This window comes from Dasypus novemcinctus, chromosome 1 (genome assembly GCF_030445035.2).
Source record: "Dasypus novemcinctus isolate mDasNov1 chromosome 1, mDasNov1.1.hap2, whole genome shotgun sequence".
Lineage (NCBI taxonomy): Eukaryota > Metazoa > Chordata > Mammalia > Cingulata > Dasypodidae > Dasypus > Dasypus novemcinctus.
In genome coordinates this window covers 67,869,982-68,014,160 of record NC_080673.1, presented here as the reverse complement: position 1 = coordinate 68,014,160, position 144,179 = coordinate 67,869,982, and the positions used below count along the sequence as shown (strand labels likewise).

General features: G+C 40.7%; 1 long non-coding RNA gene across 2 annotated transcripts; it reads left to right on the top strand.

Moving 5' to 3' along the window:
* The first annotated feature begins 43,810 nt into the window (after window positions 1-43,810).
* LOC139438878 (uncharacterized) lies at window positions 43,811-114,968 on the top strand. 2 transcript variants are annotated; one of them, XR_011648634.1, is made up of 3 exons: window positions 43,811-44,309; window positions 84,868-84,910; window positions 112,813-114,968. It is a non-coding gene; the product is annotated as an uncharacterized lncRNA (long non-coding RNA). The 2 variants fall into 2 exon arrangements; XR_011648633.1 differs by lacking the exon at window positions 112,813-114,968 and adding an exon at window positions 89,616-90,587.
* The last annotated feature ends 29,211 nt before the right edge of the window (window positions 114,969-144,179 follow it).

Below are 144,179 nucleotides of genomic sequence, written 5' to 3'. Positions count from 1 at the left end.
CCGCTCGGGGTCCGCAGCCTCACAGGGGCTGTAGGCATCTTTTTGAAATCTTGCCCTCATTTATTAGTGTGTATTGCTAAGAATCCAACTGCTTCCATTTGGATTTGTATTCACACATTTTACAGTTCCTACCAATTGTATGTGTGTGCATACGTACTTTCTTAAAAACAGATATAGAGTTTTCATAAAGTCCCTGTTCTTCTTTATAAAACAGTTTCTAATTGCTTAAATTATTAATTGCTATTCTGAAGCCAGGAAAGTGTTGGATTCCTCTAAGTTCTTGGCTATGTTGCATAAAAGAATTTAAGAACGTGACAGCTTAGTTAGGCCAATAAAAAGAGACATGGGGGAAAAGAACACAACTTGCTTGAGAAATGGGAGAGAAGGATGGAAATATGCACCGAGATTTGGTGCAGGCTTCTCTAGGCAGAGAGAGTGAGATTGGGCTTGTGTGGCCACCTTTTAAGCTATTAATTATCCCTCCCCTTGCTAATGCTAGGGGAGGGCCCCCAGCTGTTTTTGGTTACCCCACCAATGGTGTGTGCCAGTGGTAAGGCTTGTTTGGAATATCTGGGGCCTCCCCTGGGCCCGGGAAAGAGTCCCAACAGGGACCTCAAAGTCAAGGTCAAGGTCTCTGCAGGGTTTCGCAGCAGTGTTGTCTGTCTGCCAAGTTGTCTGTCAGCCATGCTGTCTGTCAGGCCAGCCTCCTTGCCTCCTTTCACTATGCTAAACTGCCTCAACTCCTTTTTACAAACATTATCTCAAGGTGGTCCTTACCCTGACATAATTATTACTACATACAAAATTATTCTTCAGTTGTTTCATGCTCATATTCCTAGACACTTGTATAGTCAAGTGTATTTTTTAAATTAAGCAATTTCTATTATTAAAATCTTGAAAGTTTTGGAAGAATTAGACACATTTACTTACACTCATGCATCTGAGCATGGGAAAGTTTAATGGCTGTGCTCTGTTTAAATAAGAACAGCTTTCCAGCTGGGTTGGTGGTGAATCAACAAGACGATAGTCTGTCAGCCCCTCCACATTCTTCTCTTTCCCTGTTTGGTTTGCTCCTTTGGCTTGTGTGTGTGTGTGACTAGCAATGTTATCAATGTACTGGAGAGTAATTTTAGAGATTGGAACCATACTCACAAATGCCTTCCAGTCAGAGTGGATCTTTTTCTTTTTTTAAAATGTTACATTAAAAAAATATAAGAGGTTACAATATATCCCCTACCCCACCCCATCCCACTCCTCCCACATCAACAACCTCTTTCATCATTGTGGCACATCCATTGCATTTGGTGAATACATTTTGGAGCACTGCTGCACCAGATGGATTATAGTTTACATTGTAGTTTACACTCTCCCCCAGTCCGTTCAGTGGGTTATGGCAGGATATATAATACCAGCATCTGTCCCTGCAATATCATTTAGGACAATTCCAAGTCCCGAAAATGCCCCCACATCACATCTCTTCTTCTCTCTCCCTGTGGCCACTTTCTCTATATCAATGCTACAATTTCTTCCATTACTAGTCACAATAGTTCCATAGTAGAATATCAGTAAGTCCACTCTAATCCATATTTTATTCCTCCATATGAGTGGATCTTAATGCACTCAGGACAGTCCTCTTTTGTAGATCTTGCCCTATAGAATTCATCTAACCCCTTATGAACTATTCTCAGAGGTGATACTATAATTGTGAAAAATTGGAAATAACAGCAATGTCCAATAACTGAAGAATGATTAAATGATAAGGAACTATGTAATACTAAAAAATGATGGATATGTGAACCATGTTGATATGTAGAAATATTTAAATGGCAATATTAGATGATAAAGAAGATCCTAAAGCTTTAGTTACTATATAAATAATAATTCATAGCTATGTAAATTTATTTGTACATTAATGCATAAAACTTGAGTATGAAACTTTTATTCATGAAAGTCTTTTTATTTTAGTGTTTTCTAGGGTTTTTATTTTGAAATAAATTTAAACTATAGAAAAGTTGCAAGAATAGCAGAAGGATATTTTTTATGTAATCACAATAGAGTTATGAAATTCAGGAAATTTAACACGGATATGATATTTTGTACCTATCTACAGTCTCTTTTCCATTTTTATCAATTGTCCTAATAATGCCCTTTCTAGTATTTTCCCCACTCTAATTCATGATCCAGTCCAAGATCATGTTTTGCATTTAGTTATCTTGTCTTTTGGTTTCCTTTAATCTGGAAGAGTTCCTCAAGTTTCATTGTCTTCATGACATTGACATATTTGAAGAACAGGGCCAGTTACTTTATAGTATGTTCTTAAATTTGGGTTTGTGTGGTGTTTCCTCATGGTTAGATTCAGGTAATGCACATCTGTCTGGAAAACTACAAAAGGGATGTTGTGCATTATGTCCTTCTGCCCTTCATTGGTCATTTAAATTTTTAAAAAAGATTTATTCCTCGCCCCCCACCCCCCGCAGTTGTCTGCTCTCTGTGTCCATTTGCTGTGTCTTCTTATGTGTCCGCTTCTATTCTTGTCAGAGGCACTGGGCATCTGTATCTCTTTTTGTTGCATCATCTTGTTGTGTCAGCTCTTCGTGTGTGCGGCGCCATTCCTGGGCAGGCTGCACTTTCTTTCACGCTGGGCGGCTCTCCTTACGGGGCATACTCCTTGTGTGTGGGGCTCCCCTACGTGGGAAGACACCCCTGCATGGCACGGCACTCCTTGCACGTATCTGCATTGCACGTGGGCCAGCTCCGCTGGTTTCCCCCTGTATAGCTACTATTTGTCCTCTTACAAGTAATAAGCAATCTTATAGAGTATGGGTTAAGAGTATGTAAATATCATGCTCCTCATCCCACATTGTCCTGTAGATTGAGCTTCTATCATGATTTTCCCTCCAAAATTAGTGAATTCATGTTTGATTATAACAAAGATGAAAAAATAAGCACTTAAAGCTATCAGGCAATTAGATCTTTGCTTAAAGAAAACCAGATTTTGGACTAAATTACCATTTCTACAAATGGTAGAAGAATCACTAAATGCAAACACAGTATATTGCAAAGTTAAGATAGTATTCCTCATATGACACTGTACAACAAAAACTTATCTCCACTCCCAGTTTTCTCTGATGAAGGTATCATTAAGTATTTTGATCCAAATCCAGGGACGGATGTAAGCAATGCAACAGTTACAATATTATATAAGGCTTAAGACAACAATGTTGCCCTTGAATTACATAATTTTTACAAGTAGTTTTTACCTCAGATAGTTTCATGAATTCTGAATATAACTAGAACCTAGTCTAAATCAAAGGGTGATGTGAAAAAAGATGTATATTGTGTTTATTCTTGCTATCATTAGAATGTTATGGGTTATTTTCTTCCAATAGCATTGTTGGAACAAGTATTTTGTTTTCATATTGGTATTGCTAAAAAGTTGCTTTTATAAATCTCTATCCACCAGTAATTTAAAATGTTGCTGGATTAAGTTGTTTCTGATTACAGTAGTTTATTTAGGCATTCCACTTTCACCCCTCAATAGATTTTTTGTATGTTTTATATGCTTCTTCACTCATTAGTTATCAAGTTCTGAAAGGTTACTTGGTGTCATCTTGGTTAGCCAAGGATCTTCATAACAAGATTTGTTGACAAGTCCAGGATTTTCTGCAAGAGCTTCATTAATTTCTGTTATTTCTCCTGCAGAGAAGAATAAAGTTCGCTAGCAGCTCTCACACATTCTAAAGGTCCAAATTCATCTTGTTTGTCCAACTTTGTCCCAACCTCAGGAAGATTACAGTGACGAACATCTGCCAAAGGTTCCTGTGCCATGTTCTGTTGTTATCCATTCATGTTTGTGTATTCTCGCACCAGACCAGAGCCCGGCGGGCGCTCAGCGCGCAGGAGGCGGGGGCCTGCAGCCCCAGAACCGAGGCGGGGAGGCTGGGTCGGCGCCCCTGCGCGCGCCCCGCGCCCTGCGCAGCCAGTGTTCTCACGGTGAGGAGGGCTGCTGTGCAGCGACTCCACCGCGGCCGGCGGGGGCAAGGCGGCCACCACGATTGGTTTTTAAAGTCACTTTTCCAGAGACTTATTTACAGACACACACAGGCTAAACAGGAAAAATCGAGTGAATTTGCTGAAACTGCCCGTTTTCCTATAATACCTCCATCCAAACCCGTCTGGACTACCACAATTCAAGCCTATCTCAAAATGCTCTTACTTTCCTATTCCTAGCTAGATTTATTGCCTTCCCCTTAGAGCTCCGGGAGCACTTTGTACTTTTCTTGGGGCACACAACACCTTCTACTTTGCGTTTATAGCTATCCTTGTACTTCCTTTACCCCAGACACAGTACAGCAAGTGCCTTGAAGGCATCAACTGTGGTTTTTTTTTTTTTTTTTTTTTTTCAACTGTGTCTTAATCGTTTGCATCCTCGACTGGGCACAGAAAGGGCGATCAATTGGAGGCACACATCAGTGTTAATGAAAGAGCTATTACTCCTACTACTCACCACTTCTGATGTCCTACTTGAATGAATACCCAGTTCTGTAATTCAAGAATCCCTAACTTTTATCTGTTTAACACCTTTATACCTCTTGTTTAGCAGCGGGTTGCTATTTTGCCCCCGAAGCAGGGATGGAAACCCTTCAGTGTCTGTCATTTCTGCATTCTTAGATGAGGTATTAAGAAAAGTGTAGTTAAGTCAATGAGTTGATTCCTTACTGTGAGGATTTGTTTCATGTTTCCATCTAAGTCTCTTCCTAGGGCCCTGGCCCAGCTTCTCACTGCTTTGACAAGAAGGTATGATGAGGTTTGTTCTTACTCCAGGGCGTTCTTCAAACACTCATTAAGCCTAACTCCATCTGTGTATGGCTAGGAGAGTATATCCTTGCCCAGAGCCCCCTGGGTACTGGCTTTAGAAACTGAAAGTATAGTACCTGCCAAATTCACAGGAGTTAGGAGCTGAGGTTATTAATTTGTTCAGATAGTATTAATTTGTTCTGCCAAGACATGTTAGAACAAGCACTAATTTAGTTCATAAGTTTAATGAACAATTGGAAGAACCAAACTTCTAAGTAAGTCGATAAAATCTTATCGTCCAACTAAATTGCAGTTATACGAGGAAATGGTGTCCAGACAGAGGACATTGGGCTACTTGTTCCTTTATACAGAAAATGTATAAAACCCATAAAATCCATGTTTTCTAAAGTGAATTTTTAAATATTATGTTTTGCAATGGATGAAGCACTATCACTTTTCACAGAGAGGATGCTCGTTTAGAATAAGAGTTAGCTCTTAAAATAAAATTTGCATTTTAGAATAGGATTTGATTTTCAGAGATAGTACAGAGAATTCCCATTTACCCCTCACTCAGTTTCCCTTATTGTTAACATTCTGCACCACCATGTATATTTGTCACAATTAAGAAATGAGCTTTGGTACGTTACTATTAACTAAACTTGATACTTTACTCATATTTCCTCATATTTCCCTAGTTTCCTCCCAGTGTTCTTTTTTTTGTACCAAGATCCCATCCATGACACTTGTGTACATTTCTTTGTCATGTCTCCCTAGCTTTCTCTGGTCTGTGACAGTTTCTCAGACTTTTCTTTGTCACTGATGACCTTGAGAATTTTGAGTATTGGTCAGGTTTTCTTTCTTTTTTTGTTGTTGTTGCAGAATGTACCTCAATTTGGGTTTCTTCAATGTTTTTCTCATTGTTAGGCAGAGATCATGGGTCCTTGAGAAGAAGATCACAGAGGTGAAGTGCCATTCTCATCACATCTTATGAAGGTTACCTTCTATTAATCTGACAGCAACACTGTTGGTGTTGACCTTGATCACCTGGCCAAGGCAGTCTGTTCTCTTCACTGAAAAGTTACCTTTTCCCTTCCTTTCCACACTCTGTTCTTCAGAAGTCACTAGGCACAGCCCACTCTCAGGGGGTAAAGCAGTGGAATGGGAAACAGAATTAAGTTTCACCTCCTGGAGGCAGTATCTAAATAAAATTATTTGGAATTCTTCTGTAAGGAAGATTGTCTCTTTTCCCCATCTATTTATTTACTCAATCAGTTATTTACATCAGAATGGACTCGTGGCTATTTATTTTATACTTGGGGTTATAATTTAATAGCATGTTATTTGTTTTGTTGCTTAAATTGCTTCAGCTTTGGCCCTGGGAGTCCTTTCAGTTGGCTCCTGTGTCTCTGTAATGAATGTATCCTCATCATTTTGATTTTTGAGGAATTCCTTGCTTTCTGGTACTACAAGTTGCTCCAGGCTCATTTTGTATATTCTCTGTCCCAAGTCCAGAACCAACTATTTCTCCAAGAGGCTCTAGTTCATTTTATTGAAAAATGGTGTAAGAAACCAAGATTCGGTCCATTATTTTTAAGATAATGAAGTTTTGAAATGAGATTTGGAGGACTTTGATGATAGGCTATGAATTTATTTAAAAAGATTTATTTTTATTTATTTATTTCCCCTTCTTCCCCCCCCTTAGTTGTCTGTTCTCTGTGTCTATTTGCTGCATGTTCTTTTTTGTCTGCTCCTGTTGTTGTCAGCAGCACGAGAATCTGTGTCTCTTTTCTGCGTCCGCTCTCCGTGTGTGTGGCGCCATTCCTGGGCAAGCTGCACTTTCTTTCGTGCTGGGCGGCTCTCCTTACGGGGCACACTCCTTGCGCATGGGGCTCCCCTACGCGAGGGACACCCCTGCGTGGCACAGCACTCCTTGCGTGCCTCAGCACTGCACGTGGGCCAGCTCCACACAGGTCAAGGAGGCCCGGGGTTTGAACCGTGGACCTCCCACATGGTAGACGGACACCCTAACCACTTGGCCAAGTCCGCTTCCCAGGTAATGAATTTGAATTACAACTCTGCCACGTAAGGGTGATCAACTGTCCCAGTTTGCTTGTCATGTGGCACCGGGAAACTGTGTTGCTTTTTTTGTTGTTGCGTCATCTTGCTGCATGTGTGTGTGGCACCACTCCTGGGCGGGCTGCGCTTTCTTCGCACATGGCGGCTCTCCTTACGGGGGTGCACTCCTTGCGCTTGGGGCACCCCTATGCATGGGACACCCCTGTGTGGCACGGCACTCCTTGCACGTGGCAGCACTGCATGTGGGCCAGCTCATCACACGGGCCAGGAGGCCCTGGGTATCAAACCCTGGGCCCTCCATATGGTAGACGGACGCTCTATCAGTTGAACCACATCTGCTTCCCTCAACTCAATTTAGACCCTCTTCATATCGTAGGGAAAATGTGGATTTTCTTTAATTGGGAAGAATAGCTATTCTCATTCCCTAAGACAGAGATCATATAAAGAAATGCCTACTCTCAAACATACCACAGTCATGCAAGATGTTATTAATAGGGGAAAATGTGAGTGGGGAGGGTGTGGGTATATGGGAATCCTTTATATTTTCCATGTAAATTTCTGTAATCTAAACCTTCTTTTTAAAAAATTAAATACCTCTATGGGCAAGGCATATAGTGGAGTTGACTGGGTGGAGAACATTAGGGAATGATGGGAAGTTTAAGGAGAATTTACAGTCTTTAATGCTGTTGAGGAATGCAGGTCCACTATTGCCAGATACTCCATTTTTCAAAAGAAATGTGAAACTCTAATTTTCAAATGTTAGAAATTAATTCAATTAAACAACAACAACAACAAAAACTACACTACTCATACTAAGAAAATACATTTGTGGGACATACAGCTTATGGGCTATGAGTTTGCAACATCTGCCTTTGGAAATCCAGGGCCATTTCCTGGTTGCCTCATATCTGTGGACATATTTGGGCACATACCTGCAGGGGGTGGGTCACTTAGTGTTCTGCAGGATACATTTCCTGCTTTTGAAAATAGACACTGCTTAAGTTAATAACTACTAAATTCATCACATGCTTGCTATGTGCCAGGCATTGTGCTAAGCAATCCGCACATCCCTCTTACTCCTTACAATTGCCCTATGGAGTATTTCCTATTTTATTATCATCATAACCTTTCAACAGATGAAGTGAGAACAGAGAGGTTCTGTATCTTCTTCAATGCCACACAGCAGGAGGGGCCAAGCCAGGATTTAGACCACTGCAGTCTAACTATAGAGCTCAGATTCTTGTTTCCGTTGCTGTACTGCTGCTATGGCTGCAGATGCAGAGACATCTATATTTTAGAGTCAGAGAGGGAGGAACCTTAGAGATTACCTAGTGTGTTAACTGCTTCATTTTACAGACGGGGCAATTGAGGCAGAAAGCCAGGAATGACTTTGACGAAGTCTCTCGGCCTCTCAGTGGCTGAGCTGGGCTAACTCCAAAGCTCTTTCTGCTGCACTGGGTAGCTCTGGGCTTGCTAACTTTAAGGACTGAAAGCCGAGGGCAGATTTTACAAACCATTCTAAAGCCTTGACAAATGATCCCTGCCCTTGCTCTTTCTGAATTGGTGCCTTCTTCATGTCTCAGACATTAGGCTCTTCAGAGGGGGGCATATTTTCTTGTCTATTTAACTGGGAAAGAAGATTGAAACACTTATTTTTCTCTAAATTGAGTATTTCATCCATAAGCTCAGCTATCAGTATGACTTGAGGGAGAGGCTGAAGAAGGGTGAGGGAGACATTTCAAACCTCTGATAAATATCTGTTCTTCTAAGGCCTTCCTAAGAAATATATCACCAAGAAGTCTTAAAAGCTCTACTTTGCCTACATAGAGAAATGGTCGTTAACGAACAGCTTTAAAAACACTGAATTCCACTGTCAGATTTCTTAAAGATATATCCACATCAATTGAGCAGATGTTTTTTGATGCCCCCTTTCCCCCTTTTTTTGGATGCAAAGAATTTTGCTGGCTGCTAATTAATTTTGCTGGCTAAAAATTAATAAGACAGATTCTTTTCTTCAAGGAGTTTATGACATAGTGGTGAAGGTACATACATAAATTCTTAATTACAATAGAATAAGTGCCACAAAGAACAAAAATATTGAGGAAGTACAGGAAAAAGAACAATCAAATCCAACCTAGAGAATCACTTAAGGCTTTGCAGCAGATTTGAGCTAGGCCTTGAGGGTTGATTAGATTTCAGTAGGTGTATTTGGGAAAGAAGCTCTTCAGGAATCATATGAACAAAGACATGCAGGTGAGACTCACAAGGTGTGTTCAGAAAACATGGAGTCACAAGTGTATTCATGTGGTGGAAGGCTTTGATTGCCAGGCTAAAGAGTCTGTTGTACTCAGTATGCAAGAGGGATCTAGTGTAGGATTTTGTCCAGAAAAGTAACATGATCAGAGATTTTTTTTTTTTAGGCAGGTGAACATTGCAGTATTGAAATGGGAAGAAACTGAATGTGAATAGCCACTAAAGGAGCTATTGTGGGGCTTTTGACAAGAGCCAGTGTTGGTGTAGACAAGTGGGTTGGCAGTAGAACTAGAAAGGTTATTGAAGGACATTGTGGAAGTAGAGTCCTTGAATGAGGTAGGTGGAGGAGTTAATAGAAGATTTAAAGGTGATTTTGTGGTTTGGAGCCTTGATAACTGGGAGAATGGTGATGTTATTTCAAAAATAGGGAAAAAGAGAGAGGAGCTGGTTTGGGAAATAGTCTAGCTTACAGATTTAGAATTGAGAGATCAGCACAGGAAATAGGGGGTGAGAATAACTATTTATTATGTGCCTGCTCTTTTCTGGCTCCTGGATAAGGTTCTTTACATACTGTGGCATTTAGTCTATACAATACCACCATGAGACTTAAACCAGAGAAGCTGATCAGTTTGCTCATGGGCTCACAGCTCATTCACCATTGTTACATGCAGAGGACTAACTATGTGCTGGACCCTGGGCTAGTGTCAGAACCTGGGCTAGTCTGTCTTCAACCAGAAGTCTTACTACAGGAGAAATTGAGGTGTAAGCTATATATGTAAGGTAATGAATATAGGTGGAAAAAAGGGAAGATATAACCATTAGAATTATCAAGATTTGGAGATTTAGGGTAAGAGGAGAAAGACCCAAAAGAGGGAAGAGAAAGCACAGGTACAGGTTAGAAGAGAATCAGGATAGCATCATATCTCAGAAACGGGGAAAGAGCTAGAAAATTTGGCAGGATGAGCTACAGGAAAGTAGGAGAGAAAGTAGCATCAGTTTATCACTATGAGGAGAAGCTAGGTTTAAGGGAATCAAAGAGTAAGTGGATGAAGAAATGGAGGCAAGGGAATAGATAAAGGCTAAAGCTTGACAACATTGAAAGGTGGCTGAGATGGGATGAAGATGGAGTTTGCTAGAACTGAAGAGGAAGAAGGCTGGTAAACTAACAGGGTTATTAATGGGTGTGGGTGTTCCCAAAGATAACAGAGTGCAGAGGATTGTCTAAGGATGTCGGTGGAGAAAGACAGTGAGTCTGGGTCTAAAGCAATTGGGAAGGTATCCTTCAGGTTTATGGACCACCATGAGGAGGGATGGTAGGTAGATGGTGGGGCAATTAGAAGGCTTTCCCCTGAGGTGAGGAGAGGGCATTGCATAAAGGCTTGGAATACAGGACAGTCAAGTGTGAGCAGGTGGTAGATATATGAATAAAGCTTAAAACATGTTTATGCACAGCGGAGAGATCTAGAGGGCAAGGTAAAAAGTAGACTGAGTGAAATAATGTAGTCAATAGTATATTTGCATAGGGAAGAAAAGACTGGGGCACGTTGAAAGAAGAGAAGGATGGATTACAGAAACAGATTTGAGAGATGACTGGAGGGGACAGGGAATTCTGAAAAATTCTAATTTAGAACATATGTGGGATTACAGATCTGCATGTGCCCTAAAGTGGTTTTTTCTTTTTTCTTTTTTTTTAAAGATTTATTTATTGGCCCCCACCCTGCTGTTTTTGCTGTCTGTGTCCATTTGCTGTTTGAGCTTCTGTATCTATTTCTATTTTTGTCTTCTTTTCTCATATATCTCCTCTAGGTTTCATCAGGATTCGATCCTGGGGAGCTCTGATGTGAAGAGATGCTCCCTGTCAGCAGCACCATCTCAGTTCCTGGTCTCTGTTGTGCTTCACCTTGACTCTCCCCTTCATCTCTCTTTTGTTGCATCATCATCTTGCTGCATGACTCACTTTTGCAGGCACTGGCTCACCACATGTCACTCAGCTCACCATATGGACACTGGCTCAGTGCGCAAGCACTGGCTCACCACGCGGGCACCTACATGGGCACTTGGCTTGTTGCACAGGTATGCTTTCTCTTCTTCTTTTTCACCAGGAGGCCCCAGGGATCAAAGCCGGGTCCTCCCATATGGTAGGCAGGGGCCTTATCACTTGAGCCACATCTGCTTCCCCCTAAAGTGGTTTTAAACCTAACTATTATAAGTAAATATAGTTCAAGGGTGTCATACCATATAACTATTTTGGAATAAAGAATAGAACTATTGTACAACAATGCCTGGAATGCTTTCTTTGGATTGACTAATCAAGGAACAATGAACCTGCAAAGGTCAGGAGAGGTGGTTTTTTTGTTTTTTGTTTTAATGGAAAAAATGTTATCATATATCAACATTGGTTTAAAAGTTGTGGTAGCTATGTAAATAATTTCATGCCCTAGACGAATAATTCTCACACTTTTTGGTGATCTAACTTGCTTTGAAATGCTGTAGAATTTAAAAAACATGTTTCCATTTTTCTTAGATAACTGCTATGCCAGCTTTAAAAAGTGAAAAATACTCTGTGTGTGTGTGCGTGCTCCGTTGTTTAATAAGAAAGTAACTTAGATTTGGAGGAAGAAGTTTCCAAAAAAAACAAACCAACTTTAAAAATAACTCTTTTGTTCTGAAGTGCAGAAACCTCCTCTGGTTATAAGTGGACAGGCTGATGTACATTGAGTAGATACTACACAGGATCTGGTACCAGACACCCTGTGCAAAGACCAACTTTAATGGAATGACTTGGCCCAGCTGCTTAACCTTCTTCAGTTTCAGTTTCCTTATTGGTAAAATGGGGGTGAAAACATCTTTCCCAAGGATGGCACAAGAGGATTAAATGTGATAAGGTATTTGAAACTATCACCTCAGAGGAATGGGCCCTGGGAGCTTGCATTTATGATGATTCTACTTTCTGGGGAATTCTTATGTGCATTAGAATTTGAGAATAATGGTCTAGTCTATATCTGCGTTCTCAGCTGAGTCTCTGGAATGTCATAAAGATTCTATAACCAAGAACAAAACTGTAAGTGCTTATTTAATTGAAGAGTAAGGGGAATTGTTACTGTAGGTCACTGAGGGAAACTCACAGCCAGAATTTTAAGTGAGGGCCACATAGGCAGTAGCTCTTGAATCTCTGCTCCCTTCTTGGCCTTCCATCCTCCACTGGCTGATTTTTTTTGAGAGATAATGCCGATTACTCTACATGATATTGGAATTAACCCTGGTTTAAGAGGCTTATTTTCCTGACAAAATCAGGGTTTAGATTCTATTTAAAATAGGTCTTTGGATTAGAGCTCTGGCTTTGCTTCCAAATTTTTTCTTTTACCCCAGGGTCTTTAAGATCAGTTCTGAAAAAAAAAAAAAAAAAAAAAAAAGATCAGTTCTGATTCAGAGATTTGAAACACAGTTCCAGGGTGTCCTTCTTTAGGCCTTTCCTATTTCAAGGGCCATATCCCATCATTCTTTGAAGACTTTATCATTTGGGTCATTATCTTTGTTTTCTGTCTTACTCCTACAATCAATATTGTCATTTTTATAATCCTTGTAGATGATCCAACCAGTGTCCTCATCTCTATCTCTCATTTTCTTGAACTTATCTTCTCCAATAATTCCTGCCATCCCATTGCAGCCAGCCATACCCTGGTCATGCCATAGACATTGTTGGTAGTCATTATAGAAAGCTTTCCTTCTTCAAAATCTCTGGACTGCAAGTACCATCCTACTCTCTGATCGCCACCTTCCTATGGAACTGTTCTTTGTCCCCATAGGGACATTCAATCCATTGACCCTACTGATTTTTTTACTTTTCCTTACTTTCATGTTATCACTTACCTTCTTGCCCACCTAGCTCTCTGGTCTGGCACTTTAGCCACTTTCTTGTAGAAAACTTGAACTTCCTTGCCCCTCTCTTTCTCCTTTTAACTCATCTGGAAAAAAATAAAACAAAACAAAACACTCAACCCTTGTGAAACCTAATTATCCTCCTAAGAAGAAACTTTTGACTATACCTGAACAAATTATTGCTATTACTATTATTATTATAATTATTACAAATTATCTCTAAAATTATTAAAGAAAATTCATATAATTATGATGACTGGGTTTACTGAGAATTTTCTGTCCTGAATCCCAAAAGGTATCCAATGTTTCCAGACAAGCCTACTACATTTCCCTCATATATTCACTTTCCTACACTCAAGGACAACTTCTCTCCTCCAACCTCCATTCCTTCATCCCATTTACTCTTAGCCAATGATCTTAATCAATTAAATGCAATTAGATAAGCACTACTCCATTTGTCTATCACCAAACTTACCAACTTAGCTGCATCTGTATCCTCCATGTCTTTGTATTTTCTTCCTTTTACATTGCAAGGAGTGTTTCTGCTTCTAACATCCAACCCCTCCATTGAAATCTTGGATCACATCCACTTCAGTACAGGAATTATTCCATGTCTCCTGCATTATTGACTTTCTCTCATCATTGAATTATTCCTAAAAATATACAGATATGTCTTATTATTAATCATCTTTAAAAATAAACCTCCTTTAACTCCACATCCCCTTTGTATATTCCTTTTCTCTCCCTCTCTTCACATAATCTTCAAAATATTTGTTTATATTTCCTTTCCTTTTATAAACCCATTTTCTGTGCACTTTTTGTTCCCACAACTGTGCTGAAATAGGTCTTCTCAAGCTCATCAATAGCATTACCAAATAACAGCCAATTTTCTGTCTTAATCTCACTCAGACTCTCCAGCATCAGACCCAGTTGACTTTCTTGAAACATTTTTTCTTCTAAGACCACGTTTTCCTCAGGTTTTCTCTGATTTTCTTCCTATGCCATCAGTTGCCCTTTTCAATACTTTGCTGGTTCCTGTTCTCAGTTCAGTCTCTATATTGGAATGCTGCAGAATTGGGAGCAAAGACTTTAGAGTCAAATTGCTTGGGTTCAAATTCTGACTCTGTTAATTCCTAGATTGGAAAATTTGTTTCATTTCTCTCTTCCAAAAAATAAGTTAAATTCATAGTACCTGCTTCTTAGAGTTGTTGTTCCTGTATCCAGTTGGGCCTAAAGGCAATCCCTGGACCTTTCTATTTGAGACAATAGGTTTTTCTTTACTTAAGCTAGTCTGAGTTAATTTTGTCAATTCTATCTAGTGTTCTTATTAATATAGCTTCCTTTCTTCTGGCCCACACCTCACCACAGCAATTTCCTCAAAATTGATCTGTCACTCTTACACTCCCTCCTCACTTCTCTCCATTCTCTTCTCTATAACCAGCTGATCTTTTACAAATATGTCTGCCTATAACCCTTAACAGCTTTCCATTGCTTTAGGATAACACCTGGTCCTAGCACAGCGTGTAAGGTTCTTCATTATCCAGACCCTCTCCCCTTTGCCAAGTTTATCCATTTACTGCTCTCTCTGCTAAAGTCTTGGGAGTCTGAATTCATTCTGTTCCATAAATATACCACTTTCCTGCGCTTGGCTGGCCCTTCACACAGTCAGTTTCTTGCCTTGGAAAGCTCTTTCTATTTTCTGTCATTTCTTCCCCTTATCCTCTCCCTGGCCACCCACCTGGCAAACTCCTCTTTATCCTTCCTCTTTCCACTTAGGTGTCACTTCATGAATTTCATTAGAATGGGAACTCCTTAGAGGCAGAGAATATGTCTATTTTGTTTACTGCTGCACCCCAGTGCCTAGAACAGTGAATGTTCAATGAATAAAGGGTTACTGCTCCTCCCGCCAGTCTAGATCAGATTTTCTGTTATTTATCCCCATACCTTTACTTTCACAGTATGCTCCACCCTTGTAATTATGTTTAAAAGCTGTTTTCCCTGCTAGATAAAAATTCCATGGTGATAGGATCTATCTGTCTTCTTCACTGCTGTTATCTCCAGCTTCTAGCCCAGTGCCTGGAACATAATAGAGCCATTTGTTGTGGCTGAGTAAATGAGCATATGAAGAGTGCTGAAGTGTAGGAGAAACCAAGCAATTTGGAGCCAGATTTCCACCCAGGGAATATTGGCCAAAAGTCAATGTAGCATATGTGGCACAGGTTCTGGCTTTGCTTTCCACAAGTCGCCTAAGCCAAGCCATAACCTCTCAAGGTCTTACTTTCCTTCTTGCTAAAATTTGCTGGGTCTTTAACTTGCCCTCTTATTGAGGTTCTTGATAGAATCATATGACGAACTGTGTAGAGGCTCTTCCAGTGTAATAAATTACTCAGCTGCCTTTTGCATGTCTCACAGTCCTGGGCTTTTCCTTGAGGTGATGATTTTGCGATCCATGGCAGGGGAGACTCACACTCACCTCACCTCCCTGGTCAGAACTACACCACCTGATGTATTTCAGCTATTGCCACTCTTTCTCTGACTTTAGAGCAGGAATTCTTTTTCTTTTCTTTTTTTTAAAGATTTATTTTTATTTATTTAATTCCCCTCCCCTCCCCTGGTTGTCTGTTTTCTGTGTCTTTTTGCTGCATCTTGTTTCTTTGTCCGCTTCTGTTGCCGTCAGCGGCTCGCGAAGTGTGGGCGGCGCCATTCCTCGGCAGGCTACTCCCTCCTTCGTGCTGGGCGGCTCTCCTTATGGGTGAGCTCCTTTCACGTGGGGCTCCCCTACGCGGGGGACACCCCTGTATGGCAGGGCCCTCCTTGCGCGCATCAGCACTGCGCATGGGCCAGCTCCACACGGGTCAAGGAGGCCCGGGGCTTGAACTGCGGGCCTTCCATGTGGTAGACTGACGCCCTAACCACTGGGCCAAAGTCCGTTTCCCTAGAGCAGGAATTCTTAACCTCTTTTGTTCCATGGACTCCTTTGCCAGTCAGGTGAAAACCATGGACCCCTTCTCAGAATGTAGTGGCAGATAGCTTTATGATACTCTACTCGCGTCAGGTCTAACAACTACTGTAATTTTGAAGTATGGATGAATGTATGTGATTTTTTTTGAGATATGTAACAATTGTAATGTGATATGACATGAATACTACTGTAATTTATTGCATACATTCGTAAGTGAAGGAAATGCTAGATTTCAGTTAGAGGTCAGAGAAAATAAAGATAAGGTGATTTTTTTCAAATCGAACTCACAGAGCCCCTGAAACTGGACACCTGGTTAAAAATGCCTGCTTTAGAGGCACTTGTGCTGCATTGTGGTTTAAATGGATGGACCTTAAAGCCTTTGTTAAGTTGCCCTATATTCTTTATGTCTGTACTTACATCAGATTGTAAGCTCCCAGAGGAGCAGGGCCAAGTTATAAACTCACACTTACAGTTCTAAATTTAGTGGAGTGAGTAGGTAAGGTTTATCCTCGTGATGATATTGAAGAGAATTTGGAAGATTGTTCTTCCATCATGTCAAAGGCAAATACTGAATTAATTATATAGGCTTCTACTTAGAATCTTTTGGATGGTTTCCTCTTTTTCACTTGAATACTTTATTCCCCGAAAGTGAAATGTAGGATAGACAGGTAAATGGTCTGAAAACAAATGTTTTGTAATACATTTGACAACAAAAACACCACAACCTAAACCTTGTTTTTCTTACAGTTTTTAAAATCCAGATGGTAGGAAAATTTGACATTTCATTTCTGTTTGTGAAATTCTTTTTGTTTTTAAGTTGGGAATTACCATATAGCCAAAAATTATCTGAAGAACTAGGAAAACTAGTGAGACTTATTTAGGAGTGTTATTAATAAGGACTAGGTGTTTAAATGTGAATTTTGGAGAATTATAGATAGTGACTGCAAATACCTGCCATAGTTAGGAATAAGGGACCTGATGCCAAGAAGCAACATTCCACCCCATACCTAATATGGAGAAGGCAGAGGACTGACCTAAACAATGCAAGGAAAAATGAAATCCACACAAAAATAGAGATTGCTTTGGTAGCCAAACTTTGTTTGAATTTGGAATAAGAAATTTAATATTAGAACTCCATTTATAATTCGTATGTAATTATTTACATGAACTATACAGTAAAATCTTTATACTTCTTATTCCTTAAGGTAAGTTAGCATTTTCAACGAGTTTCTCTTCACAAAGTTCTGAGATTAAGAATCATGTAAAGTCTTTTTATAAATAAATATCTGCCCTGTAAGGATCCAATTTAATTAATTAAATTCAATATTAAGGAGTTCAGAATGGTCAAAATCAGAAAACAGTTTTGTAGCAATTTGATATAGTTATGAATTTAAAAAATAGACATTGGGTTATGTTTGTAAACTTGTCTGTTCCTCTGGGTGTGATTAAATTTTGATTAGGGCTTTGATTGGGCCATATCAGTAGGAGGTTGAGTTCCTTTCCCCTTGGTGGGTGGGGACTCATGGAGAGAACACAGAAGAGAGCAGAGAGTTGGAGTTTTGAGCTGGAGCCCTGGGAAGTAAACACAGGAGAAGAACACAGAGGAGTAGCAACAGCTCTGTAGAAATGGCAGAGGCAGAGGTAAGCCTAATAGCCTATAGCTGCAGCTGAGCACGGGGAGGAACAAGCCCTGGGATAGAGATGAGACTTATCCCAGCCTATGTATGGCTAATATTGGAAGAAGCTGGGACCACTGAGCCATAAGAGGAAGAGGAAGCCTGAACCCTTGCAGACTTCAGCAGTCATCTTGCTCCAACACGTGACAATAGACTTTGGTGAGGGAAGTAACTTATGCTTTATGACCTGGTAACTGTAAGCTCCTACCCCAAATAAATACCTTTCATAAAAACCAACCAAATTTCTGGTATTTTGTATCAGCATCCTTTGACTGACTAATAGAAGGTAAGAATCCCCTGCCTCCCCAAATTCTGCCCTTACAGAATACCTTTTTGGCAAGGCTAATTTCTAACTGAATCTACTCTGTATTTTTGGGAAAAATCATAGAAATATATCAGCATTAAATGTTATTAGCAGTGTACTAGTTAAGTCTCTTTTGGTTGCAAATTTAAAAAATTCAACCTAAGTGGTCTTACCCAAAAAAAGAATTTATATAATTGGCAAATCTGTTTTTTTTTTAATTGGCAAATCCAGTGGTGACTTAACTGTTGCTTGATGTAGGAGCTCCAATAATACCTCCAGGGCCAGGGTGCATCTCAACTTCTCTTTCACATGTTGGCCTCATTCTTAGACAGGATTTCCCCTCCTAGTTTCAAGAAGGCTGAGGTCTCCAAGAATCTACATTCCCAAGACTTTAAGTGCATTGGGGAAGAGAAGGCATCTCACTCTCAGCAGATGAACAGAAATCCTGGGTCTGACTTTCAATGGTTTGAATTTGATGACGTGCCCATCTCTGAACCAATCAGTTTGCATAAGAGGATTGAGTTTGCTGGTTAATTTAAGAAGTGTCACTGTTCTGGGCTCTTCCTTGAAGCGATGCCATTACCCACACTGGATTTAATAGTGGGGACTACTCATCCCATCCAAGTGGGCTCGAGTGTTGGGAAGGTGGTTCCTTTAAGGAGATTCATGATACAGTGGCAAAACAACAGTTATCAGCTATAAGTAATATTTGATTGAAGTAATGACATTTTTAATGGAATATTCACTGATATTGACTAGTTTCTGTGTGCTAGAACATATAAAGATGAATAAGAAAGTCTTCTTCCTGCAGGTTTCTGGGACGCAGTCTAATTCTTCCGTTTGATGCTGCTATGAAAGCTTCATGTATCCTGAGTCTCATGTATTTAATTATGATGGTTTGAGCACCTGACTGATTTGATATACTCTAGAAAGATATGTTAATGAGCTATTTTCTCCTCATCTTTTCCATGGGAAACACACGTTCTCTAGAGATGAAGAGAACAACTTTCCTCAAAGTTTCCCTTCCTTTTATTAACCACATTCTATCCTTAGAGCAAAAGAAAAAAGTTATTTCTGGCACTGGCTGAAGGAAGTTCCTCTGTGTGTAAGTTGCTACTCTATAAATCAGATGTATATTTGTGTATGAAATGATATTATAGCTTTCCTTTATTGACTCTGGTTCAGTTTCTTCTGTCTCTGATGATTCCTTCTTTATTTCCTTCCATGTCTCTCCCCTATAGGTACATACATACAAATGTGTTTTGTATACACAGGTGATAGTCAAAATCACTTAACAAAAGAGAAGACATATGCAACTACCAGTTAGGGTGGATGTCAGCCATAAACAACCAGTACAACAGTAATATGAGCCCTCTATATACACCCTGTATAATGGGAACAAAAATATTATTCACATGTGAGTTTCCATAGGTTATTCCCCCAAATCCTCAGTGAAAATGGAGGGGGGTAGGTAAGAGGAAGAGGTAGAGAGGACAAGGGTTGGGTGAGTTTTTGTGGTAGATTGAATTATATATCCCAAATTGGGTGTGTTCTTAATCTTCATCTGCATTCCTATGGGAATGCAGATCTCTTCAAGATGTTACTTTTAGTTAAGGTGTGGCCCCACTGAATGAGGGTGGGTCATTACTGGAGGCTTTGTGAAGAGAACTGCAAAGACCAAGGACATTGCCACATGATGGAGGACTGCCTTCACCAGAATGCTACCTCTACCAGGAGAAAGCCTGTATCTTGATTTGGATCTTCTGGCCACCAAAATGGTGAGCTAACAAATTCCAGTTGTTAAGATAACCTGTTGTGTGCTATTTGTACTAGCAGACTTGGCAAATTAAGACAGTTGTCCTTGAGAGTAAGGAAGTGAATAGCAGAAGATATCCTATATTTCCTAGGAGACTGCATATCAGAGGATGTCACATGATGGGAACAAATCTGTTTAAGAGTGAGAGGAATAAGGAGTGAGAAAGAAACAAAGAAACAGTCACATGAGGAAACTGCTTGGATGCGAGAGTTGTTTGGAGTTGGAAAAGAGACTCCCCAAGAATTTAAGAGAGCTTGAGAATAAAGGTGGCAAGAACAGGAGATTTTAATAAGAATTTCTCTGGACTATGTCTTTGGTTCCATTTTAATATTCTATGAGGAGTGCAAGAATATTGTTCTGATATTCCCATGAAACAGGACGCCTTATATCTATATAGGTTTATAAAGGATGATATATTAGAGCATCTAGTAATTCTGTTTGTCACTCAAAGTCCGTGTTGAAGACATGGGACTAGGTGGTCACATTTTGTGCCACAAAACCTCTATCATCCCTGTTATAAATTGCTAAAGGGTTCCTGGTTAAGAATTGCCCAAAAGTTGGCCAGTGACTATGATGTGATCTGCTAAAAAGAATGAGTGGGTCATCAGCTTTTTCTTATTCAGATATTATCCCATGATCACTAGTGCATTCATTCATTCTGCCAGCCAACTATGGTTACTGAGTACCTAATGTGTGGCCAACACTGTCTAAGACACTGCAGACAACAAATGAGAGAAGGACAATAAACAAATAAGATAATTTCAGATGGTGGAAAGTGCTCTGAAAGAACTAAAGAAGGCTATTTGTTAGAATAGTGAGCTGCATTAGCTAGGTGGGCAAGGAGGGCTTTTCCGAGGAAGTACAGTTGAATTGAAGCTTGAATAAAGTGAAGAGCCAAAGAAACAGTTTCCCAGGCAGAGGGGACAGTAGTTTGTGGGAGCAGTTTGACTAGTTTGTCTGGAGAGGAGCTAGTAAAGAGGGAAATGTAGGGAGAGAGGTAAGCAAATGCCTGATGTGTAGAGTTGGGAGGGTTCTGCTCAGAAGTTTGGATTTTACTTTAAGTGCACTGAAAAGGCATGGAGGGTTTGAAGCCATGAAATAGCAAGATCTGATGTGCATTTATTTATTTATTTTTAAAAGATTTATTTATTTATTTATCCCCCTCCCCCCCCCACGGCTCGTTCCTTTCTTCACTGTCTCTTCTCTGTGTCTATTCACTGCATGTTTTTTCTGTATCTGCTTGTCTCCTTTTGTTGCGTTATCTTGCTGTGCCAGCTCTCCATGGCACATAGGCTAGCTTGCCTTCACAAGGAGGCCCTGAGACATGAACCCAGGTCCTCCCATGTGGTAGATGGGAGCCCAGCTGATTGAGCCACAGCTGCTTCCCTGATGTGCATTTTTAGAAGCTCATTTAGATGCTGTGCAGAGATCAGGCTCTGAGGTGGGGCACAGAGTGGAGTGGGAAGATCTCTTAGGGGACCACTGCAGGCAAGAAATGGCAGTGGGTTGGGCCAAGATGGTGGAGGTGGTGGTAGGGGAAAGTGAGGAGATACAGTAATATATCAAAGGCAGAACTGACAGGACTTGCTGATTGAGAGTGAAGGAATGGAAAGTATCAAAGATGACACCTAAGCTTCTGTTTAAGTAACTCTGTGAAGGATGATGATGTTTACAGAGAAAGAAACACATTCGAGGGAAGAAACCAAGTAGGAAAGGGTGTACAGTAGGAACTGATATAGAGAGAGGGGCTGGGGACCTCTGATGGGAAATGCTTAGGTCAAAGATGTGAAGAAGTGGAACTATGCCTTAGACAAGGAAGCAGAGCTTTGCAGGTGCAGAGAATAAGATGAGAGAGCCACTCAAGAGTGAGAGAAGATCTGAATCAGGTCATGAATGGGAGAGAGGCACATAGCACATGAGCAAAGTGGAGACAGTCTCCATGCTTGAAGGCTTCCCAGGCCCTGAAGTCTATTGTGGTTCCTCCGACATCCTTGTTTCCCTTATTGCCCCATTGATTCTTTCATTAAACTACCCCCTTCCCTTCAAAAGTTATCTTAACAGAGTCTGTTCCTAGAAACAAAAGACGGTTAACTAAAACAAATGGGATATAAAATGGGATCATACTATACATAACATAAGTGTGTTAATCACTTATCAAGATAAAACAGACATTTTCATGTCAATAGATATAGAAATACATCATCCCTTTTGTGGCATATGGTATTTATGATGGACACGTCCTGCTCTCACACCCCACATGCTCTCAACCCCTCTTTTACCCCAGTCATTGCATAAGGTGTTACCTTGCATGTACCTGCTTAATCAGCACCATGTATTTCTCAGTTTCTGCACTGGGGTTTTTCACACTCCAGGTACTAAACCTGTGGGAGTCTGGTCAGCACTTGAGCTTGTACAAAGTTGGAAGTTTTAGGGAGACATAAGAGGAAAAGCAAACAAACAAACAACAACAAGAAAACAATGTTGGACATGTGAGGGAGCTAATCCTCTTGGGACAACTCCTGACCAATGAGAGATGGATGCCAGTGAATAAATGCTCCCCCTTTCCATGGGATAGGCTGAAAATTCAGAAGGGACTCGTAGAGGTCCCCAGCCCCATCAAGCTTCAGTTTCTCATCATTTATATTTTGATAATATGCTAATTTTTAATTTTTTAGGAGATACTGGGGATTGAACCTGGGACCTCATATATGTGAAGGACATGCTCAACTACTGAGCTATATTTGCTCTATTCTTACTGATTTTTTCTTCTTTCCCTGTTTCTGTTCTCCTGACCCCTTACAACCATTCCTGATTTCTCCTTCCAAAATAAACTACATGCATGCAAGCCCTTGGCCTGTGCTTTTTTTCTGGTAAGAACTCAAGCTAAGACAATATTTGCTTTGATATGTGTTCATGTGTTAATCATTTCCTTGTTGATGGGCATTTCTTTTTTTCACTGTTGTAAACCATGTGATGACCATTCTCATAAATACACTATAAAAAATACATTTTTTTCCATACTTGATGATTATTTCCTTAGGAAAAATTATTACTAGAAGTGAAATTGCTGAGTCCATTACTGGTTAACAGGCCCACACATTTTAAAGACTTTTTATACCTCCCAGAGCAAAAATATTCAGATTGAACAGTTTCATATATTTGTGGGAAAAAATAAGTCCCTAATTTGAGGGCTTAATTAATACATAAAAATTCACTTAAATGACTGATAACATACTGAGGACTGGCTGCCATCCATAACTATCAGGCAACAGCAGACCTTGTTACTTGCTTCACTTGGTTCAAATTGAACTTAGTTTTGGGTTCTTTGAGCTTGACTTCACCCAACACGCTTTGAGTCTTTTTTTTAACACTGTGGGTAAGAAGTTGTATGAAATCAGAGAGGAAAACGTAATCTGAGGCTCATTTTATATATTTTAGGATGATTATGCTAGTTATATTGCTGCTCAAGAAAGTTTTTAAAGACACAAAGACTTTTAACTTAATCACTAATGTTTCAATTTACTACAGGAAAATTTTCTTGATAGAAAGAATAGATACCAACAATTTCATTTTCTCTGCATCAGTATCACTGATGCAAGTTGCAAGTAGCCCTAGGTCTTTCTTGCTCAAAGACGCTGTCAAAATTGACCCAAAGTAACCCTCCCAAATCCACGTCCTTGGTGAAGGTGTATTTCACCTCTGAAATACAGTGAAAAAAAAGCAGAAGTTATCAAGCATGCAAAGAAAATGGTATAGTACATTTTGATACTATATCATATTAAATACATTCTTATGATTATATTACCTTGATTACTTACATACACTTTAGAAAACTTTATATTTTACAGTGCACAGGTAGGTGACTGATGGTTGATAACATATGGTGATTGTGGTTTCCACAAAAGGTTGCTCAGACAGTCGTTGGTTAGAAGTGTTAACTGTTTTTTCAGAAAATAAAATTCTACTTACATCATTTTGACTTATACCACCTTTCTACCTACTTGACCTGCTATAGATATGTTGGATATTAACTTCTTGGTAAAGTGTGAAATTCCTTATTATAACATTGTTTCTATGGGAAAATGAAAATCTATTTACCTTACGTTGATTTAAAATAACTATAACTTTTTTGTCAGGAACTTAACCCATATAAATGAAAAAGTTCCTTTCTCATAAACCTTTTCTCTCTCTATATATATACTTATAGCATACACATTCAAAAAAAGTAATACAGTTTAAAGTTACTTTTAAATACTAGGACTGGGAGGCTGGTCCATGCCATTTTGAGGAGTTTGACCTAATCTATGTGGAGCCACTCTTGAGAAATGAACCAATTAGAATAAATCAGGATATTTGAAACTCTATTCTGGTCAAGGTGTATATTTTTGATGGAAAGAAGACTGGGAGATGAGTTGGAAAAGTAGTTTAGGCATGAGTTGAAGACCTAGGTTAAGCAAACAAAAAGAGGGAAAAAGAATAAAAAAGATACTTGAAAGTACATAGGATATTGGGAACTGGGAGAAGAAATGGTCAGAAGGACTGTGACTTTGTGTTTGAGTGACTAAGGCTAACAACTTTGGCATTTCCACTTCTGTAAACGCAGTGCCTAAAGCAGAGATTGGCAGAGTAGGTGCTCAATAAATATTTGCTGAAGGAATGAAGAGCATTTATACCACCAAAAATGAGATGAAATTTCTCATAGGACTGTCTCAAATTGATCTTTTACATGATCATGTATCACCTACTTGGAACTCAATGCAAACATTTACCAATGCTGGTGGGCATTCTCTCCCACCAGCAGGATTGATTTGGTGTATTTCTTTTGTACCCTGTTTGTCATGTGAGCCCTTCATCTTTCACTAGCAGTGAATTTTAGAAGCTCCAAAGGGTGGTGCTTTTATGAATCCTCTTATACCTTTGTAGCGACAGACTGATTTGCTGGTAGACCTGCCCATTTACTTCCTCCATGAAGCCACGGAGAGCTATATGTTGCATTAATATTTGCTTGTTTTATGTGGTATATGGGAAAAGGAAGGAATTGGTTGCTTGCAGGGAGGAGACAGAGAGTTTATACCCATGAAATCCCTTATTAAAAAAATATTTATGGAATGGTGTAATATGTAAGACTATAAAGAAGACTAAAATCCCTCTCCTTGAGAAACTCAAGTAGAGAAGGTCAAAATAATACAGTGGAAAAAGTCTAAACAGGAAATTAAAATAAACAAAAAAATAACCTCATATGCCATTGGGCATAAAACTCTCTTGGGTCTCATTTTCTTCATGCATAAAAAGAGAGACTTGGGTTAAATAATCTCTAAGATTCTTTCTAGCCCTGACATCAATGTTTTTTTTCTGACATAAAATGTATTGATGAAAAAAATTACTCAAATGCATTATTGAAAATACCATACCCTCTAGTCTTCAGCATGGTTTCCATTCAACTTCCTTCTGAATACTTACCATATGTTTCATGTTCCTTCCAGTACTTGCTTTAGGACCTAACTAACATTTTGACTGTGTTCCACAGCTACTTATCATGACAGCAAATCTTCCTCATTTTACTAAATGTTATAACTTAGTCTAGTTAAGTAAGCTCACCCAGTCATTGTGCTTGGAATAACTTGTTTGCTAAGGTTATAAAAGCTATCTCAAAATTTATTAGGTACTCCTTCAGACAAAAATCAACCTGTCTACTTTTAGTTAGTGTGCATAATCCAAATGTTTACATTCCTGCTGTATTTCTCCCTGGACCACAGCATCCACTTAGTGGCTTGGTGGCTTTGATTGGCCTTTGAACTCTAATCCATCACCTGGAATCATCTTTCTTACCTAAGGCCACATGGACACATGGTCCTATCATAAGCATTAGATGTATTAGAGATTTGCTATGTGGCATCTCCTATTTACTCTTAGAGATTGCTTGACCTCTCTCTCATATTCTTGGTTCAGTAGATTTATTACCAGACTATTGTTTTTTCTCTTTTAAAAAAGGCTACCTATAACATTTTTCCTTTCTGAGAAAATTTCCAGATAAATATGTACAGCATTTTGACCTCAGATTCCTATGAGTTTATTAAATCTGGAGGGAGGAAGATTAACAAGGAAGGCCCAGGTTTAAGCTGAAAATGTAGTATTTGTTATAAACTATAGTTGAAGACTGAATAGGGTTGTAGGGTCTGAGCAGAATTTTTAACCGTTGTTAATGAATTCAATAGTGTTGAGTCCCTAAAAAAGGCATGTCTTATGAAATGAGAATATAAATGTTTAGAGACACCAAGCACCCAAAGGGAACTATTATTCCTTTTTTGTTGCTCTTGTTTCAGATTCCTGGATCACTGCCTGGAATTAGTAGCTATCTCATCTGGGCATTTATTGAGTAGGTATTTTGTTGTCAATGAGCCCTTCATTCAAATCAGAGACTAAGCAAGATTTCAATTCTGGAGCTTCCTTTTAGGGGAACTCATTTACTTCTTGCTGTGTTTTATTTGGGAAGAAGAAACTTGGAGAATGCATATCTTATTGCACATAGCATGAGCTTTTATAATATAGACAAAAATAAGTCTTGTTAAAACTCAATTCCTTTATGGATGCCTACTTGGGTAACTATAGGCAGACAGAGTCTTCCCAGTCCAAGTGTCTGTGATGGGGTTAGATTTTATTACTGACTGATCCCGTTGAAGTCCATGAGTTGCTGAGGGTTCCTTTTTTATGATCCACTGCTCTTCTGAATGTCATTGACTTATGAGTATCCGGGATGTCCTCAAGGGGACAATTCATAGGGGATTGAGCAAGTTTTTGGAAATGGGAGGTTGTCCATATATTAGATTTTCAAGGATAGGCTTTGTCAATGATGGGCTCTCCTGCTACAACCCCTCAGCTTGGCTGATGTGTAGTTTTCATTGGAATGGTATCACGTGATGGATGAATATTGGCTCAACTTCCATGCAGTTCATTGGTATTACTTACCATGTGGTTCATCCAGTCAATGCCTCTTGTTTATGCACGACGTCACCTTCCACCACCATTTTCCTCCCTCTCAATCCCTGCTCAGGTTATTCTCAATTTACTTGGGAGTAGGGGAGGGGTCATTTGCCTCTCTCTTTTCTCTTTCCAATCTATTATTATGACATTAGCTGTATTCCCCACCATTTTATTCTTGCTAGAACTATCCTAACTCTCTGTAAAGCAATATGGGTGTCTCAGATTGACAAGAGTAGGGTCACTCTAGAGGACTGCAGAAAATATAAAAAGCCACAAAGGTTAATATTCCAAGATACTTCTTTACTACATATCTCATTATAACAATACCTGGAAGGGATTCCCTAATTTGGGGTTTTATGAAGATGTCAAAAGGAATTATTGGAAAAACACTTCAAACAACTGAACCTAGATTGTTACAAGGCAACTGTAGAGGCCCTCCAGGGACCCTGCCATCACTGAGAAGCTGGGAGAATCTACAGTTTGTGTGGCTTAGAGAGGAGTTTAGGTCAGGATCTTGTTTCTCTTGCTCCACATTGCCCGGGGAATCCACTTCTAGATGCTGAGCCTTTATTATAAAGTCCTGTCTTGGAGCAAACACTCAAAAGTCTGACCCTTATCAACAGAGAACTGATCCTTTACCGACTGTTTTTTTTTTATGGAACGCGTTACCAGTCTTTAATATTTTACCAGAACTGCCAAAGGTTGTGCAACACCATAGTTTTCTTTCTAACAGGATTTTTAGCTGTCTGTATCCTCCTTGGCAGAAGGATTCTTTTTGAGGCATCAGATCTTTTTGCTCCCCTCTGCTGATGAGAGAGAATTTTGTAGGTTTTTGCTGGTAGTCTCGCTTTTGTTGGAGTCACCTAGTAAGCAATGCCATGAGGCGTCTTGCATACAACTTAAAATCTCCTAGGCAATAATGGTCTGGCAAATTAGTGTTTAGTTACTTCATTCTTACTCTTCTGTGAATTACATTTAAAAGTTTGACCTCAGTTAGGAATGAGAAGTTAGTCACTTTCACTTCTTGATATTTTAATTTTAGATGTAACTTATTGACTTCCTACTATGCAAGATGAGGCTTAGCTCTCTTTCACTCGCCACCCCTGAATTCACCTCGTATTTGTGTAGTTCCCATTCCCCACGCTCCTGATATGGTTATATAGTTGTTTTGGAAACATTAACCTATAGTGATTACATTATAATTATTATGTAAACGTTACCCATTTATCTGAGCCACGGCAATTTTTCCTTCTCTGTATGACCTTTGGTTTCCCCTGGACTTAAGAATTGCAATGCTTATACATTTGTTTTCTCTCTACTTCTATCAGGAGTCAGCAAACTCTGGGCCAAATCTAGCTTACTACGCAATTTTGCTGAACACAGCCATGCTCATTTGTTTGTTTGCCCTACAACCTTAGAGTTGAGTCATTGTGATAGAGATTGTGTGGCCTGAAACACCTAAAATATTTACTGTTTAGCCCTTTACAAGAAAAATTTGCCTATCTGCAGCTTGTATTATCTAACTCCAAGCTCCATGCTACATTTCAAGATCTCCTCCCAATTTATTCAGGATCATCAGGTATCCTGTTGATTTCATCTCTTGGGAGTAATCTCTTTCCGAGCTTTCTGACTTGTTTCTGACCTTTCAGTCTTCACTGGTTATCCCAGGCCTGGTACCCAGCTGTCAGTCTGGTGTTACCCTCTACCATCTGTCTGAGGATTCTTTTTGCTCTCGTCTATGTTGGATTTTTTGTTAACAGTATGTCAAGTCTTATTTTTTCTGGTGCTACTCCCTTATCTTAGTGGGACACAGTTTCCAGTGTCTTCCTGAAAAAAAGATGCATGGGAAGTCAATTTTTTGAGAACTTTCATGTCTGAAGATGTTTTTATCCCACCTTCATATCTGACAAATTGTTTGGCTGGGTGTAAAATTCTATTAATAGTTTGGAGATAATTTTCTTCTGATTTTGAAGCCATTGTTCCTTTATCTTCTAGCTTCCAGTATTGTTCTTAAGATATCCAAAGCTATTCTGATTCCATATTATTTACAGGTGACTTTTAAAAAAATCTTCAGCCTGCCCAGGAATGGCGCCGCCTACACTTCCTGTGCCGCTGACGACAACAGAAGTGGACAAAGAAACAAGACGCAGCAAATGGACACAGAGAACAGACAACCGGGGGAAGGGGGGGAATTAAATAAATAAATAAATCTTAAAAAAACAAAAAATCTTATGAGTTCATTAAGTCTTCTCTTTTTTTCAGTGTTCTGACATTTCATAATGATGGGTCTTAGTGTGGACCTATTTTAATCAATTCAGCTGAAATTTGGTGAGTCCTTTTAATCTGGAAATTCATGTCTTTAAGTTCTGAGAAATGTTTTTGAATTGTGTAAGTGATGTTTTCCTCCTGGGGCATGCTTTAAGGCAGAGTTTCTTAACTAAGGGAATGTATAAAATTACCTAAGAGCATATCAAGATATGTACAGGTTCCATCCTTAGAGTTTCTGGTTTACGTATTTTGGGAACAGCTTCAGTCTATGCATTTGGAGAAAGCTTTTGAAGTAGTTCTGAGGAGCACCTTTGGATAAGAACCGTTACTTCAGGGAAACAAATTTTAGAATATGGTCTAAGGCGTGTGGCATTGTGGAATAAAATAGTATAGAAAAAGTGGTCTTTGAAATCAAACCTGGGTGTAACGATCCCTCCCAACCATTATATTTAGTTGCTGTGTGATATTTGACAGGTGTTAAATGGGAATGATGATGATGATAAACTAGCCTGGGTTTTTGTTGGATTAAATATACAAGTGCATGCAGAAGTGCTGGGTACAAAGTAAGGCCTTGATTTCCTCTCCCCAACCCCTATATGTGTGATATGAAGAAAGCTGATCAGTGTTAGGCTTGTTTCTAGACTTCAAGGAGCATATAGACTTTGCTCTGTGCTGCATAATGATGGCAGTGAGTACTGTATAAATGTTCTGGATGTGAGTAGTTCATGGGGCTTGGTTTATACTATCTTAATGCACATGTGTTTGGATGTTATGTCACTTTATAATTGCTCTTAAATAGTTTTGATGGGCCTTTTGCCTGCCCTGTGAGGTGGTAAACTACACAAGGGCAGGAATGTCACCCACTAGCTCTGAGTCATCCATAGTCCCCAGTACATTTCTTTCCTTAGTGGTCACCTGAAATAAGAGACATTTACCCACTATTCTGATTGGTTGAGGCGACAGACATAAATATAAGAGAGCTTAGGAATTTAGAAGAATGTGATTACCAACTCAAGTATCCAGTGTGATGTTCCATAACCACTGTCCAGATGACTACGCATGATACTGGTTTATTGGTGCTTTGCTTTAAATACTACTAGGGAGGTAATAACAATAAGCTATTTCTCTGACTTTTTGGTTCCCCTGATTGCCTATTCCTGGGTTATTGGCATACATAAAATTTCAATAACATGCATAAGATTTCTATTTCATTCATAAGATCCCTCAGGGCAGGAACCTTATCTTAATAACTTTCATATCTTCAATGCCTAGAATAGTGCCTGGCACATAATAAACTGAGTATAAATTTTGTCGAATGAATCTTCATGTTTATATATAATGCTGAGTAATGATGTAGGTCAGCAGTTCTTAGGGATGCCTGAGAGTTTATTGACTTTCAAAATACAGCATTAGTTTTTGTCAGACTTCTGAGAGTTTGAGTCTTTAGATATTTAACCATAAATATCTGTAATCATCTTACCTTACCAAGCAAAGTTATGAATTTGGGGTTTATGATATTTGACTTTGCTCTTTAATTCAGTGCAATAAATACACATCAAATATCTTCTATTTTCAAGATACTCTGAAATTCTATTGTAGTAGTAAATTTATTTAGAAATGGAACAACTAGATTAAGGCTGTGCATTAGTCAGCCAAAGGAGTACTGGTGCAAAGTTCCAGAAATCTGTTGGCTTTTATAAAGGGTATTTATTTGAGGTAAAAGCTTGTAGTTACAAGGCCCTAAAAAGTCCAACTTACGGTTACTTTTTCACCAGAGTCAGTTTCCACATGTCGAAGCAAGATGGTCGCTGATCTCTGCCTGATCTCTCAGGCCAGCCTTCTGTATCAGTCAGTCTCTGGCATAGTGCTTGTTTCTTTCCAGTCCTTTTCAGCTGCTCTGTTCTCTTCAGCTGCAAACTATCAGGTGAATGGCTCATCTCTCCCCAAGGCCTTAGCTGTTTGAGCATTCTTTCCATCGCAGAACAAGGTTCTTTCCTCTGGCATCTATGGAGCTCTCTTCCCATCTTCCTGAGTGAGTGTCCATTTATACAGGCCCACCAAGGCGGCATGCCTTACTGATGCAGTAGAATCAAAGCCCTAATCTTAACAGGTAATTTAATCAAGGGCTCCTCAACTGAATACAATATAATAAAAGGTAGCAAACCCAGAATAGTTTATAAACATAATCTTTCTCTTTTTGCGATTCGTAAATAATCTCAAACTGCCACAGGCTGACATTTGACAATTCAGACAGTATACAAATGCTAGTACTGGTAAATGGATTTTAATCAAAAGTGTTTTTACTGTGGAATATCTCAGAATTACATCACATCTTTAAAACGTATTTAATTGCCAAATGCTTTTATATTGTGATAAAATTCATATAACATAAGAATATACCATTTTAACCATTTTAAGTACACCATTAAATGACATTTAGTACATTCACAAAGTGCAACCATCTATCTAGTTCCTGAACATTTTTATCATCCCTAAAGGAAACTCCATACCCATTAAACAGTCACTTCCCATCTCTCTCTCTTCCTTGCCAGCCCCTGGCAACCACTGATCTTTCCTGTCTCTATGATGTGCCTGTTCTGGATATGTCATATAAATACGGTATGTGGCCCCTTGTGTATGATTTCTTTCATCTGGCATAATATCTTCTATGGTTTATCCATCCACCTACTATATCAGTACTTCTTTCCATTTTCTGGCTGAATAATATCCCATTGTATGGATATGCCATATTTTGTTCATTCATCTATTGATTAACATTTGGGTTGTCTCTATCTTTTGGCTATTGTGAATAGTGTTGCTATGAACATTCTGGTACAACTTTTTGTCTGAACACCTGTTTTCAGTTCTCTTGGGTCTATACCTAAAAGTGGTATACAAATGGAATTACTGTATCATATGGCAATTCTATGTTTAACTTATTGAGGAACTGCCAAACCCTTTTCCACATTGGCTGTACTATTTTACATATACACCAGGAATGCATGAGGATCCCAATTTCTCTACCAACACTTATTTTCTGTGTTTGTTTGTTTTGACTAAAGCCATTTTACAAATGATTTCAAACTTTAACATAAATTCTTATCTCTCTGTGTGGCTTGTTTATATGCCTACATTGTACATTTTCTGGGGCAGTTTTGATTTTTGATCCATTGCCACTTTCAGTTCACTTGTTCTTTGGTCAGAGGGAGTGTGGTGCTCCATGTGATTTCCTGGTTAATGCTAACAGTGCTCTCCAACCATTGTATTGTTTGGATGTCTGGAAGTGTCAGACCTGCAGTGTCATTGTTGATTTCTGTAAGCAGTTTTCATCTTTGTAGGGAAGATATACTGTTTAATGGCTAGAGTGAAGATTATTCTTGGAGATGTTTTTTACCACATTCAAATAACTCCATGCCAGCAACTATAGGATATGTAATCATTCTTTTTTTTTTAATGCCAGAAAGAATAGGTATGTAATAACTCCACACTATTGCTAAAGGAAGCAGTGTCTTCCTCTGTTAGAAAATGATTTTAGATGGTAGTATCTTGGCAAGTTTAAGAGTTTCACTGTCTATTTTATGATAACATTTTCTCATTTGAGAGACAAATTTACACAATAAGATATTTGAAGAATTGTTTAAAGTATTGATATTCAAATGCATGGTTATGTACAGACTTAAGATCCCAACCTGGACTTTCGAATGAATATACAGAAAAAAATTTTTAGGTCTCCTTGACCTCAAATGTTATAAAACTTATGACACATTTTCAACAATCACAGGCTGCTTTTAGAATCCAGAAGAAGTCTTTGAGTTAAGAACAAAAACATAGAGATAAATTTAGAAAGACAGTGGTCCATTCTTCCTATTGTTTAACAGTCTCCCTCAGGGTATGAGTTAGGTACTTACATAATGCTATTAAAAACAAACACTGGGGGGAAACGGACTTTGGCCCAGTGGTTAGGGTGTCCGTCTATCACATGGGAGGCCCGCGGTTCAAGCCCTGGGCCTCCTTGACCCGTGTGGAGCTGGCCCATGCGCAGTGCTGATGTGTGCAAGGAGTGCCATGCCACACAGGGGTGTCCCCCGCGTAGGGGAGCCCCACGCGCAAGGAGTGCACCCATAAGGAGAGCCGCCCAGAGCGAAGGAGAGAGCAGCCTGCTGAGGAATGGCACCGCCCACACTTCCCGTGCCGCTTACGACAACAGAAGCGGACAAAGAAACAAGACGCAGCAAAAAGACACAGAAAACAGACAACCGGGGGAGGGGAGGGGAATTAAATAAATAAAAATAAATCTTAAAAAAAACAAACAAACACTGGGAAGTGGATGTGGTTCAAGTGATTGAGCTCCTGCCTACCACTTGGGAGGTCCCAAGTTTGGTTCTTTTTTTTTTTTTTTTTTTAAAAGATTTATTTATTTATTTAATTCCTTCCCCCCCCCCCCCCCCCCCCCCCGCCGTTTGTCTGTTCTTGGTGTCTGTTTGCTGCGTCTTGTTTCTTTGTCCGCTTCTGTTGTCGTCAGCGGCACGGGAAGTGTGGGCGGCGCCATTCCTGGGCAGGCTGCTCTTTCTTTTCACGCTGGGCGGCTCTCCTCACGGGCGCACTCCTTGCGCGTGGGGCTCCCCCACGCGGGGGACACCCTTGCGTGGCAAGGCACTCCTTGCGCGCATCAGCACTGCACGTGGCCAGCTCCACACGGGTCAAGGAGGCCGGGGTTTGAACCGCCGACCTCCCATATGGTAGACGGACGCCCTAACCACTGGGCCAAAGTCCGTTTCCCCCAAGTTTGGTTCTGGTGCCTCCTGGAGAGGATGAGCAAGACAATGAACTGGTGTGACTGGGATGACCAACCTGCACAATGGCTGGCTTGGCAAGCTGATACAACAAGATGATGCAACAAGGAGACACAAAGAGGAAGCACAATGAGAGACACAACAAAGCAGAGAGTGGAGATGGCTCAAATGATTGAGTGCCTCTCTCCCACATGGAAGGTCCCAGGTTTGGCTCGCAGTGCCTTCTAAAGAGAAGACAAGCAGACACAGAGAGCACACCGCAAATGGACACAGAGAGCAGACAGTGAGCACAAACAACTAGGGGGAAAGGGGAAATAAATCTTAAAACAAAAAATGCTGATTGATTTGGGAAATGGGTTAATTATTAGGCTTTTAAGGCACTATTAGCTTTCTGAGGTACTACCAGAAAAGAAGCCTATTATGTAGAAAATGAATGTATGGGTATCATTTTAACGCTACCTGACAGTATACTATCTGGAAAGAAGATTTAGCTATGTTGGAAGGGAAACATTTATTATAGGTGTAAACAGTCTCAAAGGATACTAGACACTCCTGAAAGTGCTAACAACCCTCTTGACTGGGACAGAAACCATTAGTTAAATTAGAAAATTAATGAGAGACCAATAGGGAATAAAAGGCAAAGAAAGCATATGTCTAATAGTTTTAAGCATATATGCATAGGGTTTTAAGAAGCACTCTTATACAATGACATGCACAGTAGGCTTTAAAAACTTGTTTGTAGAAGTGTTTATTGAATTATGTAGGAAAGTGAGAATGCTATAAACTTAACTGAAAATGAAATATTTAACTTAAAAACCAGATAATCAGGGGGCATCTTCAAATTGTTGTTATCTCCATAGGAGTTCAATTTTTCTATTTATGTATAGTTCCACAAATGTTTATTTAGTGCCTTTATATGCCAGGCAGGGATATGACGCACAGAAGTGAGATGATGAATAGTCAAGGGAATGAAAGGAATGTAAGCAAAGATGTATAATAATAGAAATGTGTACCAGTGTCAGAAATACCTCAGAGTAGGAAGACTTTAGCTCTGTCAGTGGTGGACTGTTAAAGAAAATTAACAAAGGAAATGACTGGAGCTGAGCTTTGAAGGTTAATGCTGGTTTATCAGGAAGACAGTGGGCAAGGGCATTCTGGGTGGCCAGAACAGCATGGACTAAGATGTGGAGGCAAAGAACAATATAGTGTACTCAGGCAGTACAAATAGTTTGGTATTGTTGGTTCTGAAAATGTAAGGTTTGAAGAATGATAGTGAAATATGAAGCTGAAAAAATATCCAAGACCTGGGTCATGGAGGTTTTATATGCCATACTAAGGGTTTGGAATTTATCCAACAGGCACTAATGAGCCATTCAATTGCTTTAAACAGAGGACTGGCATTGAGATTTGGGTTTCTTGCTGAGATTTTGTGTGGAGCAGCATTTCTTCTAGGACCACTCACATTAAAATCTGCACTGCTTGTTAAAAAAATCAGAGCCCTGAGCTCCACCCCAAATCAAATGAATCAGAATTCTTGGGGAAAAAAACGTGGGAATCTCTATGTACAACTAGCTTCTAAGAGGATTCTGCAACTTTCAGTTTCAGGCTCACTGCTCTCCAGAGTGGGTTTACAAACAAAATAAAACAAACAAAACAAAATAAAACACGAGTGGGTTTAAAAATGCAATTGTGGGAGTGTTCTTTTGGCAAGCATGGCAGGGGAGGGTCCCTGGAGCAGGTCAGTAGTGGGGGATGTGTGGGTTGGGTGCACCTCGGACATGTCTCTATGGAAGTTGAACGTGTTCATATGGTTATAAGGGTTTTATCTCAGTAATCGGAGACCCAAACAATAACCATCAAAATATTAAATTCTTATCCTAGGCAGTCCTGCTCCATTCTCTAATAGAGGGGCATGGATCTCTAGAGTACATGGACAGTACCTAATAAAAGAAAACAGACCAATATGCCATGCCCTCAAAATTAATGCTTGTACTTTTGAACCTTATTCTTGTAAAATTGAAACTTAACCTAATAATATCTATTGCCTAAGAGTTACCTCCTGAAAAAACCTTATTACACAAATGTGGCTTCTCTCTAAGGCAAACTCAGCATAAAAACTCACTACCTTCCCCCCTGCCCAGGCATAGGACATGACTCCTAGGAATGAGCCTCCCTGTCGCAAAGGGATTATTACCAAGCGCCAACTAGCAATGCATTTGAAAAAAGACCTAGACCCAAAGGGGGGCATATTAAATACAAATGAGTTTTTATGGCTAAGAGATTTCAAAGTGAGTCGGGAGGTCATTCCAGAGGTGTATGCACATCTCAGGTGGATCTCACTAACTGCCACAGTAAACAAAGGCTTGGACAGGGGTGCCCCTGAGGGCTTTAGAGCCATCTGGACACTATAGGTGATGCACATAACCCCATGAAATTAGCACCCTGCCAGTGAGCCTTACCTTGGAATATAAGATATGATAACCTATTTCCCCACTGTAACAGAATTACATTTATAGTTTTCCCACACATGATCTTCTACCCCTTTTATTTGAACCTATAATTAGCACTATACCCATTTAATATATGTTACAGAGACTTAAATCTTTGATTTGCTCATATGTTGGTTGAGCCCTGAATCTCAGCAGAGTTGCAGCCAATACCTACTCTCCAGTTCATCAGACTTGTCCAGGACAATTAACAAAATGATGATGATGGACAACCCCCTTCCCAAAAAACAAAGTGTATCTACAACTGCAAGAAAAACGTCCCTTCCATCTGCCCAATGGGGTCTAAGCCCCTCTCAGTCAGAAACAAAGTGGACCTCACCATCTCACCATCTCAAAATCCTCAAGATTGAGGAATGAGCAAACATAAGGGGGGAATGAGACCATGGACCAACGCAGACCTATTATTAGTAGCAGAAGAACTGATAACATCAATATAAAGATGGTGGTTACCAGAGGTTCTGGGGCAGGGGGAGGGAAGAATAGGTGGAACACAGGACATTTTTAGGGCATTGGAATTGTTCTACACGATATCGTGATGATAGATACAGGCCATTATACATTTTGCCAAAACCTATAAAATTGTGTGGTGCAAAGTGTAAACCATAATGTAAACCATAGACCATGGTAGTAGCAATACTTCAATATGTGTTCATCAGTTGTAACAAATGTACCACACTAGTGAAAGATGTTGTTAATGTGGGAAAGTGTGGGAGGGGAAGGAGGTGGGGCATAGGGAATCCACTATTATTTTTTTGTAACTTTTAAGTAATCTAAAGCTTCTTTTAAAAAAAATTTAAAAAGAAAGTTATTGGAAGCTCTCCCAGTATTGTATAATGTCTCCACTGGAATTCTAGTGACTGTGCCCAGTAACAACATCATTCACTACTATCAGCATGAATTTTTCATCAATAAGAAACAAAACAAAAAGGAAGCATTCTTAAGATTATGAAATAAAAATATATGATACCCCAAAATTTTAAAAAAATAAAGTGAAAAAAAAAGTGGGTTTGAGGAGATGGGCAAGATTGCAGGGAGATCATTTGAGATATGCCAGGTGAGAAAGTGTGAGGCAGATAATGGAGATAGAAACACTGAGAGAAGATGATGGACTTGAGGGGTATTTTGGAGATAAAGTCAAATGCACTTTGTGATTGATTAGACTGAGTGAAGGGGAGAATTTCAAGACAGATTTCTGCCTCGAATGTCTGGATGATGCACAAATAGTCATTATTAATGTTTTAATATGTTGTATTTTTTCCCTTAAAAACATGATTTAAAAATTTGATGCATTCCTAAATTTTATGTCATTTACTTTTGGGGCCAATTTGTTGGTTTGTTGTTGTTGAGTTTTATGTAGAAATAAGTGGGAAAATATGTCAGTTTATTGTAATCTGTTATAGTCAACTTGTCAGCAAAAACATTTGTTTAGTTGTATCTCCCAAAGTACCTATTTCCCTGTATGAATAAAATGAATAAGCTTATTCTTGACAGAACTTATATTTGCAAGACTATGGTCTAATTCATCATTCTACCATCTTTCAAGCATCTGCCCATGAGCTGGAGACACAGTGATTTAGTAGATTGACTTTTTTTTAAAAGATGTATTTATTTATTTATTTCCCCCCTTCCCCTCTTCCCACCTGGCTGTTTTTACTATCTGTGTTGTCTTCTCTTCTCATGTTCTCTCCTCTCGGATTCACCGGGATTTGATCCTGGAGACCCCTGATGGGGAAGGAAGTTCCCTATCAATTGCATCACCTCAGTTCCTGGTTTTTGCTGTACTTCATCTTGACTCTCCTCTTGTCTCTCTTTTTTTGATGCATCATCATCTTGCTGCGTGATTCACATGTGTGGGGCACTGGCTCACCACGCAGGCACTCGTGTGGGCACTGGCTTGTAGTGCAGGCCTACTTTCTCTTCTTCTTTTTCACCAGGAAGCCCCAGGGATTGAACCCAGGTCCTCCCATGTGGTAGGCAGAAGCTCTATCATTTGAACCATATCCACTTCCCTAGATTGACTTTTATAGTCAGTCAAATACCAACAAAATTGTATATGCATTTGTCTCTGTCGCCATCCCTTTTCCATCTCTTCCTTTTTTGGTCCTGTTCTGAAGAAGGGGTCCTTTTACATATCACTGTGTCTATTGTTGCTACTAACTAAAACTAACAAATGAGAACCAAAGTTACAATTCTTTTGGAAGTATGGCTTACCCACTGTTGTGCTTCCTTGCTTCTCAGGCTCCCATGCAGTTAGAATGGCCATTGGGGTATGGGTGGAAATTATGTTTTCCACTTATATGCCTGTCTGATCTTCTATGCTCTCAATCTAAAATACCCCACAACATATTTCATGCTCTCCTTCTCTCATTCCTGCTCCCCCTAAAAGACTCTGAGCATGAAGTGGGCTTGGCCAAGTGGTTAGGGCATCCACCTACCACATGGGAGGTCTGCTGTTCAAACCCAGGCTTCCTTGACCCATGTGGAGCTGGCCCACGTGCAGTGCTTAGGCGTGCAAGGAGCACTGTGCCATACAGGGGTGACCCCGGTGTAGGGAAGTCCCACGCGCAAGGAGTGCGCCTGGTAAGGAGAGCTGCCCAGTGTGACAGAAAGTGCAGCCTGCCCAACAATGGCACTGCACACATGGAGAGCTGACACAGCAAGATGACACAACAAAAAGAAACACAGATTGCCACTGATGAGGATAGAAGCGGTCACAGAGGAACACGCAGCGAATGGACACAGAGAGCAGATAACTGGGGGCGGGGGGAGAAAAATAAATAAATAAAAATAAAAGACTCTAAGCATCTGCATCAGATTTTGATTGAGTAATAAATGCTTTTATTGTGTTAAGTCCTTGAGATTCCAGTTTATTCTGTAGCATAGCTTTGCCTACTCTGATCAATGCATAGAGGTATTTTTAATTTCAACGGTCACTATTAAGGATATTTTAGTCACAAATGAATGAAACTAATGATGAACTGACAGACACTGGGATGACTCTTTTGGGACATAATGAAGAGTACACTCCTTGAGCCCGTAGGATATTGTCAAGATAAGAATTTGTCCCTCATTGCTTGGATCTTCTCCCATCACATTTTTAGTTTATTGATTTGTAAAATGTGGTGATTTATACCCATGCAATAGAATTATTGTGAAGATTAAAAGAGATGCCATATGTCAAATATCTAGACTGGTGCCTGACACATACCAGATGCCAGAGCCATCCTGGGCAAGCATCAAAGATGTGATCCCATAATTAACTTTGTAAATTTCTGATGTGATTCACACATTGATGTTATTTACATTAGTGACATCTGTACATTTAAAATTCTTACTTAAAATTTGAACTCTCTAAATCTCAATGTCAGATAGCTCTGGCTCCCCTGCTTAAGTTGATGCGCATGGGTAAGACCCAATAAATGATAGCTCTTGTTATTTTCCTATTATTCTTCCAAAGGAGGTGAAAGCAACATTGCCATTGTGAGGCTTGATTGTTCTTCAAGCCTGGGCCAGAAAGGCTGACCTCCATGACCCAGGCTGTTAGCTGGGCAATCGCAGTGCAAATGATTGGACTGATGCCAGCTGGACTGACTTTTTCTAAAGAAAGAATGGACTGAGCTAGGGGCATAATAACATGTATACTCAGAATGTTTCTAATCACATGTATACTCAGAATGATTCTTTCTGTAAACAATAGCAGGGAGAGTCATGGATGGTGGTGGGGTGGTGAGATCAGGCATTACTACTATGTGAAAATGCAAACTTACCTAACCTCCCCAGCTCAATTTCCCACCTTCGCGATGAGCACATTAAACCAGAGGATCTTTAGCTAGAGGTTTCCTTTCTCTAATCTATTATACCAAAACGTAATTGAAGCTCCACATTGCTCAGTCTGTGCAAAAATGAATTCAAAGAAATGGTCTGCTATCCAAAAAGGAATTAAAATTCTCCAGATATTTTTGGAGTCTCTCAAAAACTGCCAAAGGAGGGGGCGGGGTACACATTGCTTTTTTGCAGGGGTATTCTTTTTTTTTTTTTTTTAAATAAAACAAAACAAAACAGTTTTATTGCAATATGTCACATACCATGCAATTCACCTATGTCAAGTATACAAATCGATAGATTTTAGTATGAGGTATGTATTTGTGTTAGTCAGCCAAAGGGATGCTGATGCAAAGTACCAGAAATCTGTTGGTTTTTATAAAGGGTATTTATTTAGGGTGGAAGCTTACAGTCACAAGGTCATAAAGCAGAAGTTACTTTCCTCACAGAAATCTGTTGTCACGTGTTCAAGCAAGATGGCTGCTGGTCTCTGCAAGGGTTCAGCCTTCCTCTTCCTCCTAAGGCTCTGTGGTCTCAGCTCCTTCCATTTCATCTGTGAGCTGGCATAAGGCTCATCTCTCTCCTCAGGACTCGTTTCTTTCCAGGCTTCCTCAGTTGTTCAGAGATCTGGTCTCTTCAACTGCAAACTATCGGGTGAATGGCTCGGTTGGCTCTCCCTGGGACTCCAGTGTCCAAAATAAACTTCTGTGTTCTCCTTCTCCATGTATTTACATCCCTGTCTTTGACTCAACATCCGTTCATATAGCCCGTAAAGGGGGGGCAGGCAGAGACTTAAACCGAGTTGCCCTAATGCCTAATGACATGAGCAAATGAAATCCTTAATTTTGATTTAATAAAGTAAAAGTGAAACCTCTGAAGTAATAGAGTCTAATACGCCAGAGGAACAGACCAGTTTACAAACACAGTCCAATACCTACTTTTGAAATTCATAAACAATACCAAACTGCCACAGTATTCTTTTTTTTAATCCCCGCCTCCTGCAGCTTTTTGCTTGCTGTCTGTTCTCTGTGTCCATTTGCTGTGCGTTCTTCTGTGTTTGTATTTATTTTTATTTTATTTCCCCCCCTTGCAGCTTGCTCGTTGTCTGCTCTCTTGTGTCCATTCGCTGTGTGCTCTTCTGTATTTTTGCTTGTCTCCCTTTTTTTTTATGCGTCATGTTGCTGAGTTGGAACTCCATGGTGCTTGCAGGCTGGTGGCTCTCCTCAGCGTGTGGGCGAGCCTGCCTTCACAAGGAGGCCCCAGGACGCGAACCCAGAGCCTCCCCTATGGTAGACGGGAGTCCAACTGATTGAACCACAGCTGCTTCCCATGCCACAGTATTCTTAATACAGAAAAAGCAACTTAAAATCTCTCCACTTATTGCTATTATCTTCCTGTGAAGGTTAATTTTATATGTCAACTTGGCTAGACTGGGTTGCCCAGTTGTTTGATCAAACATTAGCTTAAATGTTACTGTGGAGGTATTTTGTCCATGCACTTAGCATCTACAGTCGGTTGATTTTACTTAAAAGAGTAATCCCGGATAATAACTGTGGGCCTCATCTAATCAACTGAAGGCCCTAGAGCCAAAAACTGAGGGTTCCAGAGGAAGAAGAAATTCTGCTTCCAGACTACCGTGTCTGAGTTTCCAGCCTGCCGACCAGATCTATGAATTTCAGACTCAAGATGGCAATGTAAACTCTTGGAGAAATTTCCAGCCTGCTGGTCTGCCCTACAGATTTTGGTCTTGTCAGCCCCCTATAATTGTGTGAGCCAATTCTTTAAATAAATCTCTTTATTTATATATATGCACATATCCTGTTGGCTCTTTTTCTCTGGAGAACCTTGAGTGAGACACTTCCACATGGACATCAGGTACTCCCCAAAGCTCTGAATCTCCAACTGACACCTCCCAATCCTGCAAACTCTCCCTGGCACACATTTCACATGATTTTCTGGTCTCTCTCTCTCCCCTTCCTCTTTTCTACCTCTCCAGCTCTTTAATATGTAGACCAACTGGAATTTGCCCACGTTTCTATTTTCTCTCTGTTTTTTCATAACTCAGATTATAAGCAACCAAGGTGAATGCAGGAGCAACCTATATGGATCAGAAAATGTCTCCTTTGGACTTAGACGGTGGGTATAAGATATCAGGGGGAACACTGGGAAGTCTCACAATTATTTTTATTTCTGTTGGGCTATGGGCACACCGTGACTGTTCTCTCAACCGTTCTTACTCTCTGCACTTCGTCAACTCCACCTTTATGCGTAACTGGAAGTGCAGTGCTGTTTCTGAGGACAGCCTGAAGTTTCGGGGGACAAATGGTTGAATTAATTTCCAATAGATTGATAAAGATTCTGTTTGTCTAGTTTGTGCTGTAAAACTGCAAGTTTGTATTCACATTGGTTTTCACGTCTACCTAAGCAAAGAGGGACTCCTGGTAGCATCTCTGGGATGGATGTGGGTGTGCTGGTGAAGTGAAGAGCTGCTCTTGCCTGCTGGGCAGGCTGGATCTGAGAAGTCCACTCCAGGCCTCTCAACTCCCAGGAAAATCATCCCCAGGCAGTGCAAAAATTTCACTGTGACTCAGTTTGTTCAGTGTGTTGTTTTACAGAATTTTGTACGGATGAAAATCAACTAAAGAATAAATATTAAGCACATGCTGTGAGAAAAATATGGCCTAAATGTTCCATATAATGTAGTGTTCCTAGCCTCAAGTGATTTACTATTGGGTAAGTATATATGAGCACATTGAAAATGAAGAAAGAAGTTATCTTTTAGGACAAACGAATTCTTTTTTTAAAATTGAAAATATCTTTATATTAGGTTGATTAAAAATAATACACTCTTTATTGTAAAATAATTTTTTTTTGTTAATACAGTGAAGTATGAAGATGAAAGTATGAAAGACGAGAAATTCTGCTTCCTAGCAATAACTACTGTTAAAGTTTTGGTAAACATTCTTCTAGACATCTTGCTATACATACACATGCAAACACATATATTATATATACATAATTTTACATAAATGGATTTATAAAATACTATTTTATAACCATTTTTCTTTTTTTTACTCAGCAGTGTGTTAGAACTGGTTTTCCTGTCAATAAATGCAGATCAACATCATTATATTTAATTGTAACTGATTATTTGATTGCACCACAATCATTTATTTAACCAATCCCTAATTAAGGAAAATTAAATTATTTTCAATTCCTTAAAATAGTACAAGCAATCATTGCATTTGCCCAGTTATTTCCTTAATATAAGGACCTAAGTCCTGTTTAACTTCCTACTTCCTCACTGGGCGTCCTGGAATTTATACTCAACTCATACTTTTAGGGTCTGTTTTTGAGGGAACCAGAATGAAGTCACTCTTTATATTCTAGATTAAAGGTGTGGTAGGCAGAATAATGGTCCGTCCCCCAAAGACAACCATGTTCTAATTCCCAGAACTTGTAAATATGTTAACTTGCATATGTGATTAAATTAAGAATCTTGAGGGAAACGGACTTTGGCCCAGTGGTTAGGGCGTCCGTCTACCATATGGGAGGTCCGCGGTTCAAGCCCCGGGCCTCCGTGACCCGTGTAGAGCTGGCCATGCGCAGTGCTGATGCGCACAAGGAGTGCCGTGCCACGCAAGGGTGTCCCCCACGTGGGGGAGCCCCACGCGCAAGGAGTGCACCAGTGAGGAAAGCCGCCCAGCGTGAAAAGAAAGTGCAGCCTGCGCAGGAATGGCGCCGCCCACACTTCCTGTGCCGCTGACGACAACAGAAGCGGATAAAGAAACAAGACACAGCAAATAGATACCAAGAACAGACAACCAGGGGAGGGGGGGAAATTAAATAAATAAATAAATCTTAAAAAAAAAAAAAAAAAAAGAATCTTGAGAACTAGAAATTATACTGCATTATCCAGGTGGGCCCAGTGTAAGTCAGATGAAAGAGGAAGGCAGAAAAAAGAAAGTGTCAGGGTGATAAATGTGAGAAAGACTTGACCAGCTATCCTGGCTTTGAAGATGGAAGTGGGTCATAAGTCAAGGAATGTGGAGAAGCAAGCTTGAAAAAGTAAGGAAACGGATTGTCCCCAGAATCCTCCAGAAGCGAATGCAGCCCTGCCAACACCTTGATTTTAGCTCAGTGAGACCTGTGTTGGACTTCTAAACCACAGAACTGTAAGATAAGACATTTGCATTGTTTTAACCTATCAAGTTTGTGGTACTTTATTATAACTGCAGTTGAAAACTAATACAAAAGTAAAAAAATACATGGCAAAACTGATGCCAGAAGCATCGTAAGGCAGTGCTCATTATTCCAAAAGAGGGGTACAAGCAATGAGACTCAGAAAAGGGAGAAATGTGCTCCTTCTTTTTGAGAAGGGTATTCATTTGCTTGTAGGTGATTTTAGAGTTGATGACTCAATGACCAGTAAATATAGGTATTGTCCAGAATCAGATGTTCTCCCAAGCTGAGCATTTGTGAGTTTGAATTTACTTTAAAATTCTGTTGGACTTTTGAAAACTTTACTGTGTATAAAATTACCTTGGAAAAATAAAAAGTTAGAAAAGATTATTGGACAAATTTGTTTAAAATGCAGATTTCTGGATCTCAATTCCAGTAGATTTTGACTCAAAGATCTGGAATAAGGCTAGGGATTTGCACTTAAAATCAGGTCTTTTGGCTACGTATTGCTTTAGGGGATTCTCCTACTAGAAAGCCCTGATCCTTGGTGTTTTAGTCTGGTAGGCTGCTCAAACCGGATACCATGAAATGAGTTGGCTTATTTTTTATTTTTATATTTTTTGTTTAGGTTGGCTTTTAATAATGAGAATTTAATAATTTACAGTTTGAGGTCATGAGAATGTCCAAATCAAGGCATCCTCAGGGATACCCTTTCTTCCTGAAGACCGACAGCCTGTGATCCTTGGCAAAGCAAGAGCAGCGTCTTTCCGGGTTTCGTTGCTTTCAGCTTTTTGCTACCGTGGATTCTCTCCCTGTGTGTCTGAATTTCATTCTCTTATACAGGACTCCAGTAAGAGCATTAAGACCCAGACTGGGCCATGTCTTATTTGAAGTAAACTCATCAGAAAGTCTTATTAACAATATGTGTACGTCCGCAGGAATGGATTAACTTTAAGAACATGATTTCCTAGGCTACATAGAGCTTTAAATCATCACACCTGGTGTCTGGAAATGGGGTCTCCATGGTGCTTATTTGTCAGGCAGGTATTGTAAGCGAGATCAGAAGAGACGAGACTCACTTGCACTTATGCACTATTATATCATGTGTAAAAATCTTAGTTTTATTTCTTTTTGGGGCAGTCATTCAAAACAGACATTAGGGCCAACCAGAGACCAATTGTAATAAATGGGGTTGGCTCATGTCGCCCTGACAGAGAATGATTTTATGATTGGTTTGCCTGCAATGGTATTTCCTCATTTGACTGATGGTCACATAGTTTCCAAGTGACCTTGTGGAGCAGGGCAATTAAGCTGCTACCAACTAAAAGATACAAAGGCAAACATTTGGAACATACTGAGAATTTCAGAGGTGCTGAAGGGTGTCTTGAATCTTCCCCAATGAGGGCAGTGGAGGTCACCTGAAAGAATGCTCACATTTGCCTCACGCCTTTTAGAAGGAGGCTCTGTGCTTGTCTAGCTCCATGAAGCTCTCTGAAATGTCAGAAGATAAGAAATGCCTCTCAGCACGAAGGCTCCCAGACACATATGTGACAAGAAATTTGGCATCAGCTTTACAAGTGTCAGATGTCTAGGATAAAGCAATATGGGTATAGTATTTCTGGTGCTATTTTGGGGCCTTGTGCATGAGCCTGCAGCATTAGAAAAACTGCCTTTCAGTTTTGGGTGATAGCCTCCCTAGGGCTCTGCACAGGTACCTGAAAGTACAGCTGGGTTACATACCATTTATGGGCCATGGCAAGTCACCTATAGATATATTACTGACCTTTGAGGGAGCATCCTCAAGGGACCAGGCATCTCCCAGCCTTTGATGAGTTAGGTGGCACAGCCTCAGAGCCTTCATCTGACGGTATCTTATAAGCATTAATCAACTCTTACAACACAAGTGCAAAGTTATAAACACTCTTATCCTCATTTTTCAGGCATGGAATAAATAAAGCATAGACACAGAGTCACAGACTCAGTGGGTTTATTTATCTTATTGTCTAATGACATCAGGTGAATTAACTGCAGAATGAATTTCTACTTTATATAACTAAGGGAATATGTTTCCTTCTGAGAGAGAATTTTGGCAATTTATGACTTGTTGAAAGACTTGAAGTTCCTAGGCTGGCTGTTCATTGGTTAAGAGCAAATGCTTGGGGCACTTGGTTTAATGGCTGTCATAAGCTGTGTGAAAAAAATGTGTAAGAAAAAAAATGGTAATGTAGAGAGGATGTTATGGCAATAATATCCAAAAAGGAATATTGTAGATATAGTCTGAGTGATAATAAATCCCTCTTATTCAAGGTATTTGATACTGGCTGGGTCCTGTTTAATTTTATTTTTATTTAGTTAGATTTTTAAAGTTCAGTGATAAGCTATGGAAGGTCAAAGTGATTCCCCTGAATGAATCAAGTATGGAAAAAGAAGATGCATGAGAAAAGATGAAGGCATTGCATTAAATAACTTGTATAAAGGAAGACTGATGGCAAATTATATGATCTGTAAGTATTCTCACAAAATGCCATTGTAGAAAACAGTTTAATTCTCTTGATGACAAAATTTGAAAAAATAGTTTATCCCAAAGCTAGAGGGGTTGAAAGACTCATAAGAAACAATTTCCAGATGTTGAAGATGGTTAAAAACCAGAACGGCTACCCAGAAAGCAACTCCCCTTTTCTGATAGTTCTCTTATAAATAGGCTAAATCAGCAAGGTATGATGGAAGTTAAGGGCTTCAGATGGTGTCTTCAGCTCCCTGAGGGGCACTACCGGGTGGTGAAATTTTTTCCCTTTCAACTTTTTAGTTTGAGATAATTTTAGACTTGAAGAAGAGCTGCAAAATTAGTACCTAGGATTCCCACATATTCTTTACCTAGCTTCCCCTAATGTTAGCATCTTACATAACTATGGTACTTATCACAACTAAGAAATTAATGTTGGTAAAAATAGTGGTGGGGATTTTGAGGGGAGGCAGAATAGATAGGGCTATGGTTTCCCACATCTCTTCTAACAGGGCAGATCATTTTTATCTGTTTGCTATGTTGGAATTTCACATAAGGTTTTACTTAAAGAAAGTTCTATCACTAAAACTTTGAAAACCATAGATCTGGGCGGAGGGGTAGTTGGACTGACACTTCTTCCTAGAATTTTGTGCTGCTTTTGTTAATCATTTCAAAGGTCAAGTAATTGGGGGGGTGGTAAATGTGTTTTGTAAAGACATTTATTGATATGACTCAATGGTATATGTCTTAGTTTACTAGGGCTGCTATGATGAGTACCACATAATGGGTTGGCTCATGGTTTTGTGGCTAGAAGGAGTCCAAAATCCAGATATTGGCTTGCTTTCCCCCAGAGAGTGTAGCATTCTAGGCACTGGCTGCCAGCCGTGCTTGGGGTTCCTTGGCTTGTGTCTCTGTCTCCTGTAACAGGATGGATGTTTTCTCCTTTCTGTATGCTCTTCTGGTTTCTGCTGACTTCTGGCTTTGGTTCCTCCATGTAGCTTTCTCTGACTTATGAATTCTGGTGTCTTTTCTTTAAAAGGCTCCCAGTGTATGGACAAAACTGCCCTGGATTCAGTTAGCCTTACCTTAACTAAAAATAACATCTTCAAAAGATCCTATTTATAAATGGATTCAATGAAGATCAAGATTAAGAATGTATCTTTTGAGTGGGTACATAATTTAGTCTACCATAGGACATATACATTTTTTTCCTTGATCTCATCAACCTTATCCTATCTCAGGCAGGGTCTTTTTTTTTTTTAATTAGAGAAGCTGTAGGTTTACAGAAAAACCATGCATAAAATATAGAGAACCCAAGGAGCAGATGTAGCTCAGTGGTTGAGAGTCTGTTTCCCATGTATGAGATCCTAGCTTCAATCCCTGGTACCTCCAATATATATATATATGGTTCCCTTATACCACCCTATTATTCACACCTTGCATTAATGTGGTACATTTGTTACAACTCTTGAAAGAATATTTTGTAATTGTGGTATTAACTATAGTTCACCGTTTATAATATGATTTACTATTTGTTTTGTATAGTCCTATATTTTAAAAAAATTTTATTCTAGAAACCTAAAATTTTCCCTTTAAACTGCATTCAAATATATAATTCAGTAGCATTAATTAGGTTCACAATTTTGTGCTACCATCATCACCATATATTACTAATATTTTATGTTCAACCCTCTGTACAATCCTTCCAGTACCAAAGCCAAGGCCTGGTATGGGGCCTGTACTTGACTAATATTTGTTCAAATGAATTAAATTGGCATGTTCACTCTTCTCTTTTCTGCACATAACTTTCTTCTTACTCAAATATGACTTGTTCAGGTGTTCTCTGACAACCTTAACTAAAATAACAATTCTGTACCATCTATCCCTATTTAACCCTATTTTTTCTTTTTAACTGTGAGCTTTTTCCTTTTAATTTAGAGTTCTTATCATTATGTAAAAGATGATTTGTTTGTTCATATGTTTGTTAAAAGTTAGTGGTTTGTCTCCTGCTGATAGTAAGTTCCTTGAGGGAGATAACCTTATCTTGTTTTGTTGAATCATTATTTCTAGAATGCTGTCTGGTACTTGGGACTTCACACGTATTGAAAGGGTAAATGAATGCAGAAATGGTTTCCTGTACTTGGAAGGCATAAGTGGTCAACTTCAGAAAGCTTCATTTAAGCATCTTTGAATTCATAAATTGCACATATGAAACTACACAGTGTGACTATTTTTTCAATTGGATCATTGCATTTAAAAACTTCCTTATGTCTTTCACTGATGTTGGAAAATTCTTATTTCAGTCTTAATGATACTGCAGCTGGTAACCTCATAGGGATATTTTTTTAAGAGAAAGGATAAATGCTATGAAACTTTTTTTTTCTTTTTTTTTTAATATTTATTTATTATTATTATTTTTTAATTACATTAAAAAAATATATGAGGTCCCATTCAACCCCACCGCCCCCGCCCCCCACTCCCCCCACAGCAACACTCTCTCCCATCATCGTGATACATCCATTGCACCTGGTAAGTTCATCTCTGAGAATCACTGCACCCCATAGTCAATGGTCCACATCATAGCCCAGACTCTCTCATGTTCCATCCAGTGGGCCCTGGGGGGATCTATAGTGTCCCGTAATTGTCCGTGAAGCACTATCCAGGACAACTCCACGTCCCGAAAACGCCTCCACATCTCATCTCTTCCTCCCGTTCCCCACACCCAGCAGCCCCCATGGCTACCGTTCCCACACCCATTTCACATTTCCTCTGTGGACATTGGATTGGTTGTGTCCATTGCACACCTATGTCAAGTGAGGGCTTAGATTCCACATGGGTACTGGATGCACTCTTCCCGCTTCTAGTTGTAGACACTCTAGGCTCCATGTTGTGGTGTTTGACCTTCTTCAACTCCATGTTAGCTGAGTGGAGTAAGTCCAATAAGTCAAAGTGTAGGAGCTGAAGTCTGTTGAGGCTCTGGGCCTGGGTGTCATATTATCAGTCCAGAGATTCAAATCCCCTACATATATCTTAAACTCAGCACCAACTACAATTCCAATAAAGTAGCATGCAAGTCTTGTGAAAAGAGATCCCCTCTGAGTCCATTTCTATCACGCAGAAACACCAGTTCCAAAGAAGGGCCATCTGTCATGGCAGTGAACCCCTTCTGTCATGACCATAGAACCCGTGGGTCTCTTTATCCCTCAAAAGAACCAATACCTGGGGTTGTATCTACCTTATCTGTCTCTTAGACTCTGTTCAGTTGTACATAGGGGTATTCCTTCTGACAACCTCCAGACTCTTTTTTAGAGACTCACAGCCTTATAATCTCATTTCTCCTTTCCATTTCCCCCTTACATTAGGTCAAACCGCTTCCCGAAGTCATGTTATTATATGTAGACAGGTATATTCTGCTGTTCCGCATTGAATCTTTAATTCAAGGTCATTTTCTAGTTGCTTCTTCAGCTGGTATGTGGTAGTGATCCCTCGGTGCCAGGGAGGCTCATCCCCGGGTGTCGTGTCCCACGCTGGGGGGAATGCATCACATCTACACGCTGAGTTTGGCTGTGAGAGTGGCCACATTTGAGTAACATGAAGGCTGTCCGGAGGAAACCCCCAGGCACAATGCTACTCTAGGCCTTGTTCTTATTGCAGGTGCATAGGCTCAAAAGTGTAGCCATTAGTATCAAGAGCCCACTGTTGGGCCCTCCTTCCTTCCTGGTTCTTGCCGTTGCACCTGGAGGATTGCCGCTGCTCTCCCAGGGCCCACAACAGTGACCCCCCGGCCAGGAGCCCAGTACCCCCCCAGCTGTTGTTTTTAATTGTTTCCACTATGAGTATATATAGACATTACCATATACCCTGGGCATATGCCCTGTATAACTCCCTGTCAACCACATATATCCTGTCAATAACATCCCATATCAGTATTCCTCCACTGCCATTGTAGAACCACTCTGTGATCCAAAACTTCCCGATGAAACTTTTTGAGCTCTAAGAAAGATAATAACTAAATTCAGTATAGTTGCATTGCCACTATTAATTAGTATCATGCATAAGCAACAGAATCATGCAGCTTCATCAGTGAAGCTAGCTCATGTCGTAGGTCCAGCTCCAAAATCTTCCAAAATGAGTCATGATGAGGATTTTTTTTCTTTGCTTTTGTACAGGGGGATTTCGTGCAGCTCTGTCTGGAGCTCTATGCATTCATCATGGTAATCTATGGCTTAAGAGCTGCATAGAGGCATCTCATTTTTTCCTGAATGTGGAGGCAGAATAATGCCCCCAAAGATGTCCAATCCTAGTCCTTGGAATGTGTGACTATGTTAAGTTTCATGGCAACAGAGAATTTAAATGGAATTGAAGCTGCTAATCAGCTGATGAGATGGGGAGAGTATCCTAGAGTATCCAGGTGGACCCAATGTAAATACAAGGATCCTTAAAAGTGAAAGAGGTAGAAAAGAGAAAGTGTTGGAATGATGCAATAAAAGAAAGCATCAACTAATCATTGCTGCATTTGAAGATGGGAGGGGGGTCATAAGCCAAAGAATGCTGACAGCTTCTAGAAATTGGAAAAAGCAAGAAAATGGAGTTGCCCCTAGAGCCTCTAGAAAGAAATGCAGCCATGCCAACATCTTGATTTTAGCCCAGCGAGATACATTTCTGAATTCCAGCCCTGTAAGACATTAAATCTGTGTTCTTTAAAGCCACTAAGTTTATGGTAATTTGTTATAGCACCTCTAAGAATCTCATACACTGAGTCTCAGTCACATCACTATGTTTAGCTATAAGACCCTGCACCATCTATTCCCACTCAACCTACTCAATTTTATCTGCTTTTACTCTCCAGTAATATCTTCTGCTCTAGTAAGATCAATTTCCACCTGACTGCCACGTACGCTATGATCATTCCCATGCCCAAATATTGCCTATCTGTGAATTTCTATGATTGGAAAATAATTCTTTCTTCTAGCTAGAATGACTCAATGTGGGCATGATTTCTTCTTCCCATGAACTACTAGGTCAGCCTTGATTGTCCTGACTCTGCTGATACTCGGATGTTAAATTGATTTCAATCAAAATGAATTGAATATCTGCCATGTGCTCACACAGATGTCATGAAGATGAGGATGATTAAAAGGCCTACTCTAATGGACACACACAATTTGTTGGGGAGACAGACACAGAAGCAGTTACAAAACAATATGCTATATGCTTACTAAAATGTCTTTAGCACACCACAGGAATGAAGGGAAAAGAATGCCTGACTGAAGGCGGGTGGTGGGAATGTGGGAGGAAGTGGGAACAAAGATCACAGGTTGGGTTTAAGAAAAACTTTTCAGTTTAGGGGGTGTTTGGTCTGACTCATTAATGATGAGCAAAAGTATGGGAAAGGCTATTTTAGGTAGAGAGAACTGCTAGCTCAAAGGAGAGAGGTTAAGATATCATATTCTATGTAGAGAATACAAATTGTTTGGTATAACACTAGGGGGAAAGTGTCAAGAGATTAGGCTAGAAAGAGGCAGAAATCAGATGTTAAGTAGTTTTAAAGATTATTCTAAGTTATTTGTTTTCTATTCTGAAGGACTTGTGGGGAACTACTGAAGAATTTAAGTGAATCATTTGAAGACAAATGATTTTTGTCTTCAAAAGTTGCCTGAGGGAGAATGGATTTGAAAGAGTTTAGGATAAAGGAAAGATAACAATTGGGAAGCCATGGTCTAGGTGAGAAATCATTAGGGTCTGGATTTGGAGAAGAGGGAATTGACATGAGGAAGAATCACCAGTAAGGAGACCATAGGATGGTAGACTAGGTGAGCAGTGGTAGCAATACTTGAGACAGGAAAGTTGATTTTGTGATGAAAATAAAGGGTTTCATTTAAGACACATTGAATTTGGGATGCACACTGGACATGAAGATGGAAATGTCCAGCAGGCAGTGGGCATCAGAACTCAGGCAAAGAATTTAGGCTGGAGACAATTTTGGAATCATTAGAATATAGGTGAGTGTGTAAGAAGAGAAGAAGGCAGAACTATGCAAATCCCACCACATGGGAGATAAACAGCAGACACCAGGAATAAACAATTCATTATGTTTTAGGAGACCCAGGAGACTGTGGTATCCCAGTAGGAGAAGGAAGGGGGCATAGCAAGGAGATTTAAAAGAACATGGAAAGCCACCAAGAGATCAGATAGAGGGACATTTTTGTTATATTTGGGTGACCTTGTTGAGAGAGTTTCAGTGAATTGTGAGAATGGAAGTCAGAGACAGAGAGTGAATGAGAGGTGTGGAAGTGGGAAAACCCAGAGTGAACAACATTTCCAAGAAGTTGGGCTTTGGGAAGTCAAAGGTAGAGAGTAAAGTTGGAAAAGATTTTAACTTATTTATATGCTAAGTGGGAAGAACCTTTGAGAAACAAAGATTGCAGATACAGGAGAGAGAAATGGAGAAGAGGGAGCAAGAGAGCAAAAGTGGAGAGAGGGAGGGAATGAAGGAGAGATACTGAAAGAGAGGGAATAATTGGAAACAGAAGAAAGCAGATAATCTACTATTGGTAGAGGATCTAGCTTTAGATGAGAAAAGGATCCCTCTTAACTGAGATGTGATACAGGTTAGTTTATAGATTGTGGGGCAGGATTGTGGGTAAGAATTCACAATAGCTATCATTCTCTTTATGAGAGAGAAATTGTGAGCCATATCTCCTCCCTCAGGGGGGACAGGTTTGGAGTATACAGGAAATTGGTAAGTTAGGTGCTGAAGGTCTCAGTAACTGCATTCATGTTTTGATCACTTCTCTAATAGCCTAAGTTTACATCAATAAGGGGTTGGTTGAAGTCAACAGTGTAACAAAGCTCATCTGCAGGTAAGAGAGCTTCCTCCTCTGCTGTCAGGGAGGCAGTCATGAGAAGGAGTGGAGTCATGTTGTGTGGCAATTCCCAAACTGACATAAGGGATAGTGTGAACTTTTTGTACTTTTCCAAGGAGAAAAAATAAATATCAACACAGAGATAATGGCTACCTCTTGGCTGTTGCACTAATAACTTGCTTCACTTCTACCCCAACTCTGCCTTCCTTGTTGGGAGGCAAGAGCAGAATTTTTGAAGGGTCGAATATGGAAGATAAGGTTGATGTCTTTGTTCTAATATGACCAAAAGAGATGGGAGTCTTTCATTAGTTTCCTGTGTTTGCTGTAACAAAATTCCCACATACTAATGGCTTAAAACAACCTAAATTTATTCTCTCACTGTTCTGGATACGAAGCCCAACATCGAGGTGCTGGCAGGGCCGTGCTGCCCCTGAAGCCTCTAGGGGAGAATCCTTCTTTGTCTCTTCCAGCTTCTGGAGGCTCCAGGTGTCCACTGGCTTGTGGCTGCCTCTCTCCAACCTCCCCTTCCATGGTTACCTTGCCTACTTGTCAGTGTCTGTGTCTTTTCTTCTTCTGTCTCTTATAAGGACAGTGTCACAAGATTTAGGGTCCACCTGGATAGTCCAGATAATCTTATCTCACTATCCTTAACTTAATTACATCTGCAAAGGCCCCGTTTCCAAACAAAGTCATATTCACAGGTTCCAGGTGGATGTATCTTTTGGGTGCTGTCATTCAATTCATTACAAATCCCAAAAGACTTGAACTCTTTGATCAATGAATCAGATATCTTCTCTTTTACTTCAGAGTGCATTGTGCTTTCCCACAAAACAGTAGGGAGTACTCAGTGTTATGTAAAGGGTTTGTATTGGTGTATCAGCTCGAGCTCATGCTAAGAAAATAGGTATTGTTTTGAAATAACAGTAATTTGGCAATGTCTAATTTCATCACTCTTGTTGATTGACCCTCTTGCATTTTGGAATTCAAAGGAATAAATTCAAAAGGCTGAAATTCTATGAGGCCAGGGCCTCTGCTTCGTTTATGGCATAGGCGTGTTTCATAAAATAGGTCTTAAGATTCTTTCTTTGCCTCCAGAAACAATAGTTGGCAAGACAGATACAACTAAAGATACAGAATAAATATTACAGCTGGATTCAGAGAGACAGATCTGGAACCCTGGCAATGTTCTTCATAGGGTGCCAATAGAGCCTGGCATTGAAGAGTCCCTGAATCATAATGTGTGCAGAAAGATCAAAGATTAACATGAGGAAATAAAGTGATTCCAAGGATATTAACATTCAGATTGCAGTTAAGAGCACTGCTTGTTCAACAGTCTTCAATAGACTAAAGGGTATTTAATTAAAGTAATGGGAAACCCAAAACATTTCTTATTCATGATATTACAAAAACATTTTTCTTCAACTAATAGTTCTGTGCTTATGATTCTCAAATATAGCTATTCTGGTCACTAATTCTCATTTTTATTCCAGTCCCCAATTGGAAACTGTTTATAGGGTATTTCTAATTAGGAGTTCTGCCTTCATATCAGTGTTTATATATTCAAAACCAAACTAATGTTTTCCAAGAATCCCAACAATCCCTCCCCAAATCTCAATTTCCGTTATAACCAGTGTTAAATCGTCCCCTAGATTTCTCAAATTGAGAGCAAGTTATAGAGGGATGAAGTCTGAAATAGGTGTCAGGATTTGGGAGTTTAATTTAAATTCTGCCACTCATGCTTGCATAATTTTAGTAAATTCATATATCCTTCAGGATCTGTCTCCTTATGTGTAAAATTAAGGACCTGGGCTGGAAGCTAGACAATGCAGTCATTTATTTAAACAATTTTCAGCATGTGCAGTGTGTCAGTCCACCTTTCATGGGGCCAGGTAAGGGGCTGTGACAGGCATGGATCCTGACATTGTGGACCCGATGTTCCTCTGAACGTTTGTGATCTCCCCTCTGGCATGACGCCATCAGTCTTTCACTAATCCCTATTGATTCTGGCCTCAAAGGACCTTTGCTTGGGCCCTTCCTTGTCTCTCCTCCTGCTCTCAGTTGAGTCAAGGAGGCAGTCCTTGGGCCAGTGGTTAGGTCATCCATCTACCACATGGGAAGTCCACTGTTCAAACCCCGGGCCTCCTTGACTCGTGTGGAGCTGGCCCATGCGCAGTGCTGATGCACACAAGGAGTGCCCTGCCACGCAGGGGTGTCCCCCCCCGTAGGGGAGCCCCACGTGCAAGGAGTGTGCCCCGTAAGGAGAGCTCCCCAGTGCAAAAGAAAGTGAAGCCTGCCCGGGAATGGTGCTGCACATACAGAGAGCTGACACAAGATGACGCAACAAAGAGAAACACAGATTCCCGTGCCGGTGACAACAACAGAAGTGGACAAAGAAGATGCAGCAAATAGACACAGAGAACAGACAACCAGGGTTGGGGGGGAAGGGGAGAGAAATAAATAAGTAAATAAATCTTTAAAAAAAAAAATGAGGCAGTCGCTGCTCCTGCTCGAATGCCTGTGGGACCCTCCTCACTGGGCTCTCTCTTTCTCTCCCCACCTCAGCCTTGCTGCACAGGGCACTCTTTTGTCAGGTCAGTCACCCCCTCAAGAATCTAATACTCTCTATTTCCTCTTATAAAAGATGCCTGGTTTTTTAGACTATTGCCAAGGGTCCTCTGTAGTCTGTTCTTATCTTCAGGTCTAATTTCATCAATATTTCCACCAAGAAATTCATCTTTGGTGAGGTGAAGCTCCTCATTCTTCCCCAAACATGGCTCATATCTACATTTCTGTTCTTGCTGATTCTCCCTCCTGAAGTCCTCACCCCCCTCCTCCGCACCTCCTGACTAACTCCGTTGCCCCATGGCTCAGGGAAGACCTGACATTCTTTCGGATGACTTCCTCAGAACCCCCAGCCACAATCCTCTCTTCCTTGTTTAACATCCCAAGGCTTCTGGTGTGTATTGTGCATGTTTCGGGCCATTGGCTACAGAGTATTAGAGCATTCTTATTTGTTACATGTGCAAGTCTTAGAACGTCATACATTTGGGAGCTCTGTACGCACAGGTACTATGTCAAACATTTCTTTTTCAGTCTAACTGTTCTACAAACACAGAACAGAGGTTAAGACTGTGGCCTCTGAAGTGTGGCTACCTGAGTTCTTAATGTGGCTTCATCTCTTCCTAGCTTATTAACTTATCCTCTTCTGTTTCCTTATTTGCAAAATTGGGATAATAAAATTACCTGCCTCAGTTATCCACTAGTTAATATGAGTAAACTAGTTACTAGTTTGTCACTAGTTACGTGGGTGAAGTGCTTAAAACATAGCTTGGTATGTAGTAAGTGCTCAAGCAGTGTTAACTATTACTATTTCATTCATTGGGTTATTGTGAGGATTAGATGAAATAATTGATGTGAAACCTTTGGCACAGTGCCTGGTCCATAGTAAATATTCAATAAATATTAGTTACTATTAGTATTCTATCTAGAAGGTGATAAGACTATGTGGAAAAGAAAATGGCAATAGTCATAATTACTGTCAAATATTTAAAATTTATGAAATAGCATTGTAATAATTTTTATTTTTTCCAGCACTTAATATAATTTACCAACAAGTCAATTGTGAATTCCTAAATACATGCAGCTTTTCTGTACTATCTTTTAAAAAACTAATTTTATTTATTTTTAATTTGGCAAAATATACCTAACATAAAAATCATTTTAAACATTTTAAGTGGACAGTTCTTTGACATTAAATACATTGACAATATTGTGTAACTTTCAGCACTATCTATTTCCAGACTACTTTCATTATCCCAAATCAAAACTTATACCCCTTTGGCAATAATTTCCTATTCCCACTTACCCTGACCCCTGGTAACTGTGATTTTGCTTTCTGTCTCTACGAATTTGCTTACTCTAAGAATTTCATATAGGATAATTGTATAGTATTTGTCCTTTTGCGTCTAACTTATTTCATGCAACATAAAGTTTTCAAGGTTCACCCATGTTGTAGCATGTATCAGCACTTCATTCCTTTTTATGGCTGAAAAACAGTCCATTGCACGAATATACATTTTGGTTATCTGTTCTTCTGTTAATGGACATTCAGGTGCTTCCACCTTTTGGCTACTGGGAGTAATGTTGTTATGAATATTGGTATACAAATATCTGTTTGAATATCCGCTTCCAATTACTTTGGGTATATATACCTAGGAGTGGAATTGCCTGGTTGTATGGTAATTCGATGTTTAACTTTCTGAGGAACTGCCAAACTGCTTTCCAAGTGGCTGTACCATTTTACATTCCCACCAGCAATGTAGGGAGGCTCTTATTTCTCTGTATCTTCATTAACTCTTGTTAGTTTTTCTTTTTTTCTTTTTTTTAATGGTAGCCATCCTAGTGGATGTGAAGGGATATCAGGTTGTTAAAATTTGCATTTCTCTAATGGTTAATGATGTTGAAAATTTTTTTGTATGTTTATTGGCCATGTGAATATCTTCTTCAGAAAAATGTCTCCTCAAATCTTTGGCCCATTTTTAAATTGGGTTGTTTGACTTTTTGTTGTTGAGTTGTAGGAGTAAACCCTTACCAGATATGTGTTTTCCAAATATTTTCTCCCTTTCTGTAGGTTGCTTTTTTACTTTCTTGATTAAGTCCTTCGATGTGCAAAAGTTTTTAATTTTGATGAAATCACTTAATCTATTTTTCTTTTGTTGCTTGTGCTTTTCCATTGTTTACTACAAGATCCTGAAGATATTTCACTATGTTTTGTTATCTTGTAAGAGGGTTATAGTATTAGCTCTTAATACTATAGTGTAAGTATAATATACTATAACTCTTATATTTAGGTCATTGATCCATTTTTAATTAATTTTTGTACATGGTATAGGGGATCCATCTTAATTCTTTTGCTTGTGGATTTCCAATTATCCCAGCACCATTTGTTGAAAACTATTATTTCCCTGTTGAGTGGACTTGGCAATTTTGTCAAAATCAACAGGCCATAGAGGTGTGGATTTATGTCTGACCTCTCAATTCTGTTCCTTTGGTCTGTATTTCTACCCTTATGCCAGTACCACAGTGTCTTAATTACTATAGCTTGGTAATAAGGGAGATGGGATTGTGAGTCCTCCAATTTTGTTCTTCTTTCTCAAGATTGTTTTGGCTTATTCTGGGCCCCTTTCAAATTCCATATGAGCTTGAGGATCAGCTTTTCCATTTTTGAAAAAAAAAAGGCAGCTGAAATTTTGATAGGGATTGCATAGAATTTGTAGCTCACTTTAGGTAGTATTGACATCTCAGCAATATCAAGTCATTAATAGAATGAAGGGGAAAACCCTGTATGATCATTTCAGTTGACACAGAAAAAGGCATTCAAAAAAATCCAACATCCTTTCATGACAAAAACACTCAAAAAACTCAGAACAGAAGGGAACTTTCTCATCATGATAAAGGGCATTTATTAAAAACCCACAGCAAATATCATATTCAATGGTGAAATATTGAAAGCTTTCCCACTAAGATCAGGAACAAGACAAGGATGCCTCTTGTCACCACTATTTTTTTTTTTTTTATTAATTTTTTTATTTTTTATTGACTTTGTAATAATATTACATTAAAAATATATATGTGAGGTCCCATTCAACCCCACCCCCCCACCCCCCCTCTCCGCCCCCCCAACAACACTCGTTCCCATCATCATGACACATCCATTGGATTTGGTAAGTACATCTTTGGGCACCTCTGCACCTCATATACATTGGTTCACATCATGGCCCATACTCTCCTCTATTCCATCATGTAGGCCCTGTGAGGATTTACAATGTCCGGTGATTACCTCTGAAGCACCATCCAGGGCAGCTCCATGTCCCGAAGACGCCTCCACCTCTCATCTCTTCCTGCCTTTCCCCATACCCTTTGTCCATTATGTCCACTTTTCCCAATCCAATGCCACCTCTTCTATGTGGACACTGGATTGGTTGTGTCCATTGCACCTTTATGTCAAGAGGAGGCTCAGATTCCACCTGGATGCTGGATGCAATCCTCCCATTTTCAGTTGTAATCACTCTAGGCTCCATGGTGTGGTGGTTGTCCTTCTTCACCTCCATCTTAGCTGAGTGTGGTAAGTCCAATAAATCAGATTGTAGGTGCTGGAGTCTGTTGAGGCTCAGGATCTGGCTATCACATTGTCAGTCCAGAGATTCAAATCCCCTAAATATATCTTAAACCCCAACATTAACTGCACCTCCAGCACATTAGCATGAAAGTCTTATGAAGGGAGATCCCATCTGAGTCCAGATTCATCACACATAAACACCATTTCCAAAGAGGGGCCATCTGCCCTGGTAGTTAACCCCATCGGCCATGACCATAACTCCCATGGGTCTCTTTAGCCCTCAAAGGAACCAATATCTGGGGGTTGTATCTGCTTTATCTGTCTCTCTGACTCTGCTCAGTTGTGCATGAGGGCAAACCTTCTGCCAGCCTCCAGACTCTTTTTTAGAAACTCGTAGCCATATAAACTCATTTCTCCTTTCCATTTCCCCCTTACTTTAGGTCAAACAGCATTTTAAAGTCATGGTATTTTATGTAGACATGGATATTCTGCTGATCCGCATTGAACCTTCCGTATAAGGTCATTTTCCAGTTGCATCATCAGTTGGTAGTTGATAGTGGTCCCTCGTTGCCAGGGAGGCTCATCCCCGGGTGTCATGTCCCACGCTGGGGGGAAGGCATTGCATTTACATGCTGAGTTTGGCTTCGAGACTGGCCACATTTGAGTAACATGAAGGCTGACAGAAGGAAATTCTCAGGCACAAAGTTGCTCTAGGCCTTGTTATTATTTTGGGTTTATCAGCTCACAAGCATAGTCATTAGTATCAGGGGCTCACTGTTGAACCCTCACTCCCTCCCGGTCCCCACCACTGTACCTGGGAGACTGTCGCTGCTCCCCTAGGGACCACGTCTTGTCACCACTATTATTCAACATTGTACTGGAAGTTCTAACCAGAAGAGTCAGGCAAGATCCAAATTGGAAAGGAAGAAGTAAAAGTATCCCTAGTCACAAATGACGTGATCCTATATATAGAAAACCCCAAATAAGAATCCACAAGAAAGCTACTGGAACTGATAAACTGATTCAGCAAAGTTGCAGGATACAAGCTAAACATGCAGAAAGTGCGGGTTTCTGTACACCACTAATGAACAATCTGAAATGGAAATCAAGAAAACAATTCCATTTACAAAAGCATCTAAAGGAATAAAATAACTAGGAATAAATTTAACCAAGAAAGGGAAAGACTTGTATACTGAAAACTACAAAACATTGATGAATGAAATTAAAATAGACCTAAATAAATGGAATGGCATCTTGTGTTCATGGGTTGTACAATCTTAAAAATTTTTTTGCTGTGGTCAAATATACATAATATGATCTCTATTTCTTTAAAGAAGAGAAAACTGAGGTTCGGAGAGATTAAGTAACTAGACAAACTCCACTAGAAAGTACTGAAGCAGATGAAATACCAAGGAATCTGTACCTTCTAAGTTATTCTTAGGCTTCTGGTCATGAGTTGGATTTTTGGGGACATTTGATCTGGTAGTAAAAAATAAACATGAAATGTGGGTTTGCACAGTGCTGGTTCTTATCCTGACTTTACCCACTGACTTGGGCAGGATATTTAATCTTGCAGAGGTTATGTTTCTTTATCTGTAAGATTGGGACAATAATACCTCCCTCCTAGGATTGTGATGGGAATTAAAGAGGTAACATAAGTAAAGCTTCCAGCACAAGGCCTGGTGTCTGATGGTATTTATTACATTTTAGACTCCTTTTTCTCTGCCTTGAAAATTTGAGCTAACGGTTATATCTTTTAGTGCTTTCATTAGCTTGCAATTTGAATTAAAATACAATTTAGTGACCAGAGAAGCAACACTTAATACTTGGCATTCCATTACCCTGACTTGTGTTATAAATAAACCAACACGGCTGGTATTAATGGCATGTGAACACCTGGCACAATTTATTAAGAATCCACTGTCAGTGCAGCATGTCCTACTACATGTTCTTTTTCTACAAGCTGTGGCACACCCCAGTTGAGAAGTAGGGGAAATTATTTGCCAAGTAGGAGAAGAATTTGAGATTGTAAATATAGTTGAGTTGGGAATGCTCGGATGTGCATGTGTTTTGAGCACTTTGAGCAAGCGTTTCAGTGAGTCTTTTGAAGGTCATATTCCTTTTTGGTGAGTATGTCATTGGAATTTTCCAAGGATTGTTTTATTTTAGTCCTTGGACTGAGCTGGTGGTGATACAATCTGTGGTTGAAAATAGCATGAATGATCTGTTAGAAGCAACATTTATGTCCCAAGATATTAATAAAGCCAGTTAATAAAGCCAGGAATTAATTGATAGGAATTCCCTTCACAAACTTAAGATTCCTTTTAAGTAAGTAGGCACAGGTTACACCGTGTGGTCCAACAGGCTCTTGCACACGTTGTAACATTTAAGCAGGCAGTACAGAGGCTATACTTTTCCTTCTCTTCCTTTTAAAATTTTAATCAGGATGTGTTACCTTACATGGTGAAGGATCCTCTGCAATTTCACTGCTTTCTCTGAAGAACAACTGCTGACCAGTGTGACTGGCTGGCAGAGACAATCAGCTCCTTGAGTTTGCATGTGCTTTCCTGTTCCACTTTCCACCTGAACTCTCATCTTAAAGATTATGATTTCATGGGCTTAATTTAGGAAAAAAATTATTGCCTAAATATGTCCTGTTTATACATCTTATTAATTTGCATCAACAATTTGAACTATTTCACAATTTTGATAGCATGAAAGGGGTTGATCATTATGAATAAAACTCTCAAAATAGTTATTTGAGAAAAATGTGGGTGATTTTATCAGCAGGATTAGAGTAAATAAGTATGACCGACTTATTAGACTGTCTTGAGGTCAAATTCTGTGTCTGCCTCTTACAAGCTATGCTATTCTGGGCAAGCTGCTTAACTTTTCTGAGCCTTGCAGGGTTCTCAAGAGGACTAAATGAGACAATATATGTATGTGCCATGGCACAGTACCTGGCATGTACTGTCTCTTAACAAATATAAGCTTTTAAAAAATTACTGTTAATATCATATTACAATGATTTGCAAGGTTGGACTCTCTAAGAGGGAAATGAGATGGTATTTTAAAAGATTTTAAAAGTCCTGAAACTTGAAACTGGTTAAGCAAATCCTTTTGGGGAAGTTGCTTATCTGTAAAGAAAATGGTTGGATGATGGAATCTGAAAGTCTTTTTGTGCATTTTTAATGGCCAGGAGAACCACAAAGGGCAGAAGTGGGAGAAATTGGTTGATGATATTGTCGACTCTATAATCTCTAATTTTGATTGGAGTCCAGTGAAAAGACGACACCATAAGAAGAGAGAAATTCAGGTTATATTTCTCAAGCACCTATCTACTTCTTCACAAAGCCTGTGAGGAGTCCATGTATGCATACATGCATCTGTCCATCTATCCAAATATAGATCATCTCCTGTATTTTAGGTGCTGAATAATTTTTCTGGGGCAATTAAAAAATTCCAGCCCTTAAGGTGTTTACAGACTATTTGGGGAGGCATATAAACAAATAGTTTTAAAAATAATAGGAGTGGAACATATAAAATGTCAGGGAAGCTTAGATTTTGGCAGTTTGCATATCCAAGTGCATCACTGTTGTAATAAAAATTTTTAGAAGAAAAAAAGGAGACATTCCACGTCAAGTGTACACATCTAATGTGCGCCATACTCTGACTTCAGAAATGAGAATGGATAAAAGTTTTGTACCTTGGCCTTAAAAGAATGCAGAATTTCTTAAGAGTTTACAGAAATTTAAGAAGGGATTCCAGGAGTCTCTCAGAGCTTCCTTCCAATGTGCCCTTCTATCAAGAGAGGTGTGAACAACTTAGGAAAGGTCTTGCTGGGCTTTATCCTCTTAAAATATAGATGATGGCACTTCCTGACCAGTAAGGAAACCAAGAAGGAGGTGCAGGCGAGGTGGTAATTGAGTGCAGAGCTGAGAGTAGGTGGAGCTTTGAGCAATGAGCCTGCAATCTGCAGATTCCTGACCAGTGAGTATCCTAATGCCAGAGGCTGAAAGAAGCAGGTTAGATGTTGGCCTCACTTGCTCACTCCCTTCTCCAAACAAAGAGGCTCAATCCCAGTTCGGAAGTCAGTGGCTCAGAAAGGATTAATTGATTTAGGGCTTTTCCTGGCAGGGGCAAGGAAGAGCCGGGTCCAAAGTCTTTGAGGTAAATCAGACCCTGGGCTCCTGCTGAGAGGTCATGGGGGCGAAGGGTCACATTAATTACCTTTGTAAAGAGATGTCCTTTGTTGACTTCAAAACAAAAAAACTTCAAAAGCGACAATTCTGAGGCAGTGTGCAAATCGACTGGCAGTCCTTTATGAACTGTGGACAGAAACTAAAATGGGAAGGGGTCAGGGAAACTTTATGGACTGCAGACTAAAACTGGGACTATGTTGCTGATTTCAATGTAAATATAGCACCAATGACAAGGTCCCACATCTTTCTGAAGCATGAGGGGCACCCTGACTTAGTGGAGGAAACAGGGGCTTTGGACTACTATTGGCTATTCTTTTGTGTGGGTGATTTAACTTTAAGTAGATAACGTCCATGAAACTATAAAAACAGTGACGATATTTATTTCAGTGGTTTCGTGAATAGTAAATTATATGACAGGGCTCAGCATAGTGCTTGGCATAAAGGGATTCACTTTTAGGGTTCCCTCCCCCCAACCATATGGCAGCCAGCCATTAAGTGCTGTGCTGGGACACAACTCACCACTGATTCCATCTCAGAATATAGCAAGAGCGACATCTATTGAGTGTTTACTGCGTGCCAGAGACTGTGCAAGCTGCTGAACACATGCTATCTCATTCATTCCTTGCAATAAACCTATGAGGGTTAGTATTATCCCCATTTTACAGATAAGGAAACTGAGGCTCAGATGGCTTCAGTAATTTACCCAAGTTCAGAGTTAGTGACTATTAGAGCCAGATTGCCTCCTAGGTGGTCTGACTCTGGAGCCCACGTGTCTAACCAAAATATTATCATATCTGTGGAGTTGGTAGGTGAGGAGATCCAGAACTGTGGCACGCTCCCCTTCTCTGTGAGGACTACTGTATGGCTGTGGTCAAGTGAAGACTGAAGGGAACATGGTACCATTTTGGAATCTGGTAGGTTTATAGACTTGTGAACACCAGGCCCACAAGGACTTAGGATTTTCATGGACTGGCAAGGGGTGGCATTCTGTGATTTAAGGGCTGTGTGAGGGGTGGGTAAGTAGGGGCGACGGGAGGACTGTCCACAATCATGCAAGCAGTGGTTGGCACGTAACGGGAAGGATGGCGTGGCTGAGGTCCTTCACTGTTCGGATCATGGTGGAAGGGAGGTATTATTATTAATGATGTCTTGCGTGTACCTGCAGGTTGGTGAGAGTTGGAAATTAGCTTCTATGGCTCTTATTACTGACGTTGTTTTTAATAGTACGAGGGTTCTGTCCTTCTCACTGTATGCTGTCATAGACCAGTGAGACTGGTGGGTCTGGGAGCCCACAGAGGCTGGGCTTCTATTTGTGTAGTCTGAATTTGTCACTGAAGCCACAAAGTGGTTGCTTTGATTACCTTAACTTCCTTAAAATTTTCTTAGAATTTTGTAGTCCTAACCTTTAGTTTGAGACAGAGACTCGTTTTTCTTGTCTTGCAGTGAAGATTATTATAGTTGTATTCAGTGATATCAAGGATGTACCTGATCAGACTTATTAAACATCTACTGAGGCCTAATTTCCTGCCAGAGATGAACAGGATATGAAGGAAGTGCAAGCTACAATTGTATCCTCAAGGGCAGTTTAATTTTGATGAAAGAGAAAACCAGAACACCACTAGCTAAGATTAATTGCCGTTTTAAGGATTAAGATCACATTTAACAAAATGGAGTTAATTGAAACACTTTACGTGGAAACTCATGAAATTTTACTGGCAAAATTATTTCAATGTTTACAGGTCTGAGCACTTGACATTTGGATGTGAGCCTAACTGAGTGTTTATTAACAGAGAATGATGATGAATAACTATTTCTCCAAAGAGGTTGAAATGTTTAGGAGGGTTGCAACAAGGCTCTTATAAAGTTTAGCACATTTGCTAATAGACTAGTTGAGGGGATAAATAACATATAACGAAAGTAGTCACTGAAATCCATCCATGATATGGAAGAGCAAATATTGCAGGGCTGCCCCTGTGTCATATCAGGGAAATCATTTCATATCTTTAGGTATGAAAACAATGTATTTATTGAAAGCTAACCATTTTCTGGGCATTTTCTAAGAGATTTGCATATATTATATCATTTCGTTTTTACTATAAGCCTATAAAGGTGGACTCTCCTATAATCCTCATTTCACACCTGAGGAAATTAGTGTTCAGAGAGGTAAATAAACTTGCCCAAGGTTATCCAGCTATTAATTAGCAAACCCAGAGTTCAAATCCTTGTCTCTCTGACTACAAAAAGAAAGCTTCAACTATTCTTCCCATATATTTCAGTAGGGTGGTGGTTGCAAATAATATAGACTTATTGCATGCAGCAAGCCTCAAAGATAGGGTTCCCAAAGGATGCATAATGAAGATTTGCTGTCACACGTCTGGACGTGAATGAAGCTGCTTCTCTGGTCAGCATAAGTCTAGTCCCCTTGCAAACATCTCACAGGGGCGGGCGTTACAGCTGGCGCCCTGAGTTCAGCCAGTGGCTGGTGAAGAGAGGAGGCTCTCAGCTCCGGAAGTAGCCATTACACCATTCTGAGATGGGCTGTGGAATTCTGTGACTGGGAAGTGGTGAACTCCTTAGTGAACCGTCCCGTGGCCCGCGTGCTGTGTTCTTCTCAACTCGGATTGACTAACTCGGGCTAAAAGTGCTTCTCAGCCTCTGGTATTTCTGAATTCAGTAGAGTATTTCACAAACTTTAGCATTAGAGGCATGATCAGCATGTCTCAAAATCAATTCCCGTCTCTAGAGGCTACTGACTCGTTTGTTTACTTTTGGTGTCTGTAGATTGAATACCGTAGCAAAGGGTTCTTTGAAAAAAAAATTTTTTTTTCCTTCTGCGTTTCTCCCTCTCTGCCCCTCTGATTCTTCCATGATACCCTGCAATGTGCTCCTTTTCTCCTCCTTCCTTTCTTGGTGATGTCTGAGAAAAGGTGTTGAGTGATTTCGTCAGTTCGGTGCCATCTACTAACCCGGAGGCCTGTACTGAGCTGATTTCCTCAAACCTCCTTGAGCGCAGACTTGCGAGAGATGCTAACTGTCTGGTGCGGGTGTCTGGACTGGGCTCCCCATCTACGTACTTCGAACCAGCAGGCCCCGCGCTCTCGTAGCCCCCGCGGTTGTTCAGGCCTGAATACAAATCAGACCTCCGTATTCCTTCTCCAAGAAGTGTCAGCATTCACAAAAGTTGAAAATAGTGAGCTACGCTTATTTTTATAATTTCATTTAAATAACATAATTTATTATCATAAATTTACATGTTACTGTACTGCAAATTAAACCCATACCAGGCTTCGCTCCAAGCACAAACAACACTCCTTGAGAATATTATTCTTTCCACAGAGACTCTTAAGAGGGACATGGATTGCGTTTCATATTGAAAAAAACTCATTTATTTCAGAGAATTCAGGGACTTAGCTATTGTGATCATTTGTATAGTTTTTCCAAGATTGCACAAAGCAGGCCATGTCTGACTAGGTGGGACGGTGGAGTTCATTTATTTATTCAACATATATTTTTTGAGCGCCTGCCTGTGCTGGGCCCTGGCTGCATGTTGGAATCATGGGGAGAGGGGAAATGGACTCTGAATGATGCCTCTACCGGGGTCTGTGTCGCTCGACTCCACAGGAAAGAGTGCACATGTTCAAAAGGAAAACCCTTGGCGGTGGACACAAGGGAAAAAGTCTTCTCACCAAGTGGCTGATTCAACACTGAAGACAGAGTTATGACTGAAACAAAACAGGGCCTGCTGGCACTCCTGGCTACTAGGGGGCCACCTGCCCAGGGGAGCCTCCTACTTCTAATTTAGTACTTGGGGTTCTTTCAGGTGCTACCACCCAGTGGTCCACAAGAGGGTGCTTTCCTCCTTTCAGGTTATACCTTTTTGAAACGCATCTTCTCATGTTTCTTAGAACTCAGTTTCCTGGGCCCTGTGAAATCCAGCTATCGGGGCAAAGACTAGAGTCCAGGTGTGAGAAAGCCTTAGGTTCTTACGTATATGTTTATTTCTGTGTTTATTTAATATTTGTCTCATCCACTGAACTGTAAGCTCTGAGTGTAAGATCTTATTTTTTGCCCATCCCTCTTTCCTGTGTTTTGCTCAAATTCTGGCATAGAAGCGATCCTTATCAATGTTTATGGGAAGTGGATGCAGCTCAAGTGGTTGAGGACCAGTTGCCCATGTACAAGGCCCTGGATACAACCCCTGGCACCTCCTTGAAAAAAATGTTTGGAAGGTTTTTAAAAATGGATCTTTACTTCAAGTCCTAGCTCAGAGGCTTTCAACTTTTGGGCCCACTGGAATTACCTGGGATCAGCCTGCCCTGAAATTCTCATTCAGAAGGTCTGGGGTGGTTCTGGGAATGTGATTTTGGAAAGCGCTCATGTGGTTCTGATTTGAGAACGGCTGCCCCATACATGGCTGCTTCACCTCGTTCCTCCAGCCTTCGCAACCTGTGGGCTCTCGGTTGTTAGAGACTGGGACACACAGTCCCTGCTTCCTGGGGCTGCACTGGTGTCCCTTCGACGAGACCAGACTGCCTTCCCGTGCCCTTGCTGCCACCCAGTCCTGTAGGTCCTGAGAGCACATCTGAGAGGACGCCTGCAAAGAACAATAAGCTCTTGGTTACAGCTCCCGTGGATGAGCCTCTCCTGCACACTGGTGCTCAGGGACATCTTGAGGGGTGCCATCTGCTTCAGTTACACTTAAACGGAAACTTTAAAGGAAGAGTAATGCTGGAACAGAGACCACCCCAAAGTGGAGGAGGGCCTTGCTCCTACAACAGAGGCTTGTTATAATACAGCCTGCTGAAAAATCGGTTTTCTGTGTTTTTGATAAAGAAATACATGTATATCATGATGACTTTGAGGGAGAATAACTTTTCATAAAGAAGGGTGCATTTGTTATGGGGTTTGGCATGGTTGGAGTACTGTAGGTTGTTCAAAGAGCTTGGACCTTGCAGCCAGAGGACCCTGTACAAAACCTGTGTTTGTGCCTCCTTTGCTGTGTCTGTGGACAAATCAGTTCATCTCTTTGAGGCTTTTTTTTCCTCAGGGCGGGACAGAACCCAGGACCAGGTGTGTGGGGAGCTGGCACTCAACCCCTGAACCACATTGGCTCCCCTGAGTTGGTTTTTTCATTCGTTTGCTCTTTTCGTTTTTAGGAGGCACTGAGAACCAAACCTGGGACCTCCCATGTGGGGAGCAGATGCTCAACCACTTGAACCACACTCGCTCCCTTCTTTGAGTCTTAATTTCCTCAACTTCAAGACTGGAGAGTATCTACTTACAGGTCTATTATATGGATAAAATAAATAACCTTGCTCTATACAGAATTGCTTTTAGTTAGTTGTAGAGTTGTTAGCCAGGGTTAATATAAGAAATGGCTTTTGAAACTCATATTTGAAACTCTGTTTTAATGATGTAGAAAAAGTGGTTTTATCCATTGTACAGTGTCCTCTTCATTGGAGAAATTCTTTTTTAGTTTTCATATCTAGAAGAGTTTCCCTTCTGGTATTTTTTTTTTTTTAAAGATTTATTTATTTATTTAATTCCCTCCCCTCCCCCGGTTGTCTGTTCTCTGTGCCTATTTGCTGCGTCTTGTTTCTTTGTCCGCTTCTATTGTCGTCAGCGGCAAGGGAAGTGTGGGCGGCACCATTCCTGGGCAGGCTGCTCTTTCTTTCGCGCTGGGCGGCTCTCCTTATGGGCACACTCCTTGCGCGTGGGGCTCCCCTACGCGGGGCACACCCCTGCGTGGCGCGGCACTCCTTGCGCGCATCAGCACTGTGCGTGGGCCAGCTCCACACGGGTCAAGGAGGCCCAGGGTTTGAACCGCGGACCTCCCATGTGGTAGACGGGCGCCCTAACCACTGGGCCAAGTCCGTTACTGGTATGTTTTACTCTTACGGATTTGGTGAATTGTATAACTGACTGGTTTTCCTCCTATGAACACACTACTAAAAGCCCAGAGGCAAACGTGGTGCCCATCAGTATCAGGTGTGCACATTATTATGGTATGCATTTTTGATCTCGTACATGGCTCCATTTACATGTCGTCGTTTTTTTTTAAACTTTCACTTTTCATTCATGTTATTGTGTATTAAGTACTTCTCTAAACTGCCTTTTAGCATTTTTGGAACGAGACAGGATAAAATAAAAGTAAAATAAAAATTAGTTAATAAATGAACAAACATTTAAAATAGTTTGCATGGTGCCTGGCCCATGGTGGGTGCACAATAAATGTTACTTTTATTCCTTCCTTATAAGTAAGTCTAATTATTCTCTATGTTTCTAAGTTGGTGTCCTCATGGATTAAATTAGAATGAGCTTGGTAAAGGGAATCTCACTACAGACAAGTTTCCCAATCTGGGAAGGTGTTTCTGTAAAACGCAGTAGTAGTATAACCCTAAAACAAGCTGACAGAGGGAATGGATGTGGCTCAAGCGATTTGGTGCCTCCCTCCTATATCAGAGGTCCTGGGTTGGGTTTCTGGTGTCTCCAAAAGAAGCAAAGAAGCCAAATAGACACAGCAAATGCAAACAACGAGGGGGTGGGGAGAAATAAATAAAATAAATCTTTTTGAAAAACAAACTTAGAGTCAAATGGTCGAATCTCTGCATGGAGTTCCATATAAATAACACCGCCTTAGACCAAAAATAGTTTAAAGGTGATTTCAATATTGATCAGAGTTTCTCAAAGCACATTACAGGGATCTTATTCTTATCTGCCAGCCATACATCATAAAAATCTTGCTTCTACTCCTTTCCACTTGCCTCTCATTCACTACCTCCCAACATATCCACTGAAACCAGCTTTAATCCCTCTTGACCCTTCTTCTCAATTCTTTCATGTAGATTGTCCTGGTCTCTTTGGTTAGAGTCTCCCTGTTTTCTCACACCTCTCTGGAATCCTTTCTCGCTACTCTTCTCTAAGTCTGTGCTATGAAAGATTTATGAACTAGGCTGACAAAGGCAATTCTTTAACTTAGGGGCAGGTTGGGGAATTCTTGTAAGTTAATAAGTCTTTTCTCTTTCACCTAGGAAATGAAGGGTGATTAATGCTGAGGGCTGGGAGAGGAGAGGACTCTGGAATTTGGCTCTAGTTCAGGAATACACTCAGTTTGTGGGATTTTAGAAGATACATGTTGGGGCAAAGGTTAGAGGCTTCCTTCTGTTTCTGCCACTGCCCAAGCTGCCCCTGCTCCAGGATAAGGGACTTCACAGCATCTATCCCTGGGAGTAGAGCCACAATGCCTGTCATTTGGATGGGGCTCGAGGTGTCGGTACAGGGTTGGGATGACAGGGAGCAAGTCATCCACCCCACTCTTGGTTCCCTGTGGACCTGTGGGAGTGGCCACACAGGCTTGTCCTCCCTCTGGGTGGAGTAGAAGATGGAAACAATCTTGGATTCATTATACCCAATTTCCTAATGGATAAATGGAGGCATCCACACACTTGCTCTCAGAAATCCAGTAAAGAATGGGTCAATTTACTGCAATTCTGCAGTATGCTTATGCATCTGTTACATCAACTTTAGGGTATTAACTTTAGAATCTCTAAAGGATTATGGTTGAATAGAACCTGAAGAGTTAGGCCAAGCCAGAAGATTGAGATGAAGAACTACTGACCAAGTACCACAGGGTGATTTTTTAAATTAAATTGATATTTTCTTCTCATTTTAGATCTCATTCTTTTCTTCAAAGAATGTTTATTGAATGCCTACTATTCATGTGTTCTGCCAAGTGCTGAGAACAGTCAAATAAGACACTGGCCAGGAGCTACAGAAGATACAGTAAAGAAGATAGGGATATTAAAAGGATCATCAGAGCACAACAGTTCACTGCTGTACTTGAGGCCTAAGAAGCATGTAATGGAACCAGAAGAGGACATGACTAATTTTACCTGGAAGGGTTGGAGGCCCTTCAGATTGAGCAAAAAGCGAAGAAGGGATTTAAGGAGCTGGCTCATTTTCTGGGGTCATAGTTAGCAGATTTTAGTTCTATCACACTACCTCATAAATATTAGAAAACATTTTCTGGCTAAATATGGTCTTAGCATTTGGTCTTCTGCTTCTGAAATTAGTGACAGACCACAGTAGCATCTCTGGAATGTTCTTCTGAGCTGAAGAATTTAAAAGATGTCATACACGGTCAGGGACAAACTGTATCCTTGGAGCATAGATGAGAATACATCAATACTTTGCTAATGAGGTTTATGGGCGACTTTTCCTTGTGCCATACAGTATTTACTTCCTGTGGCAATGATGCCATGGAAAATATACACTTAGTGGAAACGACAATCATCCTGAAACATGAATCTAGATGTTCTGGTCCTAGCTCAATGGCCGGGAGTTGCTCTGAAGTGAGGTGAGGGTGGGGGAAGAATTAGGAATGACTGGGATCTCTCTGTACACACAGCTGGGATTCCCATCAAGTAGGAGTGAGGTTGTTGGATTGCAGCCTTAAACCAGAAAACCAGAGGTCTTGCTTGATGGTTACCTCAGAATCACCACTGTAGAGGCCACCTTGCGGCACCAGTGTTCTGTGGCCTTCCCCAGCTCTCTGACACATCTCTTTCCAAAGTTTAGAAATAAACTCTAATTTAGAGCTTTGTATTTCTTTCTTAGTGTTTGTTATAAAAGTGACCATTAAATACAAGGCTTCAGTGACTAAAACAGTTGGAGGCCACAGCTGGGCTGACAGCTTTAGTAGAGAGTTTATTTTCAATTGTTTTTTTTTCTCCCAGGCTGATCTCAACTTTGAATTAGATTGTAATAATCGTAACACAACTCCTCCCTGCCCTCAGCTGAAGCATATTTACAGACCCAGAATCCCTCTGGTACTTTATGACAGAATCCCATATCATTTTAGAGTTTTTATCTTCCATGCTTAGTATTTTCTGGATCTCCATTTCCTACAGTGTTTCAGCAACCAGAGTTCAAAACAATATGAATTCTCTAGGGTTCTAGAGAGATCTTTGGGAAAGGCACATTTTCTTTCCCTATTGCATTGATGTGGCTCTCTTTTGTCAACAAGGAATACAAAGTAAGTGGGTTAGTTAAGGTACTGGCTCTGGAGTCTTTTTACCTGAGTCTATTTCCTAGCTTAGCCATTTCTAGCTATGTCACCCTAGATCCTTCACTACACATTTCTGAGCTGTCATTTTCTCTACTGTGAAGATGGGACAAGGGTAGTACCCACCTCTAAGGATAATTGAGAGGACTGAACAAGTTAGAATACAGAAAGTTCTTCAAACATTTCTTTGCAGCAAGGGCTTAACAAACATCAGCTGTTATCTCAGAAGTTCATGAAGTTATGCAACATAATGATGAAACTGAGTGTCTATTAGTCACAAAATAATCCCTGCATGTATGTGCTTGCTAACGGTATGGTTAGAATTTAAACAATCAAACTCAATTGGTAGCAACTTAGAAATTGTAATTCCCCAGAAATGGTAGAAGGCAGTGTACTTCAGCTGTTGAGAGCATTGGGTTAGGAATCAGCTCAGTTCCCACATACATTAAATGGAGATAAATTCCTCACAAGATTATTGTATGGACAATTGTATGAATGCTTGGGACATTTACTAAATATTAAAAGAAAAAAAAAAGATTACATAAGGGAAGGAGAGGAGAGATTGACAGATTTAAGTTCAGGTCTGTTTATTTACGATTAGTTCCCTGGGAACGAGTGAGACGGGGTTTTGCACAGGACGGTAGGCAACCAACTGTAAAGCAGATACAGCCCTCTTAAACTTTAAGAATGTTAGACATGCCAAAGCGAGAAAGGGCAAATGGCAATTTGCTGTTGTCAGTATTACAAACGAAGGTGTGGGGCTGGACAGTTTGCTTCCGACGAGTCCTCGCGGACCTGTTCTTCCTTGTCCGGGAGCTCCACTTGCACAAGGGGGCAACATCGGCAGAGAAAAGAAGCAGGTGAAGGACCCCATCTTTCGTCTTGCTGGAAAGAGTGATGGTGGCTGTGCTGTCCTGGAGGCTAGTCAAGGCTACAAGGTTCTCAAATTCAGTGGGTGTAAAACTCAAGTGGAGAAAGTCTCATCTGTGGAAATTCCAGTTCAGGAGGTCATTGACGTGGCCCAGGAATCTGCTTGTGCTGGGGCTGTCCAGGTGCTTCTAATGCAGGTAGTTAGATGAGAAGACTTTGAAAAAGTCAGCTCTAGTGAGACCAAGCAGAGTAAAATTCTCCTGCAGAAGGCAGTGGCCCCATCCACTGGACCTTCCCCCAGCATGATGGTTTGCTTCTGAAAAGACAGAAACAAAAAAAGCCAGTTTCGATTTATTTTGAGCCAAAGAGCTATTTAATAATCTGTGTTAACTGTTTCTCATAATACTGGGCAGAATACTTTAATATTAATTCCATTTGACATAAAAGAGACCAGGGACCCAAGGAAGATTTCTTTAGGGATGCAAAGTAGTTTGGTGCAAGCATGAATTACAGGCAGATATTACACTGGTCCTTCAATTTGTCCCCAGCCAGCTGGGTATTGCTAAACACATCTGTTCCTTCTCCTGGAGAGGATGCTTCAGTGTCGCTGCATGATTTAAATTACGTCAAGAGAGGGGGTTCCATTTTTCCACCTCTCTGGTTTCAGGATGGCTCAGGGGAGCCTTGGTTTGCTGTGATTGGCATGCATTCAGGGTCTGGGTAGTTAGCTCTGAATTTTGATTTGGGCATTTGCCTGGAATGATTTTCTGCCAGGGCCCTCCCAGTCTGTTCTCTGCTGTTTTGGTTCTGAAGATTTACAGCTAATGAAGGGATAAAGAAAGGTCACAACGAGAGGCGGCAGCATGTGGTGATGACTCATGGTCTGGGTCTGGTGAGGAGCCAGTTTGGGTGGAATGCTAGCCTGGCTGCGGCACGTGTTTTCATGTGCCTCTCTGTCACTGCCTTGCAAGAAGCAGTTTTTCGCCTGCTTCTGGTCTCGGGAGGGCGTGGTCATTTCATCCAACACTTGCTGTTATGGTCTCAGGTCAAGACAATGAGGTCTGGTGGCCGCTTGTTGAAGAATTCAACAAAGTGGGGGCTCTGGAACTCAGTAAAAAGCAGGAGGGGTATGGAGGTGGTCTAGCTCAGTGTTTGAGCATGTTCTTTGCATGCACAAGGTCCTGGGTTCAATCCCTGGTACCTACTCCTCAAAGAGAAAAAGAAGAAGGAGGGGTTAGGACCAACCAAGAACTTCTCAATCTCGATAATATTGACGTTTTGGATCAGGTAGCTCTTTGGTGTGAGGGCTTATGTTGTGCATTGCAGTATTTTTAGCAGCATCCCTGGCCTCTACCCTCTGGATCCCCCCTCTCCCCTCCAAGCTATGACAACCATTGCCTAATGTTCCTTGGAAGGCAAAATCTCCCTTGGTTGGGAACCACTGTGATGTGGTTGGGTCCTGGGCATGTGGTCAGTGTTAAAAATGGTCCATCCTTCATCATATTTTCCTATTTTTTTTTTTTTTTTTGAGGTACCACAGCTGGAGATTGATCTGGGACCTCTTATGTGGGAAACCAGCCTCAACCACGGAGCCACATCAGCTCCCCTGAATTGGCTTTTCATTTTTTTTTTTTTTTTTTGCTTGTTGTTTTATTTTTATTTCTAAGGAGGCACTGGGGACCAAATCCTGGACCTCCCATGTGGGAAGCAGTCACTCAACCACTTGAACCACATCCGTCTCCGCCATTCTTCTTTGATATCATTATGTCTAAAATCTGTTGAGGACTTACTATGTGCTGGGTACACAATTTCATATTCGTTTTCTCATTTATTCCACAATAAGCTCTTCTTGCCTCCATTTTATGGATAAGAAAACTGAAGTTTATGAAGGTAACTTGTCCGAGGTTATATGGCTGGTATTTGGGGTTCAAGCATAAGGAAGTCAGATACCTCCTCCTCACCTTGTTGCATCTTCAGTGGAGACCAAACATGGGAGTCTGGAAGAAAGGCAGGGTGCTGAGGTATAGAATGAAGGCTGGCAGGCACAATAAGGACGGCCCCCACTTCTGGGCTGGAGTTCAGCAATGCAACTACAAATCCTGTAGAGACAGTTAAGGAAGTGATTCAGATAGAGATCCAGCTATTAGAATGGAGATACAATTAGGGGCTTGGTCACAAGTAAACCTCTACCTGGGCCCAGTTGTAGTTTCCCACTTTTCATGGGAGCCCCCTGAGATATGACACAGAATGTGAGCCCACATGTGTCTTTTCACTTCAAACACTGTCCATTGGCCTGTGTCTCCACCAACCTCTATTCTTTCCCTTGGTACCAGCTCTTCTCTTACCTGAATCCCTGCTTTGTCCACTTACCCCTGGTTACCTTGGATTGGGGTGTGTCTGAGCTATGACTTAAGTATCGAAATGCCTGGAAGAAGTTGTTGTTTGCTTCTGGCACACATGATAACTGAAGTTGGTGTGGTCTCCAGTGTGTGCAAAATATTTGTAGTTTGTGGGAACGATAATACAGAAATGAATGCCAAAGGGGAAGGCTTGTTTAGCGACAACTGCAGTTTTTACAGGAAAGTTCAGGGTTTCTGATGTTATGGCCTTTTCTGTATCGAGGGCAGAGGTGAGGAAGATATTCTGTAACTTGTGGGCACCATATTTGGGTGAAACCAATGTGAGCCTCTCCAAAGGACCTTTCAAGGGCCCTTGCCCTTCAGGGGAGTAGAAGAGATTTTGGAGGGCACAGCTGTTTTTCAATTTTGACGGATTCCTAGAACCAAATGGCCTTCAGTTTGAAAAGAACCTTATCAGACAGCACTAGCATCAATTATATGGGACTTCTCCTCCATCCACACCCAACTAATTAGCACTCAAACTTATGTTCAGTGTGAAAACTGGAATTACCTTTGCAAAAAGGAAAATTCCAGATAAGCTGCAAAGAGCTTACTTGGGTCCCGCAATAGTTTGAGGGTTTCTGCTGCTCTCATTCCTGATGTCCCACTGAGCCTCCTCAATGCAATGTTTTCTCAGCTCAGTCATTACACAAGCTCCAGCATTTCTGCAAGACTATGAACTCATCTCAGTGATTCCCCCTAGGTTCTTCATCCCTTTTGCCCTTTTCTGGTGGTCTTTCCCTTTCTAGAGGATAGTATAGTTAACACTTGCTAGTTCAATGAGGTGCCAAAGCAGGCCACCAGAAGGAACATCCTTAAACAGCAAGACTGTGCACCAGACATTTTTTTCTTTGGCACCCTTTGTTTTCACCCTTAACTTATATAATTTTAGATACTTGAAAAATGATATGAGTTTTTGAAGACATGTTAGGAAATATAAATGAAGAACAAAGAAAAAAAGGAAAAATTACCTGTAAACTCACAGTTTAGATATAGTTGACTGTTAGCATTTGGGTTATATGTTTGTGTTTTCAGTTTACTTTCAACAAAGAGAAGGGATAGAAGAAAACTGCCACGAGGCATGTGGCATATTCTTAATAGAATTTTCAAAATGATTCTTAAAAAATCTTCAGATTTCTTGGGATATAGGTCCTGAGAATTTTCAATGATGTACACGGTTTTGGAAACCTTATAAGAAACGCCATGTTTTTCTTCTCACAGATAGTGTGTGTAAATGGACAGTCTGTGGCTTCTAAAAAAGAAATTCTGTTGCTGGACTTGCTGACTCACTGCCAAACCCTGCTGCAGGCAGGGAGCAGATTCTAAGTTATTCAAGCCAAACATTTGGCCCTCATGATTTATTGGCTACTGTGCCAGACTTCTCCTCACACCTCAACTCATAACGTCTTCCTCGTTGGCGTGTGGCTAGATCAGGCATTTTGTTCATTTTGCCTCCCTGTCTCCTTCTCTTTCTTTCAGTTACTCTTCAGTGCTCTTTGGCTTTGTATGAGTACCACCCCAGCTCCCTAATGCACAATGTTAGAAATACCCAGACACTTCCTTCCTGAGGCTGCTGCAGGAATTCGCCGTCTCCCTCTCTAAGAACTGATTTGTTCATGTGTGTGCCTTCTCAGGACTCCTAAGCTGTGGTGAGGGTCCTCTGGGGAGGGAGCTTTACTTGCCCCGATTTGTTCACAGTCCTCAGAAAAGCTCTCTGTTTCTTTTCCCAGCCCCAGGTAAGATCTGGGTGTGCAACTGAAATCAAGTTTCATCACATCCTGTAGTGGACAGGCTTGATGAGATGAGGGAGAAGGAACTGTGCTGCTTCTCTGGAAATTCTTCCCCATACTGAATAAAAGATAATCGAGTACAGATTGGTATGGCCAGTAGTGCTGTCATTGAGGAGACACATCTTAAGACCATGATTTTAAAAAGTTAAAAAAAGAGAAGTGTTTAGCTCTAGTTGGCAAAGAACTAGACACAGGGAAAGAGGCTATAACCTGTCTAAAGGGTCACATAGATGAGTGGGCCAAGTCTTTATATGAAGAGCTTACTTTCCAGTTTCATGGTGCTTTCTCCCTTCTGCACTTGGTTTATTTTTGGTATGCTGTCTGCAAAGGCCTTTGGAGACCAATGTAATAAATCCCACGTCAAAATGTTGGTGAACATTTAATGAGTGATTTCTAAGTGCCAGGCACTATTGTAAGCAATGATCACAGCGTCACTCATTTAAACCCTGCAATAATCCCGTGGGAGTGTTGGACAGCCCTGTTTTATGATAAAGAAACACAGTAGATACTAAGAAACCTAAGCAAGGTCACACAGCCGATGAGCCACAGAGCTGGGATTCGGGACAGGAGGTTTCAGAGACCGCACTTTGGTCTGCTGCCTCTTGCAGTAAAACTAGTTGCAGGGTTTCTGGACCTGGCGGAGCAGGAGGTGTCGTCGTGGGAGCTGACTTCCACCTCAAGGACCGAATGGTTCAGTGCATGGAACCCAAGAGACAGGACTTCTACCTGAGGCTGCCGGTCAAGCTGTACAGGTTTCTGATGAGACGAACCCCTCTACCTTCAACCAAGCTGTGCTGAAGCGGTTGTTCATGAGTCCCACCAACCAGCCGCCCCTGTCTCTTTCCTGGATGATCCCGAAGATAAAGCTTCCTGGCCATGAAAACATAACAGCTATGGTTGCAGGGTCCACAACCGCTGATGTGTGGATTCAGGAGGTGCCCAAGCGGAAGGTGTGTGCGCTGTGCGCTGGAGCCACCTCCTCGACGCTGGCGGTAGCTACTCACTTTGCACCAGCTGCCCTGGACTTCGCCAAGGGCTGCGCGCTCTCATGCTCTCTGGTCCCTGCTAGGGTCCGGAGGTGCACCGGCATTTCGGCAAGGCCTGGGAACCCCGCACAGCCATTCCAAACCTTAGGTCCTCCAAGGGCTGGAAGTTCGAGCATGCCAGAGGCTGACAAGCAAGGAAACTAGCCTCAGATGCTGCCATGTTATTAAAACGATTTTGGATGCTGAAAAAAAAAAACGAAGCAAAAAATGAGTTATAGGACTTTGGGTTTGCGAGAGCTCCGCTGTTCATTTGCTATGTGTCTTCAGGTACAGCACACCACCTCTCTGGGCCTCACTTTAATCATTCAGCAAAAATTCTATGATCTTATAGATGTGTTTATGTCATTCCCCTCCCCACCCCTACAATTCTTGAGTAAGTCTAAAGAGAGAAATGTGATTTGTCTCAAAGGAAATCTTTGCTGAGTTTTGCTTCCAGTTCTTCTTTTGGTCCTCACCCCTCTTTCTCTATGGGATAAAATTGCTGTTCTTCAGCCAGGTTTCTGTCATTAACAGAGACAATTCCCCTTGGGGCAACTCATCTCATTGGACAGCCCTACTTAGTGATGAAAGAGGGTTTAATTATTGAGGGAGCAATCCAAAAAAAAGAGAATCTTTCAATTTGGAAGTGCATTGTTTCATATTGTGAAGAAAATCTTTAATCCATAGAGCAAGGAAATGTTTAAAGGGAGAGATGATGTGGTTTGTGGGGACTAAACACCAAACTGAATGAGGGGAGACACCATTTCCTACTGATTGGCCACATGCTCCCAGCAAGTCATTTGGTCCTTTCAGGCTTTCGTTTCCCTAGTGAGGTTGCTACGGTAAGGCCTGAAGAGTCACCTGTAAAACTCTGTAAATACTGACTTCTGATGATCTTGTTCATCGGCAGGTGGTGAGGTTGCTCGGCATCTCGTCTAAGTGCGGACCCCTGCTGGCCTGGCAGTAGCTTAGTGGCCCAGCACCTGAGGTACTTGCAGCAATGCTGAAGGTCCAAGCTTGCATAGGGCCTGCTCTAGGCAGGAAGGCTGCTGTAGATCCAGTAACACAGATCCTCACAATTCTGACAGTAGGCTCAACTGAGATGAATCTGTTTGTGTCAATGGCAATAGAAATATAGAGGATGGGACCATGGTGCTGACATTGCTGATAGTCAATAAAATAACTTACGCTGTGAGACACTCCATGAGGATCTATGCATGCATTTGTAAAACTAGCTCTGGTCTAGGTGTGATGGTGAACTTGGGACCAACATTCTAATTATTTATCTGTCAGAGGGAAATCTGCCCTTTCTCTCCTTACCCTGTGAATAGGTAAACAGTGCACCCAGTCACATTCCAGTCTTTCAAAAACATTAAAGTCAACTTTTCTTCCTTGTTCTTTTACAATATCTTTGTTTTCTGGAGTTTGTTCCCTGCATGCCATGATTTCTTTGCCTCTGCCTCTGATCTGTGTGAGTATTGCCTCAAGATCAACTTCCGTTAAGCGAGATCACTCATTCCATAAATACCTCATCGAATACCTCGTCTAGCCTAGCCAGTGTGCCTAGGAGGAGAGCAAATCTTTGTCTTGGCATCAGAGAAGCTGAGTGCAGAGTAGGTTCTGAGGAGAAGGGGCAGGGGATAGATGAGGCCAGAAGGGAAGATTGCGGTTGGATTGTGAGGAGTCCCTCAGGTCGCCTTGGGAAGTTTAGATTTTATGCTGTAAACAGCAGAAAGCTCACAGAAGCTTTATATATATCACATACAAACAGACACATACACTAAAGTGGATTCAGGTCTCTTGTTTAATAAGATTCAGTTTGTAGCTCAACACAAACACATGATAAGCACCAATTTTGTGTCAGATTCTGTAGTAGGTGCTTGGGATTAAAAATGGGTAAAGCATGGTTCCTGCTCTCAGGGAGGAACCTGAACTACAACATGGCAATAATAGAGGACGAGCTAAGGTGAAATACTTCATTTCCTACTAACGAGGTTTGGGGGCAGAAGAAGGGCAATTTAAAAAACTTAAATAAAAATAGCTCTGTTGTCTCTGTGTGGAAAGAGAACTAGAGGTTAGAAATCAGAAAACTTACCATTGAATGCGAGTTGTCTTCATCATTATTATGCTCCCACTCTATTTGTCAAACCTAGAATTCCACACTTTTGAAAACCCTATCCAATAGATTTCTTTCTAGAATTCAGTAACCAGCACCTACTTAGGCAGAAAAACCCAAGAGAACAAGTCAACTGATGCATGGACAGATTTGCTCTACATACCAAGAGTTCTTCTCTATTTCCAAATGTTCTGGGTAGACACAGATGATTTGGAGGTTGTCCAGCTAAAACTTTGTATGAAAAAAAAATGTTGCTATAATTAAAAACCTTTCAGGTGCAAGTAACCTTTTCCAAATAATTCACTTGTGATTTATACTTGAAGCCATATATAATATAACATTACTTAAGGCTGGAGAGTGGGAGGAGGAGAAACTAAGCTCTGCTGTAAGGATCAGTTATCAGAATATTGCTGACTTCACAACCCACTTGGGCTTTTTTCCAGGCAACACTTGATGTATTTATAGGCTTGTAATTTGGTTACCTATCACTTAGCGATATGTGTCACCCATGAAATATATGCACAGAGACCAAATGAACTAATTATAAAGGTAAAGTGCAGGTGGGAGGGCCCTGTTCAGACCCCCGTTTAACAACAGTGGCAAATTGTTGGGAGAGGAGGATTTATCATTAAATGACTTTAAGACTCAAATCACAGAACTGTTGAGTCTGATTTTTGGGGATTTCTCAGGTTTCTCCTGCCAAGCTAGACTCCCTACCTTGGGGTTACAGTTTTCCAGTTTGATGTGGTAGGTTTATTTCATGGAGTGGGCATGGGCAGTGGTGGAAAGAATGGTAAAGAAGGCTGGGAAGGCTAGTTGAGCTCTGTGAGTTGCCATTTGTGGTAACTTAGTTTTTAAAAATATATATATATTTGTTATTAGAGAAGTTGTGAGCTTACAAAACCATCATCCATAATGTGCAGAATTCTCATATATCACCCCGCCACCTAAACCTTGTATTGTTGTGGAACATTTGTCACAGATTATGAAAGAACATCATCAAAATACTGCTATGGTCCATAGCTTACATTTGGTGTATTTTGTCCATTTATCCCCCTATTATTGGCATCATGTATTAGCATTGTAAATTTGTTACAGCTCATAAGAAAACACTCTCGTATTTGTACTGTTAACCACAGTCCATCGTCCACCACATGGTTCACTGTGTTTTTTACAATGCTTTGCACAATACCTCGAAAGTATGCACTCAGTGGCTCTTAGTTTCATCACAGAGTTGTGCAGTCATTGCCTCAGTAAATTTCTGAACATTTTCCTTAGTCCAATGGAAAAAAATCCCATCCCCCTGTTATTGGCCCTTAACATTGATATAGTACCTTCTTTAACATTGATGCAAGAATACTACAATATTGCTGTTAACTATAATAGTTCATAAGTTATATTAATTGTATTTTTCCACGTGTCACCACATTCTTACCACCTTATAATAGTGATGTATATTTGTTCTAGTTCATAGAAGAACTTCTTGTATTTGTACTATTAATGTGATAATTTTGCTTCAGGAGTAACATTCTGACACAGCTGTGAGAAATTACATTTTATTAATTAAGTTGTTTTTAAGCCTTCACATTCTTTCTTTTCCCTGGAATGATTTTCCTCTCTAAACTCTACCTGGAGCGACCCAGTCCAGGTCTCAAAACCTATTTCAAAAGCTACTTCCTCCATGGAACCCATGCCTCAAACTTTCTTTCAAGTATATACTACCATATTAAATTCAAACTGAAGTATTATATTTAGGAGAAAGAAAAATTTCAAGTCAAAATTGAACACAGAATCAAGCAAAGGTATGTTTAAGGTTATTTCATCAATTATTTTTAAAGCTTTTCTCAGTGACTTGTGAAACTCTGGTTTCCACCTAGTACTGAGTGGAATGAATTAGTTACTTTTAGGACAGATGGCGTACTTTCCTCCCCCTTTGCTTGTCCTTACACAAAAAAGAAAAAAACCCAGCTGTTGGGGAATTTTCTTAAGCAAAGTTGTGTAGTCAAAGCCAATTAGAACTGGAAAATTAATTCACTTTGCTCTAAATTTGGATGCAGTGTTTTATCTCTCAACTTAACTGAGTGGTCCCTTTCAGCTATGGAAACCTACCTTCAAGATATTTTGGCAGCAAAGAAACCCAAAGCCAGATTAGTTATTAAATTACAAACAGGGAGTCACAGTGTTTCAAAGCAAGCTCAACACAAGATGATGCTTTCATGCTATTTAAAAGACTCACTCTAAGCCTTCATTTGGAAGCTGGATAGTCACTAAATAAACCCCAGAAGGTGGCTGTATACTCTTTTGTGGAGGTAGGGTCATATCTGGCCATAGAAATGATGAAGTCCCTGCTGCCAGTGCTGAGCATGGCTGCTGGCAAGTTTTGGTAATGGTGATACAGGTGCTGTCGGTGATCACTAGAATTATAGTCAACCCCTGACTTCAGGGCTCTAGATTGGAAAGACTCAGCTACATCCAAACAAATCAGGGCAATGTACCCTCCTGTACCTACATTTCTTTCATTGTACCAAAGACTTCTTTCTGAGATCAAGATGCCATGCATTCAGTCATTTAAGAAATTGTTGAATGTGGATTATATTCTAGGTACTATTCAAGGTGGAAAGAAATGAATATGATCTGTTTCCACCAAGCTCCTATCTTATTCAGGCTAGTGTGGTTATGACTTGTTCTTGGTGAGCTTATAGGGGGTCTTAGAGATAAACAGCAGCTTTTTCTAAACTGCTCATGCATCATTTTTGAAGATGATTTTTAAAAATTAAATAATACATGGACGTGATTTTAAAAACCAAATGTTATGGAAGGGCTTATATTGAAAAGTACCATTATTGTAGCCCACTCCTTCACCCCTTGGAGGTCCACACTTTTAACAATTTTTGCCTTTAGGTCTTTTGGTTGGTAATTCCCGTATCTCTAAAAATATGCATTTTGTGGATTCTTGATTCACCCACTATAGACACTTTATATTGATGTACTGCTATGGTAGATGCAAATTTAGCTCATTCACCAATCCTACCTCTCCCTCTTTGTAATATATCATTATTTTTGGTTCTTTTAATGGTTACCTTTGTATCTCAAAATAATGTACTTGCATCTCTTTCTGGTCCATCAAATATTGACATAATCTCTTGACCATCCATTAGGTAAACTGAGGCTATTGTTACCCTCACCCCACCCTCCTGCTACTTTTTTTCTTTTTATATAACCCCTTCATCTCTTGCTTGTCTCAGTTGTAACTTTGCTTTCACAATGGCAAGGTTGATAATATTTATACTGTTATGTAACATAATGATTCTCAAAAGTCATATAGAAATTATCCATTCTAGGGTTTTCAGAGGGCTTACATCAAGATCTTAACCATAATTTCTGGAAATGCCCCTCTTTGAATCCTGGAACATTATTTTGTTTACAGTATTCTAGTATTTCTCTTCGCAGACTATGGATCCTTAAAGGTTATTGAAGCCGATTCTGAGCTCTAATCTAGAAGCCCTTTTAGTGTGCCTGGCTTAGAGCTGGGGCTGATTTAAAGTTGCTCAACGTTCTTTTAATTACTTCTCCTTTTCCTCTTGATATTTTCATCTAGGTTTCTGCACTTGAAGATCATCCTTGATGGGTTGGACAAGAAAGTAAGTGACTTACCTCTGCCATCTTGTATCATGAGTCCACTTTCCCTGGGGGAAGGCCTACATCGGACCTTCCTTATTCTTTTTACCTGAACACAAATTTAACCATCTCTCTATGGTTTTACATTACCCCAGCCCTCAGTTCTTCCCTTGTGAAAATGAAGTCTTGGGTTGATTGTGTGCCAATAGTGAGAAATTTGGTTTTGAGTTTTTATCTTGCTGGATTCATACCATGACAATACCACTATTTTAAAAAGAACTTTTTGATGTTCAAATTATTTTGCCTATATTGTGTCAATTAAGCTCCACAACTCAAATTCAGAGAGGTTGAAGAGCTTGACTAAGGTCACAGCTTTTATGTGATGGAGCCAGCCCAGCAACTCAGGCTCTGGACCTCTTCCCTTCCACTCTAACATGCTACTGGTACAAGCTCTCACCATCAACAAAGCTTTGTAAGTAAACCAAATCCTTCTTATCATAATATGAACCTATTAATTTTCACTTTTTTTGGAAATATACATTTTTTTTTCTTTATTAGAGAACTGGTGGGTTTATAGAACAATCATACATAAAATACAGTGAACTTATTTTATATTGTTTTATCTTCAGTGGATTAAAAAACAAGGTTATTAAATCATCCCTAAATTAAAGGATTATCCCCAAATGGTAGGTTTATCTCATGTGGTCTTAATAGTGGAAGCGCTTAGGAGAAAACACTGAAGGAGGTCAACAAGTTTCAGAAAAGGTTTGAATTACATGATCACACTTCTTATGTCCAAGTAAAATGTATGTGTGGATGTGTGCACGTGTATGTTTCTTGAAGCTGACATGATAATCCCTGAATTGTCCTTTTGTCCACTTCTATCCAATATGTTGAAACCTTTTCAACCCAAATTATAACATTATTCTGAAAGATGTAAAACTGCAAATTTGGGTGTTCACAGGTATCAAAATCTCCTGGAAGAAATATCAACTACATTTCTATATCTGTTCTGTTCATGGACCATCCAAATGGCACCTTCTTTCAACCTTGTTTTCAGTGATGTGTTCTTTCTTTGGGTGAACTGTGAGGAACAGGTCTGTGGATCTAAAACGGACTGGGCCTCTGGTCTGACTTAGATGCAGGTGCAAAAGTCAGTATCAAAGTTGTGGTGAGGCTAAGTTACAGGGAAAATAGCTGACAAGTGCAAAGAGGTTGAGGCAAGTCCTGGAACAGGTGGGCTTGGGTTCTGAAACAGGGAGGCCCTTAACTTGGAGGTAGGAGAAAAGTCTGATCTACGTGTTCAAAAAAGTGACTTAAATAAATAAGCCACTTTTATCAGGAGATGGCCAAAATTTATGTTTCTCATGCCACCCCCAAAGAAGAATCTGCTTGTTCTAAAGGGCTGGGGTCTTAGAGTTGGTTTGCTTATCCAGTCAGGAGGATGTCCTCTTCAGTGCAGCCTTCCCTAGACCAATGTCTGTGGGCTAAGGCTGAGCCTACCAAAGGAGTTTACATCTGCCAGAGTTCAGGTTTTCAATTCACCATAACTTGGAGAAGGTAGATTACCTAGGATCACTGTGTTTCCTTTCACTGTAGGTTTTCTCCACAGAAGTTTGCAATCCCTGGCCTGGAATGGGATTTACCAGAGACATCCAGTTTTAGCTTTTGATGAGCTTGAATCTTCTCCCAGAGTGAATGTGCTCTACCTTGATACTCATTTTATGAGCCTGAATCATCAGGTTTTAAGGCCATAATTGACTTTATGGGTTCCAGAAAATTGCATTTATTCACTTGTGATTTTCATTAAAGCTAAATAACAACTATATACTTCAAATATTTATAAAATAAGTCAACTGCATTTGATTTATTTCCAAATTTGGAAGTTTGTCAGACCATACCTGATGAAGAAAACATCAGAAATATGCATACCCATCTAGATACTACTTCATACTAAATGTTGTTTGATAGTCCAATCATTCCATTAAACAGATATTATTGAATGCCTAATACTAGACACTGAGGTTATAAGAATGAATAAGATACAGTCTCTTCCTTCAAGAATCCCATGGAACTGGAGAGGCAGTGAATTTCCACAGAACAGGGTGATAAATACTCTGACCATTTTGTTTTGCATTAGAGTTTCAGCCCAGCTCTGCAGCCAATATTGCCTTCTAAATGGGAGTCTATTAAAATGACCAAATAGGTGTGTATTTGTTTCTTTAGGTGTACTATTTCATAGCATGCAATTATTTTGCTATATCTCTGTGTGTCCTATATTCCCAAAGAGACTAAAATGGTTTGACCTGTGTTCCTCACTGACTCAGAAGTACATACAGATACTGTATATTGTTAAATTTGAAGTGCCAAAGAAGAGTTTTTCAATTTGGAATTTAATCAACCAATGTTTATTTCTGTGGGGAGAACTAAGTACATAAGATATTTTTCAATTTTAGATTTTTCCCCTTTCTGGAAAAAAAAAAAGAGACTGCTATATAATTAGCATAATCATTTTTTTCAAAGGTGATCAGGAATTAGTTTTAGGCAAGTTTCTATTTAATGTATTTTCCTGAATGCATATTTATTATATTCATTTAAATCCCCAAATGAGAATTCAAAGTATGTGTGTGTGTATGTGGCTGGTCCCCATTACTTTCTAAAGCATCAGTGTAATCCCTTTTTCCTATTCGCTATTATTCACTTGGTTCTTCTTACAATATGCATAGAAGGAGAAAAACATTTATAGATCACTTAAAACATTTTATTAGAAGAAAGGGAACAAATTAGCACACTTGAATCACTAGCTTTGCAGAGGAGAATGAGCGGAAGATATATTTAATCTTTCATCAAAGACTATTTGAAATTACTAATATACAGTTCCACTCAGAACAAGGCTAAATGAGTTATTAGAACATTTAAACATGATCATCATTGTTTTTATTAGCAGCATTATTCCTTACTCTTTTGTTAGAAAAATACCCTGCAGTGTGTGCAGATCTGTTTAATTGCAATGCTTTTAAATTTTCTCTCAAATGTAGTTGACTTATTTTATAAATATTTGAAGTACATAATTGCTGTTTTGCTTTAATGAAAATCACAAATGTATTTAGATAATCTTCGGGGCTAGAACGCATTTGCTCCTGTGTCAAGAGAGGAGGAGACATAAGTATGACCTATTGGCTCTACTGACTGTGACCCTGAGCCCCTTTCCACCTCGTGACCCTTCTTTGTACATTTTCACAAGGAACGGCTACAGGATGTAGTAAAAAGTTGTGGCATCAGTCAGGCCTGGGCTCCACGCCCAGTTCTTTGACTTACTAGGTAGGTGACCTTGGGCAAGTTCTTTACCTTCTTTGCCCCTCCGTAATGTTTTATAAAATTATTTGAGTATAATAATATCAAACTTGCCAGCTTGATAGAAGAATAGGTAATATTTAGCACCTGGCAGAGGGACAGATAAATAGAAAGTACTCAATAAATGTCAATTTTCCTTCCTGTTGTCTACTTTTAATTGATAGAAGAGGATTGCTAAGGAGATCTTCAAGGTCTGACCCCAGAAATCTGCGGAGACTTTATTATTTAATCCAGGACACCATCCCTTCTGTCTGCTTTGTAGAGAAGCATGTCTTTATCCATATGCATCCCCGTCTTTAGGGTTCGACAGTGATTACAATAGCAAACCTGAACATATCGTGCTTATCTGCAACAGGGAAAAAGTGGAGCAGATGTAGAATTTGGGGCTTAGCTAAGGGTGCTGGGAAGTTTGCATGAGGTGGGTTAGCTGGGAATCCAGGGAAGCAGATGTTTTTGCAAGGAAATGACCTCAGGGTCCAGGAACCCAGAGCGAATGGTCCTTCTTATTGGGGCGGAAGGAACCATATGTATTTGCAAAGAATCCACCCCATAGCCAATGATCCTTATTGCTCCTTGAAAATGTCTGTGGGAAATTATCCATGTTCCTGTCACTTAATCCTGCAATGCTCACTGATACTTTGAAATGAAACTGATTGCTTCAGTTGACGACAGTCGGGGGATGTCCCCTACAGACCTATCTTTCTTAAGCCCTTGTGCTGGAGAAGGTGAGCTGCAGGCATGAGTGAATGTGGCTTTCACATGATGCTGTCCTCCTGGCAGCACAAAAGTAACTCTGCCTTGAATGCAGGGTCTTAAAAATATGGAATATACAGTACTTCCCCTGGTATTGCTGCCTACAGAATGAGTAGAGTTTTCTTAACTTTGTTGCTATGTGTCCCATACTACTTCCTGAGCCGATTTCAACCCAGAGTTTGGAGGTGGGTTGATGAGGCAGTGAGTCCTAGTCTCTATTGGCCTTGAGTCATGTCTGAGGTCTGGAGCCACCAAAGGCTGACCTGGGTATTTCTGTCCATTCCAGGATGAGTTTATGTGACTGCCAGATCTTCCTGGGAGTGGAAATCATTTCTGTATTTCTCACATAGCCCAGAGCAAGGTTTTAACTGCAAAACAATTGCTCATTAAATACTTTTTGCATACACAAATATCTGTTTGGGATGGGCTCTTTTCATATTTGTGGACAGCTGTGCTTTCCACTGTCATCATCATCATCATTGTGATTGCTATCAACAGGAAACATATATGAGCACTACCCAAGGTAGTGCAAAGAAAAATTACAGACACAATCTAAATAGAATTCTGAATCTGGAGGGAAGAGAGCAAGTCTTAATTGACTTTTTTTTTTTTTTTTTTGAGGTACCTGGGGACCAAGACCAGGATCTGATACGTGGGAAGTTGGTGCTCAACCACTGAGTCACATTGGCTCCTCTGGATTGGCTCCTTTGTTTGCTCGTTGTTTGTTTTTTTTTGTTTGTTTGTTTTTTTAGGAGGCACCAGGGATAGAACCTGCGACTTCCCATGTGGGAAGCAGGCGCTCAACTACTTGAGCCAAATCTGCTCCCCTTTAATTGACTTTTTATTCTAGAGTCTCACATAGTCCTGGAACATAGTGGGACACAATAGATTGTTGAATGATGACTGCAAGAGGGAATGTAGAATAAGGACAGATGGGAGAAAAAGCTTCATTATGAAGCAAACTTTCCCATTCCCATTTTTCTTTCTTTTTATCAAACCACCTTCCCTGCACCTCCTACCCCGCACCTGAAAAAATTCTGTTTTTCCTTAGTTTCAGAAAGGAGTGTACAGTTCATATAATCTGGTGAGCAGGATATAGCACAGATTTAACATTAGGGTTTCGACTGCCTTGAAATTCACAGAGAGAAGCATTCTTCCTAATATTAGAAATAGATCAGTGCCCTGCTTCTGCCCTTTCTCTGTGCCCAGAACACCCACTGAAGTCAGGGGAAGCTGGGGGGCTTGGAACGGCGGAACGGGGGCCTTTGTCTATTGACTGGAGTTTCATTCTATCACTTCACTCCGTAAGGCGATTCTTGAAAATGTACCCGTTTATAATGCTGTTAATAACGGTATTTCTTTCCTAATCATTATGATTAAGCCGTTGGTGCTGCCAGGCGCCTGCAGCTCCCATCACAAAGCGCTGAGCAATTCTGCTTTACCGTTTGACTGCACTGAGATACTCGGACTGACTGTGCCAGAGGAATTGCTGCTGATTTTCCCTTCTCCTGTCAGTTGATTTAAATTCATACTGAAAACAGAGAATAAAGTTTAAAATAATATTCAAAATCATAAAAGCCATTCTTCAGTTAAGGAACAGTAAGTCAGCTTCCCTTTTATTAAACTTTTCCCAAAGAAAGTTTTATGATCAAAATGTCACAGTTGGTTTTTTCCACAATTCCTCTTCTTCCTCCCCGAGTGCCTCATGACCCAACCATTCAGCACAGCCTGCAATTCCTGAATGCATTCATTCTCCCCGTTGTATGTACTGCAAAAATGCCCCACATCTCTTCAGCTTGACGTTTGCTCCCAGTGTTCCAGTTCACACCTGGCGGTATCACAGAGCAGCTAAGAGTACAAGGTCTGCAGAAAGACCGTCCAGTTTTGAGCCCCAGCTCTGCCATTTACTGGCTGGGTGGCCTTGGGCAAATGACGACTTCACTAAGCCTTTGCTTCTTCATATGAAAATCATGACAAAAATAGTGCCTATCTTCTATGTTGGCGATGAAGATGAAAACTTTCTCAGGGCATTAAAAATGCTCAATAAATGGAAGTTTTTTTTACTATGAAAAAGAGAAAAAAAACAGTCCTATCATCCAGAAGCTGGTCTGGCACTTTCAGGGAGACCTTGGCATCTATATTGAACATAACTTCACGAGCATCAATATCAGACAAGGCCCCTCTGTGTCCATGACAGGTTAAGACAAAAACAAAACCACTGCACAAGTCACGTCTATACACAGACAAAACATGAATATTGTCAAAGAACAAAAATGACCAAATATCCCCCTATCCTGGTTAATATGTGAGACTGCTGCCTTTTTAAAACCAGTTACAGATTTAAACTCAGTCTAGTCTCCCCTTCGTCTAGGTAAGGTTTATTTAGATATCCAGTCATGGAATTCCCCCCAGTTCCTGACAGCATCCAACCCAGAGCAAAGTCTCCTTCCTTAATCTCTTCCCCAAATCACAGTCACTTATTGAGGCACCCCATGGCTCCTCATTCTGTGTGTTCATCTTGCTGCAACATGCAACCAACTCAACTTATTCAACTACAGAGTGTTTCTGGTTTCTGGTGGCTATTGATCGAAAGATGTATTAGTCAGCCAAAAGGAGTGCTGATGCAAAATATCAGAAATTGGTTGGTTTTTACAAAGGGTATTTATTTGGGGTAGAAGCTTACAGTTACCAGGCCATAAAGCATAAGTTACTGCCCTCACTGAAGTCTTTTGTCATGTGTTGGAGCAAGATGGCTGCCGACATCTACCAGGATTCGCAGGGCTTGCTTCTTTCCAGGCTCAGGGTTCCTCTCTTCCTGGGGTTTGCTTCTATTTCCTCACGACCAGCTTCACTGTGTGCTTATTTCCTGGGTCTCCAGCTCAAGATTCCAGCATCAAAACTCCAACATCGAAACTCCAACATTGTCCTTTGCCATGTCTTTTATTTGTGAATACCCACCCACCAAGGAGTGGGGACTGAACACCCTATGGATGTGGCCCAATCAAAGCCCTAATCATAATTTAATCATGCCCAGGTACAGACCAGTTTACAAACATAATCCAGTGTTTATTTTTGGAATTCATGAACCATATCAAACTGCTACAGAAGGCATTGACAATTATTATTCCTTTTATTTTATTTTTTTGTCTTTATTTTTTTAATGTTACATTTTTTTAATGTCCCCATATACCCCCCACCCCATTCATCCCACTCCTCCCCCCATAGCGACAACCTCCTCAATCATCATGGGACATTCATTGCATTTGGTGAATACATCTCTGAGCACCGCTGCACCTCATGGTCAATGGTCCACATCATAGCCCACACTCTCCCCCAGTCCATCCAGTGGGCCATGGAGGACATACAATGTCCGGTAACTGTCCTTGCAGCACCACTCAGGACAACTCCAAGTCCCGAAAACGCCCCCATATCACATCTCTTCCTCCCACTTGAGTCACAGGATTTAAGCTCTTATACCATGGAGTAAAGGAAAGGACACTTTGTGACCTTAGGCAAATCATTTGTCTGTTGGTTTTCTCATTTGTTAAATTAAGGGATTGGGCTCATGAATTCTATGGTAATTTTCAGCAGGAATATGCTATAGCTACGTGGGTCAGATCCTTATCAACAGTAGGAGTACTATAACAAAAATAATTAACATGGGAATGTTCATAGACTTTCTTTCTTTTCTGGCCTGCTGAAGAGAATCCTGTTATTACCAACCCAATTTCTCCCTTTCCCCCATCTCTTCATGAAAAAAGAGCTCTGTCCTTACAGGAGATAGGCTTATGTACTAGCCTGGGGGGTGGGGGGAGGAGAAGGAAAGAAAGGCACATGGGGTAGAAGAGGAGGTGTTCTGGGGATCAGAAAGTTGTAGAGAAAGTCATCAAAACTTCTGAAGGAAGTAGATGTGAGGAGACAAGGAAGAGAAATAATGTGTAGCTCATGCCTTTGGATCCCCTTTATTTCCTTAGAAAAAGGAAGTCAGTAATAGGATTGATTTTTAAATCATTTGGGTCGTTGAATTGTGCTCACTGAAGGGAGCTCTAATCAAAACCTGAACCAAGTGGGTCTCTGAGTTTACTAGGATTCAGGAATACATTTCAGAAACCACCAAAGAAGGGAATCTCTTCTTCCTGGAGGGTTTACCCTTTTATAGTTAATAAAGGGAAGAATAGCTTTTTTCTCCTCAAATATTTCAGTTGCTTCTGATCTCCTGAGGACCTATAGAGTCAAGCCCTGTGGGCGTGGGTAATAGACCTTGCTTAGATGGAGCAGGGTAGAACAGGAAGAAATTAGCATTATTGGTAGAAAGTGAGATAATTACTTATCTCCCTGGCAAGGGGTTCATGGAGGCTTAGTTAATTAAAGCTTTTAATTAGCTTGGAAACCCTAAGAATCTAATCTTTGTCAGATCCATATAATAGATTGACCAATCCTGGTTTGCCCTTGATGGCAGGGTTTTCCAGGATGTGGGACTTCCAATGCTAAAACCAGGATAGTTCTTGGCAAACTGGATGGTTGTTGCCCCAGTCTTCCTTTTCCCTCACAGTCTCAATTTTCCTTCCTTGTATTCTGCTGCAGATTGAATGCTTCTTTCTAACCTGTTCCTTGTACAGCAGACCTCTGCCAAATAATGGAGGCCTAGAACTGGAAGAGAGTCTCAGATGTAACGACGTTGTCCATTGCTTTCCACTGCATTTGATTCAGATGGTTAAATAGTCTCTTCCTAATCACATGCTGGGTAAGAAAGTCCACAGATAATGAACAGTCGTATGTTTATTCTAGCTACTTATAATCCTTACTATTTGCTGTCTGAATTGCTTTCATCTTTTTTTTTTCTTACAAGTTATTATGAGATTTGAAGAGAGATTGTGGTTGCCAAGATTTTTGCAGGGGAATCATGAGAGTATCCTAGAGTTTAGAACTGCAGAGTTCTAAATGTTAGGGGGGGATCCAAGGTTTTGGGGAAATTATTGCTTTGTATTGGGAAATTTTAAGTAACAGTTTTCAGGAATTACAGGGATAAACTGAGTGTTTGGGGAATTCCCCCAAACTGCCGTTAGAACCATAAGGAGTTTGGCTTGTCTTCTTTCCAAACAAGGTTGTTGGTATTTTGGATCCTCTAGTTTTGCTTAGAGATGGCTGAATTTACCTTTGGTTAGTTAATTCTTTATATCCTCATGATTACATCTTCTCCAGATACATGCGTAGATCTCAATAAAAATAAAGGTTCAAGAAATGGAATTCATTCTGTTTACTAAATATACAATCCTTTTCCATCTTACCCAGAATAAAGTATCTAATCTCAGTTGGCCAAACTGCTATTGAGTCCCTGTCACTTTAGCCTGAGTAAATCGTAGAGAACTGGTTCAGGTCCTCTAGAGAACTCTATCTGTCAAATTCTGGATTCCACACCTTGATTCAGTTTTAGACTATATATATATAAATAGTCTCTCTCTACATGATATTTATAAATAATAAAATATATTATATATAATAAATTGTTTTGTCCAAAAGAATAACCAATATATGCTTACCACAGTAAATTTAAAGTATATAGAAAATTAATGGGAAAAAGAAAATAACTTACCCTAGTTCTACCTAGAGACAATGACTGAATTTGGGAGTATTTTCTCCTGCTCTTTTTATATGGTTTTGATTGTTTCACATATTACAATTTTACACCCTACTTTTTTCACTTACAACGACAACATAAGCATTCCCCCTTTTACTATGAACTCTAAATTTTTAATAACAGTTTTGATGACTGCATAAAATTCCATGGGATGCTGTAGCATTTCAGGTAGGATAAAGCTTGCTGGGAGGAGGCTGTAACATACATATAGATACATTTAAATCGCATTCCCAAATTAATTAGGCAAGGACATAAAATCTTATTGGCAACAAAGTGCCCTCAGAGAGAGGGAGCAAATGGAGCACGTCTCAGCATAACTTCCCTTGTTCTGCACTGGTTTTAACACTTCAGAGTAGGTAAGGCTCTCCACAAACCTCTCCCCTCTATCACCTATTTTGTATCCCTCTTCTGGAAGAATAGACACCAACAGATTACTTTGTTGAAAATGATGATTACAACATTGGACTTCCCTGGAATCAAACTCTTCAAGAATAACTAGCATTCTTGTCTTGGGGGACAGTGTCTTTATCAATTTATTGCCTCCCAGCTAACAAATTCACTTATCACCTGTATGCACGGTGTTTAGCTTTGTCAGTAGAGGGCGCTTGAGAGACACTGCAGAAGGAAAGGGTCTTGCTTCCCAGTTCCTACTTTGCCTGCTCCCTAGGCAGGCTCCTGCGGGTGTGTGGCTTCTCCAGTGCCAGGATCCCGCAGTACACGGAGCTTTTCCAACTCCCAGCCCCTGCCGTGCATGGCAGCCGGCAGCACCCACCAGCTAGCAGCTTCCCCCAGCAACTCCTCTTGGGTGGTAGTGCAACACAGTTCCTTCTGTGAAGCTTCTCCCTGTAAACAGCTTTCCCTGACACACTAGCGGCCAGACTTCCGGAGGGCATGTTTCCAGCAATTTCCTTCTGCACAGCACCACAGCAACTTCTCTACCAGTCAGTGAGCCGTGGCTGTGCTGCCTCCAGTGAGGTTTGGAGATGCTTCTTTGGGCACTGTGTCTCAGCCCAGGAGAGAACACGTGTAAATTATTTGAAACAATGCCTGGCACATAGTTAAGCACTCAGTAACAGTTACCTATTTTTTTTTTTTTTTAAGATTTATTTATTTATTTAATTTCCCCCCCTCCCCCGGTTGTCTGTTTTCTGTGTCTTTTCGCTGCGTCTTGTTTCTTTGTCCGCTTCTGTTGTCGTCAGCGGCACGGGAAGTGTGGGCGGCGCCATTCCTGGGCAGGCTGCTCTTTCTTTTCACGCTGGGCGGCTTTCCTCACGGGCGCACTCCTTGCGCGTGGGGCTCCCCCACACGGGGGACACCCTTGCGTGGCACGGCACTCCTTGCGCGCATCAGCACTGCGCATGGCCAGCTCCACACGAGTCAAGGAGGCCCGGGGTTTGAACCGCGGACCTCCCATATGGTAGACGGACGCCCTAACCACTGGGCCAAAGTCCGTTTCCCCAGTTACCTATTGTTACAATTTAATCTGGGTAGACCTGACATTGAGTGGCTTGGAGGATCACGGGCACAAATCCAATTCCTGAAAAAAGTATATACCATAGTTTACTTAATCATTCCCATAAGGCAGTCATTTGGGTTGCTTTTAATAGTTTACTCTCATAAACAATGCCATGATGAACATCTTTGTGCATAAAACCCATTTACTTTCGCATTTTCTTTATGGAGGGTGGGGTAAGATGGAAAAGTCATTTGTCCTTAGGGAAGTACTTTTTTTTAGCATAAATAACTTTCTGGTCTGACCTGAAAAAGGAAGAAGAATTCAAAAGTATAGAATAAATCATGTTGAGGGTCTCAATTGGGAACTCTGGGGGAAGAGGATATAAGATTCAGTTCTTTTTATTGTTATAGAAACTTTTCTGTAAATTAAAAATTCTTTCAAAATATATATATATTTTTAAAGAAGACTACTGGGGGTGAGAAATGATGATGACTTAGGCCAGGGGCGACAGTGATGATGGTGGGAAATGGTGGGACTGTCCAAGGAATTGAATATGGGTTATGAATGGAAGAGAGGGTGCAAGTCCTGAGCATCTGAATGATATAGTTGCTACCAACTGATATGCAAACTGTGGAAGGGACAAGTTTTTTGGGGGGAGGGGGACAGGGGAAGAACAAAAGTTCCACCTCAGATGTGTCAAGTTTAAGATATTCATTAGACCTCCTAAAGAAGATGTCAAGTAGGCAGTTAGATGCAACAGTCTGGCGTTCAGGAGAGAGATCTGAGCTGGAGATACAAATCTGGTAGTTGTCAGCCAGCACATGGCATTTAAAGTCATGAGGGGATGAGATCACCAAGGGAAGGAGTGTAACAAGAATAGAGAAGAGGACATCCTCAGAACTGTTTGGCAGGGTTTTTTTCAGCCTACTTAAACTCATTTAAAAATATCCAACCAAGGGGGAGCCGTTGTAGCTGAGTATTGGCTTCCCTCGTACAAGGTCCTGGGTTCAATCCCCAGCCCCAGTGCCTAAAACAACAATGACAAAAATATCCAACCATGTAGAAACCCATGCCTAAAATCCCAACATTCTTTTTCTTCAAATAGCTAAGAGTTGAGACATGGAAAGAAAATAACATAAAAACAATGAAAGCATAAGTTACTATTACCGTTAACATGGCACTTATTATGTGTCAGGCACAGTGCTAAATGCTAAATTTACTTGCTTGTTTTTTTTTCTCAACTGCTAAAATAAATACTGTACAACAGGTTGGCATAAACAACAGGAATTTACTGGCTCGTGATTTCGAGGCTAGAAGAAGTCCAAAATTGAGATATTAACAAGGTGATGCTTTCTTTCCAAAGACTATGGCATTCTGGCACTGGCTGGCAATCTTTGGAGTTCTGTGGCTTTTCCATCACGTGACAATGCACATGATGACCGTTTCTCCTTTCTCTTCTGGGTTGCATTGACTTCCAGCTCTGGTTTTTCCCCTTGGCTTCCCTTTTATGTCCAATTTCTTTTGCTTATAAGAACTTCAGCCATATTGGATTACGGATCATTCAACTTGGGCACACCTTAACTACTAACATCTAATGACATCTATTTACCAATGGGTTCACAGCCACAATAGCAGGGGTGAGGACCTGAACATGACTTTTGTGGGGAGCATGATTCAATCCCCAATACATGGATTACCACATGTCATCCTCTCCTCAACCTTTCTATGTTCCACGTGAGGAAACAGACTTAGAGGAGTTAAATAACTTGTTCAAGACCTCACAGCTCGTATATATTGATACTGGAGTTCATCCACTTATGGAACTTACAGAGCCTTCCATTTTAACGTTGCATTAACCTGCCTCAAGTATAATACTGGACGTGGCAAAGAGAAGCCTGTAATGGGGCTGTGGATCCCTCTTGACCGGCTAAAACTCGAAATCTTACCAATATATTTACACGTACACACATGTACACACACACACTCCATCTGTAACTGAAGACTTTGAGAATCTGAGAAAATCCTATCCACCAGAGTGACTTCTCACTTAGGGAGAGGGGTCCCAGTGTGATGGAAGGAGGGCTACAGGGATATAGCCCCTTGTTCCCAAGGACCACAGGCAGCACGGAAGGGGCATTCCAGGCTCCAGAGAGAAACAGCTGCTCCTGAGTTCTGAACTCGAGCAACAACCCTGTGTTTTTTAAGAGCCCTGTCTTTCCTGAGATTTCCTTCTTTTGGCTTGCTGTTGTTTGTCACTTTTACAAGCTACTGAACCATATCACTGGTGTGAACAGTTTCAAAGCTTACATATTTCTTCTTTTAATCATTTTAGTCGATCTTGTAACTATAAAGAGTGAAATGGTAAATCCTGAGCTCCCATTCTGAGTCAGAATTTATGACAAGAACAACGTGCTTGTGCCCAAACAGAACCATGCATGTATGGTAATATGGCACTTGAAATTTATGTACTTCCTTTTATCCAAGGAACAGAAAGTGCTTCTCTAAAATGGAATAAGAGCCAACTGTCTACGGCAGGCAATGATAGCAGCTCAAAAAGGCCTGCAGAGGGAATCGTTTAATTTCTGCAAGGTCAGGGTTCATGCCGAACAGCCATGTTTTCCCAAGGTTTTACGGAAGTGGTTCCAGAAAACTATTGTTAGTTCATCTTCTGCTCAGCTGTGATGAATTTAACTGCATCTTTGCCCACAAGTTGTATAAATGAAGACAGCTCTTTATCACTGCTCTTGCTTGCTGGTGCCCAGAGAGGACTAGACCCTGCTTTGGTATTAGCTGAGGAATGATTCTAGTCATTCCTTTCCACTGATTAGTTGGGTGTTTTCCTTAGAAAAGGCAGGTCTTTGGGATTTTTTGTGCTAGCTTTAAAAATTCCAATGTTGTAGATAAGCACCCAAATTTACAACCCCACTATAAAATAATATGGCCTCTATATATTGCACACTTAAAAATGGCCATGGCTTTTCCTATTGGTTATCTCATGCTGTGTAACAAATAACTCCAAACTGAGTGCCTTAAAACATTTATTAACTCACAGTTTCTTTGGGTCAGGAATCCTGGATTGGCTTAACTAGGTTTTCTGCATCAGGGTCCCTCTCAGGGCAGCAATCAAGATGTTGGCCAGGACCGTAGTCATTTTAGGACTTGACTAGGAGAGAATTTGCTCTCACTCGTGTGGTTTTGGGTAGGCTTCAGCTCCTTGTGAACTGTGGGGCTAAGGTCCCAATTCCTCACAACCTGCTGGGGGGAGATTTCCCTCAACTCCTTGTCATATGAGCATCTGAGATGAGAGGGCAAGAGACGGGGCCAGCAAGGGAAAGTACTAGCAAGACGGAAGTCACAGTCTTTTGTAACCTAATTACAGAAGTGACCTCCTGTCACTTTTGCCGTATTCTATCAGTTAGAAGCAAGTGATTGGGTCCGGTTTATACTCAAGGCAGGGGGATTACATGGAGCGTGGAAACCAGGAGGCAAGGATGGCTGAGGCCCATACAAGAAGGTGTTTACCACAGTCGTGCATTGTCAAACTTTATCCTTTTAATAATCCTTCAATATAGTCTTGGTCCTGCCATTTTACAACTGTGGTAACAAGTTAACAGATTCTTCTGTTTGCACACACTGATGTTGAAATTCATCTTTGGTGAGTCACAGTATTTATTTATTATGCATTTATTCCATGAATATGTGGAATTACAAGGTACTGAGTGCTACTGTGCTAGGTGCTGGTAAGTTTTATTTTTGGTAAAATATAGGTATGTACAAGCACCACGGTAGTTTTTAGATGAGTGGTTTCTTGAGAGAAGGAACAGTTTATAAAGTATATATATTGTAGTGCATAATTTATTGTGCTCTACCAGCGGTAGATATTCATATACATTATCAATTAATCTATTTTTGTATTTTCAAATATATAACCAGGAGCACTCATGGTTTTTGAGGCTCTAGGACCCAATAATTTCCATTTCAGAGATGAAGAAACACAGATGAATAGTGGTTTTGATATGACCGAGACCCTAGAAACTGAAATGGAGAATTTAAAATCTTATCTGTAGCCCAATCTCTCTATACAAACCACATGGGAAAAGTCGATTTATGACTAGAGTTAGCTTCATTTTAATGTGCATTGAACATGTGCTGTAGGCATTAGCAAGGCTCATTGTTGTGTTGCTGATAAGGTACAAAATCATTTTGTAAATTGAAAAATGCATAAATATAAAAGGTGAATTTTTAAAATTGTTTATGGTGCTGCTTCCGTAATTCATTGGCGCCTACAATGTGCAGTAGTGTGCTAAGGGTTTCTTCTTATGACACTCATTTAATCCTCCTCAGAAGTGTGCTAATAAGCGAGAACAGAGGTAGTAGTTACCGGTGGTTCAAAAGGGATTCAATTCTGTTTGCTGAGACAGCATTGAGGTCTGCTGGTCGTTGGTGGCCGAAGACAGGGAGAGTTCCAAGTGAAGCCCTTCTCGCTGATGTGAAATCCCAAAGTTTATGAAGTAGGGATACACCCCACCCACCTTACCCCATATTGAAACACATCTGTGCAAACATACTTGCCCTATTAAAAATGATTTGATACCTTTTAAGATAACTGAAGACAGTCTAGGATTTTGAAAGTCAGTGAGAGGAATTACGGTTTCTTGCCTAACAGAGAGGCAGGAATTCTCTGGGGGCCATCCTCTAGCAGACTAGATGCAGCCTAGAGATAGGGATGTGGTCAGCGCTGATCTCCGCAATTGCTCAGACACCAAGAGGAAAGATAAGCCTGGTTTAATAAAACCCAACAGCAGGCATCTAGAAAATCAGTAAATGTTGGTGGATGCCCACCGGCCAAACTTGGAAGCAAAGTTACTCCAGCTGGACCTTTTGCAGATAGTTTTGTTTTTGTTTTTTAATTAAAAAAAACAACCACCTTAGGAGATGTGTAAAAAGCATAAACAGAAGTGGTTGGTGGCAGGAGCCATGACTTTCTACTTTGAATCATTAGTAGCTGTGGCCCATTTGCAGCTTTTGTGGTGTGGTCAAGAGGGCCTTTGATTCAATACCTCCTCTTCCTACTACCTGCTTCTCCTAGAAGAAAAAAAAAAAAAAAACTCTTAAAATATCCCAGAGCACAGTGGTCTAAGTAGCAGCCTCTAGAGCAACAGAGCAGATAGGAGGTAGCCACTGTAGTTTCTTTTACTTCCCACCCCCCCCAATATCCAGATTTCTAAGTGGTGAGAAAATACAACCACAGAAAGCCTCATTAGAATTTTGGATTAAAGACAGCTATCTGTCTTGTCTCATTTTTAATTTTTTCTTTTTTTGATACAACAGCTGATAATTGGACTATGACAGAGTCTAAAAATAACATACAGTACATTAAAATAATATTCCTTGGCTACATTTCCTACACAGTATTCTGGGACTTCTGTGCATTAATCCTGTAACAATAACAGGATTTGCGCTTTTAACTCTCCTGGTGTAGCTTTGAAAATCTAGCCTGAAGCAGCTAATGTTGCAGCTTAAATCACCCTCTCACTATCCTTAGGGGAATGCAAAGATTTAAAATGCTCAAATGACCTATACCTCAGAGAATAAGAGAAACAACCGATTTCCTTTCAGGAACTGGGCTGATCAATATAAATATTGCGAAATAAACTTCATGCAATAAAGGCCTTGGAATTTGTATCCTACTTCAAAGTACCCTAGATATTTCCAACATGGACATATCAGGTTTTCCACAGGGAAAGGAGACGTTGTGAGCACTGAATAACTGGAACTGAACTGGGTTGCACATGTGTGAGTCTGTGTATGTGTGTGTATGTGTGGTGTGCAGGGAAAAGGGGGAAGGAAGCCGTCATTACTGGCCATGTTTCTGGTAAACATTTCTTTTTCCTTGAAGAAACTTGGGCGTATCCCAGAAATAGGTGCTGTTAATCAGGTCATCTTAAAAAAAAAAAGCCTGAAATTTGCACACAGCTCTTAATTGGAGCTTTAAATACCTCTGCATTGTAGTGGCGGGAGTTTTTCAATGATACTATTAATTGCATTTCATTAATTGAGAAAATGATCTTTCATGTGCAACTGTGTTGTGAGGAGTTAGATTTAATCGGCGTACGTACTACGAACAGGCTGGCACCGTTTTCGGCCTGCAATGCCTTTGAAATTCTAAAACGGAAAAGGAGGCCAACACACAGAGCAATTATTTCGGAACAGATTGCCCGTTAACATTTATAATATCACCAAAAGACATCCTTTCTGGGACAGAGACTTGCTCTGGCTGAGAACATCCGAGAGATGGCAGCACCCCACGCGCTGCGGGCTGGCCGCGTCCCTGAGGACGGCTCACCGCAGAGCTCATCATTGCGTCACCTGAAAGCCAGTTTGGAGAGCGGGGGTGGGGTGGGGGTGACGGAGGGGAGTGGTAGAGCTCTTCCGCAGGGTCCAGGAAACAGCTGCTTGCAATGTTTTAAACGGATTTAAAAACGCACCCCCACTCTCCTTTTTTTTTCCTTCCCTGAAATCTTCTGCCCTACGCGATACCTTTGTATGAGGACCACATGGGGACATTTACAAGCTCCCTGGTTTCCCCCCTGAGGGAGGAAGGAAGAGTTTCAGTTGCCAGGGATCCCCTGAGACCTCATTTTCAATTGCCTGTACTTGTCTTTTATAAACACAGGAAGTGGGGATTAAGGCAGCGTTATTGACAATTATGTTTTTGAACATGTGTGTGTGCGAGGCACTGCACACAGCACTGAGAATGTGAAGATGGAAAAGACACTGGCCCCACCGAGGACGGTTCTCTTCCTTCCCAACTGCGCTCCCAGCCCCCACGCCCCCATCTCCTGCTAAAAATATTCTACAGAACAAATTGCTGTTGAGGCAGCATCAAAACCGGCACAAATATAACCTAACTTGCTAAGTGTCAAATGCCTGGCATGAAAATCATGTGCTGACTGACCAGAGTCCAGGTATCTGGGCAGCCTGACCCTCCTCCTGTGTGTTAGGCAGTTTCAGTGACAAAGGCTGGGGCACAATGAGGCGACTTTGCTGGTGGGGTTTATTGCCAGGGGAGCACTAGCCTCCATGAGGCCACTGGGGAAACTGGAGCTGGGTTCACCAGTGGTCTAGGGTCCTGTGCAGCTCAGCCTTGGGAGTTCCTACCCCGACCCTGTCCATCATAGTACACAGCAACTCAGACTCAGTCTCTGCTACAGTTGTTGCTACCTACTTGACCTTGCCTTTGACTCTGTTGTGTTGTTAGTTCAGTCTTCAGTTCAGGCTTAATTTTGGCACTTCTATATCCACTGTCTTATGGCTTTCCTATATGGCAGACGCTTTCTGTACACGTCTTTTCAGGCTCTGCTCCACCAACAACTGAATGACCTTCTTTCCTGTATTTTCCATTCAATACCAACAGTGATACAGCTTAGGAAACATACTTAAGGGTGTCAATTTGTATCAAGGGCTCTTAACCTTTTTTGTTCCTGGACCTCTTTGCCAATCAGGTGAAAACCACAGACCCCTTACTAAGTCCATACTATACTATGTATTATTTAATAAATATTTCACACCTGCACCAACACGTCCCCACAAGAATAATATTTTTTTCAAATTCAGTTCAAGCTCACAGACTCCTTTTAAGAACCCCTGGTTTATACCCAAACTTCAATGATCTCAGACTTGGAGAAAATGGTACAGAACCTTCATGTGAAACATGATGAACTTTTGTACAGCCCAGGTTTGTTTGGGTCTGGCTTACAAAGGAGTGGTGATGGGATTAAGTACCAGTCTCCTTGTTATATTCAAATCTTCCTTAATAACTTACATTTTAATCCAAAGACAGTTCCCCAATGTGCTACCTCTAGGTTACCTCTAGGTACATGACATATGTAGCCATGAGCTCCTCACCTGTTGCCCAATGAGTTGGCAGCATCCTTGGTTGACACAGCCAAGCCATCTGGAGCATTATAGGGTCGGGGCATGTGGGATATGACGGCCAGATACCTGCTGCAGTTTCTTGGCCTTGGCTTTTGTCTTCCTCTAATCCTGTCACTGTTATACTGAAGGCATGTGGCAAAACAAGGCAAGCCCCACGAGGTAGCTTATTTGCTTTTGGCCACTTTCAATTCACCACCCAGAAATTCAGGAACTCCTTCTTGTTTGTCTTGAGAGCCTGGACTTCTTTTCCTCTTCCACTTGCAGCCAGTCTCAGTCAAAAGGCACTGATGGGAATATATTAGCTGTGGGTGTGAGGGTGAAGCAGGGTACAAACTATGGTAAGGTTTTCAGAGGTGATTGAGTCACCCTGGCATATCTATAAGGATTTCTATACATGGAAATTTGGTCATTAATTGCACTGCTTTGTGGCATCACATTTACTGTGTTATCTTAAGCTTTTAAAAAATACATAATTTTGATTTTTGCTGATGTTAATTTTGAGCTCACTAATTAGATTGTAAGTTCCTTGAGAGAAAAGACTTTTTTACTCCTGTTTTAGTTTCTTAGACTGCTTAAAGCAATACCATGAAATAGTTCAGCTTCTGCAATGGGAATTTATTTGTTTATGGTTAGAGTACAGAAAAATGCTAAAATCAAGGCATCATCAAGGTGATGCTTTCTTCCTAAAAACTGGCTGCCAGTGATCCTTAACTCTTCTGCCACATGGCAAGGCACATGGCGGCATTTGCTGGTCTCTCCCTTCTTTTCTAGGTTTTGTTGACTTCAGTTTCTTGTTTCTGTGGCTTGCTTTTTCTCTCTCTGTATTCATTTAGATTATGAAATATAATAATAATAATAATAATAAATTCTAACCATAAGAACAAGAGCTTTATTCACAGATATAATCAGTTTGATCAACTCTCTTTTAACAAAGTCCATGAGTGTTACACTCACATGTCAGGTAAGAGCCAACCATGGCTTGATTGAAGGAGCCTTTGAATTAGAGTCAGATTGGCTCAAATTACAGCTCTGCCATGTTTTAGCTGTGTTACCTTACAAAATTCACTTGGTTTTTCTAAACCTTTACTGGTAAATTTAAAATAATTACATCTTCCAGGATGGAGTTTCCTTTCTATGAAATGTGAATTATAATACCTAGCTCTCAGGGTTGTGAGGATTTAAATTATTTTGACAAAGATAATTCCGGGCCAAATATATATGTATAAGTATGTATATCCCAAGCTGGGAACTTCTTCCCTCCTTTTTTGCTTGCTAATTAAGAGTCATAAATAAAATGCTGACGAGCTGCAGTCTGCCGTCTGTGCTGTAGCTGGAGGGCTGTTTTGACTTTGCCTGACAAATGGCTAACCAGCCGCTCCCACCATGCCCAACTCAAGTGTTCAGCACTGAGAAATCCAGCTACTGCCAACAGCATCTTATAAACTTGTCACTATTTACTTACTTGGTGACAGTGTTTTTGTTTAGTGATCATCCCTGAGATTTCACCCGTCAGGGTGTGTCTGCTTCCCTCAAAATGCCGAAATGCCATTTACATACAGTCCTTCCCCAAACCACATGAAAATAGCAAGCATGTCTATATGAGACTTGGTGCCTTCGCAGTTCATCTCCATTGCAATGTGGTCAGGGTGGGATGATGTCCTTACAAAGCTGTAGCTGGAGATGCATGGATTATAATTAAGTGGACGCAAACTTCATAGCTGCTTCAACAAGCTACTAGCCAAGATTTTCAGTTAATCTGTCCAGTGGTGTGTTGGAGTAGGCTCATACCAACTTGCAAGAACCAATTGTTAAATTTTCAGGAATTTTGCAAGTTGGCTGATAGCTTGAAATCTGCCATGTTAGGAATCTTTACACCATGGAAATTGGCAGACAATACCAATCAAGCTTTTTTTCTCCTCAGAAATAACATCCCAAACCAGAAGTATAAATAAAACCATGGCACTTCATTAGGAGAGAAAGGGAACTAATTTATATTGAATCCCTGATAGATGCCAAGATCTATGCCATCCTAGGTTGGGACTGGCAAATATCAGGAAGTGTACAGCAAATGAATGGGGTGGGCCTACTAGAAATGTGTTCATATGAGGGATAAGGAACTTCCCAGAAGCCTGACTTGAAGCTGGTCATGGGAGGGGAGGGATAATAGTGGGTATAGCTCGGTGCTTGTCACATGGATTTCAGTCTAGGCCCTGGATGAGAGTTGTGGAGAATGGGTGGGTTAAAGACTCTTAGTGAAAACTAAAAAGGCTGCTTCAGGAAAACTCTGCAGCACTTGGAGATATTGTTTAAGTTTGACGTCTTGTTTGGTCCAGGACCTAAGCTACAGTGGAGTTACTCTCTGTCTGGGGATGACAAAGGCTTGGCTGATCAACTAGGGGTTAGTGCGGTGGGCTCCTTGTGGGCAATTTTTCGGGGGTACTTTTCAGAGAGCAATGGTCCTGTGTAATCAGGTAATGACAAAGAGGAGTTGAATTTATTTATGTGACCCCATGTGAACCTCAGACTGGTAAGCCTAGGGGGAAGCTGGTTGCGCACATATAATCTCAATTTATCCTCATAACAGATATGAGAAAGGCATTATTAAATCCATTTTATAGTTGAAGAAACTAAGGATAAGAGAGTTAAGCAAGAGTCTCAAAATCCTCCAGAAAGTATGTTGTAGAGCTGGGATTACAACACAGGGCTGCCTGACGCCAAACCCACCATGGAGGAAAGGAGTGTCTTTCTTCTCTTCCAAGGCCAACCCTTTCACTTCAGCCCATGGATTCTGTACTCTCCTAATTCTTGCTACAGTATCTTTATAAAACAACTGCCCCTCCTGCTTTGTGGTGTGTCTCTAGTCTTCCCTTCTACATGAAATTGTTTTCCACTGCCTCTTCATTAAATTTTTTGCCGTCAATCAGCTGAAATGAATGACTGGTGCCTTTCTCAGCCTGTCTCCCTTAGCCTTTCGGCCGTATTGAACAGAGTTCAGATTCTCCTTTATTGTTGAAACGGGCTGCTCCTTGGCTTCTGTGACTCACTTGTTTTTCTCTTCCTTCCCTGGTTACTCCTCTTGCCACTTCTGGCTCTTCTCCTTTTCTCAATCCTTGCAGTATAGGCATTACTCCAAGAGTCTGGTTTGGCTCTTCTCTTCTTCAGTCTCTCCCCTTTGTGGTTTCCCATTGCCTCAGCTTTCTATGCAGACAATCCCAAACCAATGTATTAACAGAAATAACTTGGCTGCGCAGTCTCTGACATGTAGTGGGCACTCTATATTCAAAAAGTCTTTCAGATGAAGAGAACAATGCGAATGATATGAGGAGAGCCCAAGTATATGTGTATTGATTTATTTGAAGGTTACTCAAATCTGAACTCCTCAAATTTTGATTCCCTGAGCCAGAATAATACATAGTTGCTGCTCAAAAAATGTTTGTTAAAGCAATGAACTAATGAATCCAGGCTTGATGATAAGTTGGTACAAAGTTGGTGGCAGTTCTTATACAGGACTTTAGACTTTATTCGGTGTGCAATGGGCTTGGGGCCATCGAAGGCTTTTTCTCATTTGAGTAACTCAATTGGAGCTGAGCTCCAGGATGACTCATCTGGTTGCAGTCACTGTTCAAAACCATGCACCTTCTTTCTCCCTTGCTCTTGCTGTCCCACCTCTAATCAGTGGTCAATTCTTGTTGATTTTCTTTCAAAATATGGCTCGCATCTGTGTTTTTGTTTCTATTCTCACAAACACCTGAAAAGCCCTAATTGTCAGCCCTAATTGTCAGCCCTAATTGTCTCTTGTCTGGACTTCAGCTAAGGTCACTCTCCACTCCAATGGCTGTTTATCCCTTTTCTGTATGCCACGGGCTTTGGCTACTCTATTAAAGTCTAAATCTAAAGAAAGAAGAACAAAGCTAAATTGGTTGTGGGAGAGCAAGGATGAAGAGGACTAATGTTAACTCTCCATTGTCTGCCTTTAATCCTGCAGGCTCTTAAATCTGTTGGCTGCTTTGGGTTTTATCCTTGAGTTGCTTGAGTGCTTTTATCTCCTCATTGCTCCTTATAAAAAAAAAAGGCTAGGATTCCATCCCTGCAATAAAACTAAGTTGTAGGAGAAGGACAATGGAACATTGGAAAGTTTGTGCTTAATATTGTGTTGCCGAAAGACACAGAAAATGGAAAAACAATCCTTTAGGAAAGGGAGAAAAAGAGGAGAGGAAAAGTAAAAAAAAAAAGGGATAAGGAGAATGATTTGAGATAATAGTTCTAGAAGAGGGTGGGTAAGAGGTAGTGAAAAGAAGGGCTGAGCCCTTGCATGCACTGGAGAGATGTGTGGATGTGTGCTCTGTTCAGTTTGTGACTTACGGCTTCTGGGCTTGTTGGTAAAGCATTGGTCCTCACTTACAGGTGTGTCTGCCCCTCTAGCTTTTTTTTGGAGGTACTGGGGATTGAACCCAAGACCTCATACATATGAAGCACACGCTAAACCACTGAGCTATACCTGCTCTGCTGGCATGTGGCTTTTTGGAGTTCTTTTAGTGCAAAGCCAAGTTTTTTTTGTTTTTTTTTAAAGATTTATTTATTTATTTAATTTCCCCCCCTCCCCTGGTTGTCTGTTCTTGGTGTCTATTTGTTGCGTCTTGTTTCTTTGTCTGCTTTTGTTTCTTTTGTCCGCTTCTGTTGTCATCAGCGGCACGGGAAGTGTGGGCGGTGCCATTCCTGGGCAGGCTGCACTTTCTTTTCACGCTGGGCGGCTTTCCTCACGGGCGCACTCCTTGCGCGTGGGGGCTCCCCCACGCAGGGGACACCCTTGCGTGGCACGGCACTCCTTGCGCGCATCAGCACTGCACATGGCCAGCTCCACACGGGTCGAGGAGGCCCGGGGCTTGAACCACGGACCTCCCATATGGTAGACGGACGCCCTAACCACTGGGCCAAAGTCCGTTTCCCCAAAGCCAAGTTTTGAGGGTGCTCAGGAGAACCTGCTTTTGCCTGGCATTTCTAGACTAGAAATACAGGTTCCCTCTTAATGAATTTTTAGAGAAAGTGAGTGAGATAGAAAGGTTGAGAGATATAGATGGATGGATGAATAGACAGGTAGGTAGGTAGATAGAACGGAAGACTGTTTCTAACACCTTGAGGTCCAGGACTGTGGTAGTTTGAATTGTGTACCCTAGTTGGGGCATATTCTTAGTCTTGGTCTCATCCTGGTTAGGCTTTAATTCATATTACTGGGGTCATTTAAAAGCAGAGTGAAAGTCAGACAGAGAGAAGCCACAGGGAGTCACCACAAACTGAAGAGAAAGGAGAAGATGCAGCCATGTGCATTGCCATGTGAAGGAAAAGCCAAGGACCAAGGATTTCCTGCAGCCAGCCCCAAAATGCCACAGTCTTCTGGGAAAAAGCATTGTATTACTTGGTGTCTCCTTACCTCAAAACTGTGAGCAGGGAAGTGGATTTGGCTCAACTGATAGAGTGTCCGCCTACCACATGGAGAGTCCAGGGTTCAAACCCAGGGCCTTCTGACCCATGTGGTGAGCTGGTCCACCCATAGTGCTGATGTGCACAAGAATGCCATGCCACACACTGGGTCCCCCACATAGGGGTGTCCCCCATGTAGGGGAGCCCCACGTGCAAGGAGTGTGCCCTGCAAGGAGAGCCACTCCACACAAAAGAAGCACATCCTGCCCAGGAGTGGCACCGCACACACGGGGAGCTGATGCAGCAAGATGACGCAACAAAAAAGAGACAGATTCCTAGTGCTACTGACAAGAATACAAGCGGACACAGAAGAACACAAAGCGAATGGACATGGGGGGGCAGTAAATTTTAAAAAATAAAATAAAATCTTTAAAAACAATAACAACAACAACAAAAATCTGTGAGTCAATAAATGCCCATTATTTCAGTCAACCCATTGTATGGATATTTGTTTTGGTAGCCGGGAAATTAAAACAAGGACTTCTCTCAAGTAAAATTTAATCCTAGAAGAAGGTTAAATTCTGGGTACCACATCCCTGGCAAAAGCTCAGAAGGGGTCATGATTGTAAGCTAAGATTATCTCTGGTCCTACGATAATCCTGACTGTACTGTCATGGGGCAGAGGAGCTAAAGTGAGTATTGTACAGCTATACTTCTGTAAACTTGCTGGGTTAATTTGGGCATATTTTATTTTGCTAACACCTAAGTTCCATATTTTATAGGAACTCAGAACCAGTTTTTAAATAATAAAAGCTTTTAGCTTGTTGCAGAGTAGAGAAGTGAGGTGGGAAAACACTGTCTCAGAAACCCATTTATTCATAGCTAAAACAGGGTAAACAGGCTATTTCTGCAATGTCTTCTTAAAACTTTGTGGGTCCAGAATTTATCCTAATAAAATAATGCGCTGAGAGGGTACCTCTTTAGGGATTCTTAAGCTTAAGAAATTCAGATGCGTGTTATACAAAGTGTGATCCATGGTCTGCAAGTACTTAGAAACTTTATGGCAATTGGACATTGTTGCAGTGATGTGCTAAAGGTGGGTGCTATCAGTTGGAGGGGGAAAGCTGATTGTGCACATTTCTTCCCATCTCGGCGTGCAATGACTCATGTTAGTAGCTTGAAATCAGCCATAGTTAGTGGGTTTTTTTCCCTCCTTTATTAGAGAAGTTGTGGGTTTACAGAACAATCATACATAAAATATAGGATTCCCGGGCAACGGACTTGGCCCAGTGGTTAGGGCATCCATCTACCACATGGGAGGTCCGCGGTTCAAACCCCGGGCCTCCTTGACCCGTGTGGAGCTGGCCCACGAGCAGTGCTGATGCATGCAAGGAGTGCCGTACCACCCAGGGGTGTCCCTCGTGTAGGGGAGCCCCACTCGCAAGGAGTGCACCCCGCAAGGAGAGCCACCCAGTGCGAAAGAAAGTGCAGCCTGCCCAGGAGTGGCACTGCACACACAGAGAGCTGACACAACAAGATGATGCAACAAAAAGAAACACAGATTCCTGTGCTGCTGACAACGACAGAAGGAGACAAAGAAGACCCAGCAAATAGACACAGAGAACAAACCACCGGGGCGGGGATAGGGGTGGGGGGAGGAGGGGGGGAAGACGAGAGAAATAAATAAATCTTTAAAAAAAAAATAGGATTCCCATATACCACCTTATTATTAACACCTTGTATTGGTGTGAAGTATTTGTTACAACTAATATTTTTTATAAATGTACTACTAATTATATAACTATAGTCCATGGTTTAACTTAGGGTTCATTTTTTTCGTAGCGTAGTTCCATTGATTTTTTTAAAAAAATTTTATTCCGTTACCATATACACAACCTAACGTTACCCTTTTATTCATATTCAGATATATATTTCAGTTTTGTTACTTATATTTGCAATGTTGTACCACCATCACCACCATCCATTACCAAATATTTCCATCATTCCATGTAGGAGCCCTATACATTTAAAGCCTTTTCCATTCCCTGTATCCACTCTGTCCCCTAGTAACCTATATTCTAGATTCTGACTCTATGAGTCTGCTTATTCTAATTATTTTAAGTCAGTGAGAGCATAAAATATTTTTCCTTTTGGGTCTGGCTTATTTCATTCAACTCTATATCTTCTAGGTTCATCCATGTGATCGCATGTATCAGGACTTCATTTCTTTTTATAACTGAATAATATTCCATTATATGTATACACCACATTTATTCATTCATTGGTTGATTTACATTTGGATTGCTTCCATCTTTAGGCACTTGTGAAAAATGCCACTTTGAACATCATTGTGCAACTATTTGAGTCCCTGTTGTCAGTTCTTTTGGGTATATATACCTAGTAGTGGGACTACTGCTATAGAATGATAGTTTTATACTTAGCTTTCTGAGGAACCAGGTTGGTGGTATTTTTATCATGTAAATTGTCACATGCTAAAATCCAGGATTCCTTTTACTAATGCCCCCCACAAGAACCAGTTGCTAAACATTTGACAGCACACCACTGCTTTGCTGTGCTATCCAAACATCTGATCAGGGACTTTTGTTGAATAGAGTGTTGTTAAAGATGTGTGGTGAGTAGCTTGTGGCTGGAACTGTCTACCAGAAATGCACAGTAGGATCATGTATCTGTCAGTGAAGGGACAGGGGAAAGCTGTTCGTTCACCATAGGGAATTTGAAATGCACTGCTTTAGATCACCTTCAGCTTGTTTCTGAGATCCAAGCATTTCAACAGAGGTCTTTGTGATAACCAAATGGAATAGCCCACTGATTTACTCCAGGTTTTAGGTCCTTCAAGACAAGATCAAGTTAGGATCAAGGGTACCAAAGGGGATGAGTGGTAGGTCCAGCTAAAGCAAGGAAGTTATTTGAGAAATAACTGAATGTGTGTCACTGTGCTTTAAATGTCTGGGCTCATGCTTCATTCCAATCAAGACCAGTAAAGTAGAACATATAGGACTTTGGAGCCAGGCAGATGGGATCTGACTCCCAAGTCTGTTCACGCTTTGCCTTTGGCCAAGTTACTTAATCTTTTTTATCCTCAATTATATTATCTCTAGGATGGATATTATGTTACGATATCCCTCATGGAATAGTTGTGAGGATTACATGAAATCATGTGAAGGCTAAGTGTAGTAGGTAAAGTTTTAGCAGAGCATCAGGCCCATGATATGTGGTGAATAAATGCATGCTTTTAATTGATGACATTGTTCTGTTGCTGTGCACTGCATATATAGTATACTTTTAGACTCCCAGGGAAGCCTATTTGTGGAGGGCTGATGCAAGAGGTCTTCTGTTTCATCTCTTAGATGGTATCCTGCAATCCCCATCTCCAGCACCACGCGTAAGAACGGGCAAGTTTCTTCTGGCTTGCTGAGAGGAGAGCTGTGGTTCCTTGAAGACTGGCAATCCTAAAGAATCCAAAGACATCACTTGTGAACTAATGCCCTGTGACTTGGAGTGTGGAGAAGACACAGGAAGGGACAGTTGATGCACCAGGAAGAATTCCTGTCCCCTTGAGATACAATGGACTAATCTTCCAATTGTGTAAATAAATTGTAAGTTGCTCATACAGCCCAAAGTTCTTAGAAAAGGAACATAGAAAAGATCTGTATATGTTTAGTAGAACCTCTACTTCTGGAAGTTCTGTTTAAGTGAATTTATTTGACTTTGCCTACTGGGGGACGTTTGTTTGAAACAATATTACCAATAGTATCATGTAATGAAATTGTAGGTCTTTAAAGAAAAAAATAGACAATTTTATATAGAGAGAAACTGTGATATGTTTTTTTAAATCTCTTGTATATTAATTTGAAGATAAGAAGGTTTTTTCCTTATTATACCTGGTTCAGTTTCCTTTCAGATAATTAAGATTTTGGCAATCACAAGAAAATTATGTAGGCTTTGTGCTTTTCCTGCCTTGGAAGATCTCCTTCTACCACTCATCCAGTCCAGGATTCCTCTTCTTACTTCTTCTGGAAACCCCCATCCACTTTTCAGCAATCTTCAACCTCGTCAAGTGCTACCCTGCCCAAGTCCCACCTCAAGTCTCTTCTCTAGTCTTCCCTGACCACTCAAGCTTTGAGAGAGGTGGCTTTTATCTGAATCATCCTAAAACGTTTGCTCTGTAATGTTAATTGGTAGCTACTCTCACTTAGTTTTGTGATGTCTTTTCTGGTATCATCCTGAATGTACACTTTGTATGTATTTAGGGCTGGCCTACCCAGCTAGGTCATAGGTACCCTGAGGAAATGGACCACATTTTACTCTTCTACACACCTTCCCCCTCCAATGAGTGATTGACTAACATTGCATTTTGTTTGTGTTTTTGTTTTTTTAAATAGAGTAAGTATCGCAGAGTTGATCTGATTTTTCCTGAAATGGTTAAGGTCACTAAGTATGTGTGGAGTCGAACTAGTAGCAGTAAGTACTGAAGCTTTTTATGTTATTTTATTGTGGCTATGAAGCTGGAATACCCTAGTAAGAACTCCCAGAATGTTGTTTGTGGTGCCATTGGTCTACTGAGTTATAAGGAGTTTAATCTCTGACTCTGGTGTAAGAGAGAGCTGGGTTTGAGTTCTTCTATTCCTAGTTACCAGCTGTCTGAGGAGGGTGAGAATTTAATCTCAGTTTCCTCATCTTTAAAATAGGAGTAAAACTTATCTATTTGTTGGGGACAAAGGAGTAAAATAGAAATAGTGGCATTCAATGAATATTAGTTATTTATCATTAATATTATTCTTATAAGCAGAGGTGAACAGTAGAAGCCTTAACCATGGATATCAGTCTCCAATCCTGAACCAAGAGTAATTTGGATAGAGAGAGACACATGCACATCATGGGAGATTCTGTGCCACTGTGCCCTTGGAGATTCTGTGCCAACGTGCTCTTGGGGAGAATCCAGAAGGAACACTTTTCTTACAGGGTGTTTACTTCTAAAAACTTTGGCCTCACATTATCATTAACCAGCTCCCCAAGTCCCATTTCCCTTTGTGAAGCGAAGAATATTTTTAAGACCTATATAAAACAGTGTAGTAAGTTTTGTTATTCTGGAGCTGGTCAGGTTGCAAAGGAAATTAACTGGAGATAAGTCAGCATGACATTTGGCCTTAAATTAATGTTGAAATAAGGTTAAAACATATACAATGTTTTCTCGGAGATGTCCAAGAAAAATGACAACTTTAGCTCTATAGAAGAAGGGAGAGCTATGAAGGAACAAGAAACCCCCGGTCTTCTAACAATGGCTGGCTCAGGTAAGTACACTCTTAGAGGGAGAGCAAGAGGGTTGTGCATGGGGTGAGATTTCTCTCTTCTGCCCTTCTCCAGGGCACAAGTGCAAGGCAGAGGCCTCCAAAAGAATACAGAGTGGCTCGTCAGCTTTTCTGCATGGTCTAACAAATTAGACATACATCCCAAAAGGTATACTGCAATATTAAAGTCCATTTATATACACTATAAAGTTATCCCCTGTGCTTTCTGGCAGGTATGTGTGGCTGGGAAGTGCCTGTGAGTTGATTCCTTTGTGCATTATGTGGAGCTGACATGGCTGAAATCCACAGTCGAACGAGACAAGGATGGAAACTTGCACTGTGTAAGAGTCTGCAGCCCATATGTATAAGTAAGTCCTATTAATCCCCTCTGAGCAGAGTGGTACAAAATTATTAAGGTCGGTTCCTGAAGAAACATATAATGCAGCACCTAATGAAAATGTCAGGTGCAGTGAGTTATTAGTTGCTGCCCCACTGTTCCGAAGTGCCAGGTATTTCTCTACCTGTTGTAGAAGAACACGTGTCCTGGGGGAAGGCAGACACAGTGGGAAGAGAGCATCAGCAGTTCTTTTGCTGAGAGGACCATATGCAAGTGACAACAATGGAGCCAGTCTGAGGTGTCTGAGGAAATGGTGGGGACTTCTGTGGTGAAGTGAGGTGAAGAAGTGAGCTATGGTGAAGTGCATGGTGAAGTAAATGGTGAGTCATATTGTGGACTTGAAAATTGCTCATCAGAGCGGCTCTTATGATTAAAAATCCAGATGGGACAAAACAAACAAACAAACAAACAAACAGGCAAACAAAAAATCTAGATGGGATCGCTTCAGAAATGTATATGGTTTTGGTTATTTCCGTAGTCATTCCAGAAATCTAAGCTTAGTGTTTGGCATTTATTTATGTTTATTATTTATTTTGGCGCCTCGGAGAAGTTTGCATCTCTCTGGCTTTTGTTACACTTATGTTAGCCAGCTCTTTGGAGTCGCTGTGACTTCCCCTCCCTTCATGTCCAATCATCATCAAATCCTTGCATTCTGCCTTTGTGGTGTCCCTTGCATGCATCCTGCTTTCCCTTTGCCACTTTCCTTGCCCGTATTCCAGGCCCCTCTACCTCTCAACTGGATCTGTATGGTCTCCATCCCCTGGTCTCTTCCCTTTTGACCTTCCTACCCATAGCACAGCAGCAGTAACGACTACCATAATTTAATGAGTGCTCTATCTGGGCCAACTCCTGGGTAGATACTTAACTTATGTTATTTCTAAGGTTTGCAATAATCCTGCAAATGGAATGATTATCTCTACTGTAGTTGGGAGGTTCCAAAAATGTACATAACATGCCCAAGGTCACACCGACTAATGAGAGGCAAGGCTAGTATAATCACCCAGGACCAATAGACTCTAATTGTGCTATTTTTCTCTGATCAAGAACCTTCAGTGGCTCCCCTTGTCTAGCAGATCAAGCCCAGCTTCTTTAGCTTGGCATTGAAGGCTCTCTAAAATCTAGTCCACTATGTTTCCTGGCATTCCTCTCTATTTCCTCCCCATCCCGTCTTACTCTAAAGCCAAACTGACATTTTCATTTACTGTACTCACCCATGCTGTCTTTCCTTTGTGCTTTCATACAGGCTGTTTCTCCTGCTTGGGGCAGACACTGTCACTCCTCCTTCTTTAAAAGTAATGGTTGCCCAGGAAAACATTTGAAACAGAGTCAGGCTAGAGAGTATTTTATTTTCTGGTTCACAAAGGGTATATTGGATCTTTGTTAAATAGTCTAAAATATCATTTCAATAATGTTTTTCTTTAATATTTTTTACAAGACATTTAAAGAGAATCAGAAAGCAATTAAATGATCAGTTGCTTCAGCTGGATCCTGCTGCCCTCAGCGGCCGTGGATGCTCTCTGACCGATTAACCTCTGTTTCCAAGCCCTGTCTGATTGAGGAAGGCAATGACGGAAAACGCTTGGCATATCACATGACTGATACTTGCTGTCATGGGCCATCGTTTCCTAACTGCAAGCTTTCATTTTCAAAGCCCCGGCATGATTTCAGGAGCTGTAAACCCTCCTGTGAGTAAGTGAGCAGTAAGAACTGGCAGTTTTTCAATCTCAAGTCTCTTCGGCTTTAACCCATATTTAGCTGTGATTTTTTTTTCTTAAGTTGGACATTCTTTTTGGTGAACACTTTTCTTGATAAGTAAAATAGTGTAGAAATAAATTTGGCTGAAACAGATATGAGTTGGTCCAGTTAAAGCTGGCCTTAGGGAAAAAGTCATGTCAGCCCCAAGCTTGATTCTCTAGTAAGGGTGAAGTGATTGGTATATGGGTTTTCTAGTCCCTCCACTTATAACCATGAACTCAGATTGGGGGCACGGAGAATCCACTGGGGCTGATGACCACTATACCAGTTTGGACATCCTGGGAAGGTCAGGGGCAATCTATTCCAACATCAAACTCCTTGTGGAATATCAGAGAGGGCTATAATGTTGGAAAGATTGCTTTTCTAGTTGCAATGTCTAAGTAATTGAGCTTCAGTTTAATGCAGAATTAACTGTTCTTAGTGCATGATTAGTTGGACAGTGTGATTAATATTAAATTTACGTTTAATCTTTTTTTTTTTATTGACTTTGTAATAATATTACATTAAAAATATATATGTGAGGTCCCATTCAACCCCACCCCCCCACCCCCCCTCTCCCCCCCCCAACAACACTCGTTCCCATCATCATGACACATCCATTGGATTTGGTAAGTACATCTTTGGGCACCTCTGCACCTCATAGTCAATGGTCCACATCATGGCCCATACTCTCCTCCATTCCATCCAGTGGGCCCTGTGAGGATTTACAGTGTCCGGTGATTATCTCTGAAGCACCATCCAGGGCAGCTCCATGTCCCAAAGACGCCTCCACCTCTCATCTCTTCCTGCCTTTCCCCATACCCATCGTCCACCATGTCCACTTTTCCCAATCCAATGCCACCTCTTCTATGTGGACATTGGATTGGTTGTGTCCATTGCACCTCTATGTCAAGAGGAGGCTCAGATTCCACATGGATGCTGGATGCAATCCGCCCATTTTCAGTTGTAATCACTCTAGGCTCCATGGTGTGGTGGTTGTCCTTCTTCAACTCCATCTTAGCTGAGTGTGGTAACGTTTAATCTTAAAACAAAATGTGGATGTATTGGAAGAAATTGTTCAAAGATTTGTTCTTGTCTGATGGTTTTATTTTATTTTATTTTAATTTTCCTTATTAGGAAACATGTGGGTTTACAGAACAATCATGCATAAAATACAAGATTCCCATATACCACCCCAATGTCAACATCTAGCATTGGCAGGGAATATTTCTTACAATGAATGATTGCACATTTTTATAATTGTACTATTAATTAAAGTTAGTGGTTTAACCTAGGGTTCACTACTTGTATATTGTAGTTCCATGGATTGGTTTTAAAATTTTTCTTCTGTACCACATATACAACCTAATATTTCCCCGATTAATTGTGTTCAGATATATATTTCAGTGCTGTTACTTGTGTTCACAATGTGCTACCATCACCATCACCCATTACAAAAACATTTCCATCATTCCAAATAGGAACCCTATATATTTGAAACCTTACCCTCCCATTCTCAATCCCCACCTGGTAACTTATGTTCTAGATTCTGACTCTTTTGAGTTTGTTTATTCTAAATATTTCAAATCAATGAGATCATTCAATATTTGTTCTTTTGTTAACATGGTGGTTTCAAGGCTCATCCCTGTTGCTGCACGTATCAGGACTTCATTCCTTTTATGGCTGAATAATATTTATTCCCCTTTATGTATATACCACATATTGTTTTCCCATTTATTGGTTGATGGACACTTAAGTTGCTTCTCTCTTTTGGCAATTGTGAACAATGCCGCTGTGAATAGCAATGTGAAAATATCTCTTTGATTCCTGCTTTCAATACTTTTGGGTGTATACCTAGTAGTGGGATTACTGGGTCATATGGTAATTCTATACTTACCTTTCTGAGGAACTGACAAGCTGTCTTCAATGTGGCTGCACCTTTTACACAGTAATTGCACTTTTTACATTACAATCAATGAGTGCCTTATGCCACCTCATCCTCACCACTTGTTATTTTCCACTTTTTAAAAAATAGCAGCCATTCTAATAGATGTGAAATGGTATCTCATTGTGGTTTTGTTTGCATTTCCTTGATGGCTAATGATACTGAGCATCTTTTCATGTGCTTTCTGGCCATTTGTATATCTTCTTTGGAGAGATGTCTGTTCAAGTCTTTTACATATTTTTAAAAATTGTCTTGTCTTTTGTCCTTAAATTGAAGGATTTCTTTATATATTCTAGATATTAATCCTAGGGAATCAGATTTGACTCAACTGATAGAGCATCCGCCTGCCATATGGGAGGCCCAGGGCTCAAACCCAGGACCTCCTGGCCCATGTGGTGAGCTGGCCCATGAGCAGTGCTGATGCGTGCAAGGAGTGCCATGCCATGAAGGGGTGCCCCTCGCAGAGTGGAACCCCATGCACAAGGAGTGCCCCTCCCACAAGGAGAGCCATCCTGCATGCACGAGAAAAGCACGGCCTGCCCAGGAGTGGCACCACACACACGGAGAGCTGATGCAGCAAGATGATGCAACAAAAGAGACACAGATTCCCAGTGCCACTGACAGGAATGTAAGTGGACACAGAAGAACACACAGCAAATGGACACAGAGAGCAGACAATGGGGAGAAGGGGAGAGAAGTAAATAAAATAAAATCTTTTAAAAAAAATCCTCTATAAGATGTATGCTTTCCAAGTATTTTCTCCCATTGTGTAGGTTGTCTTTTTTACTTTCATGAAAAAGGCCTTTGAAGAATGGAAGTTTTTAATCTTGATGAGGTTCCATTTATCTATTTTTTCTTTTGTTGCCTGTGTTTTGGGTGCAAAGTCTAGGAAACCATTGCCTAAAACAACATCCTGGAGATGCTTCCCTATATTTTCTTCTAGGAGTTTGAGAGTTTTAGCTCTTGTATTTAAGTCTTTGATCTATTTTGATTTTATTTTTATACAAAGTGTGAAATAGGGGTCCTCCTTTTTTTTTTGCAAATGGAGATTCAGTACCATTTATTGAAAAGACTATTCTTTGCCACCTTGTCAAATCAGTTGGCTATAAATGTAAGGGCTTTCAATTCTTTCCAATTCTATTTCTTTGGTCTATGTAACTGTCCTTCTGCCAGTACCATGCTGTTTTGATTATTGTGGCTTTCTAGTAAGTTTTAAGATTGGGAAGTGTGAATCCTCCAATGTCATATTTCTTTTTCAACATAGTTTAAGCTATTTGGGGTGCCTTACTCTTTCATATAAATTTGATGATTGGCTTCTCCATTTCTGCAAGGAAGGTTGTTGGAATTTTGACTGGGATTGCATTTGAATTGCTTTGGGTAATTAATAATAAATTAATAATATTTAATCTCCCAGTCCATGAACATGGCTGAATATAAAATTCCTGGCTTTCAGTTGTTTTCCTTCAGCACTTTAAGTATTTCAACACACAGCATTCTTGCCTTCACGGTTTCTGATGAGAAACTCGCACTCAATCTAATTGGGACACTTTTGTATGTAACATGCTGCATTTCTCTTGCATCTTTCAGAACTCTTTCCTTGTCCTTTGCATTTGATAGTGTGATCAATATATGATGGGGTATATTTCTTATCTTTATCCTGTTTGGTGTTCTCTGATTTTCTTGGATGTGCATATTCACATTTTTTGCTAAGTTTAGGAAGTTCTCTGTCATTATTGCTTTGATTATTCCTTGGGCCACTTTGTCTCTTTCTTCTCCTTTGGGAACTCCCATAATGTGTATATTGATGCACCTGATGGTGTCGCATAGTGCTCTTAGGTTATTTTCATTTTTTAAAATTCTTTATTCTTTGTGCTCCTTAGCCTAACCCCTTTCAAGTTCCTTGTGTTCAGGGTCACTGATTTTTTTCTTCTGTCAGCTCCAATCTTCTCTTGAAACCCTCCTGGGCAGTTTTCATTTCAGTTAGTGTGGTCTTCAACTCCAGTAGTTCTGTCAGGTTCCTTTTAAAAATTTCTCTTTACCAACATTCTCATATTGCTGATCTATCGTTTTCCTCATATCCTTTAGCTCTTCCTCTGTATTTTTCTTCTTCATCTCCTTGAGAATTTTGAGGATCGCTTTTTAAAAAGCTTTGTACAGTATGTCCACATTCTCATCTTCTTCCTTGGTGAAAAGTCCAGAAAACTTGGACTTTTATCCTTCTTCTTTGGATGAGCCATCATTTCCTCTTTCTCGGCTTGTCTTGTATCGTTTTGTTGCTCATTGTAAATTTTAATATTTTAAACTGTTAACTGTGTGTTCACAGAGATGTCTATTTCTTGATCGTGTAACTAACTGGTGGTAAGATTTTCTTGCGCTTCAGTCCTCCTATCAGGAATGTCTGCCCAAGAGGCATAGGGAGATCGAGGGCTGAAGAATTTAAAAAAAAAAAATATTTATTTATTTATGTATTTATTCCCCCCCACCCCGCCCCACCCCAGTTGTCTGTTCTCTGTGTCTATTTGCTGCATGTTTTCCTTTGTCCGCTTCTGTTGTCAGTGGCACGGGAATCTGTGTTTCTTTTTGTTGCGTCATCTTGTTGTGTCAGCTCTCCACGTGTGTGGCGCCATTCCTGGGCAGGCTGAACTTTCTTTCGCGCTGGGCGCTCTCTTTATGGGGTGCACTCCTTGCGCGTGGGCTCCCCTATGCGGGGACACCCCTTTGTGGCACAGCACTCTTTGTGCGCATCAGCACTGCGCATGGGCCAGCTCCACATGGGCCAAGAAGGACCGGGGTTTGAACGGTGGACTTCCCATGTGGTAGATGGACACCCTAACCACTGGACCAAGTCTGCTTCCCTGAAGAATTTTCTTATTAGTTGTTTTTTGTTTATTATTATTATCATTGAAATAATGAAAATGCTCTAGTAATGAGTAAGGTGATGAATGCACAATGATGTGATCATACCAAATACCATTGGTTGAACTCTTTGGATGAACTGTATGCTTTATTAATATGTATCAATGAAATAGGTTTGTTTAGGAGAGCAGATGTGGCTCAAGAGCTTGAGTGTGTGCTTCCCACGTGGGAATTCCCAGGTTCAGTTCCCATTGTCTCCTAAACAGCAGACAAACACAAGAACAAATAACGAGCAGGAAAGCGGATGTGGCTCAACAGATAGAGCGTCCGCCTACCATATAGGAGGTCCAAGGGTTCGATACCCAGGACCTCCTGGCTCATGTGGTGAGCTGGCCCACGCACAGTGCTGCTGCGCGCAAGGAGTGCCAGCCCAGGCAGCGATGCCCCGCATAAGGGTGCCCCTGGGCAAGGAGTGGCCCCTGTGCAAGGGGAACTGCCCCATGCAAAACCACAGCCAGCCCAGGAATGGTGCTGCACACACAGAGAGCTGACGCAGCAAGATGATGCAACAAAAGGAGACACAGATCCCCAGTGCCACTTGATGAAAATGTGAATGGACACAGAGAGCAAACAACGGGGAGGGGGGTGGGGGAGGAAGAAACAATTAAAATCTTTAAGGAAAAAAACAAGCAAAACAAACAAAAAATCAACTCAGGGGACCTGATATGTCTCAGTGGTTGAGCATTGGCTTCCCACATATGAGGTCCTAGGGTTCAGTCCCCGGTCCCCGGTACCTCAAAAAATTTTTTTTGATTTGTTTTAGAATAAAAAAGAAAAAGAAAGAAAGGAAAAAATAAAAGAAGTTCTGCCCAAAGTGAATGCAGTTTGTAGGCTTTTCCCTGCCTTTCTGGGCCTCTGTCTTGTCCTAGGCTTTTGCTTGTTAATTGTTTTGGAGTTCCCTGTTTTCACAAGTTTGGGTGTCCCTCTGTTTCCCAGGGAATAAACCTCCCTCTCCTGAGTATTTGAAGCTGGCAGGCCTTTGTCCTAGACTGTCCACCTCTACAGTCTTTCTTTTCCTTTCCTTTTCCTTTACCTTTTCCTTTTCCTTTTCCTTTTCCTTTTCCTTTTCCTTTTCCTTTTCCTTTTCCTTTTCCTTTACCTTTTCCTATCTCTTTCTTGTACCAGGGCTGGGGATTAAACCCAGAACCTTGTATGTGGGAAGCTGGCACTCAACCACTGAGTCACAATGGCTCCCCCAAGCTGTTTTGTTTTTTTTTTTATTTGTTTGTTGTTTTGTTTTTAGGAGGTAGTGGGGATCAAACTCTATACCTCATGTGTGGGAAGCAGGTGCTTTCACTGCTCCCCCACCTCTATAGTTTTTTACACTACTTTTGTTATCTCATGCTGATTTTGCTTGGAGAGCAAATTCTGGGAGGAAGGCCACCCCATGGATGGCTTCCTCAGGTAGGTCTTTCCCTGCCAAAACAGGACCAGAGACCCACAAAGGGAGCTTAGACCAGCTCCAAAGTATTCTGTGGAGGGGGCAAGCAGGGTGCCAAAAGCTTCTCTGACAGCTCCCCAAAGCTGAGCTTTCCTTACCTGCCAGCAAAGGCCACCCTTCTTCGTCTAACTGTTCCCCGCAGCTCTGAGGAAATGCTGCAGCTATAAATCGCCACTGCCTCTTCTGCTGTCTGGGGAGGACTGAAACAGTGGCCGCTGCCACCTTCTTTTGGGCCATTAGAGCCAGGACCCAGTGACCCAAATTCATTAGTCAAAAGCCATGATCAGTGATTAGCCATGCCCACCCCATTCACAGGGACCAGGCTTTTTTGAGGGGGAGAATAGGATTTTTGCATCCCTTTTTTGTCACCAGCCCCTAGTCAGGGACTAGACCCCGTGGTGGTCTGTGGTGAAAGGGGTGGGTGGGTGCTAGCAGCTGTTGTGCAGGAAGAGCAATTTACTCTTCTTTATTATAATTTATCAGCCTTTTTCTTCTGCTCTTTCCTGGCTCCCGTACAGTGTTCTTCTGGCCTCTTGACTTTCAAAATACTTGTTTCAGACAGTTCCTGCCTATTTAATAGTTGAATTGGTGGAAGGATTGAGTCTTGCAGTTCTTTCCTCCACCATCTTCCTCCAGAAGTTCTCCCCTAATGGTTTTATTTTGAAATTTGCATATTAAATATTTCACTAACCTCTTTTCATTTTTTTTCTTTAGGTTTCCAAACAAATTAGAGGAAGGAGTAGAGAGGAGAAACTGCACATATCACTAGAATATTATAGTCAACAGTTATCACAAAAACAAATTTTAAGTTCATACCTAGGTTTTAATTGTTCATCTCTTTTTTTTTAATCTTTTTCTTTATCTTCATCTCTGGCAGATAATTATGGACCACCTCTTGGATGTGAAGACTCCTATTTAAAAAAAAATACATTTCTCAGTGTATGGAGCTCACTTAGAAGAGAACTGCAGTCACATGCTATAATAATAATATCTTACATTTATGGAGTGATCATGTCCCGCTTCACATAATATTAGCTCATTTTATCCTCTCAACAACCATATGAGTTGGATACTATTAATACTTCCCTTATTATATGGATGAGGAAACCAATAGACAAAGAGATGAAGGCATTTGTCTGCAGTCACCTAGCTAGGAAGTGGTGGAACCTGGATATGAACCCAGGCACTTTGAATCCAGGGTAAAAAATAAATCAAGTATACCTGGAATGGAACTGATTTTGCTTTTTAGGTTTCATAAACTTGTTGTCACTACTAATGGCTTTTGAGTGGCTATTAGCATGGAATTTGAAAGAATAGAAGAGAAATTGTTTAGAGTAGAGAGATTATCTCTAAACATGAAGAAGATGCCGAGATGAGGGTTCTAGAGGGTAGGTATGGTGTTGTTCTCTGTTCTTGCAGTGCTCTGCTCACCTGAACCTCAGCCTGTACCCAAGGGACTGATGAACAGTCAGTTGCGGAGAGTGGCAGTCAAGGAGCATGGCCAGTGACTGATTTTTGGCCCTCACTGCCCTGGTTTCCTCCTCCTCAAGCTGCGATGGATAGCCCTCTGAGAGCTAACTTTGAGTGCATCCATCTGCAGGAGGCGCCACACTGTGCTTCTAGATTTGCACTGCACTTCTCCCTCTCCAGAGCCATAATCATGTCCTTTCTTTTTGGACCTCTTCCCACATCAAAACACTTAGGACAGGTCTGCTGCCCTTTATCTAAACACACTAGGCCAGATGTGTTTTAGAATTACTCATTTTTCCCATTTTAGAAAGGTAAAACAGTATATACTCCATATATTATATAGCATTCCCATTGGGGTCTGGGTCAGCACCCTATAAACAAATACATTTGTATTTCTGCAGCACAATGTATGAGTCATCACCCTCAATGAAGAAGAATGACTACAAACAGCCTCATGTCAAAACGGTCATGTTTTGCCACCAAGGGAGTTTTTTTTGGTGAAAATTTTGTGAAAAAGAAACTGAGTTGCAGGGGTTTTTGAATTTTGGAATTGAGGATAAGGGATTAGGGGCCTGAACCATCACTGCTTCCTTCCGTTCTCGTCAGAGGCATGAGGATGAAGATGCTAACAAGGCTACTCTTACATTTCCCACAGCTGGCTAGGAAAGCTTCCGACTTGGGCTGAGCCTTAAGCACCTCAGGTCCAATCTTCTCATCCCAGATTTTAGTCAGGAAAGTAAGCACTCAGGAAGTAGTCAGTTTCGACATTCTACAGTCCCTTCACAGTTTGGTGGGCAAAAAGTAATGAAAATACAAACAGGAAAGAAGAAATTAGAATTTTTTTTTCATTTGAAAGACCTATTTACACTACTTAGAAAGGCTTAACCCCTTCTTCCCTTGGGAGTTGCTTAGCTTAGCTTGGAAGACCACAGATTAAAGTACAATATAGCAAGTGTTATTAAAACCAACCTGTAAAAATGCATTATCCCAAAGATTTAGCAGCTAATTTTCTGTTGCCTTTACTTCTTACATCATTTTTTCAGTGTACGACCTTCTTGAAATTTTATGTCGTAGCTACCCTCAGATTCTTTCTGGGTTTAATGACTAATCTCTTTATTTGTGTTGCTCTGGTAAGACCTCTAGAAGGAAAATCATAAATTAATGACATATGTTTGTAGCTATAAACAGGCGATAGATCCAGAAATATACAAACATGCCAAGTACCCTATATCCAAGAATTGCAATATTCAACTCCCAATTAACCTTAGATTTACAAGTATAATCAAATGGTCCATTCTGTTTCCATTGAAAAGCTGTGAACTGAGTATAATCTTTCCCTTGACCTTAATCTATAGTAAACCTTGAGAAGTAAGCTCCTCTGTGGAGGCAGTCTCTGTACTGGATGAAGTCAATGTCCCTTTTTAGGGCACTGTGTGCCATTTCATGTACTGCAAGAGGAAATCTGCAAAGGGACATTTTGTGGTATCTCGTATAAGAGGACTGAGCTGACTGCTGACCGCAGAGTATTTTCTGTGATAGTAGAAGGACTATGCTGATCACTTACACTTTCACCCCAGGTTTTCCCTGAAAACAGCGGTATGATTTGGGAGGATAATAATAGCAAAATTTATCAACACATCTTTGGGTCAGCCAGGCATTCCCCTAATCCCTCTTTTGTCTGAACTCATTTAATTCCCTTAACAAACTGAGTGGTAGAAACCATTGTGATCCCTGCCTTACTGATGAGAAAACTCAAGCATAGAGTGGTTAAGTAATTGTCCAGTGATCCTCAACTAGTGAATGGAGAGTGATGATTTCAATCGCAGTCTTTTTATTACATTATGTTGCTTTCTGGGATATTGTATATCCTATGGTAAAACCTGGCCCAGTGGGGGAAGCTTGCCATTAGGACTTCATTGGAATGTGCTCTAATCCAGTGGTTTCCAACCTTGGGGTTCTGCAGAATCCTCTAAGGGTCACAGGAATGAGAGGCAAAGAGGGCTCCACACTGCCCACCCACTTTGGCCAAAGCAAGTCAGCATTTTAAGTGTTCCTTGCTAACACTGTAAGATTTTATTTGAATAAGGGATTCTTTAGCTCACAGAAGCTTGAAAATTAAAATCCTAACCAATTGAACAAGTTAGTTTAGCTAGGAGTCACACCTCTTGGAAAGTGAAATGGAATTTAGAAACCTTAGTCCTGCCTCATGCTGTGTGTGGCTATAATAATTTTTCATACTGTGGGCAAAAGTCATGGATGTAAAGCAAATGGGGACTTTGGAGGTTAAATTTGGGGAGAACTAAAAGCTGCTGCCTGGGTGAGACCATAGGATGGTGAGACCAGATCAAAAGCTGTTGAACTAGAAGGTAGAAAATGGGACCCAGTAGTATGGGACTGGCCCAGGGTGGAGGTAAGGGTAATGAAGTAAAAAAGCTCAATTTGGAAACATAGGTTTGTGATTAAAGAAGCAGTGAATGGAGTAAGGGCAGGTGCTGAAATGAGGAGCCATGTACTGGGAGTTAGGTTGCTGAAAGTAGGTCCAGAGGAAGTGGAAGGGAAACCAATTGAGGAAGGAGAGGTGAAAGAGCCAGAATGGAAACTTGCCATGGAAAATGGCTGGAGCACAGATAACCTAGGAGAGGAGATTCTTAAGAATAAAAAGCCAATGTGTACTTTTTGTTGTTATTAAAGATTATGAGGTTGGAGAGTCAGACCAAAGCAAAAGATTACCATGAATGTACATCCAAGAGACTGGAATCTTTGGGCTGTCCATGTGCCACCTGGGTCTGGAGCCTCAGCAGAGTTGCAACACCTGCTCTCCAGTTCATTTGACTCACCCAGACAACCAACAAGGAGATGAGGATGGACAACTACCACACTAAGGAACCGAGAGAGTCTACAACTACAAGCAAGAGAGTCCCATTCATCGGCCATATGGGATTGAAGCCCCCTCTCAATCAGAGGTGGAGTGGACGTCACTGTCCCCAGAATCCTCAGGATTGGGGGATGAACTATGGACTGGAATGAACTCACTGGTATTCTAGTATAGACTTATTGTGATTCCAGCAATGGAAGAAATTACAACATTAATGTGGAGGCAGTGGTCACTGGAGGCTCTGGGGGCAGGGAGAGGGAAAAAAGGATGTAATATGGGGGCCTTTTTGGGACTTGGGAAGCGTCCTGAATGACATTGCAACAACAGATATAGGCCATTTTATATCTTCCCATAATATGCAGAATTGTGTGGGAGAGAGTATAAGCTACAATGTGAACTATGGTCCATGCTCAGTGGCAATGCCCCAGGAAGCATTTATCAATTACAGTGAATGTACCACACTAATGAAGGATGTTGTTTATGTGGGAGGGTGTGGGAGGTGTGGGGAGTGGGACATATGGGAAACCCAATATTTTTGGTGTAACATTTACGTAATCTAAATATCTTTTTAAAAATAAAAAGTTATTATTTTTAAAAAAGTGAGCATCAAAATGGAAAAAAAAAAGAAAGAAAGAAAGAAAGAAAAGATTACCATGAAGCATTTTACAAAATCCCTCATCATGCCTTGACTAGGTGGATTGAAAACTGGTTGAGTGACAAGGTCCAAAAGCGTTGGTTAGTGGGTTACTGTCATTCTGGAGGGAAGAAGATGTCCCAACATTTTTTAACCTTTATTTTCAAAAGCAGATGCTCTGACAAGGCTCTGCTCTGATGTGTCTCCAAATAGCGATGTGCTCTCATTTGCCCTCTCTGCATATCCATTTCCTCATTTGTTTAATTGGTTGGATGTGCCTAAGAGGGTCAGGAATCCTTTGAAATTCTTATACTATGATTATCTGGTCCCATTTCTGTCTCCCTTGCTAGAGTCTGAGCAAACTCAGGGAGTGAAGCAAGTTGGAACTCGAAAAAGAAAAGCAGTGCATGTATTAATCCATGATGGAGTTATAATTCATTCATTCATCCATTTACGCAATACTTATTGAGTACCTCTTATGTGCTTGCAATTGAATTCTAGGTATACAGGAAAGAGTGACACAAACAAATGAACAAACAGCAAGACTGTTGTTACTATTATTATTATTATATGCTGTAAATAGGAGAAACACATAGATTGGACTCCCAGTGTAGTTTAGAAGGTTGGGATTATCTTCTTGGTGAGGAAAGTTCATCTGAGCTGCTCTGGAAGGATACATGGAAGTTAACTGGGTTGGCAGTACAGCAAGAGGCAAGGAGAAGGGCACTCCAGGAGTAGGGGTGATAAATAACACAGTATAAGTGATGAAATGTAAGGTGTACGGGGAGGGCCATGGTGAAAAGTACATGTGGAAAGGGCAGGGCTAGGTAGACGGGGCCTGGTGGTCAGAGGCCTTTTGTATCATTCTAAAAATTTAGGTGTTTTCCCCAAGGATGTTGGGCCATTAGGAGATTGAAAGTAGAGAGCAACATGGTTGAATTGTATTTTGGAAAATTACACAGGTGGCAATGTTAGGGATGCAATAAGAAGGGACAAGATGAAGGGTAGGGACCATTTTTAGAAGGCAACTACAATAATCAAGGTTAAAAGCAATACTGCTGTGCTGGTACTGCACCTGCTACTATCTCAGTCATGGGAATCATTACTCTAACTACAACTAACTGCTTTTACTGCTATTACCACCACGACAACCACCACAGAAACAACAAGAGGCAATTGAATCTAAGACTTTACGTGACGCTGAGGCCACTGAGAGAGAGCAGCATGAAGAGAGAAGTGGGTCGATGAGGAGAAGGTGTGAGAAGCTCAAGAAGAGTCTGTGAGAAGGTTAAGGAAGGGCAACTGAGGGGTAGAGGAAATCAGGAGAGAAGGAGTTTCTGGAAATCAAGAAGGAGTGGACTTCACCAAGGACAGAGTGATGAGCACTAACAAATGTTGGTGAGGGGAGCAGATGTAGCTCAAGCAGTTGAGCACCCACCTCCCACATGGGAGGTCCTGGGTTCCGTTCCTGGTGCCTTCTAAAGAAGAGAAACAAACAATGAGCCAACATCAAGTAAAAACAACAAGCAGACAACAAGCAAAAAAAAAACCAAACAATGAGCAAACAACGAGCAACAACAAAAAAAGAGCAGGGAGCAGGTGTGGCTCAAGCAGTTAAGTGCCCACCTCCCACGTGGGAGGTCCCAGGTTCAGTTCACAGTGCCTCCTACCCAGTGCCTCCTAAACAAGACAAACAACAAGCAGACAACATGCAAAACAATGAGCAGACAATGAGTAAAAATAATGGCCAATATAATAAACAAACAACAAGCAAAAATAAAACCAAAGGAGCAGGAAGCAGATGTGGCTCAAGCAGCTGAGTGCCCAACTCCCACATGGGAGGTCCAGGGTTTGGTTCCTGGTGCCTCCTAAGGAAAAAACAAACAAACAATGAGCAGGCAATGAGTGAAAACAACAAGCAAACAGACAAGGGAGCTATCTGGGGGTGGGGATTAAAAAAAATGATGAGGAGAGGCAAAGGAAGAAAAGGAGTCAAAGTCTTTATATCTGGAGAGAAGCAGTATGCTCCTTAAATGCTTTGTTAACATACTATGATTTGACTAAGTTAGGCTAAGGGGAGGCAGAGAGTAATTCCTGAGAATTACTTCAATTTTTTGAGTGGTTCTGAAATACTTAACCCTGGTCCACCTCACGGGTCAATGATGGGGTCTGTTGTTTAGGATGATGCCTTTAAATGTTTCACCCCAGAGAAGAGCCGACATATTTAAATAAATGCTCAGAGAATATAATGCAGACAAAGATGAAACTTTCAAAAACACTGCTTCATGTGGTGCCCCAGGGACAATTGCCGGATGTTGTATGTCCTCCCGTGGCCCACTGGATGGAACGTAGGAAAGTGTGGGCTATGGTGTGGAACACGGGACATGGGATGCAGCGATGCCCGGGAGATGTACTCACCAGACGCAATGGATGTGACATGATGATGGGAGAGAGTGTTATTGGGAGGGGAGTGGTGGTGTGGGGGCGGTGGGGGTGAATGGGAACCTCATATTTTTTTAATGTAATATCTTTTTAAAAAATGAATAAATTGAGTAGAAAAAACAGAACAACAACAACAAAAAACACTGCCTCATGATCAAAACGTGTACTAAGCCACATCTGATGGTTTCAGGCATCCCTTATGGCTTCCAGGTTAACAGAAAGGGGGAAAACAAGACAAAACTTCCCTTTCAGTTCTCCTTTTGTGTTCTTTTATTATTTCCTCCTCAGTTCCTTTGCAACAGGCCAGCAGTCCCCATGGTGTATGTTCAGTGGCAGGTGGGGTGACCCACACTTTTCCAAGGATCTGGAGGGGAGTTGAGAACAGCTGTCCCCTGCCCTTCTGTACTTGCCAGATGTATTTAGGGGAGAAACACAGCACTGGCACTCCAGTTAAAAACTCTCAACGAACTCTGGCGAACTTCAACCACAATGCCTTTGAATGCTAACGAGTAATAACAGGCTCACAAGCCCACGGTGAAAGCATCAAGCTGAACTATTTTGAATCATGAGTAAGATGATCAGGGAAAAACTGGTTTCTGTTACTTACTTATTATTTGTCAGAGACAAAAGGATATGTAGACATCTTTTTACCTTCTCCTTCATCTTCTTGAAACTATTTAGAGTATTTTACAAAGGGAAGTTCCAAGGAGGAGCTGTGACTAAAGTGCATCCATAAAATTCAGGCATGTTTTACTGTAAAGTTCAGGGGCCCGCCTGCCATTTAAAAGAACCTAAATAAGAAATGTGATCTCATTTCCTGTAATTGTTGTGAAGGAAACAATCCCAGTATCAGAGGAATCTTTCTCAAATTTCACTGAAGCATCATCTGTTAGTCAATAGAAAGGCACACGTTTGAAGAAGATTCAAGTAATTCTCACTTGCACTACTTATTTTTAGCAAATCTGGGGATTGACCCTAGATAGTGAGAGGACTGTCTGGCCCTGGCTTAGCTCACAGCTGATGCCAGCAAATTGCCAGTCATGTGAGTGAGTCACTTTGGAGATGTATCCGCAGACCAAGGAGATTTATCCCAGTGGACGCTGTGAGAGAAGTGACAGTTCCCAAATGAGCCCTGTCCAAATTGTGGATTTGTGAGCAAAATCAAGAATTGCCTTTTTTTTTTAAGGCATGAAGTTTTGAGTTAGTTTGTTATGTACCAATAGATAATCAGAACAGCTGATTTCCAGGAAACATGTTCCTGGCTTTCGTCCTGCCTTGCTATTGCTCATTGTTTGTCTCCTTTGATAATTTCTCTTCATCTTTCTTTGTTTTTCACTTTTAATTTTGAAAAATTTTAGTTGCATACAAAGTAGGCAGCAAAATATAATGAACTCCCATGTGCCCATTACCCAACTTTAACATTTACCTACTGAGAGCCAATCTTATTTCACTTGTTCTCCCGACTGCTTTCCTTAACTCCGTCCCCTATTATTTTGAAGCTAATGAGCAGTTGTGGCTTGTAAGTTGAGTGTAAAATCTAAGTAACCATTGCCTAACACAAGGTCCTGAAGATGCTTCCCTATGTTTTTTTCTAGGAGTTTGATAGTTCTAGCTCTTATATTTAGGTCTTTGATTCATTTTGAGTTCATTTTTGTATAAAGTGTGAGGCAGGGGTCAAAGGAGACCAACAATGAGCAATAGTAAGGCAGGAAGAAAGCCAGGAGCCATGTGTCCTGGAAATCAGCTGTTCTGTTTGTCTACTGGTACATAACAAAGTAACCCAAAACTTCATGCCTTAAAAAAAAATGGCAATCCTACAAATAGAAAGTCAGGTTTCCCAGACCCATTTGTTGAAGAGACTATTCTTTCCTAATTGAGTGATCTTTGACCCCTTCTCAAAAATCAATTGACAATGAATGTGAGGGTTGATTTCTCGGCTCTCAGTTCTTTTCCTTTGGTCTACATGATGATCCTTGTACTAGTACCATGTTATTTTGATAACTGAGGCTTTGGAATAAGGAATAAAATTGAAAAGTGGGAGTCCTCCAACTTCAGCCTTCTTTCTCCAGATGGCTTTAGCTATTTGGGGTGCCTTACCCTTCCATATAAATTTGAGAATTGGCTTTTCCATTTCTGCAAAGAAGGTTGTTGGAATTTTGATTGAGATTGCATTGAATCTAATTATTTTGGGTAAGACTGACATCTTAATGATATTTAATTTTTCAGTCCATGAACACAGAATATCCTTCCTTTTATTTAGGTGTTTTTTAAAAGTTTCTTTTGGCAATGTTTTGTTGTCTTTTTGTGTGTGTATAAATCATTTATATCCTTGATTAGATGTATTCCTACATATTTGATTCATTTAGTTGCTGTTGTAAATGAAATTTTTTTCTTAATTTCATCTTTGAATTGTTCATTGCTAGTGTATAAAAACACTACTGATTTTTGAGTGTTGATCTTGTACCCTGCCACTATACTGAATTCATTCATTAGTTCTAGGAGCTGTAGATTTTTCAGGATTTTTATGTATATAGAACCATGTCATCTGCAAATAAGGAAAGTTATACTTCTTCCATTCCAATTTGGATGCCTTTTATTTCTTTTTCTTGCCTGATTGCTCTGGCAAGAACTTCCTTTACAATGTTGAATAACAGTGGTGACAGTGGGCATCCTTGTCTTGTTCCTGGTCTTAGAAGGAAAGCTTTGGACTTTGCATATATGCCATTTATCATGTTGAGGAAGTTACTTACTATTCCTAGCGTTTTAAATGTTTTTAAAAGAAGGGGTTCTGGATTTTCTGCATTGATTGAGAAGATCTTGTGATTTTTTCTTCCATTCTGTCAATGTGGTATATTACATTACTTGATTTTCTTATGTTGAACCTTGCACACCAAGGATAAATCCTACTTGAACATGGTGTATAATTTTTAAAAATATGCTGATGCATTCAGTTTGCTAGTATTTTGTTGAGACTTTTTGCATCTAAATTAGTAAGAGATATTGGTCTGTAGTTTTCTTTCTCATATTGTCTTGATATGACTTTGGTATGAAAGTGATGTTGGCCTCATAGTATGAGTTAGGGAGTATTCACCTAGTCTTCAATCTTTTGGAAGATTTTGAGCAGAATTGGGTTAATTCTTAGAATGTATGGTAGAATTCCCCTGTGAAGCCATCTGATCAGGGTTTTCCTTTTTTGGGAGGTTTTTGATGACTGATTCAATATCTTTACTAGTAATTGGTTTGTGGAGGTCCTCTCTATCTTCTTGAGTCAATGGAGGTAGATTGTGTGTTTCTAAGAGTTTGTCCATGTCTTCTAGGTTATCTGATTTATTGGCATACAAGTTTTCATAGTATTCTCTTATAGTCCTTTTATTTCAGTGGGGTGGTAATAAAGTTTCCTTTTTCACTGTTGATTTTCATTTTTTGCATCCTCTTACTTTTTTTCTTTATCAGTCAAGCTAAAGATTTGTGAATTTTATTACTCTTTTCATAGAACCAACTTTTAGTTTTGTTGATTCACTCTATTGGTTTTTATTTGCTTTCCATTTCATTTATCTCAGCTCTCATCTTTGTGATTTCCTTCTTTCTGCTTGCTTTGCATTTAGTTTACTCTTCTATTTCTAGTTCTTGCAGTTTTGAGGTTAGGTCTCTAATTTGAAGTTTTTCTTCTTTCTTAATATAAGCATTTAGAGCATAAGCTATAAACTTCTCTTTTAGCACTGCCATTGCTGCACCCCTTAAGTTTTGATATTGTATTTTCATTTTTATTCATCTCAAGATATTTCCTAATTTGCTTCTGATTTCCTCTTTGACCCATTGGTGTGGTAGCAGTTTGAAACTGTAGGTACCCCAGAAAAACATGTTCTTAAAGTTAGTCTATTCTTATGTGTGTGTACCCACTGTAAGTAGGATCTTGTGATGAGGCTACTTTAGTTAAGGTATGACCATCTCATTCAAGATTGAAGTCCTTTTGAAGTCCTTTATAAGTGAGATGAATACAGAGAATGAAAGCTACAGAAGAAGGAGAAATCAATGAAACCCAGAAGGGAAGGGAGAGAGAACAGTATAACTCTATTTGCCTTGCCATGTGGCAGAAGACCCAAGGATCACTACAACTGTTCTTCAGGCAGAAAGCATTGCCATGATGATGACTTGATCTGGATATTCTCATGGTCTCAAAACTATAAGCTTGTAAGCTAATAGATTCCCATTGTTAAAGCAACTCATTTTATGGTATCTTCTTTGAGCAACTTAGCAAACTAAAACAGATTTTGGTGCCAGAAGAGTGGAGTTTGGCTATTGCAAACACCAAAAATGTAAAAAAGGTTTTATAATTGTATAATTAGTATAGACAGGAAAAATTGTGAGGTTCTTGATCGAAAAGGCCTAGATTGCTTTGAAGAGACTATTGGTAGAAATATGGACACTAAATGTACTTCTGGGGAAGCCCTAGGCAGAAATGATGAATGTGTCATTGCAAACTGGAAGAAAGGCAATCCTTGTTTTAAAGTGGTACAGCAGTTGGCAAAACTGAATCCTGATGTTGGATGGAAAGCAGAATTTGAAAGTGATGAACTTGGATATTTAGCTGAGGAGATTTCCATACTAAATGTGGAAAGTGCTCCTGGTTTATTCTTGCAGCTTATAGTAAAATACTAAAGGAAAGGGATTGGCTGAGAATTGAATTCCTGGGCATAGAAACCAGAAATTTATGGTTTGGAAAATTCTGAGCTTCTGGAAAATAAGTTCCTAGAGAATAGTGCTCCATGTGAGGGTTTAATTGAACATGGACACAGTCAGCCATTTCAGTTCAAATCAGGATTGGAAATTCAGTTATCCAGAAAGGATTTATGGAAAGTTCTTTTGTCTGCTGGTTTGGCCCCTGTATAGTACATGTGAAACCAACAAGTTTTTAGGATATCTGTATATAAGGAAACACTACCAGCCTGGACTAAAAGGAACAGATTGAAGGAAAAATCACTTAGTGGGCAGGACTATGGAAGCTGAGGTTTGGATGAAGACATCTCCTTGGACCAAGAGAGTAGGTTCACCGATGTGTGTGGAAAAGGTGAGTATGCCCCAGAACTTGGAGAAGGTGGGCTTTCCACTCCATTGTTCAGGAAGAGTGTTACCACCTGTGGCAGTTTGAAATTATTTTATGAATCCCAAAAAGAGAAATATAATGTTTGTAAACTAATTTATTCCTCTGAATGTGATAACCTTTGATTGCATTAAATTTAGGTGAGGGGCCTTTGATTAGATTACTTGATAAGATAAATTGAAGGCTTTTGATTGGATTACATCAGTGAGTTTCAACTCAGGTTGAGTCTCTGCTCCCTTGCTGGGTTTGATATAAAAGAAAATATAGAAACTCACTCAGACAGACACAGGAAAAGGAGGTCACCATGTTTGAGCTTGCCATGTAAGTGAAAGGACTAGAGGATTGCTTAAGCATGAAGCCCCAAGAGTCTGGGCCCACGGAGCATCTCAAGAGAAGACGGTTAGTCCTGAGGGGGAGGTTGAAATCAGAGGCTATCTCGTTCCATCAAATGGCACATGCCCAGATCAATAGCAGCTGCTTTGGTAAGAAAGCATCTGTGATGGTGCCTTGGTTTGGACTTTTCATGGCCTTGGAACTATATGCTCTTAATCCAAATAAATCTCCTTTATTTAAGCCATCCCATTTCTGGTACTTTGCATTGGCACCCCTTTGGCAAACTAAAACACCACCCCAGTTTTCTTAGATTTCTTAGATTGCCTGGGGGATTGCAGAAAGACTGGCCAACACCCTGATGCTTGATGAGGGCAGAGCCAAGAGCCTAGCAACATCCCAGTGCTTGAAGATGTTTCTTTGTCCGCTTCTGTTGTCGTCAGCGGCACGGGAAGTATGGGCGGCGCCATTCCTGGGCAGGCTGCACTTTCTTTCGTGCTGGGCGGCTCTCCCTACGGGGCGCACTCCTTGCACGTGGGGATCCCCTACGCGGGGGACACCCTTGCGTGGCAGGGCACTCCTTGCGCGCATCAGCACTGCGCATGGGCCAGCTCCACAAGGGACAAGGAGGCCCAGGGTTTGAACCACGGACCTCCCATGTGGTAGACGGACGCCCTAACCACTGGGCCAATGGATCTTTCACCCCATTGTTTGGGGAGATCATGGTCACTGCACAAGCACTTGGAAAGAGTGGGGCTGCCATTTTTCCTGCCATGAGGATAAAACATAGTCCCATGAATGACTCTCAGACCTTGAAATCTGAAAAAGTACACCCTGCAGGGTTTAGGACTTGTTTGGGGGACACATGACCCTTGTTTTTTTTCCAATTTCTCCCTTCTGGAATGAAATGCTTGTATTATGACCCTTCTCTGTATATTGGAAGCAGATAACTTTTTCTCTCAATTTCACAGGTCCATAGTCAGAGGGGAATTGTGCCCCAGAACAGATCACACCTATAACCAATTTTGATTAGACATAGTACTTAGTATTCTTACTGAAATGACTTAAGGCTTTTGAGATATTGTGATGGAATGAATGTATTTTCATATGGAAAGGAGATGTCCTTTTGGGGTCCAGAGTGTGAGTATGGTCATTTGAAACTGTATGTACCCCAAGAAAAGCATGTTCTTAAAGTAAATCCACTCCTATGGGTATGGACACATTGTGTGTATGGCCTTTTAAAAAGCCTACTTTTGTTAAGATGTGACCCACCTCATTCAAGTTGAGCCTTAATCTTTCAACTGTAGTCCTTTATAAACAGGATGAACAAAGAGAAAAAGCCATGGAAGCAAGAAGCTGAAACCATGAAATCTGGAAGAGAAAGGAGAGAATAGCAGGCACCACCATGTGCCTAATCATGTGTCAGAGGACTTAACAGCAGAGTCCCAGAATATGTAAAGCAAATATTGACAGATTTGAAGAGAGAAATTGGCAGATCTATGTTAATACTAGTAGACTTTAACAAACCACTCTCAATAATGGATATATTTATATTGGGGCTCTGCTGTTAGGTGCATGTATGTTTATACTTGCTACATCTTCCTGTTGAATTGTCCCATTATCAGTATGTAGTGACCAGTTTTGTCTCTCATAACTGTTTTTTACTTAAAGTCTATTTTTTCTGACATTAGTGTAACTATCCTAGCTCTCTTGTGGTTATTACTTCCATGGTGTATATATTTTTCCGCTCTTTTATCCTCAACCTACTTGTGTCTTTGACTTTAAGGTAAGTCTTTTGCAGACAGCAGATAGATGGGTCATGCTTTTTCATCCTTTTTGCTAATATCTACCTTTGATTGGAGAGTTTAATCCATTTACATTTAAAGTCATTAATGATAATGCAGGACTTCTGCCATTTTGCTATTTAGACTATTTAGGTCTTATATCTTTTATGTCCCCCAATTCTTCCATTAATGCCTACTTTGTTTGTTTTTGGTGTTGTACCATATTGAGTGCCTTCTCTTTTCTATCTGTATATGTTTTTTCATCTGTTTTCCTTGTGGTTGCCATGGGATTAAAATTTAACATCTAAATATATAACAGTCATACTTGATTTGGTACCAAGTTAATTTCAATAGAATACACATATACTTTTCCTATAGATCCTGCAACTCCACCCTTTTTTAATACCTCTTACCACTTGTATCTTTGTACATTTTATGTAAAAAACATAGGTATATCATTGTTTTTTATGAATTTGCCTTTTAACACCTGTAGGAAGTAAAAAGTGGAGTTACATACCAAACAATACATTACAATAATACTGGAAATTATAATTAACAAAATGGTTACTTTTATCACAAGGGTTTATTTCTTTATGCCAATCTGAATTTACTGTTAGGGGAAGTAAATGTGGCTCAAGCAATTGGAGGCCCACCTCCCACATGGTGTTCACTTCCCAGTGCCTCCTGAGGAAGTTGAGCAGACAGACAAGGGAGCCATGGTGGTGGTGGTGGGGGGTGGGATTAAAAAAAGAACTACTGCTTAGTGTCCTATCCTTACATTCTGAACAATTCCTTTTAGCATTACTTATAGGGCAGGTCTGGTGGTGATGAGCTTCCTCAGATTTTGTTTATGTGGGAATGTCTTAATTTCTTCCTCAATTTTGAAAGAAAGTCTCACCCGATAAAAAATTCCTGACAATCAGTTGTTTTTCCTCAGCACTTTAAGTATTTTAACACATTGCCTTCTTGCTTCCATGATTTCTGATGAGAAACTTGCACTCAATCTAATTAGGGCACTTTTGTACGTAACATGCTGTTTTCTCTTGCAACTTTCAGAATTCTCTCCCTGTCCTTTGCATTTGATAGTGTGATCAACATATGATGGGGTGTATTTTTCTTCTTTCTTATACTTATCCTCTTTGGTGTTCTCTTGGATGTACATATTCACATTTTTTGCTAAGTTTGGGAAGTTCTCTGTCATTATTTTTTTGATTATTCTTTGGGCCACTATGTCTCTTTCTTCTACTTTGGGAAATCCCATAATGTGTATATTGGTGCACTTTATTCTTTATTCTTTATGCTACTCAGCATAACTCACTTCAAGTTCCTTGTGTTTGAGTTCACTGATTTTTTTTCTTCTGCCAGCTCCAATCTTCTCTTGAAACCCTCCTGGGCATTTTTCATTTCAGTTAATGTGGTCTTCAACAGTAGTTCTGTTGGTTCCTTTTAAAAATTTCTTCTATCTCTTTTCCAGAATTCTCATATTGCTTCTTTATTGTTTCCTCATATCCTTTAGTACTTTCTCCTTATTTTCCATTATCTCCTTGAGCATTTTAATGATCATTTTTAAAAAGGCTTTGTATAGTATGTCTACATTCTCACCTTCTTCCTTGATGTTTTTCTGGAATTTTACCCTTCTCCTTTGGATGGACCATTATTTCCTGTTTCTTTGTTTTTCTTGTACCCTTTTGTTGCTCAATGTACATTTTAATATTTTAAAATGTTAACTTGGATTTATTCCCTAAGATGTCTGTTTCTTGGTTATGTAAGCAGCTGGGGATAAGACATAGATTTTCTTAAGCTTCAGCCTTCCTATCAGGAAGGTCTGCCCAAATTTAATGGAGTATGCAGGGTTTTCTTTCTGGGCCTGTCTTTTCCTGGGTTTTCCTTATTAGTTGTTTTGGAGTTCCCTGTTCACCGAGATTTGTTTTGTCCTCTGTGTCCTGGAGACAGACTCCCCTCTCCTGAGTGTTTGAAACCAGGAAGCCTTTGCCCCAGATTATCTGCCTCTATAATTTCTGACATACTTTTCATGGTCTCTAGTTGTTTTTGCCTGGAGGCACATCATGGGAGGAGGGGCATACTGGAGAGGACTTTCCCAAGCCTATCTTTCCCAGCTGAAGGGCCAGGGACCCTCCATGGGGTGTAGATTGGCTCCAAAGTGCCCTGAGGTAGGGATAGGAAAGGTGCCAAGAGCTTCTTCCATACTCCCGAAAGCTGAGATTTCTTGGGCTGCCCAGCAAATGCAGCCTTCAGTTGATTATCCCCCACAGTCATGAGGAAGCATATCATCTTTAAGTCTCCTCTGCCATGGCCATTTTTTGGGGAATGGGTTGAAAAAATGGCTACCTCATAGCTAGACTCTCAGTTATCAGAAGTTTATAATTAAAAGTTGTCATCAGCCATGCCCAGCCCTAGTCTTGGGGAAGAGGATTTTTACATCCTTTTCAGTCCTCAGTGAGCTACCCAGAGACTGAACTGCATGACAGTCTGCTGCAAGAATGGGGAATGAGAGCCAGGAGCTGCCACACAGAGAACAATTTGCTGTTACCTCTTGCTCGTCCATGGATTCTGTACAGTGGATTTTCAAAATAGTTGTTTCAGACAGTTCTTGCATTTTCAATGGTTGTTCTGGTGGAAGGATTGAGTCTTGGATTTTCCTATTCCACCATCTTCCAACAATGCCCCTGAGGTATCTTTTCTTTCAATCTCAACAGTGTTAAAAACATTGTTGGTTATATTATATTGGGCATTTCTATATCTATAAGAGGAATGGGGTTTATTTATTTGCTTGGTTGGCCACATTGCTGGCATGAGAAGTCTAATTATTTTTCACAATTTATTTAGAAGAAGGCCTGAGGTATTTTTGTTTGCAATTTTGTTAACTGATTTATCCCCAGCACCTCAAAAGGAACACAGCATTATAGTAGTCATTCAATATATATGTGATGAATGAATGACTGAATGCTGGTTGCTCTGGATCCAAAAACAAAAATCCCATCCCACAAAACAAGAGCCCTATAGTCATACCAACCCAATCTCCTTCGAGCACAATCAAGGGCTCATCAGCCATGACTTTGTCATAGCCCCAATACCCGTGGAAGTCTCTCTCTCACCTACAGTCTCTTATTAGATCATTTTTTCTCACCACATTCAGTATGATCCCTGAGAGGAGGCCCAATAAATATAATTTTGTACATCCTTGGGTAATATTCTCAGTGGAATTTGAGCTCCCACTGATATTATCATGCCTGATAAGGGCTGAGTCCTGGGAACCCACCCAGCTGGCACATCACTTGCCCATCTCTGAATAGAAGAAGTCATAGTCTTTCTATATCTTTGTCCATACACAATTTCCGGGAAAGAGGATTAATTTGTACTTACTGGGTTTAATGCTTTTTGTATGACTGTGAGAACTGAATAAAAAACCTTCCACCAAGCTATTAGGGATTTCTAGAAACACTGAAATGAAAAAGGAATCACACTGTTCCTTAAGACTCCCTGCAACCTGAGCGTGTCATGATCACACATGTTGTGGAGGTTTCAGTGTTCTCCCACTCCCACTGAGTATGTGATGGTCTTTCGACTTCGATGATCCAAAGCACTGAATAAAATATTTAAGCCAACTACAAGAACATGTTTTATTGTGTTTTACATGCCATAAAGCATTCTGTACCATAAACAGTGAGACAGATGTAGATTTATATCTCAACTCTACCACTTACTGTCTATATTGCTTAATTGTATTTCTTAAGTAAGCCACTTGACTCTTTGGAATCTCAGTTATTTCATCTGTAAAATGAAGATAGCAATCTTCATTTTATGTGAGTCATTATGAAAATTAAATAATATAATGTTTGTGAAACATTAAGCACAGTGCCTAACACAAAATAGACAATAAATTTCAGTTACTTTTATTTCTTTACCTTTTGCTATCCAGGAAAAGGCTTAGTATACGGATGAATATCATATAGAACTCTTTTTTTAACCTGTGAACCTCATTTCTCAGAAACTACAGACTTGTTCCTGAAAGTTACCTGTAGGCTGAAGGTTTTATAAATCAAATTCTCTTCTAAATGCACTGAGGGGCTTTTTGACAGAGTTTCTCTTTCCCAAAAGTCTTTGTGGATTTGGCATCCTGTTCAGCCTGACCAGAGCCAGGGGAATTGAACTATAATGACATGCAGATGTACCATTTTTTTCAATGGAAATAGTGTCTGGCTCCAGATGGGGGTTAGGAGAAAGGAGAGATAATTCCTATTGAGAGGGATGGGAGTTCTGGCCCACTCAGTTAGCTGGTGAGGAGGGTAGAGAGTAAGAGATGAGGAGTTTATGGTGAGAAATGCAAGTTGGACAATGGAACTTTGGATTGACTAAGAGACTTCTGGAAGAACATTAAAAACAGACAAAAGAAGGAAAAAAGGCAAGAAACATCCAGGGTGACCAGGTCTTCATGAAAGCTCCCATTTGTTAGATATCTGCCATGTGACAGGCATAGGGCTGGATGCTTTACCAACTTTTAACTTAATCCTCCCACTATCCAATGAATTAGATTTGGTTACCTGCATTATTGATAGAGAAAAAGAAGCTTCAGGATATTGTGATCACTTGGTTACTAAGTGGTGGAGCCAGGATTGGGATTCAGATTTCAAAACCGATGTTCTTCCCACAAGGTATAAACTCCATTGGGTAAGAGGGTGAGTGTCCAGGACCATGAGATAGTCTTACCAGAAGGACCTTGGCAATTTGGTGAGGCCGGTGGCTGAGAGGAGAGCAGACCGACCTAACGCTGAGGAAAGAAGACCTCATGGGGGCAAAGTAGTCTTCTGCACACAGGGGGCAAGGATTGGTGGCCCACCTAGCTCCAGACTCTTGGACATGCCCTCATGTGGGAGACTTGGCAGGCAGAGGAGGCTGGGAAAGGCTAATTCTTTGAAGGGGAAATAAAATCCATCTCTTTGATTCCCTAAAATGTTGAGTAAAGAAATTACCCAAAGCACGTAGTACAGGAACCCACCTGAGAGCTGGGGTTCTCTGTTTCATCACAGAGGTTTGCTAAGAAGGTATCCTGTGGCATACTCTTTAAGAAAATATAAATTACAACTCCTTTCCAAATTATCTTTCTTGTAAATCTGACTTTTCATACCTTGGGTTTCTTTCCAAGTAAATGGAAAGCTTTAAGAAAAGATTTCAAAAATATTTACCAAATGGTCTATTTATTTTGAACAATATTCAACACTGTACAATGACAATGTAGGAAAGATACTTGGATACCCCCTCAATGTTCATCATTATGATTTGATGTGTAAATGAAAATAAAGTGTTAATTAAAAATTTTTTCTGGTATATCACCTTTATTTTCAAAACTTTAAGTAAATTGCCGTTCTGAATTCTGTAGTTCATACACTGGCAGGCATGGAAAGAATGTGATATATATTTAATCACAAAGAATGCCACCCAGTGGTAACAGTGGGACTGGGGTTATGATTATGTTTTAATTTGTTTTGTGCTGAAAGGCATGACCATTTACAGAGCCGTCTTATAAAGCATGTCATGTACATTATCAGCATCCTCCTGGAGGAATAGGCAGTGGATTTTTTCCCATTCACGCTGTGCAATCTCTTCCTCATGTGTGTGAACTTTGCAGGATGTCAAGTACCCCATTAAAAATGAATGGAGTATTTGAGGGGCTCCTGTAAACCCTCTAATGACCTTGCCTTTGAACAGACAGCATTTTATTGTGTAAATTACAAAAACAACACAGAGCCTGGCATGAAGAGGATGGAAAACTGGCATTAAACCAAGAAAGAAGCTCTCTGCCCAAGTGTTGCAACAAAATTGGGGTTGTTGTTTTTCTGTTTGTCCGTTTGCTTTTTGAGTTACATAGGAATCTTTAAGGATCAGGGAATCCTTTATAATGTGGAGTCTTGTGCCAAGTCTTTCAGGTAGAATCCAGATGAAGATCATTGTACACACTGTCAGGCCTTATCCCCTGTTTCCTCAGTAGGCATTAGGATTCCCTCGGTCAGTCACAGCGTGGAAATACTCCCTCCTCACCAGTCGATGTTACCCCCAATATTATCAGTATCATACTCCTTCTTGTCACTGTGTTTATTTCTTTGTGGCACGACTCTCAGAGTACTCTAAAAGGCAGAGACTCAGCATTTGACAGGTCCTTAGGGAACTTAAAACCCTTTTCAATGACCCTCTCCTGCTTGCTGTGCTAGAGTTAGCCTCACTCTGCACCTGAATGAATTAGACTTTCTGGCCTTTGCTTGCTTTGCTGAGGCCATACAAGGGGAAGGACTATTTATGATTAGCATAGAGAAAGCAGCAGGCTTGGTGTCCACAGGTGGA